Source organism: Coturnix japonica, chromosome 11 (assembly GCF_054131305.1).
Source record: "Coturnix japonica strain WE chromosome 11, WE-NBRP24, whole genome shotgun sequence".
Taxonomy (NCBI): domain Eukaryota; kingdom Metazoa; phylum Chordata; class Aves; order Galliformes; family Phasianidae; genus Coturnix; species Coturnix japonica.
Genome location: NC_140673.1, coordinates 16,465,569 through 16,575,166, shown reverse-complemented (window position 1 = coordinate 16,575,166; position 109,598 = coordinate 16,465,569). Strand labels below are relative to the sequence as shown.

Sequence of the window (109,598 nt, the reverse complement as noted above, 5' to 3'; positions counted from 1 at the left end):
TCCACTATCCTTGATTATTGCACTTTAAGGAAGAAGACTTCTTCATAACAACTTATCAAGTTATGTTTCATATTGGATCCGTGCTGCCAGTCCTTTGCAATTCACACAAAGAAAAAAAAAAATTACGAGTATTTTCTCAGGAACCTTTTTAAAAGAAATATATTTGCCATGTGCTAATGTGTCTGTGTTGTACATGGCACTGATTTTCAGCCCCTAGGGATAAGGAGGTCTATGAACAACCTTTAAGAGAGTTTCATAGTTTCATAGTTTCATAGTTTCGTGCGGGTTGGAAGGGACCTTAGAGATCATCGAGTCCAGCCCCCGGAATTCGAGCCTCTGTGTAGCAGAGCGGCACTTCTACCACTTGCGCCACAGGGGGGATTCGAACTCCGGGCCCCAGTGTTGCAAGGCGGCGTCTTTAACCACTGCGCCACCTTGTTATGTCACAGATATGACTAAACAGTGCAAGTTCGTGCGTATTTTCTAGACATTACACTTCTTAAGGAAGCCCATGCCTCTATTGGAAAACTAAAAAAAATAATTCACAAGCTGTGACTTTTTTGTAAGTCAAAATTTTGTTTTTCTATTGGAAGCCAAAATATCATCTTTTATTTGATTTTTTTGAGAGCTTTGCCAAAGATTCTTCAGGAACAGACAACTTATTTTTTTGATTATTTTTATTTCCCCCCAAAAATGCAGTATTTCTTTAATACTAAACTCCGCTGGTCTTCAGTGCCCTAACTTTTAACTATCACCTTGTATAAAATCAGTGTAAGAAATGAGAAATGAAGCATGCTTTTAAAATCATGTAGTAGTGCTATTAGGTTCTGTGGGATTTAGTTTGATGGTCAAGTAAAATAACTGTCAGTTAGACAGATAGTGCAATAAAGGTGAAACACACTATTGCCGATAGGAAAGTAATCTTCATTTCATGGTCCCTCACTTCTCCTACCATATGAGCACAGCACTTTGTGGGACTGAGTAGCACTCACCAGCGTAACACTGCTGAACACAAACAACTTGATTACATTAGTTAAACGTGGTAGAGGCAAAATGGAACTGAACAGCTTCATGGCCCTTATCAAGTATAACAGAAGTGCAGTTTCTTCTCTTTGCAAGGGAAATTTCACATGTTAGGGCTAACAACATTTGGAACAAGTCCACTGTAATTTCAGTGTAGCATTGGATGAAGCGTGAAAATGAGATCAGTCAAGTAAAAAACTGGGAGAGTTAAATTCTTGTCAGTTTTACAATAGCACTGCACAAATTGTGTGTGCACTTGTGCAAGGTGTCGAGCAGAAAGGAAATATGTTTCTTCTAAGAGGATACAGGAGTAGCTACTACTACAGCGTACAAAAGCTATCTTTGAAAAGTTGGAATTATATAACCATTGCTTTCTTCACACAGATTTCCTAAGTTTATGAGACCAGCAAAGCTCTCATGTTGCCAGCATCACTCCCTCAGAGGGTACTGGTAAAAGGCTATCAGAAAGTTGAGTCCTGGTTTTCAGTACCTTCTCCAGACTGAGCTTCAAAAGTGAAAGTCAGCTTTTTTAAAAGTGATCCTTCATAATTACAGATGAAAATGATTTATTTGCCAAGTGCTGAGCAGCCTTGAAAACAGGATCTGATGGTAAAAATAAAGGTATAAGCCTGTAAAATTTAGAAACTTTTTGCATATACTCTCAACTGGAACTTATATTTTACTTTTAAAAGGAAGAATACGTGATACTTCTTTCATTATTGACACAGTTTTGTAACCCAGTGTTTTGAATTTTCTGTTTCAGATTTTCCCAGGAGTAAGTTGTCTCTGCAGATGCCCCAGACTCTGCCAAATGATAGGCTTTCTAGACAGCTCAGTCATTTACTTCTGTTGCGTGGTTTTCCATCTTTACACATCCATTATTCCATCTTAACTTCAATTCCACGTTTTTTCCTTCTTATAAAAAAAACACACCTGGACTGACATGTGGAAATCACATGTGTCAGAACAGACTTTTGGATTTCTCCTACTTCAAACATACATAGCATCATATCCATCATAGCCATCTGGCTGGCTTAATACTGAAGAGCACTTCATAAAGTCATTTGTATGGATGTATGAACATGCCTCTTATAAAAAGAAAGGTACAACTGAAGAGCTCTAATACTGTAAAGAAATCTACTTAAAAGTGAAGAAACGTGGGAATGACAATTGCCTGTGCAGCTTTGATTGTGTTGTTTCTTATAAGACTGTCTTTAATCACCCACCGGACAGTCCTTCATTTAGTGTACAAGATCTCCAGCATTCTCAGATAATGGGTAGGAGCGTTTTGCTTGTTTTTAATTCTTTTTATTAAATGTATAGTCTTCTGTTCCTACTTACTGCTCATTACCCAGCTCCTTCCCAGAAACTAACTCCATCCTGGAGTTTGACATGTTTAGCTCCCTGAAGCATTATCGTTCTTGCATTTGGTCTAGGATTACTGTGGCTTTATCCAAAGGTTTTACCAAGCAGCAAAGCTTTTCTTAAAACCCACTTGAAATGCTTGGTTTCAGCCAGGCAGTTTCCTGATATTAGTGTAACACAGTATCTTTTCAAAATCCTGGTAGGTGAAAGCTTGGTTTGAGAACACACTGGGATGTTCAGTAGCACTGATATCTGTTAACAATCACAGCTGTTAACAATCCTTGGAAGTATAGGAAGTATTTAAAAGCCAGGTGGTTCAGGAAGCTGGCAGTGGATTACGAGGCAGTAACATGAGGGATAACTAAAAAGGTAAAGAGAGTTGTCTGCTGCAGCTTGCCTTTTGAAACAAGACAAATGGGAACAACTCATGCACGCAAACATGAGGAGGACAGCACAGAGTGGTGGAGTGCCTGCCTCTTCCTAAAGCAAGATCATACCTATGGAAACAGCCTAGGGGGGAGGGCACCGGATTGACATCTTGCCTGAAACAACAGGATAATCTTGTTTCATCTCTGCCATCAGGCATAGGGAATGAAAGATCCTGAGCCCAAAGGACAGCAAATAATTGCTCCCCAGACAAGATGGACTGCTTCCTCTTGTAAAGGAAAAGCTCCTCTCCATTCAAAGCTGGACAGGTACATAGAGAAACAACAGCATGGTCAGGGGGTGCAGTGACGTTCATCCTTGTCAGGATGGCAGTCTGTTCCCAGGCCTACCAAGCAAAAATACAGCAGAATGAACAGGTAAGAGTAAAAGTGTAAATATCAGCATCAGCCTGGATTTTTATATATGTGGTCTGGAAAGTTATATATTCTGTTGTAAATTAGTCAAGGAGAATGAGGTGCTAAAAACCCTCAACAGAGATCTGTGAAGAGATTATGTTCATCTGAGCACCATATTAAGTTAAGCTTCTAGAAAGTGGAAGAGAACTTTGTCTTCAAACAGCTGTGTTGGGTTCTCCATCACCACTCCTCCATTTTCCAGTGATTGTGCTTGGCATCATATCAACAATATCAGCCCTGAAGGTTGTGTAACAAGGTAATGATACAAGCCTTAGGGATGAAGGTGGAGGTGCCAGTAGGATGACAACGTCCCACCACCCACATACAGTAAGAAATAATTGAGATTAGGTGAGGCTGCAGTCAGACATGAAAATTGAAAAAAATCATTTATTAACAATTAAAAGAACAACTTAATCTAGATTTATACTGTTTAATTAGATTAGATTAAAAAGTTTGAAGTGATTTCTATGATCTTTTAGTCTACTTCTGGTATAATACAGAACAGATCATCCTGAATTAGCTCCTTTTTGGACTAGATAGCATTATTTTAAGGAGAAGACATCATATCTTGATATAAAAATTAACATAAAAACTATGATAATGCTAGGTAACCCTCTCAGTGGTCAGTTATGGTAAACTATAAGTTAAGATTGCAGCTCTTGGATCTTTGTCTGCTAGATTGAAGCTATGTATTTTTAGAGGCATGCAAAGAGCCCTCATCAACTTTCTCTTTGATAAACTAAATGGACAGAAATCTTTGAACCCCACTTTAGGAGAGTATCCTAATCCTTTAATCATGTTTCATGTTTATTCTATAAAATCCTTATGATTTTTCATTGTTCTTTTTTACTTGAGAACACAGAGCCCATGTATGTTTTTTGTCAGTGACAGATGCAGAGGATATATAAACCTCCATACTGTTTCTCAATATTTTCTTGCTTGGGCAATCATGAGTTAGATTCTCTGTTTTAGTCGCTGTACCGAGAAGTAGCTGTTGTGGACTATCAGAGACTCCAGCTCCTTTTCTCTATCTGCTTCCCAGGAGAGCACTCCATGTAAGATTTCCTAGACTTTGTCTAATTTATCTCTATAAGAAAAAAAAAAAGTCACATTTTTTTCCTATAAGAATAATGCATAAAGGGGCTTCTCAGAGGTTATTCATGAAATATATGTGGAAAAGGAAACTGATGATAGAATGGGACTTCTGAGTCCCACATTGGCACTAGCAGTACATTTGAAATTGAATTGCAGAGGCCATGCCTAGATGCTTGACCAGCTGATGGATACTATCCTGGTATCAGACTGAATGTTGTAATTACATTCCAGGTGCATTTAAAACTAATGTCATTCTGCTGGTGAAATAAATGAATAGGACTCAACCATTAAGCCTTCCCCTGTCAAAGGGAACCGTGTTGTATTTTCTCTTAATTATTGCACACAGTCCTAGAAGATAAAAGTAAAGGCTTTCCGCTGTACCAAGCAGGAGGAAAATACAATCATATGGAATTATAGACAAAGGAAAATATTATCTTAGCAAATGCATACATGTCATCTTGAAGCTTTGACTGAAATGGTGTTTTTTTATTCTATCCTCCGTCTCTGACCTGAATAGCCACAGACTTTGGCATCAGTCTGTGCATGCTGGGTAGAGCAACAAACTTGCTGAACCACGTACACCAAGCAAAGGAACAACTGTAATAAGAAGCGTAACTTAAAACCAGATTTCAGGGTGACTTTTCTTTCTTTGTTCAATCAAATCTTGTGCATCAGTCAGGATTAGATCTGACAAGCTTCTGCTGTAAAATGTTATAAAACAGGCTGAAATCTAGGCCAGGGCTAGGGGCATTCCTGGGAAGCTCTGTGGATTTCCTGGAGGGCAAGGTGTGGTTCTGTAAGTGGGAGGTTAACGCCAGTGATTTTCTGTTACCAGTAATTATGTGCAGCTTGAGTTACATTAATAAGAGCTACATATGCATACTGGAAAGAAAGAGTTTATCTGACACTGAGATTATTACATGTTGCTGGTTAACAATGTTCATTACCTTTGTTATTTTGTGATTAGCACTTATAAACGCCCAAAACCATGTTCATATTTTACCAACACATAAGAAAAAATGTTCTGTCATTCAGAGTCTAAAACAGAGGGATATCTCCTGATGTATATTCCACCAGTCTTTTTAATGTTTTAGAACTAATGATCCTTGCTTTACTAGTTGTTATAACTAAACTCAGTCATTTTGCTTTTTGTCATAATTCCTTCCAAATGTAGAAATATGCTTCCCAGAAAGTTATCCTGAGGTGAAAACTCAACATAGAAATATCAATCTTAAAAGATTTCATAAACTGATAAAGGAAGCAGAATCTTATCACAGGAGAGGGGCTGGGCAGACTTAAGTAAAAGCAACACTACCTTCTAGTGAATAGTCACCAAAATTGAGCAATAAAAGAAGGGAAAAGATGAAATGGTGCTGTAGTCCAGCTAGAAATGTCTTCTAGCCTGATTTCATTAAAAACACATTCCCTGCAGTCTCCTATTAAGTACTGTTTGAATATTATGACAGATATTCTAAAATTAGAATAGTTTTTTAAAGGTTTGGGTTTTTTTCCCCTCCATTCTGATGTTTCATAGCATTATAGGTTTTTCATAGCATCATAGTCCAGAAGGAAGCACTGATTCTCCTTCCTGACCTTTTGCCCACTGTAGGTGATAGAAGTAACTCAAGTGATTTCCACATAATTTCTGGGGAAGCTTGGATACTTCCTTTAGGAAAAAAAAAAAAATTAAAAAATTACCTTCTCTGTTTAAAGATTTCAGGTGATGAGCAATACTTCACAAGCCTTTTTTTAATCCAGAAATGTCTCTTAGCTTTCAAAAACTATATTTTAAAAGGCTCGTCTGCTAAACTGAAGATTACTGTGATGACAATTATTCTCCTTACTGAGGTGATTTCACATTCTTTGGCTCTTATGTGATTCAGTGATAGGCTAAAGAGATGAGGGTTTTAAAGTCTCTTCAGTTAGGGGAGTTTCTAGAAATATCTGTTTAGCCACTTCCTGTTTGCCAGCTTCTGCACAGATATCAGACCAAGACACACTGTTCCACCAATAGAATCCTTACTTAGTACATACACTGTGCTTCCCACATTTGCACACCCAAGGACTGCATTTCTGTGTGCTCTTAAATGCCTGTCTTTATTGCTACTCTTCATATCGCAGTCCTCCATCAGATAACTGATCTAAATATTTCCTTCCTAGAAATATTAGCTTGTAATTAACTGTATTAGTTTGCACATTGTTCACATTAGCTCATCTTCCTTAAAATTCTGTTAACACTGGAAAATCTACCCTTACTACGTATCCCTTGACAATTTCTGTCTGTCACGTAAATATTAGCTAATAAATTTTGAAACTAATAAATGCTTTTTACTTATTCACACTTCCAAATAGAAAATGCTGCTGGGTCTTTTTTCCAATTGAAAACGTAAAGTTTCTACTAAGAGACAAACAGTAAAATGGTCAGACACTGAAATGTAACAAAATAGAAGCATAATTATGCCATATACTTGGCTTAATTGTTGATGTTTTTTGATAAGTGGAGTTAAGAGAGATCTACAAGGGGAAATATAATTTTGCTTGAGGTATTCTACTCCATTACAGAATAGTCCCATTATTTCTAAAGTAACATCTCCAGATCAATTTGCAGCAATTTTGAAAAAGGAGAAAACTTCTACCTATTTCTGTGTAATCTACACAGGCAGAGAAACAAGCAAAACTATCTGCTATATTCAGCTCTGTTTATTGCAGAGAAAATGTTATTACCATACAACACAAGTTTGCCTTAGTATAAAATATCAGGAAATCAGAATCTATTTGTCTAGTGAGGAGTCGCACTCTAATAAACTTTTTCTTCTTCAGTATCTGGAGGAATATTTTATTAGGGTACCCCAAGCTAAGTGTAATTGCCACTAGTAGGAAAAATACTTCCCACAAAGAGGATCACACACCCCCCAAGAAACAGAAAAGTCAAGGAAATGTTGTCATTGACTGCACTTTTTTCCCCTATCTTTTTTCCTTTTATTATTTTTCTTTGTTTTTATTGTTTATTTATTTATTTATTTTGTTGGCTTATATACAACTAATGCATTATCTAGTAGTTTTAATCTACCAGCTTACCAGAAATGATGACAGATTTGCGGGAAATCAAACACCCAGTATTCATCAGGCTGATCTGCTTAGATTAAAATAATGGCTGGCTATAGCATCCTGATAGGTCTCGTGGGAAGGAATTATTCTGATGTCTGATATAGTTACATGTTTAAGGTAGTGTTGAAATCCATACATAAGCAGCTTCTAAGTTTTCTTTAAAACTCTAATGAGCTTTAAAGCTGACAGTTAAACTCAGTAGTCAGGGGAACTTCCATAATATTTAACACACTGACAAGATTTTTTTTGCAAGCACACCACATAAAATGCCCTATTTTTAAATGCTCTGATCTGCTTCATTTTTCTTTAGATAACTTTTCCTGTTTCAAACTTCCAAGCATTTGAATTCTCTTCACACACACATTTTTACACATTCTGAGATATTAGATGTTTCACCATTGGAATGCGTAACAAATCACTTCTCTTCACAAAGTATAGTAAGAGAGTTACGCAAAGCTGAATTGCTGCAACTTCAAGATGAGCAAGAGGGAATATCCAGGGAACCACAGGTCTGTCAGCCTCACTTCAGTCTCCAAGGTGATTGTAGAGGAAACACTCCTAGAAGCCATTTCCAAGCATTTGCAGGACACAAAGGTGACTGGGAACAGCAAGTGCAGTGTGACTTTAACAAGGACAAACCTTTGATGAGAAGATGGGCTCAGCAGAGAAGAACTTTGCATGCTGTTTACCTTGATTTAGGAAGACATTCAACATAGGCTACAAGAGCACTGTGGGAGATGAATTTGTGAAATATGGAGTGGACCATAAGGTGGGTGTGCAGTTGGATGGGATATTGGGTATGTGTGGTGATCAGAAGTACAAAGTCCAACAGAACTGTTTGGTTTTAAGGGTGGTCATCACAGACCCATAAAGAGGCCCGAATAGTTCATTTCCTCACTAATAACCGAGCCATTGCACGCTTGGCAAGTTCTTGCATTATACCTATTTTAAGCAGGGGTGTGTGTGTCAATAGTCTGGCTGATTAGAGGAGTCTTTGCTTTCATTGTATTCTTTCTTATTTGAAAGACATTTTAACATAAAAACCATTAAAAACAAGAAGACCAATGAAATTCTAAAAAGCTAGGGCATTACAGAGTGAAAACTGACCAAGAAGATTTCACTTAGTCTTCTTACACACCTATGCTATAACATAGACTTTATTTTTAGGGACAGGCACTTAGTCTGCATTCCTCATGTAGACTTGAGACTTCTAGAGTCTGATGGCTGGAAAGATCCTGAACATGGTGAAGTGATCCATAAACATGACAGTAGCTGCGGTTTAAATGCGCGATACTAAGTGTTCTCAAAATATCCAGTTTTGGGTGTTTCACTCTGGGCTTTCATAGATACATAGATACATTTTACTTTGGCAAACCTGTTTCATTTTCCCACCTGTATGATGGAGCTAATACTTCCCAATATGCCCATGCCAAATGCCACAAAGAAAAAATAATCTGAAAAGCACATTAAAATAATTAATTTCCATGTTGAGTTATGGAATTAATACAGGCATTTGGAGCACTTAAAAAGATCTAGTATTCATCCTGAAATGTTAGATAATACCTAGCTTCATTGAGCGTGATCCCCATTTATCCATTAGAGAGATTGCCCTAGGTGATTGAAAACAGTGATTAAAGTCTGTAAACAAGATCCAGTAAGGAATGCAAGCCTGTAAGTCCTAAACAGATGATCCTGAAAACTACCCACACAGTACCTGCATAGGCAGGAACATGTAATTTTACTTTGTTCCCCTATGTAATGTTTCCATTTGGTTCTGGGTATGCCCAAGTCTGGGAGCAGTCTGGAAGTAGCTGAGTGGCTAAACATTTATTTCATGTGTACACACTGTTGGATGAACAAGACATTTCTGCAGCAGTCCCTAGACAGTATGGGACTATGTAGCAAATATCACAAGTCTATGCTCTCTAGGACTAAAGACAACACAGGTTTTCTCTCAAAAAGTGATGGTGTCATTGTTAATCTTTCATATGTCAGCACAGCAGCAGTAGATCGAATGAGAAGAATCAAGAAAGTTCTCAGTTTTCAAAAACCTAAGGGTTTGTGGTTAGACTGTTCCACTGCAAAGTAGGATGTGAATCTCTGTCTGCAGAGGCTAGGAGGTCCTGTCTCTTGTCTCGCGTGTGAATACTTTAAGTTTGGAATTACCAGTGAAAGAAAGCTACTGTCACTTAGCTTTGCTACGTAGACAGTAAGCAGAGGCTGCACAGAAGAGTGTGAAGGATGTCTCATTTGAAGGGCCTGATAAGGCTCAGGCATGATCAAAGCTACTGTGCTAACTGCTCTGCAGACTCAGGGCTGAGGTTCTTACAGGGATAACAAAAACTGGACCTTTGGGATGAAACAAACTTATCTATACATAACTGTGAAGCAATAGGAGAACTACCTTTAAATGAGCAAGTGAAGTGCAGTTGCTTAGTTCAGCAGTGTGCTCCTGCCAGTTAGCCCTCCTGCACAACTGGATTCATTGCAGCAGTATGCAACCCACTGCACAGCCTCAGTATTTCCTCACAGCACTGCCTTATGCTCCTTAAATTCATTAGCCTCTTTGACTTTGTTTGACTACTAGTATATATATCAGTGGTTTACCAACTGTATACCAACAGTACAGATATGTTCTTCACTACCAGTGTAAATTCAAAGGACCTAGAGATTTTGCAGAAAGCTTTGAGAGCCCGAAGTGTGGATCTCAGCAAAGGTGGTCCCTGAGGGAACCTTAAGCCACATCACTGCTTATCACTGCTCTGTTGTGACTTCACGTTCCTGATGCTTCTCTTCTCCTGAACATTCCTAGATTCAGGACATCTCTGTTTCCAAGTGTGAAACCTTGGAGAATATTGTCCTAGGGGAAAATCAATTGCTTTTCCCTTATCCTCACCTTTATTAACACACTGAGAACCTTTAGAACTTGAAACTTGAATGTTACTTTACAGAGGCTGTGTTCATGATTTTTGTGATCTTTGAATTATTATTGTCAATTGGTGGTTAGCTGTTTAGCACCCACCACAAAGAATCCTGATTACAAGGGGAATAGCTTTGCCACGCCAATAAGGTAGTGTAACTACTGCCAAAATTAATCAATTTTAAAAACATGTACAACAGCTTTTTATTTTCCACATTAGCAATAATTAAAATAAATAAATAAGTTAAAAAGCCAACAATGTTTTGTAGGAAGGAAGGAAAAGGAAGAAAGGAAACCTGTAGGCCATATCTTTCTTCACACAGAGACAACAGTTTGGTTTAGAGCACTGCACTCTCTGGGCCTTCTTTGTTTCAGTAAAGTGAATCTTGAGGAAAAGTAATACATCCTGTCTATGTTCAACTAATGAAATTAGGCTTTTTTTTTTTTTTTTTTTTTTTTTAAGAGAGAGAAAAATAGCAAGATGAAAATCAAAACGATGCTTCCACTACTGAAACTCAATCAGTGGTAATTTATAGAAAAAAAAGAATATTCTGGTCAAACTTGTATGAAGAAATTAACAGCACACATGCATTCATTATTTGGGCTTTCTCTTGAAATTCTAATTGTACCTTGTGATCTTACTTTACCAGGACCACAGTACATTTCTGGTGTCTTTCTACTGCCCCTCCTTTGCCTTAGGAAGTTCCTGTATTATTGTGTATCATTATTTTGTTCCTGTGAGTCCTTGGAAGCCTATGAATAATATTGTCTTCCCTGTGCTAGGAAAGAGAGCGTGTTTTTGTCCACATGTAAGCAGCCACTGAGCTTCACAGAGTTATGACAGACAGGTAATGATTCCAGTTGAATCTGAAACTACAAATAGCTGAAAATTTCCTGCAAAACTCTACTAACAGCAGTAATTTAAAATATCTGTTAATGACTTTTTGGAGACACACTTGCAATCTCTGATATTTGAATCAGCTGATAAAATTACAGACTGTCCTTAGTTAGCATATTCCCAATTAAATCCTCCAAACCTTAATTACCATGGAAACTAGTTATCCTTAAGGCACTATGGATTGCTGAAATATTCTTCTTGACAAAAATGGCAGTGAGGCCATAAAAAATGGGTCTGTGTGTAATGAGAACTTTGATCTTTCATTGACTTTTGTGTTTGAAGTCAAGCTGGACAGGCTCTGAGCAGATGTCCCTGTGCGTGACAGAGGGTTGGATTATGGGATCTTTAAGATCCCTTCCAAGTCAAACCATCCTATGGCTCTTTGAAAACATCCTGTTTCAAGTAGATGCACGCAATAAACAAACTCATTCATCAGGGGGCTGGAGCACCTCCCCTATGAGGACAGGCTGAGGGAGTTGGGCTTGTTCAGCCTAGAGAAGAGAAGGTTGCGGGGTGACCTCATTGCAGCTTTCAATACCTGAAGGGAACCTACACCCAGGAGGGGAGTAAACTCTTGGAAAGGGCTGACAATAGCAGGACTAGAGGAAATGGATCCAAGTTGAAGGAGGGAAGATTTAGGTTGGATGTTAGGGGGAAGTTCTTTACTAGGAGAGTGGTTAGGCCCTGGAACAGGCTGCCCAGGGAGGTTGTGGATGCTCCATCCTTGGAGGTGTTCAAGACCAGGTTGGATGGGGCCCTGGGCAACCTGATCTAGTAAAGGTGTATGTTTGGTGGCCCTGCCAGGCAGGGGGCTTGGAACTACATGATCCTTAAGGTCCCTTCCAACCTGGGTCATTCTGTGATTCCGTGATTCATTCCAGCTTTGCAAGCGGATGCCTGTAAGTGAAACATGTGCATATCATTCACGTAAACCCATCACCGGGTCATGTTTGTTGAAAGCTTTCCACTTTCATTTTGTTGATCCCGATTGTGAGTTACTCAGTGGCAATAATTTATCTCACCTCCTATCTTACTGCAAGGTTGCTTTATTGCAGAGCAGCTACAGAGAGAAAAGCGGAGGAAGCTGGGCTTGTTCAGCCTGAAGAAGGCTCTAGGGAAACCTCATTGCAATCTTCCAATACTTATAGGGAGTTAGATCAGGTATTAGGAAGAAATAATTTACTAAGAGGGCAGTGAGGCAGTAGCACAGCTGCAGAGAGAAGCTGTGGGTGCCCCATCTCAGGGCCAGGCCGCACAGGGTGCCGGGCAGCCGGACCTGGTGGGTACCAACTCTTCCAATTGCAGGCGGTAGGAACCGAACCCACCCTATGACCACCCCGAACCCCACCCGCCCGCACCGAGCCCATCCGCTCCAACACTACGGTCCTTCCGGCGGAGCATGCGCTGAGTGCACTTCCTGGTCAGCGGGCCGAGGCGTAGTGCAGCATGGCGGGGGGAGATGCGGTGTCAGGCCCGGGGACGGGAGCGGCGGGGCAGGATGTGGAGCCGGCGGCCCCGGAGCGCGTCCTCTTCCCACCGACCTTCAGCGTGTCCGAGATCAAGAACAAGCAGCGGCGGCACTTCATGTTCCTTCGCTGGAAGCAGCAGCAGAGGAAGGTGGGCGCGGGTCGGTGCGGAGGGCGAGCGGGCGGCTCCGGGCTCCGGGCTGACGGCTGTTCTGTGCCTTTCAGGAGAAGCTGGCGCTAAAGAAGAAGCGGAGGAAGGAACGAGAAGCCCTAGGGGATAAGGTGAGTACGCTTATTGTATTGTAAGGTATTGTATTGTATTGTATTGTAAGGTACACTTATTGCCTCCTCTTCCTAAACTACTGCAAAAGCATATTGATGGTAGAAGAAAGCTGTGATTTCCTGCGTTTTAATTTTACAATAGTAGCGTGAGTAATGTTTGTCATTCAGTTGTGGGTGTCAAGGATAGAGTGTTCCTTGTTGCACGTAGAGCTTTTGGTAGCACGGTCTCATGGTAGTTTTTGCAATACACTTTATAATGATGTGAGTGTGTTACATTAATAACATTACCTTTGTTTTAGGCACCTCCAAAAGCCGTTCCAAAGACTATTGAAAATCAGAGAATCTATGATGAAACAACTGTAGATCCTAATGATGAAGAGGTAACTGTTTAATTTTTGCATATGTTGTTAACCATCTTTGTTATGTTTGGTTTTTCTCCAAAGAAGAACCTTAAAATATAGGTATAATAGATATAGATGAAATCCATTGTTCTGGACTCTTCTGTTAAGATGTTAATGGTTTACTTTTTGTGTGCTGGATTCATCAGCACAAGGTGTCCTTTTAAGTTACAGTTGTTGATAGCAAAGCCAGTCAGTTTTTTTTAGTCCAGACCCTTTAGAATGCAGAAACCACGTGTCTTGTAGGACAGAGCTCATGAAATGGGCTTTTTCCTGTTAAATTTAATTTCATCAAATTAGATCAGATTTGCACAACTGTTATTCATTTATTTAATGCATGGTAGATTGATAAGGCTAATTTTCTTCTAGGTTGCTTTCGATATAGCAAACGATGAATTTGCACCATATTTCAACAGACAAACAGTTCCAAAGATTCTTATTACAACATCAGACAGACCTCGTGGGGTGCGTATGCCATGCTTGGATTGTTCTGAGCAATGTGTTGTACAGTACCAAGGTTTTCCTGTGTTTGATTAATTACACTTCTAGTATAGGAAAGTCTGTAAAAAGCGTAACTTCCTTGTATGCTCTCAGTAGAGATAAAGGAAACTTGATGAGCAGGAGATACTTTGTGCTAAACTGTTATGTCCTGTGTCCTTTGGATTCTAGCACCATTCAGGATGGGCTTAATCTAACTAACTGGGGACATAACATTTCTAATCTCCAAGTTTAATATGATGCACAAGTCCATGATGACTATGTACAATCTCATGTAGGAAAAACTAGAAAACTGAAAATAATATTTCCTTGTGGTTTTTTTCCTGCTGTTTATAATTTAGTGTCTGTTGGGAAGTTTTATGCGTATACAGTCTGCTAGCTGCTTTAGCACTGTTTATTTCATTAAAAAGCTCAAGTTTATGTTCTTGTATGTGATGGTGTGCATTACCTAACTTGGAAGGTTTCTGATACTTTGTGAAAATCACTAGAAAGTGATTTTAAGAATAAGAAACCATATACCTCTAACAGGTTCTCTGGAAACTCAGGTGTATGAGTAGTATACGAGGCAATATTTCTGTTCAAATACTAGCAACTCCTTGTAAAACAAGGTCCTTAAAACATAATGAGTCTAGGGATTATGCTTTTGTAACTTTCCCATTTTACTATGGAAAGAAAATAATCCATTCCAAAAAAGTTGTCCCTAGCGTGCTGTAGTTATTGCCAGTAAATTATTTTCCAGCAACTGAATGAAACAAAATGAATGAATGAAGCCTGTTGATGGCTTATTAATTCCTGTATCTCTGTTCACATCGAGGAGAGCAGTCAGAATGAGCAATCCTCTGTCCTATTTTGTGTTTAAATTTCTCACTGTATTTACCACATTGTGATTTAACTCATCTGCTTTACAGAGAACAGTGAGATTCTGTGAACAGTTGTCTACTGTTATCCCTAACTCACATGTCTACTATCGCAGAGGATTGGCTTTGAAAAGAATTATTCCACAGTGTATTGCAAGAGACTTCACAGATCTAATCGTCATTAATGAAGATCGCAAAATACCAAGTATCCTTTGTGTACACGCTAAAATAAATGCAGTATTAGCTCTGGGCTATGGGGAATATCTTTTTTCTTCAATGTGTCTTTAGAATCTCCTTTATTCTGGATTTTTTCTGCACTGTGCAGCTTATAGGATAATTATAAAGATCACTGTGCCAGCTGAAGTATCTGATGATTTATGGCACTTGAAATTATAAACGAAATGATGGTGGGTTATTTGTGGGCTTTTTTTGTTGGTTTTGTTTCAGTAAGCTTAGCTTCCCTTCCTCAACAGAAAGTTTATTTTAGTTTTGCTGACCTGATAAGTACTGAAAAGGTAACAATATAAAAGGTTAGGTATTGAAACAAGCCTTAATGCACCTGTCAGAACACTGGCTAACTAGTTTCTGAATGTATTTTGGAAGACATAATTAAACCTTGTAAATTAGGCATAGGTAATGGTTATAGTGTTCTCATGCCATGCTGCATTTAACAGAACATGCTTCTCCATAAATTACATCTCAAATTTTACAAACTTTTTTTTTTTTTAACTCTGTGAACAGATGGGCTTGTTTTAAGTCATCTTCCTGATGGTCCAACTGCTCATTTTAGAATGAGCAGCGTTCGTCTGCGTAAAGAAATAAAGGTGAGACTCCAACAAAAACTTAGTAAAACAAAACCCACAGAAGTGTGCTCTGGTTTATCAATAACTACGTTCAGTTTACCTGAGCTGTCCAGGCTGGTTGTGCTTTTCTGAGGTTCGTCTGATCGTGTACAGATGATTTTTCTCAACTTGCAGGAGACTGAAGACCATAACAGTCTACTTCCATAAGTGGTGTTTTTCAAGTTTCATAGTTATCACTGAATTTGCCTGCCAAGTATTTTTGTAGCCATATCATCTAACATTAATACAGGATGTGTATACCCAGTGCATAGTACATATGCAACAGGGTATGTAGAGTAATTGGTATACAAGATTTCAGTAAATGCAGTTCCTGGTCTTGAATAAAACTTAGTTTTTCTTATCTTACAGCCTTGTCCCCTGTTCTACAGTAAGTATTGCTTACTTAGCCCAGAGTAACTTGCAGTGTAATGGTTTCGGGTTTTTTTTCTTCCTTTTTTGAATTATGTAATTTTGAAACGAAACATCACCTGTTTTTAATAAAGGCTGTTCCATATATTCTTCCTTGCTATGTCTGGAGAGAGATTTTCAGCCTCCTGATTCTTTGCTGTAGTTGGTGCTGCCAGGAATGAAAATTAATGCAGCAGAGAGAAAATACAAAACTTTATTTGTACTTTTTCATTAAACGTGTATTGTTAAACCTAAGATCCTTACGTTATCACCTGTTTTACTTACTTACAAACTTACACATGCGTTTTTTCAGAAAACCAATTAGGCATGTTATCAGGCCCTGGTTTGTCTACACCGTGTTTTATTTCAATCTCATCTTTGATAGTACATTAAAATAATTTTGCACGCCATCTAATATTTGTATTCTTTCACTGCAGAGAAAGGGGAAAGAACCCACAGAACATGTACCTGAAGTAATCCTGAATAATTTTACAACGCGGCTGGGCCATTCTATTGGTCGCATGTTTGCTTCTCTCTTCCCACATGATCCTCAGTTCATTGGAAGACAAGTAGCTACGTTTCACAACCAGCGAGACTACATCTTTTTCAGATTCCACAGGTAATTTCTTCCCCAAACTCATGAATGAGAGATATTGTTCATGTAACTTAACAGCTAATCACTTTTTCCATTTCAAGGTATATATTCAAGAGTGAAAAGAAAGTGGGAATTCAAGAACTTGGGCCACGTTTTACACTAAAGTTGAGATCTCTTCAGAAGGGAACCTTTGATTCCAAATTTGGAGAATATGAATGGATTCATAAGGTATGTCTGAGTTATTCTAAGTCTGCTTGGGAACAGAGAATACATCTGACACGAAACGTAACCACACATCTCGACCTAGCAAAGCACTTTAAGTGCCGTTCTTTTAACAGAAATGCCTAAGTGAAACTCTGAGAGCTATTTTTTTGACAAATAAGTAAAGTAGAAGCCTTCTGCTATATACCAATGATGATGAGTGTCAGAATATCATGACTACTTATAGTGTGTAAGGCTTTGAACATGTACCAATATAAGCAAAACTGATAAATGCTCTTGGTTCTATCTATTATTGGAAGCCTAGCAAGCGTGAGTAAAAACATTTTGCAAGGTCAGGGTAAGAACCCTGGGTAAAAACAATAAGCTATTTTGTCAAATGTTGATTCTTACTTTCTATTCAGTATTAACACTGACTTCACCATGCCTTCAGGTGAAGTGCATGTTACTCTTGGTAACAGTTAATGACTTTGATAGTCACTTTGCCTATTAACTGCATGGTATTCAAGCTATATAAGAATTAAAAATCTAGTATTTATGACATAGGCCACAATGTGTACAATACTGTTTGTTGACACTGCCTGCTGTCTAAATACTTTTTTAAACAACTGATCTCCAAATTTCTCCCTTGTTTGTCTCAAAGTGCTGACTACAATAACGTAGTTGCTCTGTGGTGCATTTCACTGCATTACCATAAGCTTGAGTTGTCATCTTTGTATACCATTGAATGAATTTGCTGTTAATAACTTCTCTTAATTTCCAGCGTCGAGAAATGGACACAAGTAGAAGAAAATTTCACTTATAATGGACAGTTACTTGCCAATTGCTCACGACCAGAAATATGACAATATCTTTGAACTATGGATCATCTCAAATTCAGCTTGTGATAACAACACTGAACAGTATCTGGCTGCAGAAAGACAAAGCATGAGCTGTTCTTCTATGGTTGTAGCTAAATTCAATGTGACGGAGTGCAACCCTTACCAGTTTAGTAGGGAGACCTATGGTAATGTTAGAGAAGGCTGTGATTCAGTTATCAGTGAAGCTTTGTTATGACTGCTGCTGTACTGTAAATAACTTATGGTTTACTGAAGACAGCGTTAAAAATATTTTCAAAATAAAGTATTTTCACATATACAGCTTATTTTCTTCCCTGTTAAGCAGCTAAATGGAGTCATTCTGCATTCTAATCGGGTAAGAGAGAAATATTTTAAAACTCTAACAGTGTTAGTTTAAAAAAAAAAAACAAAAACACACCAGTCTCCTGCACAGAGAATATTCAGAAAGCTCTATACAGACTGGTATATATTTAGAAGAAATATTTACACAGAACAGTTAACTCATAAGGCCAGCTTCCAAGAAGTAAATGAAGCTCAGTAGAACAGGTGAGATCTCTGAACAGGATTTTCTCCATTAGAATCTTTATGCTTTTTTCAGTTGTGATAATGATAATTGAGTTGGTACTACCTGTGGAATGAACTTGTTTTGGCTTAAATTTGTGCATTTGATGGCTGCTATAAAGCTCAGTTTTCTTTTGGATTACTTTCTTTCCATTGCGTACCTAAGTTGTGCTTTTTAGTATTAAAATAAGGGGCTAAAAGTACACCAATGAATCAAATTGATCTTTAAGGAAAGTTAGCTGTAGTTGAAAAAAGAAGAGCCAAAACCTACTTTTTGCTGTTCTACTCTGCTTCTAAGTGATGAAGCCTCATTCTTCAAGAGTATTAATCCAAGGCACACTTGTAGCACCACAGAACACTTTAAGATAAGCTCTTGTGATTATCTTTAGCTGCTGAAGAATGATGGAATAGCTGATGGGGTGTCAACACATCCCAACTTCTTAAATTAACTTCAACACAAAACTAAGTCAAAACATTTTTATTTTTTGCTTGGTATATAAAACTGATTCCCTCATGAACAGAATTATTGTAACTAGCATACAGTTCTTTTGGAGAGGTAGATGGTAAGAGGTTTGACAACAGTAGCATTTTACAGTTAGATTTGGCACATTAAAGCTAAGCTTTTGTACAGACTTCAAACCAGGCCACTCCTCAAGGCACTCTGCCCCTACAGACATCAGCAGTTAGGAAAAGATGCTAAAAGATCTGAAAAACAAAACAAAATGAGGTGGTTAGAGCAGAGGTAAGAAGCAATCCTACGTCTAAGAATATGCATAGACAGCTACTTAAAAGAAATCCCTTTTTTCCTACAGTTGTTTAATAGAACTTAAATTATAAGCTTTCAAAACCATGAAGCTATCCTTCAGAGGGTACAAGAAAATAATCTAAGCCATTACAAAACAGCCAACATAACGCATCTTCTGGAAGCCAAATTTAAGTAGAAGGGCAGAGTAAGTTGCTTCTGGTCATTTGATGACTACAGAAATATTGAGCATCTACCTCGCCTTTGAAAAGCAGGGTAGTCTGGGTAACTTAACAAGTCACGCTTCCGCTTCACTCTACAGAGTTGGTGCAGACTGTGCAAGCATGAACTCTATTGGTTCATCTCATAAATGCCAGGGTTACAACTCAGAAATTCACTGTTTTGAGGAAGTGCTTGCAAGAGGTGAAAGGGAGAAAATAAATCTGTTCTGTGTATGTAGCTTAAGTAAAACTGCTATTCTAATGGCTTTTGCCTGTAGCTATAAGCAAAAAGAATCGGAAAAGGTATGCAGGGGCAATAACTTAAAAAATATTAACCCTGTTTTACCCTATGCTTAAAGCTGGAGCAACAATACTAGGAACACAACTCAGTTCAGAAATGTTATCTTTTACAAATGAATAGTTTACAAAGTTCATTATGAACCTTCAAAAGAACTACTCTAGAAGAGCTCTGTGATGCGTAGTCTTGGTAAGACTTCTGTGAATCTAAACCTGATCTCTATCTTATCACAAGAATTTTCAGGTAATGCCCAATCAATTGTCTTAATAATGACAGCAGCAGTGTTAATGAACCTGAGAAAGTTCAGAATGAAAGTACGAAGGAATACGTAACAGTTTCTAGTTACTTGAACTGCAATCCATGTAGTAGCCTGTTTCAGGGGGAAGTGGGTGTTGATACAATTCTTGGCCTATGTAATTTTGACTTAGAGGGTATTTTCTGTAGCAGACAGGGCCCTCCTTTGAGAGCATCACTAACCTAACCTCTTTGGGAAGTGCTCCTTTAAAAGCTAAGTCCTAAGAACTAAAATCTGCTTCATCTGCTACAATCAGCATTTACTACATCACCTTTCAGGCAATCCTATGTGAAAAAAGGAAATGATGCTTTTAACATAGAAGGAAGCTGCAAGAGAGCTACGTCACGGCCAGGTTAATCTAGACAGCAGCTCAGTAACAGCTGGCCCCCAACTACTTCAGCTTCAATAGCAGAAATGGGTTGAAGCCCTCTAACATCCAACTACTACCCACTTATGAACTGTAGCTGGTACAGAGCTACCCTGCTGGTCTGGGAGGAAAGGACTGAAATGGGGATCCAGACCAACACCAGCTTTGGAATGCTTTAAACACAGTCTCACTTAAAGCAGCCTATTTTTAATGACAGAAGAAAGTTCGATTCTTTAAGAACTTACCACTGAAAGATACCTAAGTAGTCCACGTAATTACAAAAATGAACAAACTTTCTGGGGACGGAATGGATTTGTACTTGATGATACTCCTGTCAGCAGGGGATCATGCTGTGCGTTTTGCAGGCAGAACTGCTTCAGGTCCACAGCAGCCTGAGAAACCTGGGTGTAGGAGGAGCTGGTGTTAGTACTCACTGATCAGACTGAGCAGAGGATGTAATTGCATCAAGAAATAAAATATTTAATGCTGTTAAGTGATTCAGCAGTACACCCCAAGCAGATGTCATACAATCGTTTTCTGCTTTGTCAGTCAACAAGTTATAGAAAGTATCTGAAAAATTAATGCTAAAAAGTCTCCAGGTATGAAACGTGAATGAAGAACTACGTCTTCACTGCAGCCTTTCAATACCTGAAGGGAACTTACTCCCAGGAGGGGAGTAAACTCTTGGAAAGGGCTGACAATAGCAGGACACAGGGAAATGGTTTTAAGTTAAAAGAGGGAAGATTTAGGTTGGATGTTAGGGGGAAGTTCTTTACTAGGAGTGGTTAGGCCCTGGAACAGGCTGCCCAGGGAGGTTGTGGATGCCCCGTCCTTGGAGGTGTTCAAGACGAGGTTGGATGGGGCCCTGGGCAACCTGATCTAGTAAAGGTGTATGTTTGGTGGCCCTGCCAGGCAGGGGGGTTGGAACTACATGATCCTTGAGGTCCCTTCCAATCCGGGTCATTCTGTGATTCTGTCTTGAGGAGCGCTTTGTTAAACGCACAAAGCCTCCTTGTTTTCTCGTAGCGCCTCTGATGAGACAAGGCCCAATCGCAGCCGGGGAGCGCCGTGACACGTCCTCGGCACGCCTGGCAGCGGAGCCTCCATTTTCCAGCGCAGGGCCGAGAAGGCAGCCAAGCAACCTGTTGCTGACCCGCCTCGGGCAGCAGCAGCCTGACGGGAGCGGACGCTCCCAGCCCACGGAAATGAAAGGGGAGAGCTGCCGCTCGGAGCAGCGCTTGGGCCGAAGCGCAACCCCCGCCAGCCCCGGGGGACGCGGAAGGGTGGGGCGGGCGAAGGGAAGGAACGCGGCCACCCCCGGGGGTCAGGCTCTGCCGGTGCGGCTGTGGGGCGCGGGTCGGTGCCGCAGGCGCCGCCAGGAAGGGTCGTGAGGGCGCTGGGAGCCGTCGGTCCGGCCCGGCCCTGCTCGCCCTGCCCCGCGGCTCGGCCCGGCCACCTCCGAGGGTCGCCGTGGGGCGCGGCCCACAGCGGTAATGGCGGCGCGGCCGCCCCGGCCCCGCTGCTCACCTTGACGCGAGTCACGCTGGCCTCCAGGCGCAGCTGTTGCACCACCTTCTTCATGGCCGCCACGTTGGAGGAGCCCGACATGGTGGCAGTGACAGCAGGCGGCACACACCCAACACCCAGACACAACTTTCCGGCGCTTCCAAAACTCTCGGCCCGGGGGCGCCTGCGCAACCGCCGCCGGGGCCGGGACCGGGACCGCCTCGAGGGGCGCTGCGGAGCCGCCGGGCGGAGAGCCGGGAATCGGAGTGTACCGCCGTGTTGTGTGGGGTCCGGCCGGGGAGGGGTGAGACACAGAGCGGTGGGGCTGTCTTCAGGCTGTGACGGGTCGTGGCAGCCTTTCAGTACCTGAAGGGAACTTACTCCCAGGAGGGGAGTAAACTCTTTGAAAGGGCTGACAATAGCAGGACTAGGGGAAATGGTTTTAAGTTAAAAGAGGGAAGATTTAGGTTGGATGTTAGGGGGAAGTTCTTTACTAGGAGAGTGGTTAGGCCCTGGAACAGGCTGCCCAGGGAGGTTGTGGATGCCCCGTCCTTGGAGGTGTTCAAGACCAGGTTGGACGGGGCTCTGGGCCACCTGATCTAGTAAAGGTGTATGTTTGGTGGCCCTGCCAGGCAGGGAGTTGGAACTACATGATCCTTGAGGTCCCTTCCAACCCCGGGTCATTCTGTGATGCTGTGATTCTGTGTGGCCGTCGCCTGCTGGTGGTGCCTGTGCGGGAAGGGTGAAGAAGGCAGTTTGAAACCCAGGGTGGCAAAGCGCAGAGACGGTATCAAGAGAGCTTTGCGTTTGCCCGTGCAAACCACAGATTAGAAGCAGATCAATGTGTCACTGCGGAAAGCATCCAGCGGCGACCGCCACGCCTTGGCTTGTGACACCTTGGCTTGTGGGGTTGGACTCGATGATCTCTAGAGGTCCCTTCCAACCCCTACATTTCTGTGATTCTGTGACACGAAGGCTTAGAGGGCATGGTACCAAGTGTGCCGCATACAGGTGGCTGGGCTTTGACTCACAGCGTTGGCCCGTTGTCAGAGTTCAGTCCAAGCCCTGCGGGAGTCTCGTTTGTGTCTTTGGGCACACAGAAATCACCTAGGGAGATGCCAGGAGGAAGTGCTGCAGGCAGTGTGAGGGCAGCGGGCCCAGTGTGTGCCGTCACTCAGGTGACAGGCTGTGTTGGGGGCACGGGCAGTGGGTGTTCAGTGAGCAGGGGACGTGCTGTGGCACACATACGTGCTTCTCATAAGTAGGAAAGGAAAATAAAGGAACCTCTCTAGTGACAGATTGTCATGAAACTCAATTTTAAAGAATGTTTCAATCAGAAGGAAAATTAAGCCCATCTGGCACCCACTGTGGTCAGGCACAGCAAGCAACATGTTTGGTCAAACGAGGCCTCAGACATCCCAGGTGAGTGGCTTTGGACTTTTCCATAGAGCTTCTTTGGATTTCATAAGTAAGAACAAATGTATGTATATATTAAAATAAGCGAGACTATGCTGTTTCAAGGAGACCTGAGGAGGAAAAATGTGCCTTTTCAAGTTTTTATTTACTCAACTATTGAATAAATATTTAATTTAGCTTATTTGCATATTGCCTGGAGTGGAAACTGGGAATGATTTTCAGGTGTGTCCTATTCCTTGCCAGCACCATTTGCTGTTTGCTGGAAGTACCAGGACCCAGACCAGGAGGTCCCACCAGGACCACAGGTCTGAAAGCACCATGGGTGAGCATTGCATTGCAATGCAATGCATTGCAAGCATTACCAAGACTCTGTGCTCCAGAGTCATTAGTGTTATTAATAACTACCAGGAAAAAAAAAAAAAAAAAAAAAAAAGAAGAATTTTTTTTTCTTACTGATGCTTTCTATTGAATTTGGATCAAGCTTTTATGGCTTTCCACGTTTATGAGATGAATAAAGGTATGATTTTAGCTGAAGTATTCTTGTATTCATGCCATATGCTTTATGTTAGGCTGTATCCGTCACTGTCACAGTGACATGCAGTAGGAGCACAGGCTCTCTTTTCTCTCACTTCCACTTGTTCTGATGTGACTTATTTCTGTGCCGTCAGCCGGCAGTCACAGACTGTTCTGCTCATTGCTGTCCTAGTCTATTGGGTCATCACTGCAGATAGAGCCTTGTTTGGATCAGTACCAGCATTAAAGAAACCGTTCCTGCCTGCAAAACCGAAAGTCCAGTTAAGCAAAACTGAGTTAGTAAGAGAGAATTATAATATAATTTACTGTTAAGACTGTCTGTTCTTGATTTGTTTAGCTGGTGGAGCTCCATGTTTTTTTTGTCCCAGAGGAAGTGTGGAACTTCAAGCTGAATACAGTTCCTGTGGCTCTTGCCAGCAAATTCATCTCAGCTGGGTTTATAAGGTGAGCACACTCTTAGTCCCAAATGTGATAACACCTATAAAATACTTACTCGGTTGGTCCTCTGTGTTGTTTTCCAGGCATCTGGTCTAGCTGTTGCTCTATAAGGGTTAGGGTTAAGTGCCAAGCATAATTAGGCCTGTTAGAACAGACTTGTTCTCTATTCATCTCTGGAGAATAAGTGGTGCCCATGTCTATTTCATAGAATCATTAAGGTTGGGAAAGACTTGAAGACTTGAAGGGAGTGTGTAAACAGGAGGGGGAACTACAGTGATAGCAATAGGACAAGGGGGAATAGTTTTAAACTAAGACAGGGGAGGTTTAGGTTAGATATTAGGAGGAAGTTTCTCACTCAGAGGGTGGTGATGCACTGGGACAGGTTGCCCAAGGAGGTTGTGGATGCCCCATCCCTGGAGGCATTCAAGGCCAGGCTGGATATGGCTTTGAGCAGCCTGGTTCTGGGGGTTGAAACTAGATGATCTTTGAGGTCCTTTTCAACCCAGGCTGAAAATATGATTCTATAATATGATGATTTTGGAATCGAGTTCATTACTTTGATATTTGCATGATTTCCTGTAGTGGATTAAATTATCTAATTTGTATTTGCATCAGCACTGTCATCTTGAAGCTATGATAGAAATGTTCGCATTACAGTGATTGGTTTTGATTTTAAATACATTTGCATGTATATATACACACACCCCACTATAAATTAGTGGTGGAGAAGAGAAAACCAAAGGAATGTGCTTGGCACTTAAGGTGATGAATTATCCTCTTGTCCTTGCTGCTTAAATGTGGACATCTGACAGTCCACCCAAATGGAAATGTATGACTGTAGTTTCCAATGCTTTTGTTATTCATTCCTAAAGGAATCTTCTTCAAATTTCAGGCACTCTCATATACTTGCTTTATATGGGATTCCTTAAGTGTGAATCTTGCTAGCTGGTGTAATGGCAGCCTTTGTAAACCAGTCTACTATAACATGATACAATGTACTGATTTCTACCACACCAAACATCTCTGACCTATACGTAATTAGGTACTGTTTCAAAAAACAGTTCCCTTTTTTGTTTGTTCTTTCCATGCAAGCCAACATTTAAATACCATTATCTTCCCCCTCTTACTAACTAGCCATCGTTGTTTGATCTTACAGATGTATTAATGAATAACAACATTCTAGGGTGTCTCCTCACATTACTCTAAGAATGCTACGGGAGAAGCTTGGAGAGTACCTGGGTGGAGTTGCAGTTGCAGACAAATTCCAGTTTTTAAAATGCATTGGGAAAAAGTTTGCAGTGGTAAGTTCACTTATATACATATCTATATATTCTTTTCTTTAATGCACTTCTGCTTTATAATGTAAACTATGGATTTAGTCCCTGCAGATTAGAAGACATCATTGAATTGTAACTAGGTTGCTTCAAAAGTAGTGCCTCCTATTTATTTCCATGGAAACTACAACAAATACAAAGAGAGTAATAACACTGATAGAACAGATTCTCAGCTACAGAGCGCTATTTTTCAAAGTAGTCACCACCATTAGCCAACTTGTTTAGGTGAGCTGATTGAGATGCTTTTCATTTCATGATGTGACAGCTGTATACGAATTGTCCAGAATGTGGCTTGTCTTTCACACTGCTGAACTGCACCACCCACCACTCCTCTGTGCTCACATTCACTCTTTGGTCTCCATAAACATTCAGCAAGCATCAATGAATGGCAATGGGTGCCATTGTTCTCGCATGGAGGTATTCATTGACACAGCTTAGATTCATCCTCACTTCGTGTCAGATGCCATTCTGACAGACTGCCCCTCTGTTGCTATCTGTCACATGGCAACAAAATTTAATGGGATATTGGTGAGAAGGTTCAACATCTAAAGCCATCCCACAAACATCTACCTCTGACATTGTGGGCCAACGTAATAGGCCAGTGTAGTAAAACAGGAGGCATTACTTTTGCAGTAGCCCTTGTAGAATGGCTTGGGTTTGAAGGGACTTTAATGATCATTCAGTTCCAACCCCACTGCATTAGGTAGGGATGCCACCTACTAGATAACTTTAGGAGCTCTTTCAGCATTCATTTTTAGATGTGTTTTAGAGTGAGCTCTTGTCAGAGCATCTACTTACCCAAATGCAAACACACAGCTGGACAGGCATGTTATCCTTTAAATCATCAGATGTAATTCGTTGCAATCTAGTGGAAGATGCTAAGACAATAGATTAAATTCAACTCTTCTAGCTGAATAAAAAATATTCCCCTAAGATCATTATTGCCAGTACGTGGTTAGGAGTATGTCATTTGAAGAATTTGCATTGGGATTTGAGTAAGAAAGAATTCCTTAAAAGGGAGGAACATGCTACCCATCCAATAGCCTTTAAAAATAGCCTTAAACTCTGATTCCCTATATATTTAGCTATCTTACAAACTATAGCTAAAGTGAATAAACTTGAATATCAGATCAACTGGAAGTGCATTTGAGTAACACACAAAAAACCTGTAGATAGGTATATGTAGATAGATATTTGTATGGATATGTTTATAGATATTAAAGACTTTTTTCACCTGCTTGGAAATGGATTTCAAAATTAAATACAAGGCAGAAAGTTGGTGATGTTCCTAATTTCATTTGTAGTCAGTATCACTGAAATTACCCACACAGAAATCTAGAATAAATACCAATTATTTAGAATAGGAACCTCAGGACTGCAATGCAACCTGAATCTGAAAATATGAATAAGTCTTCAAAAATTTCAGGTGTTTTTAACTGGATGTTAGCAACTGAGATGGTATATTTTCTTCCTCGCTGTTAGATCTGAGGTAACTGGAGAAATTTTCCAGCTCTCTTGAGAATAATAAGGGATTTAATAACATATTTTACTTCTAATAGACAATTAAATACATTAGTAGATACAAGCCAAGATTTTTAGCAATGAAGATATAATTTAGCATTGCTTTATATTTGCTTTGTAACAAAGGGTTAAAACAATGAACCAAATAACTAGTTTATTTATTGTTTAGGGTCATGGTAACCTAATTGAATTACCTCTCCATGATCAAATATTTATTGAGATTGTTTATTTTCACAGTGTTCCATTTCACAACGTTTACAATGTAAACAGTACTGAGAGTTGTAGTCTGCTTGCAAGTGCAGGTGTTTAAATGGAGAAATGAACATCAGTCAAAACCATTTGAAGTTGTTCTTCCTTTTCCTTTATATTGTCTGTGTCTCATTGTGTGGCCATTATTGAGAGCAGAACTTGGCCCTGTGTCTAGTTCAGTTTTGTTATTTCATTGCTAAATTGCAAGGTCAGAATTTTAATTTTTTTTCTAATGGTGTTTTCTGATGCTCTCTCCAGTTCTCATTGATTATCTTGGATTTTTATTATTATTTTTTTTTTTTAAGAACAGCTGTTGAAATCTGACAACATACATCACACAAAGAATAGCAAGATGATAAATACTACAAGACCTAGGAGAGCCATCAATTTTTTTTTCTATAGACACTAAATATTCTGCACTGTTGAATGAGGTGAATAGAGGAAATTATGTTAGACTTGGCATTTCTATTCAGATTTGGCTTGAAGCAACTTCTAGTAAAGGTGAACTTTCTACTGCTGCTGTTGTCAGGTTGAGTACTTTGAACCATAGAAGAAACATAGGCATATACTTTTGCATGTCTGATTTAAATTTTGAAAGATAGACAGAATAGTTCCAGTGCTGTGTAAGAATACAGAGCAGTGTTCTATGTTTCTTCTCTCCATCAGGCAGCTGCAGAAGAAAAATGCACAACATTATTGGTAAGAGAAGTATTTTATCAGTTATTTTCTGTTTTTTATCTTCCAGGTGAAAGCAAAGCAAGAAGCAGAGCTAGAGCTGAAGTCATTTGCTCCCCCTTATGTATGTATTTTATGGCATTTAAGATATCATTTTAAAAGCCTTGTATATTGGTCATCTTTTATGTCTGGTTAATATACTGCATATTTTAGGCACTGTATCCTGAATTATATTTATTACCTCGAGTGGAATATTTTGAAGATGTTGGTCCATTATCATCATCAACACAACAAAGACATCGCTTTCATGCAGAAACTGATAGGTATGGTCATGGGTCAAGACTACCTCATCTTCCCCAACAGAAAAATGAAAGCAAAAAATTTTTAGAAAGCATACAGAGCAGTCATCAGCTAGAAAATCAGAAAGCATGCAGTCCTGCAGAATGGTCTGAGAAAGAATCTCTTCCAGTATTGCATGTGAGTCATGAGCAAGACCACATCAGGATGACAGAAACACAGACACAGTTCAGAGTGAAAGGTATGTTTAACCAGTGCAGTGAGGAAGAATAACTATCATAGATAACACTTACCGTGAAATAATATTTTTCTTTTCTATATCAATTATTTTGTAGATCAAATTGAATCTAAGGGATCTCTCTTCACATCAAGTCTTTTAAATCCTGCAGATCAAGGGACTGGAAGAAGCTGTATGATACAAAAGAACTCCCAGCAAAGCCATCTCAGCCAGGATCCAAAAAAGCCTCATGGTCCTAAGTGGAATGACAAAGCCAAAGAAACTGCTCTTACTCTTCATGGAAATCACAGTGATGAACAAGATCAAAATAATCAAATACATCAAAATCTAATGACATATCCAAAAGGTACAGTTCACTGTCATCTTATTGATAAACTAAGCTTTCTAGAAAATGGGCAGAGTAAAGCTAAATTAAAAAAAATCTGCTGGTACAGCATAAGTTGAAATATTGCTGTCAGAACAGTACTCTAATTTTTAAAATAATATTATCTTTCAAAGAAGTTTACTTTTATGTTGGATGAGTGATTTGTTATCATTATGTACTGTTAGAGAGAAACACTTCAGTGTAGTCAGTGCATTTGCCTGATCTTATTTAATATAGAAACAAATTGGTAAGCAGCTACTGTAAAGATTGGAAGGTAATGATCCTGTAATTCAAAAGCAATTTTAAATGAAAAAAAAAAATGTTATCAGGAAGCCACAGAAAGCAATTTATTCACTTCATCATTCGTTGTTATCTTATCCATGACTACATTACTTCTGAGGGAAAATTGCTTTCCACCCTCCCTCCTATTTAATGTGTACTTACTGTTATTTAATACCAGTGAACAGTGGCATTCCTAAAACTGAGAGGCAAGAGAACTCTTTGAACGGACTGCGGTGAGGATAGTACAAGAATATGGTGGGATTTAAAGCTCACATAAGCTGGGTAGCAGTTCTGTGCTCAAATAGAAAATGTTCTTTGAATGATATCTATTAACTATTTTCTTTAAAATGGGGTGTCTTAAGATACTGAGGGCATTTAAGTCTCTGAACAGTTATCTAATGTTCTTAATGGTCCTAAATTTCTAGCAATTACCAATGAAGAAGTGACCAAAGCATTCAAATTGGATTGGAGTGACCACTATTGAATTAGCATCAAAGTGATAAAAATAAATAGTTTTTTAAGAAATAATTTTGAAAGACAAATCTTAATATTTAGGTATAATTTTACAGTCAATATAAAAAGGTGAGCCTTCTTTTGTTTTTCCTGTGTTAATCACAAAAACATTCTTCACCCTTGAGATTACCTTATGTGTTGAACTGATTTATAGTCAAAAGTGTTTGAATTTTATGATTGTAATCTATATATTTTGGTTATCATTATCCTGCCACAGAACTAAACACCAGACTAATTACAGACATGGAAAATAATGACCACCAGAAAGATGTCAAACTGAGAGGAGACAGAACACAGCATTCTGGAATTCATAAAACACTGAAAGACCAAAGCACAGAATACACACACAGAAACCAAAGGTTAGTAAGTAATGATTCTAACAAAACAGTGAATGCCATTAATTCACAACTAGAAGCTTATTTTACGAACTTCAAATAAGTAAAAGAAAATGGAAAATAAACCCCATATCATTCTATTTATTATCATGTGCTTCTTTGATTTTATCTTTAGGTTGCTGCAGTACCAAACTAGCAAGTCTGTAACTGTTCTTGCATCTGGTGAAAACCAGGATGATCAGGTTTGTTTTTCAAGTTAGAATATTCTTTGTAATGTGGAGCAGTAAGCATAATCCTCCCCCTAGAAAAAGGGTCATTTTATGACAAGTAACTCATTAGAAATATGAAATGTTTGATGTAGATTTTAGGGTAACTGAGAAAAGTTAATTCATGCAGTTCTACTTTGGAGATTTGCTAATGAAAAATCAATTGTGTTTCTAAATAATGAAATCTTGGAAAGTGATACCTTTGGTTATAATCTATTTATATAGTAACCATCTCAATCTTATTAATATTAGCCAACTATTATTATTATTTATTATTATTATTATTATTTCTTGATAGTGTCACTGTATTGACTTTATCAGTGACAGTTTCTATAATTTAATTATTGCCAATGAGGTAAATATGAGTTTCATCTCAAACTATACATTTCATTAAAAAATATAAAATTATTTAAAGCATATGCATGTTTTGTCATACCATTAGAATAAGGACTTATTTTGGAAGACACAGTCTGCAATCATACAGCATAATGGCTTTACTGTTACTATTACTTATCACCTATGTGTAAGTGCTGGGTTAGAAATGGGCAGCCCAGCATTTGCTATCCAGTGAGTATAGTTTAAAAGCCAGTAATTCCTGGTTTTATATGGGTTTGTCAGCATCTTGTGAAGTTATGGACACGGACAAGAGGATTTAGCAATAGTGTACGACTTGGACCTTGTGTTTTCCTCTGCAGTTTCAGTGTTGACTGTTCTGATTCTGTTGGCAGATGTCCATTTGTTTGGAATTTAGTAATCATTCCTACAGGTAACACAGAATAATATTGTATTCAGGATCCATTAATCCTTCACAATCACTCAGACTGCTCTCAGAATGTTTGTTTAATGTAACTGTTCTGGACTGTAAATCATGTACCTGTCTTTTGACCCACTAGGCAAATGAGAACAAGCAGAATGATCCTACTTGTCCAAAAGAATATACTTCTCCTAGTCTACCTCTTCTGGCAGTTTCTGTAAGCCCAGCTCAAGTTCCAGCAGTTCAGGCAGAAAGTATGTGAGTTAACATGTAATCAAGACTGGTTAATGAAGACAGAAATACTTTCATTTTGAAGGAATTTGTGCATATATTTATTCACCAGATTGTTAGAAACTTTAATTCATGTTTGGAAAATGGGGGAGATAAAGAGGGAGACTGAGTGAAATACTGTTGCTTGACATTAGAATGTAGCAAAGATGATCACTCGCTGTTGATTCTCAGATAGATTATAGGAGAAAAATATCAAAAATGTTCATGTTTGACCTGCTGTTGCACACTAGTGTGAGATATTATCTTACCTATTTGCCATGTATCGTTTAAGGCAAGATTTTGCTACAGTTTGTATCAAAAATATTTTGAGCAGGAAGTAATCCTTGAGAGGCTTTTTTGTCCTTATCTGACAGGAGTTTTCAATGTATATATATCTAAATAGTTTCTGAAAGTATTTTTTCCAGTATGTTGCACTGGCATTTAACAGGGTTTGTAGTGGTTTCATGTATACAAATACCTGAATGCATGCTGGATTTCTCATTTTCTTCTAATGTGCCAGCCATCTCCGAAATGTAGATGGTTTATTAAAATAGAAGAATTTCTACTGCCTATTCTAGCAGAGTTTTAGGCATGATATATTATGGGTGGATTATAAAAATCTTGATTGATCTTTCCTCCTTACACTGTCCAGATGATTGCTAAATATAATTACAATATCTTTAGAAAACATGATGGTAGAACAATTGGAACAAATGAAGAAAGATAGAAGGCACATGGAAAAAAACAGAGAAGAACTGATCAAAAAAGTGAAAACACTGCTGGAACAAAATAAACTGAAAAGATATCATGGTACACTTTTAATTTATTTTGGAATTTGGAATGATAGAGAAATACTGAAACCAATGTGGGAATGTTGGTTAACTTATTTGTCAGTGAGTTTAACTACATAAAGAGCAGCTGGCTAAGCAAGAGCTCTGAGAATGAGAAGGCTCATTAGAAGAAATGTCTTCTCCTGCTCTTCTGTGGCAGTCCTATGAATTCTGCATAAAGCCTTTAGTGCTGCTGCAGTGATGGTGTGGACTTTGGACTGTGGCGGGCACCACTGTCTTAACAGGTCTGGAGGGCCTGCACAGCTGAAACATGCAGAGTTGCCAGGCTGAACAGAATTTGGGTTTTTGACCTGATATATCTTCAAAGACAGAGAGAGCTTCATGTTGCAAGTGACTGTGTGAAAATTCTAATGCACTTATAGCAAATGTAATTTTAACAAAGATTTTCAAAAATTTCTTTCTTTTTAAAGTAAACTCACTGCTAATTTTTAATATCTGCATTGGCCAATTAAATCTTGTGAGATCAGTTTGTCATTACAGTCTTCAGTGAACCTTAGAATAAGATTAACAAAAACAAACAGTATTATGCATTCCTGTATAGTTCGTGAAGAATGGAAGAAGAAATATTTTGAGACCAAGAAAGCTACAGCTTCACTGGAGGATGTTTTAAGCAAACTGCAACAGGATTTGGAGCTTTGCCACAAGAAATTACTCTTGCAATTAGAAGCCAGAGATAGCCGAAAACAACCAAACAATACAACAAACTTGAAGGTATGAGCTTAAATGATTTAATCTTTTTACAAAACCTCTTTCTGATTTAAAATATAAATGAAAACAACAAATTCATCATCAACCAGTGACTTCTAAACCAGCTGTAACAGTCCAGTATTCCTCAGTAACCTGCGGTGTGGCCGCTATAGTTACTTCATCCCATTCTTGTTGCAAAGAGTGAAGGCTTGAGTCTGAGCTTTAGAATCCTTCTGCTTTGTGTTTGTACAGTACTGTCTCATTATAAAATCTCCTTTTGTTCAGCGTGATTTTTGAGTTGTTCGGTTCTACATTGTTCTAATAATCCAAAATTTCATATGAAGAGGTAATGAATTGAAGAAGAGACATCTCTGTAGTTTTTGGAATGGTTACACTTGGGACTGTTGAGCAGCGTGAGTTTTGTGTTACGGTGCTGGTGTCAGACTAGGGAGAGTATATAGAGGAATTACAAAAAAAAAAAAGAGTAAATGCCCTTCCCAATAATCACAGCTGCTAATTTCATAAATACATAATAGAAGCAGGTGTATTTGCAAATCTGAAGCTAGACTAGGAAAATATATGAACTATAGGAAGTACATGAAGTGTCTTATGCTTGTCAGAAAAGTCGGAGATGATCTATGGCTGTACAGTGTATATAAATGTGTATTAACATAAATATCTAAAACATAAAAATACAAATAGTTTTTATACTACATTTTTATTACAAGCTATGTCGAAGTATGCTAGTGTCCTTTTTGGGGAGTCAGACTTCTTAGGCTCCTAGGATGTGCACAACTTAAAGCTTAAAATAAACCAAACTGTGTGCTGTTACTGAAGAGTTCTGATCTGTGAAGTGAGAGGGAAAAGGGAGGGAGGCCAGTGTGTGCTGAGGAGAGCCATGCTCTGTTGGGGAGCTGACTGCATATAGACCAGGACAAGCATGCATGCATTGAAGGATGAATGAGAGCAGAATTGGAAAGAGTCCAAAGGATTGTTTCTGCATGGTGAAGTAGCAACTAGTGAAGGAACAGATGCCTTAATGCTGAACTACATTAAAGTTTTTGTTCTTGTTTTTCATGTAGAATAACAGAATCATCCAGATTACAACACTGCAGCATGAACTCGATCAACTGAGAAGGAAGCTGGATGATACAAAAACGAAACTCGTAATAGAAATTAAGGTACTCTGCATTTATCTTAAAACCTTTTAATTAAAGTAGCCAAAATGTTACTATCTATTAAGATCTTCTCAAACATTAGAAGATTTAAATATTTGCTTAACAGATCTTATTTCCAAGTTGTTGGAACTAGCACCAATTCAGCACTTCAGAGCATCAGGTTAGTCGATGAATTTTTGGAAGTTTAGCATTGAAGTGCTTACTTAAATTTTCAAGGTACTATATTGCAGTCTCTTTCATTAGAAGTAATTCAAGAAACTTACTTACTAGGTGAGGTATAAGGAAAAAATAAGGCAGAATAATTCCCGGGTGTATGGAAGTTCTTGTCAACTACTATATTCCATATCAGTGCTGCCTATGGCTCACTTAGAAAGGAAGATGATGGTAGAAGCCTTCATACTGGATAGCAGTCCAGCTTTGAATGCTTTAAATCTGCATCACAGAGATTTTCTGTGGCACTGTTTACTGAGTAATATAAGGTGGATAATGCTTCCTTCATTATAGGACTAGAAAAAGTAGTTAATTCCATGGTTAAAGAAAGACACCATGGTCAAGTGTTAGGACAAAGCTGTCTATCTAATTAGACATGTAAGATTTTAAAGATAAAAGATGTACCCTGTATTCAGCCATCCTGCATAAAAGTCAATCAGTCTTAGTTATATAAGCACATTTGCACATCAACTCCAAAAACTACTTTAAAGTACAATTCATTAAATGTCTGCTTCTTCTGCAGATGAGAAAGCAGGCAATAGCAGATTTACGAGCCCTGAGAGCAGAACTGACACAGAAGAAGATTCATTCAGCTTTAATTCTCCAGTCTGGGAAATCTGGAAATTAAGAGCATGACTCAACAGTAATGTTGATAGAAGATCAGAACTTCTATATTGTTTGTTTGTATGTTCTTAAAGTTCTCTTGTAAAAAGACATCAGCTATGCAAGTGATGTGGAATTTGTACACTAGCCTACTAACATACTGCAACTCACTTCTTTTTAAGTCTTGTTACTGAAAGGTTTATCAGCTGTGTGAACCTACAGTTTAACCTAGTCATGTGTCTAAAACAAAACTATTTTAAGAGTGTAAATCAGTGAATTGTGACATCATATCAGTATGCTGATGTTCTTTCATACCTAGTAAGCTAATAAACCTATAATCTAAAGTCTCCTGGTCAGATTTTGGGACACACATTTAATTTTTTGATACATGTTTAACATCTCCTTATGCAGAAGGAGAACAGAATCTTTGTTTATCTATATACTGAAGTGTATTTTTGTCATTAAGTGTATACTTGTCTATAAAATATCAGTGTATTACTGCTACATTATTAAGTATGAACAAAATCTTTTTTTTTTTTTTTTTTTTTCATATCCAGGTGGTTTTATTTCCTCTCTCAAAGGAAAGCTGCATAAACATTAGCCTTATTCTGTAATTAGTGAAAGATGGAAGCTTTGTCTTCAATAAGTTGTAATTATGATCTTGGTGCTACTTAAGGTACTGTACAGTCTGCTTTCCTTTGAGTTATTTTTAAAGAAAAGATTTAAAAAGTTTTTAGTGCTAAAGCATTAATATTAAAATAGCAGAACCAGCTACACGTATCTAATTTAAGTTTAATTACTGGAGTTGCTCAAGCAGAGCGTGGTTGTACTTTGGTTAGGAGACACTTCTGAGAAGCAGTGTGGGCCGTAAGCTGTGAAACAAGTCATACGTAAACAGACAACAGTGTTTATCAACCTTAGAAGACGGTGTTTTATTTAACAAAAAAATCCTGTGGACAACAGTCAATCTCTCCATGGCTACTGTTACTCAAACAAGTTACACAATTTCCTGAGGCAAATTATTTTATGAAAAATATTAACTAACTAGATTGAAAATATAATCTCCTACTATCTCAGAGGAAACACTTAAAAACAAAGTGCAGACAACTGAGTGGATCTTGAAGTGTGGGAAAAATATACTTACAGTTCATTAAATAAGCTGACTTCTAGTTTTGAAGAAGTAGAAAAGTTTGAAATGGTAGAAAACACCATCCCATGCTGTCTCTTCAAGATAAAGTCCAAGATTTGTGACTTTTGAAACTAAAGAGTTTACATGGTGAAATGTGTGTTTACTGAACATTTTTTTCTAAGAAGAAGAATGATAAAAACTCTAAGGGCAACTACTTCATGTTACATAATTCCTTTGACGTATAAAAGATTTTCTCTCTAAGCACAAGTTTCACCAAGCTGCATCTAAGCAGCAATCTGCCTATCAGTAATCTGTGTTGAACCATACTCTGAAATGACTTTGCTGAAATACACGTTGGGCTGGGAGTCAGAAGGCTGAGTCTGCAACTATGTGAGCACAGACTGGTTATCTGCTGCATCAGGCAGCCTTAGCAGCTGAGGACCATTATTATATGGGCCCGGTAAGTTCACTTGGTCTTGTTACCAGATACACTCTAGGTTCAAGCTTTAACTTCTTATAGTTGTGAAAAATGAAAAAGATGAGAAGTCATTTAAAGTGCACAGGTAAAGCTAGACCTTTAACTAGACCTTTAACACTAGAACTTTAGAAAGAATGAAATTTCAGGTTTACATAGAAAAAAGCAAGATGAATTTCAATAATTCTGAAAGTTTTGATTGTAAACATGGTATATTTATAAAAAGTCCAGATCTGTCATGCTATATGCTATAATCAGAAAGGACTAATTTTCATAATTCTAAATCAAGTAGTTCACTATTTCATATACTTAGGGTATCAGGGCTTGCCACATTGCTTCAGTTTGTTTTTCTGCTACAGCTTCCTTGGAATAGTCAAGACTGTTTCCATTCCACATGCCAATGCCCCTTAGACCTCGATTCTTCACATATGCTGCTTTTAGAGAGATGCTGCGAGGGTCATCATACCATACTTGATGGAAGCGACCAAGAGAATCCTAAGAAACATGAAAATAGATAATGTCAGTATATACTTACCCATGTAAATAGGATATAGTAAAGTTCATTGAGTTTTGTTATACTTTCTATTCAGTACAGTGAAAAGTACAATTATAAGCTCAAAAATACAAGCTGTGTATATTTAAATTGCAACACTTTCCTGATTTATGGTTGTTTCTCACACAGGACAATTAAAAAAAAATAAGTCAAATACTCGGATATAATTTTATGTAGATAATTTAAGATATAAAAAAGTGATGTATTTTAACTGAATTTAGAGGAGAAGACTCTCTATGTTATATAATCTCTACTGTTTTTTGTTAGCTATGATCTCAGACATGCTATCTAAACTAGCATGTAAATTTAGTTAGAAACTATGTCCCTTTTTTCCAGCAATAAAGGCTTTTAGAGGTAGTTGTAAAACTCTTAGGAAAATTATGTGGCCTTTACCTGGTCACTTCTTACACCACCTGATCATATACACCTTACACTGAAAATTCTGCCCAAAGAAACAAACTGTGGTGTTCATGTTAAGTACAATCACTGGTGGACCCTTTTAGTATTTCTATGTAGAAATCAAATGCAGACATGAACACCCAAGCCACTAGTCTAGAAAAGCTTAAGAGCATCCTAGAATCTCTTTTGGTTTAAATCAGTCCTCAACACCACAAATCTGTAACAATGAAGAATCAAACTAAAGGATTTCTTTGAACAAAATACCCCTTTTGACACGATACATTGCAGTGAAAACCTTCATTACTCCTGTAATCTCAGTCACCACATCCCCTTTTCAGACTAGAAACAGAAGACATGAAAATCCAGTCATCCTTTACTGCACTGGGAAAAAAAAAAGAGACTAGAAAACACAGATGAAAACATCTAACCCTGAAAATTTTATAGTCAAAGAACTATGGTTCACAAACAAGTAGATCATAACGTGTGGTGTTTTATGAAGAGACACATACCTTGTATTCATAAAATGGAGAGCTTTGTACCTCATCCCATAAGGCCCCTGAAATAGAACTGTTCACCTGCTTCATTATTGCTCCATACGGCACCTGACGCCCTGCAGCATCACTGCAAGGGGCACCACGGAATGGCACTTTGGGAAGGGAACAAACATGATCCTGAAGGAAAAGGAAAAAAAAAAAAAAAAAAGCAGAAGTCTGGAGTTCACATTACAGTTACTGAACTCCAAAATAGCAGGACAGACAAGAACAAAGTCACAAAAGGCACTGGGAGTCCAAAACTCCTACATCGTGAAGTTCTGTGCTAGTTATGTTGTTTCAAGACAGAAGTAAATTAATACAGTTACATTTTGTTTAAAACCCAGTATCACAGGATTGGTTGGTTCTCATTCACTTTACACAACTGTCTTATCTATTTCCCTTCCACTTCTAATTTACTCTTAGATTTTTTTCTTAAGTACAATGCAGATTGAGATGCTGTGATTTATCCATAAGCTGCTGTACTGAAACAGCCACAGGTTTACTGTCATTTATTGCACCTAATGTTTTAGCAGTGAGCTTAATCACTGTGTTGAGAAGGCAGACGCAAGCACTGCAGAGCCTTTGGACATCATCTCTCCTATATAGATAGCGTCTATAGGTCTTTAGTCACTCAAACATGTTGCTTGGGTATTACAGGGCTCAGGTTACTAATGAGGAAGATAACTGATAAGCAAACAGGGCAAGGAAAAGTCTCAAGTCCTAGATTTACTATTATGCTATTAGTCATTAGACCACAGTATTTCCTAATCCAAAAACAGGATTACTAATATCTCCCTGGTTTCTTCCATAGAAGAATGGGGAGGGGGGGCGGGGGGAAGAAGAAGAAGAAAAAGAAAAAGAAAAAAAAAAAAGGATTATTCATTTGCAATCATACAGTGAATCTTACCTCAGTTAAGTTTAGGCACACGTAATCATAGCCATACCAAGGGACGCCCATCACAAGCTTCTTAGGATCGATGCCCATACCAATGTAATCTTCATACCCTAATTTTGAAGGAAGTAAAAATTAAAATGCATGACTGCATTTTCCCAACTGACTTATAGCCATAGTCAGCACAGGACTTGCATGATCCCTGGACAGAAACTAAGGTGTAAACTCCTACCAGCACAGTCCCAAATTGACTCTGTTCAAACTCTCTTCCTGTTGCCAGTAGCAGCTTTCTCAGTAGTGCTGATAAGCATTAATATATTTACAGTAATTCAGACTATCCTCACTGGGTACTTCTTAGCAAAACAAAAACAGAAAACAAACCAACCAACCAACCAACCCCAAACCAGACAGCTCTGGATTGATCAGATTGATTATCTCTATTTGTCTCTCAGCTCACCTGTGCTGACAGTTCCTTATGGGTGTGTGTGGGGAGCATAATCAGAGAACTGATTCCAATTTAAAATCATTGCTTTCTCTTTTATCCTTATTTTTAAACAAATCTATCTGTTCCAAAATCCAGCTCTCTGTGTATGTGAGTAAACAGTTGCACCAGCAGAAAATAAATCCACACTGTTGCCAAAGGAATCGTTTCTTAAACTTTAACTTCAAAGGAACCAGCACTGATCACAAGGCTGAGACAAATGCTGCAGGTTCTTTGCAAGCCCAGACAGATACCATTGCTTTAACTGCCTTTTGTCATGCTAGAAGTGTTCTTCCATAGCCAGGAGTGCAAGATAATGATTTTACAAGTGAGAATGCAACTGTTAATGGTCTGTCCTCAGAGGGATCTGAGATGCTATTTTCCCAGCAGGTCAACCCATGTATTTGAGGCTACTAAAAAACCTCAGTACAATCAGAAAATATTTCTAAGAAAAGGAAATATTTTCTAACCATTTGTGTTAACAAACAAGTGTTTAAATTTATGAACCGGTCTTGTCCTCACCAACTAAAGACTGAAGGTAAGGAGCATTGGCTTTTGCTATGCAGTCGTTCCAGATCTGGCTCTGCTCATCATAAGACATCACAAATAAGAAATCACAGGCAGCTGCAATCCCGGTGTAGTTGTAGCACCTCCTATCGATGCACGCAGGGGACCAGGCCACATCAAATGTTACCTCAAGGAAGAAGACATGTTAGTATCACGTATGGCACTTTGGCACTCTTGTTTTCTGCTTACAAAGAGCTTTAAGTTCTAAAGACAGTATTTCCTAAATGTTGCACAACGTTTAGCACACAGTGATACCAATAAAGTGAAGGAGAAGCTGCTCAGCTGACAAAACAAACAATAGATAATAAACAGTGACCGCCATTATTTGTGAATTCAAGACCAGAGATGCTGTTTTTCTCTGTTTTTTTTTCACTATCTACCACTTAATTTTCAAACACCAAAGAAACTATAGTATCAAAATCATAAATAAAGTTTACTGCTTTTACACTAGAAGGCCGTGCTTTCAAAGATTCATTAGGCCATGCTAACTGGCTTCTCACACAGCATGCCAATAACACTGAACCTATGAATCTCAGAGAAACCCTTCTTCCATTTAAATTCAGATAGGTGAAAGAGGTGATTCTTATGAGAGGATATCATATCCAACATCCATAATTAACAACTGATGAGAATATCACATTAGCATTGCATGTTTTTTTTCACATTCACATGCTAAGCAGCGTTCTTAAAACTCCCTGTATTCCATTAAGTGAAATTTAATGTTTGTATATGGTACATTTTCATTACCTGTGATCCTGGAATTTCTTTGTGAAAAGCATCTGCAGTTTCTTTAACAAGCTCCGTTAATGCATAATACTCAGGAGAGGTTTCGTTAACTTCTTGCTCTATATCTATATTAATTCCATCCATATACTGTTTTTTGGCGAGGTCTACCTGCTGGGATATCCACGCAGCTCTTTTAGCTGGGTCAACAACTTCCTGAAGAGGTACATCACCTAGACAAGAGGGCTCCAAGAGTCAACATGTATTTGTGTCACAGTAAGGAGAAAAGGTTTGTCTTTACTAAGCTAACTGACACAGACAGAAAATAAAAGTCCCCACGTGTATACTGGTATCTACTTTATCTTTGTGCCATACCTGGATAATAGAAAGGGCTTAATTTATTTTAAGTATAACTTTGAGAACCAGGAGAGATTACCGAATGTCTTTAGGTCAGCTGTGTTTAACACAAAGTTCCTTTGGGATTTATTTATTTTTTTCTACAATTTTAATCATCTCCTTCCTTCTGCCCACTACTCTCAGCCACTGTACACTTCCTTTCTTGAAGCCAATTGACTTCCTGCATTTCCAAAGAGCCAAAGAAACTGCCTTTTTCTGCTTTGATGCACATGCTCAACCTCTGTTGTTTTCCACACTGTGGTCTCTGATCCTGTTTTTGCCTTGACAGATCCAAGGCTTGATTACAGCACACATGTGGAGACTCACATGACGGACTTTGCCTTCCTAATGAGCTTTTGTATGTGGACTTCTGAGTATTCATGCTTTCAAATTCATACATGTAGAGTACAAGGATTGAGTGAAGCGAAAAACACTAAAAATAGCTTGCAACCACTGTTTTTACCCTGTCTTCTGGGTACTGTGCATGACATGAGGAACACAGACCCCAATACTTGTCTTCAACAGGCTTTTCCTTCTCTCTCCTCTTCCCTGCTCTCCTACTGCTGTGATGCTCTGTTAGAGATCTTTCATTTACACTGGGATGGTTTTGTTACTACTGTGGCACAAGATGTGGTTGGTTTTAATACCATGCACACCAGCACATGCAAAATATCATGGCATGATAACCCTGTGCACATTATCCTCTTAGTAATTAAACTCCTTACTGATTTTTAATACCTTGCATAGCAGCAAATGTGAAATGACACAGTGCTACATACATTATTCTCCTAATAACCAACAAATACCCACATAGCGATGCAGCAGCCCACCTTTCAGTACTACCCTGGCGCCTTTGGAATGAGCAAAGCACACGAGATCTGGATCATATTTCCCAAAAGCTGCCACGGTTGTAATTTCTGACCAGTCATAGGATTTCCAGGCTTCCTTCCCCACATCGAACACAAAGACCTAGAGGTGGTAAGAAGCCATCTCGTCAGTTCTAAACCCTACTCTGTTACAAAGCATGACTTTCTGCTGGACCAAAGCATGGAGCCAAGGGCTGAGGTGCCCAATGCTGCCCAAAGCCACCCCCGGACAGACAGGGTCACCCCGCACTGCGACCGCTCCCCCCCGCAGGAACAGCTCCAGCAGCCGCCGGGACGCGCACCTCGAAGTCGCGGGTGGCCGCGATGGTCTGGCAGAGCCGCGGGTCCTGGCAGGGGCACGCAGCGGGGCGGCCCAGCAGCTGCAGGAAGCCCAGCAACAGCAGCAGCACCGCACACCCCACACGCCCCATATTAGATCCCGTTGCGACCTCCGCTTCCGCGGGCGGTGCCGGCGGGCGGGGCGGGTCCGGAGCTTGCAGCTCCTCCCCGTAGGGCTGTGCTGGGTCCGGGCTGGAGGGTTCTGGTTGGGGCGGTGCGAGTGCAGGAGAAAATTATCTCCACTGAGGTGCTGTTAAAGAGCAGTGTTTTATTAAAAGATGAAACCGGCTTAAGGGAACCCACAGTTACTGTGAAGAGCTCAAAATAACCGCGGAAGAAAACAGCGTAGTGAAGCAGGCTCGGCTTCGGCTTTGCCGGCCAACACGGTAGTGTCCACAGTCCCACAGTGAGCGCTAACGCTGGTAGCAAACGTGATGCATGGCGTGGTACGGAGCGTCACGCTGAGCACAGCTGCTGTGCGCAGGAGCACGCCGTGTGGGCATCGACACTGCTCACCAGGTCTTCAGACTTCTGGTCTAACCTCACCTGCTCCTCCTCCAGCTCGAGCGTGGAGTCTGTAAATGAGAGGAGAAAGGAGCCACGTGAGGGGGTTTTTAATACGTTGAGGTATGCACAAGCTGAGCAGCTTAAATAATATCTACATCCCATGGAGCATTAAGGCTCTGTTTCACTGTGGTGAGGAGGAGGAGTTAGAGAGCAGTATAAGAGTAGGCATCATAGAATCATAAAAACATAAAGGTTGGAAAAGACCTCTAATATCATGAAGTCCAACCATCAACTCATCCCCTCCACACTCACTAACTCATGTCCCTCTGTGCCACATCTACACGCTTCCTGAACACCTCCAGAGACAATGACTTCACCACCTCCCTGGACAGCTTGTACCAGTGCATCACTACTCTTTCAGAGAACAAATTTTTCCTAATATCCATTCTGAATCTTTGCTGATGCAGCTTAGGGCTGTTACCTCTCGTCATCACTAGTTACTTGGGAGAAGGTGCTGACCCCACTTCAACACAGTCCCATTTGAGGAAGTTGTAGAGAACAGCAAGGTCTCCTTTGAGCCTGAGGAACTACCCTCTAACACATGCATTGTGCTGTGCATGAGTTTCACAAGTACACTGTTTGCATACTCACCAGATGGGACACAGTGGAAGCCCACAGAGACAGGAACAGTCCTGGTTGCTGAACAGCCTTCTGCACACTGTAAAACTGGCTCGATGGAAAAGCATTTTGAGGCCTTTTTGTCAAACGCAACTGGCTTCTCAATTTTGACAGGTTTCCTCTGCAGCTTGCAAGCTATAAAACATTAATTCTTTTAAAGAAAATGGCAAATTTCTATTTTCTAAGAAAAAGAAAGAAGGAAACAAAAACCCCACAACTGTTACAGACAAGATGCAGTGCCTTTTGTCAACAGTCAAACTACCCAGCTTTTGTGTTAATTTATCAGCTTAGGAAGATTTACGTCTATCATTTCATCTAGAACACGCACACTTCAACCTGTTTGGTAATGTGGAAGAAGTTACAGAAGAATGCAACAAATCCAGACTTTGGAGTGAACTACCAAACTCAGGAAAAAAATATTCTTAAGTCTATGGCCATTAACCAGAAGAAGAGTGATCACAAAAATAATATGATAACATAAATTACCTATGTAAATCTTATGACTACTCATTTTGACTACTTAGTCAGTAAACAGTATTGATGGAACCTAAATACCTCCAGTACATGTGTCTTCTGAGATGACCCAGGACTGAGCAAAACTCACTGCATCTTTAGCTAAATATCTGCTGGGTGTTTGATACTCCCTTTTCTTCTCAGCATCATATTTTCCACAAATACCACATGTTTTTCCAGCCATCCAGAAAGCAACCTGAATCTTTGTGGAAATAAACAAAGTGTTTATTAGATGTTTTTCTTCTAAAAATAAATCCCCTGAAAATAATAATTTTAAAAAAAATACCTCAAGTTTATGTCCATCATAATATAGTTTTTCTACACCATATTTAGGGGCTTTTAATGACAAGCCTTCTTTTTCACTGCTTATCAGCAGACCTGCAACAAATGAGCAAAATGAGATATCTTTGAGAAGGAGGTTATTATTTTAGGATCCAACCTTAACCACCACTGGGGCCTCAGTGCAGTCAGTGGGTAGGGCTGGGGGTGATCTGGTTGCCTGTTCTGTGAGTCTCTGTGGACAGCACAAGGTACCATAGCCTTGCACCATGTGGTTTACAGATACACAGGACTGGCATCTCTTTCTTTGCCCATCATTCCCATCACTCCCATGAAAGTAAGGATGAAGTTATAATAAAAGCATGTAAATGTTTCTCGTAATAGGATGATCTCTAACTTGAGAAGGGTTTGCAAGATCATGTAATTTTTCAAAAGAACAGAAAAGATTAAACAAAATAGAAAGGTGAGTCTCCTACCAGACTTAGATGTGTATGGAACATCTGTTGGGGTTTGAACACCATTAATCTTCAGCTGGATTAGTCCATTGGAAACATACATGTCAACCTTACTTTAAGTAAAGGAAATGAATGTAAATAAATGCTTGTGCTTCTCACTGTTCAGTTCACAATTTCTAATCCTGGTAGAACCAACACTGCAGGATGCTTGAATCATTCTGAGATGAATTACTTGCTACCCTCTCTGAGGAAAGCTAAGAGAACTCAGGAAAGCATTCCAGGGCAAATGCTCACAGAAGCTCTTTCCCTGGTCTCAGTGAGTTCTGTGTGTCTGCTTGTGGCCATAGTTCAGGCAGTCAGACACCAGACTACATGGACCCTTGCTGAAAGACAGTGTTGTTCTTCTTATTTTCACATAAATTGAAGGTGATTTACATTTCAGAGGAAGAATGGCCTCCTTACATCCATTAAAATTTCTTACAGCTTCAATAGCCCATGTGTTGTAGTATATTCTTGAGAGCAGTGTTTGTTCTACTGAAATCTGATGCACAAGCATGTAAAAAACACATCAATACACTTGTAAAGAAACATTCAGGAATGATGCAGTGACAGGGAATGTCTTTAGCACCCCAAAAAATATGGTTCATAAAACAAGCATCCTTCTGTTTTTCAGCAAAACAGTGCAGAGAATACTAGTTTCTCTCTGTTTCTCTAACATTATGGCACAGCTAGGCAGACAATTTTCAGGTAATTTTAAACCATACAGGTCCAAGTTTATAAATGCACGTTGAAGATTATTCCCTGTGATGACTTTTGTATACATAATCCCATACTACTTAGACTATCAGACTATAGTTTTAAAGAAGGGCCCATGGCTGTTCTATGATGAAACAAATCACGTCTTAAATTAGTTTCAAATAGATTTGGAAAATTATCTATCAATTAAGGGATAAAGGAAACACTACGGGAACTAGAGGCCAGTCCGTCTCATCTCTGTGCCTGGCAAAATTGCAGAGCAGATCCTGGAAACTATGATAAGGCACATAGAAAACAGAGAGGCAACAGGGGACAGCTACCGTGGCTTCATTAAGAGCAAATCATACCTGAGAAATTTGGTGGCCTTCTATGACAGTGTTACCGTATTGGTGGATAAGGGAGGAACAACTGACATAATCTACCTGGAACTGTGCAAAGCCTTTGGCAACGTTCCATATGACATCCTTGTCTCTGAGTTGAAGGGACATGGATGTGATGGCTGTAGCACTCACTGGATAAGGAGCTGTCTAGGTGTTTGCACTCAAGCAGTTGCAGGCAATAGCTCAGTGTCCAGGTGGAGACCAGTGATAGGCCATGTTCCTCAGGGGTCGGTATTGGGACTGGCACTATTTAACACCCGCTTGTCAACATCACTGATGAGTTGACTGCAGATATTCACTAGTCCTAGTTGTTAGTTTAACATGGGAGTTCAGGCTCAATTATTACAGTGGTCTCTTTTGGGTTTATAGTTTATGTTTCTACCTAATTACTAAGTAATGAAATAAGACAGTTAAATACTAAAAAATTAATGAAGAGTTTCAGACTGTAAAGACTGTAAGTTACTGTGAACCTCAGATGTATTTCAGAAATGAAGGACTTCTCAAAGGAAAAGCACAATCCCAAACCTCAGTGGCATTCCTAGAAATCTTTCCATTGAGGTCAGTAACTTTTCCACAGGTCTTATACTAGTACTGATCTGCCCGAACAACCCAGTCTTCACATTTATAGCATCATCAACTTAACATCTATCTGTCATTACATTTGTAATTACTTACTGGCTGGCAAGTCTGACACTTATTGCCGTAAGGTCAGCAGATTCTTCAAGTCTTTTCATCATTACCAGGAACTTCAGTTCTGGACTACAATCCTGCGCCAGGATGTGGTAGCAATTTGCAGGCATTGAATAGTTAAACTCAACTCCATTGAAGGTTGTTATCATATTCTGGGAAACTGAACAACGACCTGGGGAAAAAAAAAAAAAAGTAAACCTCTTGTATTTTTAAGACAGTTATTCTATTTAAATTTGTGCGTTGTTTTGTTTTTTTACTGTTGAACAGTTTCTGTTTTTACCTGCTGCCATGGAAAAGAAAAGTTATTCCTTTGGATTAATCTTTGAATTTGCAAACCAAAACTTAGTCAGTCCACAGGCAGCACAGCGACCCATTCACAGTTCAGTCACTGAGAGATCAATTCTACTCAGAATGGGTGCAACTCTCTGCATCTGCCCTTTCAGCTTTTGTAACTTTGTTGTAGTCAAAAGGATTTCTTGACTGCCGTTAACAATTCCCATTTCATTAGCACAAGAGTAAATTCAAGGACAAGTGTTGCTCTTATGTATATTGAGACATAATCAGGATTAGAAATGGTAAGAAAATGGGGAGAAAAAAACCCACAAACAAAACACTGTAATAGTTTTTCCCCTTTTTCACTGTAACTGTATTTTGTTGGAAATTCTATGTGCTCCAATTAAAAATGACTTTATATCAATTTTAATTAACAGACCAGTTTTGGTATAAGGCCTTTCAATTTAAATTTTAACCCGTGTATCTCTTAAAGACATTAATGAAAAAATAATCTCAAATTTCACCTTCAAGGGGTGAAAGTAATGGGTGCATTTTTGAAGCTGGTTTAGCTGCAATGTAACTATTCAAGTAGAGCACCCCATAACTGAGTCCACTTAAACATCCTTCTCATAAATTTGTAAATGCTTTTCCTCCTGGAACAATCTCTGCAGTGAAGTTTAAATAGAAGTACTGAGAGATGTATTGTTGCTGTTTGGCATGGAACTGAACATTTAATCTACCCAACACAAGTTTATTTTTCCTCACAATTTTGCAGCCTCATAGATTTTCATTTCAGACAGAATTACTCCCATGTGAATTCCAGTGAATTCCAGCTGATTTTTGAAGCTCTAAATACTTGCGCAGATAGCTAATTGCTGACCTTTAAGGTTTTCAATGACTGAAAAGGCTGCTTGGTAAAAGACATTCCAGATAGAGGATGGTAGTGCTGAGGTTGTTGTATCTGAACTTGAAGGGAGAGGCACGGGAAGCCTGATGGCTCTGTTGTAAACTGTGAGCTGAAAATCAGTCAGAAAACAAATATGAATGAATGCAAAAGATACAATGTGGAAATGAAATAGAGTTTTCCCATAGCATTCAAACCTGTACTTACTGAAATCTAAATTAGAACCTAGATTTAGGTCAGAGCTTAAAATAAATAAAGTCTTCTCTCTACAGCACAAGATATTTTTATAGCTTGACACATCTGCTATCAATAGAATAGCAATGTTATAAATTAAGTTTGGTATTTATCAATTCATGAGTTTTTCTTGAGTTGTACATCACACTCACAGTCCAAATGGTTTACTTACCTGAGATGAACACCTTTTTCTTGCCTACATGTTGAAGGCTACTGTTTGCCTATCATGATTCTCTACAGCCTGCTTTCATTATCTCTCCCAGGGCACAGCAAAACCTGTCTTCTTCCTGGAGAGTTTTGGAGGAGTAGTCTCCTTTATCAGTAATAGCTAATGTATTATCAATATGATCATGGTACCATAGCCTCTTTCTTATTTCATATGTTTACATGCTACTTGAGAGAGGGAGAAGCTTTTTATGATATTTTCATAATGGAATCATCTGTATGAACACAATGGCCTCTTGATGGGGAAGCTTCTTTATAGATCAATAAATAAATTAATTATTATTTTTTTTAAGATGGTGAGTTAAAAAAGATATTAATCCTCAATTTCATAAGTACTTATTGCTCCTGGACAAGAGATGGTGGAAGTAGTTACTTCAGGTAGCTTTAGGACCACATCGCAGGTTCTTGGAGATGTCAGAGCCATCACCATGGCTGCTTGGTGAGAAGGACCACGCTGCTGCATCTGGGAGTAGCCAAGCATATACGCAGCTCCAGGAAGATATGTGTAGAACCTGGAAAAGAAAGCAAATAAGTGATTGAAACCATTCATCACTGAAAAGATTCTTTATCATTTGTTCAGACTAAAACAGCCCCTATAGCAATATGCAATCTCTGTTAGGTACACATTACGTAGCAGGGTTTGTAACACATTCTATTGTGTGCAGGAAGGGGAACAGGAAGATTTTAATAGTGTTAACTCACCATCTGGCAGTTTTTCGGACACTTGAAGGAACTTTCGACCACTCCAGCTTCACCTGTATAGCCGGATGTGCAGCAAATTGCCCTGTTGCAATCTGAGTAGCAACTTGGTAATCTCGGCAATCTTTACCCCATTTAAGGGTACCCTAGTAGAGGGAATACATATTTTGTGTACAAAGCAGAGTAAGACTGTTAAATTTCATTTGCATTTGAGCTGAACACATTTTAAACCTACCGATGCTTTATGGGAATTTACTAATGAAGCATCAGCACAGAGTTTCCACCTATCTGATTTGGTGATGCTTGAAACAAACACCTGCACCCTCAGTCTGGAGGCCTGTCTGTCAGTGTACAGTACAAGCTGGTATCCTGTCGGCTGCTCATTTCTTTTGATGGCACGAAGAACTGCAGCCAATATTGGTGGATTGCTGTCTCCCAGGAACATAGGCTTAAGTCAGTAGAGAAGAGAGACCAAAGACATAAACAAAGCATTAAAATTACTATATTCAAATCACAAACAAGAAAGCATTTGTAAATTTCACTCAAGAAATCTTTTGATATAAACAACATGACAGCATCTTAGACTGTCAATAGTGTCTTAGACAATCAGTACAGTTTGTGTATAGTTTTGCTCCTTCCACAGAGAGCTCTTACAACCTACATAAGTAAAACAGTATAATGGTGTGAGTCTTTTGGTACAGTGGTAGGATCCCATTGTATAAAGAACTAACGCTGCCCAGCTCAGCATTGCTGTCTTATCAACCTGTAGTATCACTAATAGTCTTCCTATAAAAATTGTTCAGATGCCTGCTTAAAACTGAGATAATTTGTGTTGATGGAAGGATCCGAGGAGCTCATGCTGTCCAGAGCAGGCTAATTGCATGTGTAGCCTGTGATTCCTTCAAATTCAGAGCCCTTTGCTTGGCAGCAGCCGCCCTGCCTGTTCCTGTCCTGCCAGAGCTGAGGGACAGATGCCCACCTTGCCAAGGAGAGCAGCAGTGGGACAAGCAATGAAGTGTATGAAAAGATTAAGTCCTTGACAGGTCTGTCTGGGCTAAAGTTGCCATATTTTTCCTATTCAATTGTCATAAACATACATCATTATAAATTGAAAGTTAATGTATTTACTTCTTGTATATGAAGGTCCTCACCTGTGATGCAGGTGTAGAGATGCCTTCATCACTAGATGAAGAAGAGGAGCTGATGCCTCTGCTCTGAACTTTCCTCTGTGAGTCCTGAAACAAGAGAAAATCACTCTTGATTTGAGTCATTTACCACTGCAAGTAATTGTAGAACTTATTTGAGATGATTTTGTTTTATTCTCACTAACCTAAGTTCCAATAAAGCTAATGAGAGCAGTTATAGGCCTTGCCCACAACATAAGCAGAAAATATACCTGTTCATCTGCTGGCTTGAAACAAAGCTGGTAAATGGGTAGATCTGCCTGTGAAGATGAATAGAGTGTAAGAAGATTCAAGAGAAGAAAAATAACTTTTGACAAATGCATTAAAAAATCAGTATTGAGTATGGAGAAAAAGCAAAACTAGATGCAAATTTTAAAGCATTTTTAACTAAAATCTTCTGGAATGTGAAATTCTGAACTGAAATGCTTCAGAGAACCAGAGAATGAAAACAGGAAAGAGCTCTACTAGGTTACCTTGTCCATGCTGCAGCAAATTCTGTTTTTCATTAATCTATCTCCTACAGGCAGTTTCCTGATTTTTGGTACAAAAACATTCACCATGTAAGTATAAAAGTCTGAGTAAATTACCTGTTGGTTGAAATATTCACTGTCCACACTGCAGTGCTTGTCTCCAGAGCTGTCCTCTCTGCTGCTGCTGCAGGTCGTACTGCTGCCAGAGTCAGTGCTGCTGCTGCTGCTGCCACTGCCATGCTTCTTCCCAAATTGCCATAGCTCATCTTCCTCACGTTTGTTTCCAGGCTCCTTACCCTCAGCAGAGGAATCAGTGGAAGATGAACTGGAGAGTGGGGTTGTGCTGGGCTCTTCCCAGAGGTCTGTAACTGCAGCCTTTACTTTACTGTGAATCCGCTTCCTACGATGACGCGTTTTATTTGCGACCTCCAAAAACAATTCAAAGAGTCATGAACAGCTTCTATACAGCTTGCTCTGTTACATTTCTCTGGGTGTCAGACAAGCTGCTCACCACAGCCTTTCAAGGAAATAAAACCTCTTTGCCCCACACGCTGCCGACATTGTACCTTGACATCATTTGAGGGAAATTATTCTTACCTCCCATACTCCCGGTCTCCTACCTTGAACACATTTTCAAAGCCAAGAATCTTCTTCAGTTTAGCTTTAATATTCTCATACAGAGATGGCTCCTTCTCTTCTTTAGGTCCTGAACTTGTTGCATCAATTATTTTGGAAGCTGCTTTGGCTCCTGCTTGTATCTCCAGCTGTATTTTTTCAATATCAGCATCTGTATGAACTACAGTCAAGATGATACTTATGTTCCAGGATTGTGCCATTTGAGTATCATTCACAGAGATTGACAGAAAAGCTTGTTTTCGTTACTGTACCTGGCTTCAAAACTATTTTGGCTTCAAGTTCTCCAACCAATTTGTTCAGAAAGGTATTTCTTAAGAAAGCAGAATTCCGTGACTTTAGGCTGAGACAAGCAGAACATCCTAAACTGGCTAATTTTCCACAGAATATGTGTGCATTAGACTTTTGTCCTACACCGTGATGATGTTCCTCTTCTGAATCTTGCAGATGTCCTTTGGATATCACACTGGGAATATTTCTTTGCTGCATTAAACAAAAATGTGGTAAATAAAAATATTTTACAGCTCCCAAGTTCTTTTCTATATTCCTATTAATGATGAAAATGATGACAGTCTTGTCTGAGAAAGGAAGTATTGCTTAAATTTAGATACCCAAGCATTGGAAGAAGTTGGGATTCTTCCAAAATCACAGAATCACAAAATAATATAATTGTAGGGGATGAAAGAGACCACTACAGATCGAGTCCAACACCAAATGTGCTGTGTAGGTCAGGCCAGCCTTTCCCAGGCAGTGCTTCTCAAACTAACTCCCAAATGAGAACCTCCAGGACTTGCTGGAGTCTTCCTACAGCAGTTCAACACATCCATCCCATGCCAGCAATAGGCCTGATAAGCTGAATGGCACTGCAGAGAATGGGCTTCTGCACTGCCCTGCAGGTATTCCCTTTGGATTTGCGAAGCTGTCTGTTCTCTACATGCCTGCATTACAGGTCTCATTACCTTCCAGCTTCTGGCTCTTGAAAAGATTTCTGATGACCAGAAATGCTCGTTGGAGATAGTTGGCATTTCTCCCCTAGGGAGAATAGGGGACTTCTTTTCAGAATCTACTTCTTCCATGTTTCTTGAAATAGCATAAGATTCACTCCTGTGGAGGTGATAAAAAGAAAGCAAGTCACATCTTCTAATTTTGCTTTCCACCAACATTTTTAATAGTGGAGAGAGATTAGCAATAAAAAAGAGAATACTATGCTTCATATGGATGCCAAAGTACAGCTGAGTCTGAAAAGGAGTTGTACATTCATAATTTACAACAGAGAACTCACAATCAGTTAACACATAACAAGCAATGTGTGGCCAACAATTCTCTACCTTATGGCTGCGAGCTCAATCTCCTGATGGCAGGGAAGGGTTTCAATCTTCACATTCTTCTCTTTCATATTTATCTTGGCATCAAATTTCATTGTAGTGTTGGCACTGAACTCTGCATGAAGTTCAAGACCACTCTGAAGGTACTGTGTATTAGTACCCATCATTGCAATCATATGAAAATATACTCTGAAAGTGAGAAATAAAAACACACATAATTACAAATTAATATACACATTTTTATCTTCAAAATGCAGAATTGAATTTTTATAGTGTTCTGTTTATTGCAAGAACTACTGCTGACAGAGTATAAAGATGTAACAGGATAAAAAGCTCAAGTGCCACTGTAGAGTAAAAGGTTTTATCTGATGAACAAAGTGAACATGGATCCTCTCACTGCTTTATCACTGATACATTGCTTGAGGACAAGCTAACATCAGAATCTTCCTCTAGCTTCCAATTTTGTCTAATTGCTTGTTATTGTCACTGTTCTTATCATCATTATTACTATTATCACTGTTAGTACAGATGCTGTTGCTTTTGTCAATCTAGAAATGTTCTCCTTTTCTCCCTGAAATCTCCCCAGCTTGCAGCTTTCACAGACAAAGGAAAGAAATTATGCATTAGCAAATCTGTCTTCACAGCTTAGTAGCTGTAGTCACTGAACAGGTACAAGTGTGAGCATTTTCAGTAATGGCAGAACATCACCACATTCCTTTTTGACTCAGTGCACTTTGCTAGGCTTACAAGGTCATAAAGCATCACATATGACTGTGTTGCTTTCTTACAGGTTCACTGCTCAGGACTAGTACAGCCATCCCAAATTTGGGCCAAACAACATCCTTATCCAACACTCCTACTTCAAATATAAATGAATGTGTGTATATACATATGAATATGTATGTCATTCATACTTCGGCTGGATATCAGCATGAATATCCATGTTGGTTTCCAACAGCTGCAGAGGCCTAAAATTGTCTGGTAATGGTGGTGACATCTGAACATCAACTGTAAAAAACAGACAGAAATTACATAAGCAGAGAAGAAAAAAAAAAGGCTGGACATATATTTTACCATAAAAGCAGTAGTTAACACATGAGCTGTGCTTCTACATTTTAAAATACTTCCCATGGTTATTTGAAGATCATCACCCTTGAAACAGAATTATACAAATATGTCCTAAGCACAACATGATAATTACTTCACAGCCCCTTTGGAGTTTCCCGGACACTAGTATTTCCACATCACAAGAGCATTTTTCTAGATTACAGAGGGAATTAATTCCAGCAGAGGGATGGAACAGCAGCTGATGGGAAGGAATTGCTATTAGGTGTCCCACGCTCACCAGCAGCCACAGCCTGGACCAGTGCAGCACCACACATGCTGAGCTCCAGTGGCAGACCCATCACTGTGGGGATGGTGTGCTGCAGCTCAGCCACCACTGCTGGCAGTGCCCATTGGCCTGAAATACCTCTCTGGGCCTCCTCCACTGCTCTTTTCACCGCTGGCTGCCAGCTCTGAAGACAGAGAAATGGGTTAAATGAGCAGGTATGGTGAGCTGGGGAAGGGAAATTCTTCAGCAACACATACAGAAATGGCAACTTGTCACTACCTTCGTGGCCTGCTGAATGATGTCACTGTCAATGTCAATGAAGGCAATCTCCTGACCCATCACTTTGATGTAAGCAGACAGCAGAGGATCTTCGGGAGGCAATTCTTTCCACCCCAGAAGCTGCAGTGTTAAGGAGAGATGAAGGAGATAGGGAAGAAACAGTTTCTTAACATACATCATCATGTTGACAAAGAGTAGATCACATCTGGCACATACTAACTATGCTTCCTTAGCCAAAAAAAAAAAGAAAAAAGGTAGACATCTTACAGGTGTGAACTGATGTGGCCTTTCTCATGTTGCTTAACTGACTTCATTGGGTGTTTCCCTACAATAAGAGTGATGTAAGGACTTGGTAATTTTTGCTACTTAAGTACTGGGTGACACCCAAGGGCTTATAAACAAAAGTCTTATTCACTAATCATTTTAAGAGAGGAGAGCAACCACTTACTGTGTTTTAACATACACTTTAAATCACTTGAATTTTGCCTAACATGACTGTCGTCACTTTTTGTACTGTACATTAAGGACAGCTTTGCACGGTGTGCTAACATATGTTGAGTGAAAAAATGGCATCTGTGCTCAGTGTAAGTGCAGTCTAAGTAAGTACATCTCTGTGACCAAACAGGATGGCTGATTGAAACATCAAAGGGGTGGTTAGGAGGGTAGCTGATGCAACCCTGGTGCTGGTGGGAAGTAACTATTGCAAACAAATCAGGAGGGTGGATAAAGGCATACCGTTTTACCAAGTTCCTTCAGTGCCTTGTATGTATCATATTCAGCAAAGGGAATATTCTGTTTCCTGATGATATTGGTCAGGCTTTGTGACTGGAGAGCGATCTGTAGGAAACAGCATGGAGCATCACAGCTCAAGTACCCAAAAGCTCAGGAATACCTTTGTACCTGGCATTATACTCACCAAGGCGACTCTAAATGCATTCTACATGAAGACACGGCGCTTATAAGGCTATGCTTACTTGGCAGGTGACTGCTGGCTATGACTGCAGATGCTGAGGGTGTGCTGAGCTAGCTTTGAATTAGTCAGCAGGGATAATTTTAGGGCAGCTCAAAGATCAGCGCAGGCTGCAAAACTTACCCAAGAAGGTGAGTAAATGCCTGCATGCTGTTACATGGAGCTTTGTGCTGCTGGGGCTGCATTGCTGACTGAAATTTAATTTCAGCTGTTCATTCCCTGTACTTACATAAAATACCCTAGATGTCATGTGATTTTTGGAAGGCAAACAAATACTCTGCTATGTAAACTTCCCTTCGCTTTAGTAGATTTTCATGCCTATACTGGAAGTGTTCAGTCCACATGTCAAGAAGCCCAAATACAAGTAAAATCATAATCATTATATAAACTTTCCCTTCCACACCAATCCTCAAAGACAGTCAGACAATGCATGCATTAGCAAGTAATGCTGTCTATAGCTGGGTTGTAGCTTGATAATGAAATACTTACTTCTACAATATCTGTTGCAGTATTTGCATAATAACCTCTTATTTTTGTGATTATATCCGAAGGAAATATACTGCTGGGACTGTTCATCAGATAGACCCTCCAAATTGCACCAGCCTTATACACATCTATAACAAACAAAAAGCAGAAGAGATTTTGTTAGGGTCTCCAAGGTGTCTGATGAATGTAAGCTACCTTGGGTGCATGCTGTACTAGATGGCAAATGACTCTGCCAGTATTCAGCCCCACAGGTCCTCAAGCTTATAATTTCAAGAAGGGATCTTTGTTCTAGGGCAGAGTCAACAACATCACAGTGATCAAAGCAGGACATCTAAATCCATGTGCAGATACTTCTTACCCCAGTGTATACCCAAAGAGTAGTAGAACACTTTCAGAGTATTTTGCATTTTAGGAGGCTCTGGTGCTTTTTTTCTGTTTCAAGGGTGCACTAAGCCCACAGCCCAGGGCAGAATTTTGTATGGAAAGTATGGAACACAAAAGAAGCATTGAGCTATGTAAAACTAAGTGGTGAACAGGGAATCCAGTACTCACGGGAATAAACACCAGCATGAATGACCTTGCTGTAACGATAGCTTGTGCTGTCAAGTCTGGGGCTCAGAAGCTTGATGGCAATGTTGCAAGCAGCAGATCTGAGTAATAAAGAGTTAAAATCATATGAAGATAGTCAACTGTGTCCAAATTCTTAGAAAACTTAGAAAAAAATGCATATCACCATTTGCAACTAAAAATTATACTTCTGCTTACAGATTGTAGAGCTGTGGGATCCTGCCCACTGCCAAAGCCTTCATGTGCGAATACGTGAAACTGGCCACTTGTAAGCTTGTCTCCGTCAGCAGCGAGTTGGCCATGGCTACCACAATAGGAAGAGAAGGCTTTGTTTCAAAGAGGACAATGCAGGCCGTCATACGCACATTAGGAGCAAGTGTTCGGTCCATAAAAATTTGGAGAGTGATCTCCCTTACCTAGTGGAGGAAGATACAACCTGTGAATACTACATAATTTCTCAGGAAGAAGTGTTTCCTAAACTACCCATGTCTGATCTGCAGGGAATGGTGAATAAAACCCTAAAGAAAGCATTGAGCATGGAGCTCATCACTGAAAATGAAGATACTGCTGGATGCATAATAAACAGAGCTAGAAGAAAGAGCCATTACCAACAGGCAGAGTGTTATAGCGACTGAAGCAACCCCCTTCCCAGGATGTCAACAAGGATCAGGTAATATCAGGGATTTGCAACATGGGAAAGAGGAAAACCGGTTCCTACAAAATCTTCCCAGAGTTCCTGGTGGCTTTATTATCGCTTCATCACTAAGGCAGCCCAAATCACACCCTCAAAAGTAATCACATAAAAAGTAATTTCAGTTACTTTTACAGGGTCTTTTCTGGCTATTTTCCTCAAGGCCAGCACAGCACCAGCATGAATTTTGCTCGGTAACGCTGTGGCAGCAGGTGAAAACCTTGGCAAAAACTTCTGGATGCGTTTGATGCTGGCTGTCTCTCCTGCATTGCCTATAGCTTTCAGGGCCAAGGCTATGTCTTCAACACGGCTTTTGCTGGAAGCTTCAGCAGCAAGGTCATGGAGTGGCTGAAATGAGAGCAGGCTGTTAATTACATCAGGCAGCAATCCTGCAATAGTGCATAAAAATACACACGGCCATAGCAAACAAAACGACCTTTGGTGCAAAACCCTCAGTAAAGCCATTCAGATTTTTCTCCCAGATGGACTCACTGCTAAGAGCGAGGCGTGTAAACACCTCATTGCCAAACTTTCAGCATTATGAGGGGAAAATTAGAGGCATTTTAGACATTTCTTCACCTCTAATGAAATAATAAGAGATGAGTGTCACTCACCTGAAGAATTTCATTAGGACAAAATGAAAGCTGAGCACAGTATTTATTTACCAAGCTACCATAACCCAGGTAAACAAGTACTCGCAACATTGGTGCTTTCTGAATCTGGGGACAAGTCAGAAAAGTCTGTAGAAGAAAGAAGTAATTAGTCATTAACATTTTGATTTATTAGAGCTAGTAGGCAGTGAAACATTTATATCTGAAAAGCAAATAGATAAATTCTTTGGATTTTTCATAAGTATTTTCAGAATTTGAATCAAATGCAAGTGATTCAGCAGTTGAAGTTGGGCTGCTCCAGTTCGGATGCACGCCCTTTAAGTGCTGGTTACTTTGTGTCATTTTCTTCAGTATGTCCAATTTTTTAATCTACATTTTGGCAAAATGAAAGCTTTTACAAATATTCCTTTATTATTATTATTATTATTATTATTATTATTATCATCATCATCATCATCATCAAGTGTTTGGAAACATTTTCTAATTTATTTCCCATTTTTGTTTATAGCTCACATTTTACAAAATAAGAAGAAAACGTTACATTCTTTGCTTGTAGTTGTGTGAATTCACCTCCAAAATGAACGGCAGGGTAGCAGGAGGGTGAATAATTTGTACTCACTGAGGCAACTTCTAGGGTTTTCTTATTGGGTGTGACGGAATGGAAGGCGAGAGGGAGAACCACAGCTGCTTCCCAGATGTTAAGATTCTTATCATGAATTTTTTGTTTGAGGAACTGGAACGTGTCAGTAGCTCCAGCAGCACAGACAGCGCTCATGAACCAGTGCCTGCCAGGGAGGGGAGGACTCATTACTGAATTGCCCAGCACTCCTTTGACTGGGAATCCCACCTGACAGCAGTGCAGTTACCTGTACGGTGGTTCACTGGCGAACTGCGCCCACACAGACTCTATTTGATCCAGGGTCACTACACGAAGCAACTGGACCATTTGTAAGAACTTAATTGAAGCTTCTGTAGTCCCTCCTTCCTTGTTATTCTGAACTAATTGTTGCAGTATTTCTGTTAACTGTGGGGAAAAAAACAGAAAATTGAAAGGTGCCATGCCTCAAATATTTTTCAGACCTTTTAACAGGTCAAATGACCAGTAAACATCATAAGTAATGAAAAAGTGTGAAGAATAAGCTTCTACTACCTGCACATCTGCATTTTTGACTCTTATTAGAGGAACTGGCATCTGGAGCAGCCCTTCTGGGAAATGATAACGAAGACTCCCCTGGTTTTGCAGTTGAGCATCTGGTGCCTTTATGGGAGTGCTTTTAATGTCAACCAGAACCAGTTCTTGCCTTGAAGAGAAAGACAGAAATGCCTCAGTGGCAGCGTGTCACACCACATGAGAGCTGGGCACCCTCATCCTGTGGTCCTGGCTGTATGTGCAGCCACACTGGCACAATGCAAAGCCATCTTGGGTTTGTGCATTGCTCTGCATTGTCTGGAAATGACACCAGACAGAGGAGAGCTTCACAATACCAACATTCACTGCACTCACCTGGCTTCCATGGCTGCTATCCCATCAGGCTCATTGAAGGGGGAGATCTCGTACAACTGCTCAGACATGGCAGATGTCATCAACGCTCCACTGTCATGGTACTTCATCTTGTAAGTGAACAGCGCTGTGCCCTTCACGTTTCTGACTTTCTAATAGTGCAAAGAGACACAAATATGAAATGGCAATCATTAACTGATTACAGATAAGCTGAATTCCCTGCCAGCACCAGCAGAGAGCAGGGGTGGGCATGCAGCCTACCATGGGGCAGGTAGGGCAGGGCCGGATGTAGGCCATGCCTGTGCTCTGCACAGCACTGTCCTGGCAGTCTGTCAGGTCCTTGCTCTTGGAAATGGTGGCATGGTTATTCTTGCTGTCATCCTGGATAACGTATCTGGCCTGGCAGATGCCTTCGATCCCAGCCTGAGAGTGTTCATAAAACGCAACAAAATTTCACTGGAAATTTAATTTTCATTACAGCTGTCAATGAAAATCACCTGGGAAGGGTTATGTATGGGCAAGCTACTACATAGCAGTAAAAGGAGAGTAAAAGTGGGAAGAATGGGAAAAAAACAAACAAACCTCTTGCAGTTCATACACATTTTGTGACTTTTTGATGGTTATCTGCATCATGTTCAGAATCCCTCTCACGAGGTTAGTGCAGATGATGGGACAGTTCTCAGGGGCATAAATACTTCCCACTCTTCCCTCGGTGTATTCAAACTTAAAGGGTTGGCTGAAACATGCAGCAATGATCTCTGTGAGCTTTGGAGACAGAGTGAAGGGGTCTCTGGGCCAGAAGCCGTGGTATTCCTCCAGCTTTGGTGATCGGATCTATGAACAGAATTAGGAAAACATTCATCTTGTTCACGTTCATCTTGAAGCAGTGCAATAACAGTGAAACTGGACACTCCTAGTCCATGGCTAGGCACATCTCCAGCACTCAGGAGATGTTTTTCTCTTCAGACTCTTGCACTGTGCCAAAGAAACTGCCTTAAAAATAACATTTCCATAAAGGATTGCTGCCAGAAAAAATGAAGGTAATGCAAACAGTGTCCAGAAGTTCAGCAAGCACGGTGAAGATTAGTGAGTAGCGAAACCCTGGCTGCCAGCAATCTGTATGGAAAGGGTCATTGCCCATTTTCCCCCGTTTCTCAGTGTTCTCCCTTCAGTCTACAAGTCAGACAGGCCGCCCCTCAAGCTGCCGACCTAGACTCATACGGACTGTTTTGGTGCTGCTCCTGGTTGAGCACGTCCCAGAGCAGCAAAGCTGCGGCAGGGCTGCTGGGGAAACAGGAGGTGGAAGCTGCTTTGCAAGTGGCTGCCATCGCTTGGAGCGCATCGGGCCGTAAAGCTTGCTTGCAAGTCTTCGACTGCTCCCTAGTGGGAAGCGTGTGCCTGCATGCACGTACCTACACAGTCACACACGCAGACGTGCCTCCCACCCTCCTGCAGTAAGGCACGTGTTTCTGTGCAGAGGAAAATGGTGTGGTTTAGGGCTCTATTTTGGGCTTTTTTAATCAGGGCTACAGCAGTGGCTTGCCTCTTAGAGTAAATCCTACTCAAGACTTTTGTCTGTAATTGCTGCAGTTGTACCGAATTTAGTGAGGCTACAAAAAAAAATCCTGCTGATTTTCAAGTGTGGCCTCTCTGAAAATAGATATTCCTTCTCAATGTTTCAGTAACAGATGCACAGAGTTACAGATTCAGTAAACTTCTAGGACAAAAGCAAAGTGCCCTCAAAGATCTCTCCACAGTGTCATCCCTTCTCTATCGTCTTTTGTTCTGTGCCAGTTTCTTAAGATGTTTGTTTTAATCTTCTCTATGAGCAACAGCACTTCCAGATCTGATATCATTATGCCAAGCGAGAGCATTACCATTGTAATTCTTCACATTTGAATTGAAGTCTATGTGAAGAATATCAAAAGAAATATAATGGAGGCAGACGTGAATTTCATTTGTAATGAATGAATTTCAGCACTGAGTTTTTCACAGGCCATGAACCAGGCTGAAAATCACAGATTTCTTATACCTGAATTTTCTTCATTTTCATACTCAAGTTTACTGTTGCCTTTGTTAAAGCAAGATAGTGTTGCCTTAAAGCTTCAGCCTGCCATGTCTTTCCATGGAGCTGAACCTAAGGAGGATTTGTTAGTGCGCTCAGCCTCTGGAGCAGCTCTACCTCCCTCCACAGACCTGCAGTGTGAGAGTGCTGCCTGTGCAAAGCTACTCGGACTGACATCAGCATTGTAGGGTTATCTCAGCACCTGGAAGGGCCCTAAGTTTTGTGTAAGGTTTGTATCCCTGTCTTGTTTATTTTTTCAGTGGGAACTATGTCCCAAGCTGTGTGGTGCAGGAGGAGGGATGGGTTCATATACCTGTGGGAAGTTACCTGCAGAAGGTGATCACTGTGAGACACACGGCTGATCTCCAGCCCACAGGTCAGCTTCAGCCCCGCTGCTGCCAACCCCTTGCCCGGCAGCCCATGCAGCATAAGGCCCTCATAGTCATACAGGTAGGTCTTGCCAGTACGAAAACCAGGCTCTAATGAGAAATAAATGACAGAAACACATCCTTTGCTATGACTGCTTTGCTATTAGCCACACGAGCTGTCCCAGCATTGTAAGGGGTGGGCAGGAGGTACATGCCACTGACAGATGGGGGGAGCACACTTACCAAGGTTGCGCTTCTGGGCTCCTGCATGGGAGGAAAGAGAAGGGAGCATGAGGAAAGCCAAACTCTGTGGGCACTTTACATTTATTATTCATTTACTCAGTGAGCTGGTGGCGGTCAGACACAGAGCACACCCCTGGGACACCAAGCCCTCTCCAGCCCTGTTTGCTACATACTGCTGTGCTCAGGCACAGAAATCCAACAGCTGACAGTCAAAGTCATGAAAAGGCTTCAGCAGATTGTGCTGGCAATGTCCCTGAAAGTCTCTGAGGAGTTTCCCCTTGCTAAGGAGCACAGCAACCATCGAAGATCTGCGGTACCAGTAAAGTTCAGACTTACCCACAAGGGAGAGCACCAGGGCCAGGATGAGTCCCCTCATGCTAAAAGTGACTGAACGCTACAGGGGAAATGTGCACCTTTTATAGAAGAATTATTAACAAGCCCGAGGAATTCTGTTGAGTTATCAATTTCTTATCAACCACTCCAACCTTTTGTTGGTGATAGGGCTGGGGACTCCTGGCCAAAGTCATCGCTGTGCCAACATCATCACAGGCAATTGTGTTCTTACCTCACCATCTAAATGCTCAGAAAGCACCTTTTGGAAAATGTGGTTAAAAGTATTAAAATATCAGTAAAGCCAAAATATTTATTGCATAAGGAAAACCACTATCATTACTCATTGGAAGCATTTGTTGCTATTGCATCCTGCACTAACTTTGTCCAGGTTATCCTGACCTGACCACAAGGCACAAACCTTATCTAACTGATAGCACTTCACCAGGATTGTGCAAAGTCTGGGCAGCACTCCTGTGACACCACACTGATGCCCTTCTGCTGCTGCACAAGCTGTCATCCATAGCACTGCTCTTTGAGGGTGGGGAATCCACCCAGCAACACTAACTCCCACCACTATCACAAAGGCCACAGCAAAAAGCACTGCTCACATGCATGTCTCCCTTACCTGCCTTTCTTACCAGGACATCGTGTTGGTGTTCTTGCCCGCATCATTAGCCACACACAGATGTGGGTGAGGAGGGTTCTGGGAGGCTGCCAGGCACTGTGGACACAAGGCTCCCAGCTGATGAAGATGTACAAACTCTGGTTTGCCCAAATGCATTTCACACCAAGCAGCAAGGGGCAGCACCCTCACAAAGTGGGGTCCCTTCTTTCGTCAATCAGCAGCCAACCACCTTTGCCACTCTCTCTGCCCCTTTCCATGGGTGGGTCTGTGAGCAGGTTCCCTTTTCAGCAGCTCCATGAGGCTGCTCGAGGTGCAGGGCTCAGCTGGGTCTCTGGTCCCCTGTTCTCAGATTAGGTGTGGAGTTAGACAACGGTGGCAGGACCATGGGCACCACTCCCATTGCAGATCTGTTGGAGAGGAAGCCCAGCAGCCCTGGGATTTGAATTTTCTCCCTTGCAGCTTTCACTATGTGCACACAAACTGGGGTGGGGAATCAAAGCTAATTCTGAACCACCATGGGAAGGAAAGGCTGGGCTCACAGAGCACAGAACTCACCTCAGTTTTTATCAGTGCAGCAGGGACTCTTACTCAAGACAATTTGGTTTTGGGATGTAATTTGTAATACCTGACACACTACACTTTGTGTATCAAGGATGTTTTACCAGTACTGTATCCTGGTTCTGTTTGTTTTAACATCTTCCCCCGTCAAAGTGACAGAGTATGACAGAGAAGATAACCATGCAGGCAGTGAGCAGCTCCAGGGAGTTGTTTCATGTCTTGTGAGACTTGGCAAATGGTAAATACAGCTAAAGGATTTGCACACACAGCTGCTGGCAGCTGGTGAGTGGCTCAAAATCCAACATACTACGGAATATATTGGAATATGCAGCTGCACAGTTTAAAAATAAATTAATCAACCAACAAACCTTACCTGTGTAACACAGCTGTGTCTGGACGCTGAGGGATAGCAGTTCATATTCCAGTACAGAGGGAGTTTGGAACCAGCTCTCTTGTAGCTCTGGATGTAATTTTCAAATACTGCAAACCTGTCAGTGAGGAAACTGCCCTAATTTGTGTCAGAGCCCTTTCCCAGCCAGGGAGGAGTGTTCCCTTCTCATCTCTTGCTCACTGTTGCATTCAACCACCCCACCCCAACATGCCGGGCAGTGAATGCTGCACCCCGAGCTCCATGCCATGCTGTGGCCCAGACAGGATCCTCTCTGATACTGCCCCACAGTCTGTCAGTGGAGACTTTGTGCTTACCGATTCTTCTAATCTTTGTGGGCCATTTCTCCAGCCTGTCAAGAACAATTTAAACTCTCATTAAAGCCCCTCACGTCCCCATTTACTCACACGCCTTCATTGTTTACATTTCTCCAGAGTATATAAGCCAAATTAAAAAAAAAAAAAAAAGGGGGTGGGGGGGGGGGGGAAGGAGAAGCGAAATAAGAAGAAAAAAAAAATCACCATTGTGAGGTAACGATCACCTCTGCTGCTTCCAGAAACAGCCATGAGCAGCATTTCCAGCATTCCACCTTCACGAGAAGCCTCTGGTGTGCTGAATGTGACTCTGGGCAGCAAAACCGTGCTTCCCTGAGGTTCGTAGCACCCACAAGATCCAATGCCTGGGTTGAGAGCCTCTCAACTGCCTGGGTGTCTGCCCTTCATGCTGACTTTCCATCAGCTTCCCTTATGTATAGGGGACATTACCTCTCAAAAACTGTAAAAGCCACATACATCCAAACACCTAAGTGCCCATGCTGCTGGAGAAAGCAGAACAGTACAACTTGAACAGAGCTTTCTCAATCCTTTTGTTCAGCAACCACCTTTCCATTCCATATGGTTACAGGGAAGTGCCGTTTTGCCTTCACTGGTTGCTCCTAATTTTAAGAATCAAATCACATATTTCTCTTTTAATTGATTTACCAAAAACTACAGGCATGCAGGCTGCCATCCCAGCACAAAATAGACAGAAAGACCAACTGAGAACACACAGCTGGAGCTCTATGTGCCCCAGCACCCAGGGCAGTCGAGCACACCCCTCACCATGTCTACAAAGACCTGCTGTGCGTGGGCTTTGCACCTCAGGTCTGCTCAGAGATTCTTGTCTCATACCAGCTTCTATGTGCTGTGTGTCATAAACATCACATTTCCTGCCTCCCTCACAGCAGCCTTGTCCATATGCTTGAGGTTCAGGTTCATTCCCTGAAGGCTGGTCCCTATGACAGCGCAGGCCCATCACTCTGTCACTGCGGAGGACCTCTTTGCTGCAGAGGGTGCTGTCTCACCCAGAGCCAACCAATTCCCACTGTGGTGCCCAGAATCTCAGCACCAGGAAAGGAAGCACAGGGGCAACAAGCTAGAGCCTGGTAGGCAGCTTCTGCCATTCCACTCAACCCATATCACAGGTGGGGCCTGACACAGACTCTTTCCTGATGCACATCTACACAGCAGGCAGGCACAGCCTCAAGTCCCTACAACGTGGGGTGAAGAGAAGCAATGCAAACATCCCCTTGCCACAGTCAGTGAAAGAAGGAAGCCTTCATCGGTTTTTCCATGCATGTATTTATTCCAAAATCAGATAATTATAGGCAATTAGAATAGTTTCTGCAATAATAAAGTTTAATACTTTAAATTACTTAGGAAAATTCCACGCATTTTTAAGTGTTTAATTTAACATTTCTATTGCTTCTTAAGATGAGTCTTCTTACAGCACACTATAAAAACTAAAATGTTTCTGTATTCTCCAGTGCTGCAGTGTACAGCTTCATGTATTGCATTCTTCATTCTCACATGAACATGCTGTGTGTGCATCAACAGTATCCTGCATGTCCTCTGACTTCTGGTCAAACTTCATTTGTTTGTCAGCCAGGTTGGAAGCTGAATCTGATGATGAACAAGAAATGGAAAACAACATGTTTTAGAAGCAGTTTTGCAAGGTATGGCATTTCACATGCACTTGTCATTAATTAAACCAGGCTTGGCTTCTCCTTGCTGTCATACATATTTATACTCTGCTAAGTCAAGTTGAGATGTTCCAGGAAACCTGCTTAATAAGTCATTTCTTCATTGGAAACCAATACTTCCATGTAGAATTTTATTAAAAATATATTTAGAAAAAGAAATTGTGGTCTTAAAGGAAAACACATCTTAAAAACACACACAAAAGTATAATCAATATAATCTATATCTATCTAATCTTATCTCTTCAAATCTACAATACACCTGTAGAGGGGATATGTTCCTGGATCACCACACCCACAGACAGTAATTCTGTTCACAACTGCCCTTCTATGGCCTAAATCAGCTCAGGGAAACAAGATTATGCCCAAACGCAGTGATAAGTGAAAACATGCAAGACGAGGATCACTGTTTCATGGTGTGGAACATGATCCTGAATCATCACATGCTGCAGTACAGCTGAGTCACATGTTAACTGTGATCTTACCCTCTCCTTACCCTGTCAGATCCAAGTATCATGATCAGTTTAGATGCCACTGCCATGAAAAGCAGTAAAATTACAAGAAGAGGACATATTTCTTTCACTCGAGAAAGCTTTACATATTCATGAGAACAAAGAAAGTCCTTCAGTCAGTAGAGCAGTAAGCCCATCCCTTCCTGTGGATACGTTAGACCATTCACATGTTTCAAGTGTAATAATGGAGTTCAAGCACAACCTACTTAGGCCTTTGTGCAGCTCTTTTTCAGAAGGATTTCTGTGGACTTACCAGCTGGGAGGCAGTGGAAACCAACAGTTACTGGAGTTGTCTTGGTAGCAGAGCACCCTTTCATACAGCGCAGCACAGGCTCTGTAGAGTAGCACTTGGAATCAACACCCGCAAGCTGAACCGTCTTCTCAAGCTTCACAAACGAACGATGCAGTTTACAAGCTGTAACAGAATCACTGATGGTAGTTTATGCTCTTACGTGCAAAATCTTCAAATCTCCCCAGACTGACCCATCTGCCAATGATGTTTCACATTTGCAAGCAAATTGCCTCTATAAAAACTGAACATTGATCAGAAGCAAAGCAGTGCTGCATCACTGACTGATAAGCTTTTCAAATCAGCTAATTAGATATGGAGTTACTGAAAGTTAATTTCAACTGTAACTGGCTTAATTTCTAGATTAACATGTAGGAACAGTTTGGAATACATTCCTAATAAACATTTTACAAAGCAAACTGCCTCACTGAATAGCCGCAAAGCCATATTCAAAGGCTTTGAGAATTCATCAGTGGAAAGAGGAGAGTGGTGTTTCCAAACAAGCAAAAACAATAACTAAAGAACTGCACCATTACCACCATCATTCAGACTCAAAATTGCTGCAGAGAGAGCAAAGATCACTGCTGCCAGCTGGTAATATTGGTTTCATTTTGGATTCCCAGGACAAGTTACAAGCATGAGAGAGGCTATATGTACCACGTGTAAGCTTTATTCTCAGAATATCAGTCAGTTTCACCATATGTTGGAGGGAAACACAGGGGGTGGTAAATAGCAGTAGCGTGAATTTTGTTGTGTGCACACCTGTGTACTGCACATACATCTAAAGCAAATCTGATGCCAGGTATTCTTTACAGAGACAAATTGAAGAATGACAGCATATAGCTGGACATATGAAAGTCATCTCCAGGTAATGAGTAAGTCCTCATCAGGCTCACAGAGGCAATGTGCTTGCTCTCTTCCTTTCTTCAAGGGATGCTGTTGTACCATAGCCTCAGCTGACAGAATGGAGCACACTCTTAAGATCCTAATCTACTCAAGATCTACACATAAAATATAGCCCTATTTTTTTTTCCCCCCTTCATTTCAACTATGTAATTAAGTCCATGGAGCTGCTCGTGCTCAAATGCTTGACAGGTTGCACTGGTTCAAAACTCAGGTGGTGAGACATAGTTATTACTAATCCCCATCTGTTGGCTGTAAAGCACTATTTGTTTACATCAAAACATTCCATGTGAATTTATTTTCTTATTGTTTTTATTTAACCTTGTCAGTTTTCACTTCAAGACTGTAAGAGTGGTTTTATTTCAGCTTGGTTCATCTCAACTGCCTTGTTGTTTTTTTGGATTTGACTAACTTTAATTTCTTATTCCTTTCTAAACTGAAAAACACTGGTTATATTTAATATAGCTGAAGAATGAGTCCTTAATAAATGTTTTTTCCCAGTATGTTTACAGATTTTAAAATTTTCTAAACAATACTAAATTAAATTAATCAAAGCTTTCATACCTCCTCTACAGGGCGTTTCTTCCAAGATCCAAGAATGACCAAAGCTCACGCTATCTTTAGCTAAATATCCATTGGGCATCCAATACTCCTGTTTGTATTCTGCGTCATATTTTCCACAGATTCCACATGTTTTCCCTGCCATCCATAAAGGAACTTGAATCTTTGAAGAAAAGTAAGAAACATTTCAAAGTTAAAACAGTCAAACATAAGAACGCTGTGGAACAGATTTTTGCCATGTATGCGCCTTCCAGTATCATAACATATAGAAGGTTTGGGCTGGGAGGGACTCCAAAGATCATCTAGTTCTAGTATGGCAATGCACAAACATATAAATGCTTTCCTTCTTTGCTAAGAACTCACATGTATCACACAGTCAGATACCAAACTCTTACGGTGCTGTGGTGCCTTTAGCTCCATTGCAGCCTTTAAATCCTGCTGTGCCTGGCTAGCTTAGTAAGTAATTATTAGTTTTGACTATTATTCTGAAGCTTCCTAGTGATTGATATTTTCCTAGTAGGTGACAGATGCAGTATGATTGTATTAGTTTTCTTAGATTTCTGTTTCCCATTTTTCTAATACAGCCTTTCAAACATGGACAGAAGCTGAAAACTCTCTTTTTTTCCTTGCAGATACACTGCTGACTCAGACTACATGTGCTTGCAGGCCCATTTTCCAACACACAATTGCTGCAAGAATATATTATTATTGGTGAAGGATTCTTGGATGTCCTATTAAGAAACACAGAGAAGGACTCTGCAGCACTGGCTGCGTTCTTTTACTTTTTTTTTTTTTTTTTTTTGAGGGGGTGGACAGATTTAGCTTTGCTGCTGCACAGTATTACACTCACACATACAGATTTAAGGAGATCCTACAGAAATATCTCATCTAGATTTATGAAAAGGAAACTATACCCAGAATGTTTGTCCATTGAAGTACATTGTATCGATACCATAGGCTGGGCCAACAAGTACAAGCCCTTGGTTTTCATTACGAATCCATAGAGAAGCACCTAGAAGAAGAAAAAAAATTAAATAATAATATTAATTTTAAAAAGAAAAAATATCTCGAACGGACCCAAACTGTCTCCTTTAATAGAGAAAAAAGTAGTTTTAAAAAAATGCTCTTTTCCCTCTTTTGCTTTGAATTCCTCACTAGTTCTCAAGAAGCACAGACTGTAAAAAAATAAAGGGTGTACACATAGACAATAAGTGCTTGTAAAAAGCTGGGAAAAAATTTTAATTATCACAGATCTACTTATTTTTCTTGGGGTTATTAGCATACCATATTTATTCCTAGAAAGGCTTACAGAGCTGCTTATAACACTTGTACAGTTGTGCAACTATACAAAACTCTGCCAATGTTGCATTGGAGCAAGAAAATACAAAAACCAACATGACTGTCATTGGGGACATTTTTAGCACAATTATCGCTCAGTAAGTACATAACAATTAGGGCAGAGCGCAGCACTAGCAGATGCTAACCCAATTTCAGGAAGATTTATCCTGAATCCCATACCACAGATACATAGTCAGGGAGCATCTGCATTGTGCATTGCCCCCAGCTGTGTAGCAGAGAATGAAACAGTGTCCTCCTGTGTCCTTCTACAGAAATAATATCCCTGCTTGGAAATAAGAAAACAGCCTAGTTTTCTTGCATATGCACAGTTTTCTGTGTTTATCCCTGGCAGACTTCAGAATGCTAACCAGATGTATACCTATGAAGCAAATGAGAACATCTTGGATCTATGAGGGTGGTGAAGGTTTTATCAAGCAAGGTTTTCTACCATAACTGATATACTTCTCCAATTTGGAATGCTGGTGGGAGCCACAGCAATACATGAAACAGTAGTTATGCTTTACTTTGCTTGGCCACCTTGAGAGTTTCACGCTCTAATTGATCTTTGTAAATGTTCACATGGAAGTGAATAAAAAGCAAATTCTTAAATAACAACCTGGCAGCAAAGGGTATAAGTACTTACTAAGCACAAACTTGTGGAAGCTCTTTGATACGATACTTCTGTCTACTCTTCCTCTCCTTCTCCTAACATGCACATGAAAACGAAACCAAGGAAATGCTGTGCCACTTACCAGCAGATACGAGGGAAATGTTGGCTGTGGGGCTCTCAGCCCCATCCACCAGCAATTTCACCTGTCCATTCACAGGATGCATATCAATTTCACTGTTAAGAAGAAGAGGAAGAAGAGTTCTTACCCTGTTTGTACCACGTTTATACACAAAGAGTGACTTTGAGTTATACACAAAGAGTGATTTTCTTGCTCACTAAGTATCACTGGTCACAACATAAGCGCATTCCAACTGTTTAAATTACATAAGGGCATTCTTGTCACCTAAAATGCAGGATAACAACATCACAGGCATAGTGTTCAGTATGCATGGAAAGTAAATAAGGAAAATGCTGAAAACCCACGGGCTACTGAACAAAGCTGAGCAAAGCTTAGATCCAAGCTCCTCTCCCACTCAACGTGGACAACACAGTCCTTCATGCTATGACAGCTGGCAAAAGTTACTTACTGACTGCCAATCTTGATGTTGATGGCTTTAAGGTTTGTACCTTCTTCAGCATTTTTCATCATCACCAGGAACTTTAGATCAGAGCTGCAGTCCTGAGCCAAGATGTGGTAGCAGTTTCCTGGCATAGAGTAGTTGAACTTGACTCCATTAAAGGTTGCGATCTTGTTGTGCGAAACTGAGCAGCGAGCTGGTTAAATAAAATACCAGTGAATATTTGTATTTCTGTTAAGAAAAGCTGTTGGATGACATGTTTTATTTTTAGTGCCATATATATATATAAATATATATCTTTTTCTCTATATGATATTTTTGTAGAGGCTGCAGGGGCTTTTTGCCACCAGCCACCCATAATTTCTAAAAAAAAAAATTTAAAATAAAAAAATAAAAAATAAAAAAGCATGAAAAAGCATGTTAGATAGTCCTCTGTCTAACAAAATAGTTGCCAGAAAATTTATGTTATCACTTCAGATAATTGCCAATCTTGATTTCCCTGAAATGCTTTTTCTACTGCATGCACAATAAATATCCTCACCCAGGTGACCCACCCTTGCATTATTTCATCCCATTTCCTAATTGACTGGAGACAGACAATCCCAGAAAAAAAAAACAACCAAAACCCTAGAAATCAGAAGATGCTCAAATTAATTCCAGAGACTGAGAACATCCTGCTTCTGAACCTGATCCAACTCTGACCTTTCAAATTGTTGAGCACTGCAGAGGGGGCTTCAGCAAAGACATTCCAGATTGGAGGCTGCAGCTCTGAAGCTGGGATCCTCGGACCCACAGGGAGTGATAGAGGAAGCCTCATCGCTTTTTGATAGAGGGTTATCTGGAAAAGAATTCAGAAGCACTGTAAAAGTGTAGTTGTACCAAGTATTCACAACAAACAGCTGAGATAACCTTTCCCCCTATATGGAAATCAATTTCAATCTCTTCTGCCTTGGTTGACAAAGAATTTATATGAATACAGCTCATCTGACTCCCTGTGCATGAGCTTTTGCTTCTGCTTACAATTTTCTTTCCCGGTATGGGTCATCATTCTTTTAGTATTTATGAGGGAATGCATTACATCCTTTTCAAATGTGTTTATGTGAACACTTAGGGAGCTACCACAGATAGAAATGCATGTCTTCGTGAGTACCCACCATACTCTTTTTGCATGAACGAAACCACTGTATGAATATTCTTGGATGAAATCTAAAAAGATTGAAAACTCATAAGAGTTGTTTTCATCCTTTACCCCCAAACTGATGCTTATTTTACTTAGCTTTTCCTTCTAAGTATTGGTCCCGTATAATTAAACGACACCAACAATCCCACTTTTCTATCAGGAAAACATAGGAGAGTAATGACAATGTTTCATATTTACATCAGGCAGCTTGGCAACAATATCACATGTCCTTGGAGAAGTTAGAGCCACAACCACCCTGGCTTGTCGAGAAGGATTCTTGCCAGTTCTCTCAGAGAAACCCAACATAAATGCAGCCCCAGGAACAAACCTGTAAAACCTTCAAAAAGGAAAGATTTGGTGAAACAGAGAGGCAAAAAGAGGCACTTATCCAAACCAGGCAACCTTACATCTGTGCAGAAGTGGCACACAGGTTCTTCAGCATCATTGGCTGCATCCCCATAACCACTCCCTGCTTTACTGATCAGAGTTCAGTGAAAGAAAGATACTCTGGTTTTCAGTATGACCAGCACAAGGAATTACTGGTGATGGCAATGCCTCCCATGTGGGTTTAGTGTTTGAGGTCAGTACTCAGCTCAGATAATTCAAAAATAGCTGGTGTTTTATTCCATAGAACTTTATGGGTGGATACTGATTTTTCACATTTGACTACTATCATATACAAGTGGCACTAAAGGCTAAAACCTCACCATTCAGCCATTGATCTGACACCTGAAGGAACCTTGGGCCACTCCAGCTTCACTTGTGCAGCAGGATGCCCAGCAAACCGTCCAGTTACCAGCTCAGTAGAAACCTTGTAGTCCCGGCAATTCCAGCCCCATTTCAGGTAAGCCTACAATGGAGTGAAAAGCAGACCATTTTTAAAATCGTGGAACATTATTTTATTGCTATGTTTACAGTTGCATGAGATGACTTTTTTGAGCCTTACCACTGCCTTGTGAGCATTGAGGACCGAAGCATCTGCACAGAGTTTCCACTTGCTTGAATCTGTGAGGTCTGTCACAAATACCTGCATCCGTGGCTTGACAGAGTCGGTATCAGCAAATACCACAAGCTGGAGACCTCCTTTCTTCTTACTGTTACTAATGCCATGGAGAAAAGCAGCTAACACTGGAGTTTTGGTGTCACCCAGAAACTTAGGCTAAAAAGAAAGGGGACAAAGTATGCAAAGAACAACATTACAAAGGAGTTGCTGTGGAGCACTTAAAATGCAAGATCTAGAAAATAAAAAACTGAACTACAAGTATATAGCAGTGTATGTACTGCACATATATCTACTGTGCCTGTAAATTCTCATGCCTTATTGTGCATGTGCCCCTGCAAGCACAGAAGGATCTTATCGTTACATCTAAGATAAGCCAAAATTTGTGCCATTCACTGAGCTACACCAGGCTCACCATGAAAAGACTGCACCATGAAAAGCGTGTAGGGGACCTCTCACATATCACTCTTGTCAGATATTCAAAACCTGACAATTTGGTGTTTCTCTGTCCCCATTGCCCTAGCTGCACAATTACTGCAAATGCACGGCCACTCTGCCACTCTTCCAAGCTGTTAAAAGTCCCTAAAAATGATGCAACTAACCCAGGACGCAGCTCGGGATGTGTCACGGCTGGATCTGGTAGAGGAGTAACTGCTGTCAACTTGGTCACCTGGGAGTTTTCTTTTGGGAAACTGCAGGAATAAAATACATCATGCTCATGAAGGTAATGTAAAATCACACTTGAAGAAACTGCGCAAGGAAGTGCTGCAGAATATCCGTTGTTATGGAGCTTTTTACTGACATGAGTCTCAGAAGAACTACCACATCTGATTTGGTGTTATCAGTACTGAAGTTCCCCTCAGCAAGACAACAAGTGAACTTCAAGGTTTTAAGTTAACTCCTAACAGATTCCAAACTCAATTAATTAAGAATAGAAAACTCACCTCTTGTCTGTGTGCTGATTTAAAGCGATACTGATAAATCTCATGACGCCCCTTTGAAAATAATAACAAGAAGAAGATGAAAAGCCTTGGAAGGAAAGAAATGCTACAATTGTGCTCAAATCTGAGCACTGGGAACCAAGTAAGAATTTTAGTAATTATCTTTCATGCATAGTTCTGTACATTTAGTTATAAGCATATAATGCAGTAGTTGAAATGGTTGAAACAGTTTATATAAAGCATTAGTGTTCCTACTGCAAAATGAAGATATAAACAAGCAATTTGTACAGACAGAAAGCAATAGATTGATGAAACTCACTTCTCTGCCTACAATAAAAGTTTCACCAAACTTGTAGAAACTTTTGAGAAGCTCAAGCAGAGAGAGCTGAGCCAATGACTGCAGCTGCGCTTGCAGAATAGATATTAAAATTTTACGTTGCTAATATTTGCTGTGTCAACTAATAACGTGATACAAAGCCAGCTGCCATGAAGAATACAATTCACAAATACTATCAGAATCATTCAATTTACTGACAAATATGAGTTACCCATATTTTGGAGTGCGCACTGCTACTGCTGCTGCTGCTGTCATCTTCCAGATGTCCTGAGTGATGCTCATGGCTGTGGTGACTCACTGATCTGCTGCTGCTGCTGCTGCTACTGCTGCCATTCAGATGCCCTGAGTGATGGCCATGGCTATGATGGCTTCTGCTGCTGCTGCTACTACTGCTCCTGCTACTGCTGCCTTTGCTGCTGCTGCTGCTGCTACTGCTTCTATGGCTGCTGCTGCTGCTACTGCTTCTATGGCTGCTGCTGCTACGGCTGCTGCTCTTGCTGCTGCTACTGCTGCTCTTACTGTTACTGCTGCTCTCGCTGCTGCTACTGCTCTTGCTGCTGCTGCTTCTCTTGCTGCTGTTACTGCTCTTGCTGCTCCTGCTGCTGCTGCTTGCATCTTTGTTTTTAGTTTGCTTTACTTGATCATTCTCCTCTTCATCCATAGGCTTTTTACGATTAGGAGAAGAGTCAGATGATGAGGAAGAAGAGGTGGCCTTCGAGGAGGCAGAAGATGAGCTGGAGGAAGTTTTCGCATCGGGCTCTGTCCCAAGCTCTGCTAGCATGGTTTTTCCTTTCTTAGATGGTCGACTTTTCGGGTGCCGTGTTTTGTTTGCAACCTGCAAAACGATTCAAAGAAAATTATGAGAGAGAGGGGATACATCCGTTTCTGTATTTACAATGTAAATTATCTGTGGGTGTCAGACAAGCTGCTCACCACAGCCTTTCCCACGTCTTCATGGAAGCTGCAGAGCTCACTTTTCCCCACCAAAATCTGCCCCATCAGGAGGACCAGCCCCAACTGGAGGCACCCCTTGGGTCAGTCTCTCCAGATATGACATGCGCTGACAATACTGGCACCCCTTTCAAACTGGTCCCATCCTGGCTTTCCCATGCCAGTTTTCCACTCTAGCCTTCAAATCCTTGGCTTTATTTACTGGAAAACATCCTCCCCTTGCAGGCTCTAAGTCTCTTACCTTGAATACACTTTCAATGCCTAATATCTTCTTCAGTTTAGCTTGATAGTCTTCATATGGAGATGATTCATCTTCTTCCTCAGAATTTGAGTTTACTTCATTAATTATTTTGGAAACTGCTCTAGATCCTGCCTGAATCTCCAGCTGAATTTTGTCAATATCAGCATCTGTATTAACTGCACACAAATTGCACAGATTAAAAAATTATACTGCTTCAAGGAGTACTAACAAACCTAATAAGAAAAGGCTTGTGTTCAGTACCGTACCTGGCATCAAAACTATTTTAGCTTCATGTTCTCCAATTAATCTGTGCAAATATGTATTCTTTATGAAACTGGCATCTTTTGACCTTCTGGAAAAGCAGAGCTGGCAACCAAGATGATGCATTTTGAGACAAATATCTCGTTTATGTGTTCTTTCTCCTGTGCTATGGCGAAGACCTTCTTGAGAAGTCTGGGACTGTTTCCTTGGCACACTGTCAGGCCCTTGCTGTAGTGGAGAAGAGCATGTGAATGCCACTGGAAGCATATCATAGGCAAGAGTAAAACTGCAGGTATAGGTAGCACATAACTGCACAAGCCAAAAAAAATAGGTTACCATTGTGAACTCTTCCCTGGAAACCCTCTCTGATGTTTCAAAAGGTTCTTCCACAACATTTAATGAAGCATCTCCTGGCAGAATTGAGGTCCTCTTTTCAACACCTACTTCTCCTATGTTCCTTGATACAGCAAAAGCCCTGTGTCTGCGAAAACGTGCATAGAAAGTGGTAAACGATTCTAAACCCATGTATTTGGATTAAACAAGTTATTGCCCTGTCTCTGTCAAGTGTTATGGCAGAAGTATGCTCTTTGAACATGGGAACTGTATATGCAACTGATAGTATAAATATTGTTACCGACAATTAAGAGGTCATGAGGAACATCACAGGAAGTTTTCAAAGTATGGGTAAGTTTAAATAAATTTCCAAAACACGAGAGATGTTTGCTTAGAAATATAAATATTAAAAAAATAATAATAAAAATTAATGCAATAATAAAGAAATTAAAATAAAAATTAAACTCCTAAATATTTGAGGCATCTTTTGACTCTCAACTCCCTTATTTCTCTTCTCTGCCCTTTATCCTAAAGGTTAGCTGTTACGCTGCATGCCTAGAAACCTCCACTGAATGTCAGTGAATCTTGAACTTCATCAGGTTTCCGCAACATAAATTATCCTGAAGTAATGCCACCATACCTTCCAACCACTATCTCAGTTTCCTCACGGCATGGGTTTGTCTCAATCTTAATATTTTTCTGTTTCACATCTATCTTGGCATCAAACTTCATTGGTATTCTTGTCTGGACCTCGCCTTGAATTTCAACGGCTTGTTGAAAGTATTCTGTGTTGACACCCATCGTTGCAACTGTATGCACGTATAAACTGAAACAGAGCAATGAAGTCTATGTAAGAAAGGTGTTTGTTTTTATATTGATGTTCTCTTTCATAAAAAAAAAACAAAAAACAAAAAAAAAACCACCCAAACATCCTTCTATCTAAAGCACTAGAAACCTGACATACCTGGGTTTTAAGTCAGACCGAATCTGCACAGTGGATTCAAGCAACTGAGAAAGTCTAAAATCTCCAGTTAAAGGCGGAGTCATCTTTCCATCCACTGCAAAAGACAGAACAGCATTTTAAAATAGTAAAATTAAAGGCAAGGACTTGAGTGTAAGCAAGATGCAGTTTTCAAGAGGAGGTAATATTTTCTCTTAATACAATGAAAATGGCTGAAAAACAGGACCTGACTTTGAGATGAAATGTCTTTTTTTTTCAAGTCTAAAAAGTTAATAAAGTACAGAAAACTTCTTCTGTGTTCAGGTGCTTCAGTCCTGAACCGTTTCAGTGCAGCTACTGGGCTTTGCACTGAGGATCCAGAACTGGGTGCAGTACCTTTGGAGCAGCCTCACGTGTGCTAATGAAAGGAGGAAAAGCCTTGCAGAGCTCACTCTGCTTCTCCTGTTGCAGCCAAGGATGCAGTAGCATCCATAACCACAAGGGCACGCTGCCGATTCACCATCAGCTTGTCCACCGGGCCTCCCAGGCCCTTTCCTGCAAAGCTGCAGCTGCTCGGGTGAAGCCCAGTCTGCAAGCTCACGGGTTACTCAGTCCCTTCGCAGAGATTCAGCACACTCCTGTCATGCCATCCCTCCAGCCTGTCGTTGTCCCCTGGAGTAGCAGCCTGACCCCCCAGCACAGTGACAACTCTCACTGCTCTCGTGTGTGTGCAGCTCCTTTTCTAATACCTTCGCTACCTCACCTCCTGTGCTTCAAGACACTACAAAAAAATCAGGTCTTTGTTTGTTTGTTTGTTTGTTTCCCTACATCTTTCTCCAGCCTCTCTTAGCCTGTCCCTCCCACCCACTAGCGCAGCAGACCTCATACTTCCCAACCCACCGCTGACTGCAGCTCGTGCCAGGGCAGTAGTGTAGGACCCATACACCAGCGGCAGTCCAAGACAGGTGGGAACCATGTATAGCAGCTCTCCCATCCACACCGGCTGCGTCCACTGCCCTGAGATGCCATTGCGGATCAGGCTGGCGATTCTCTTGATTACTGTGTTTCGATCAGCAGGTTCCACTACAGTCTGCCAGAGGACAGAGGTCCAAGGGGTGAGGAAATGAAAGGACAATGGTGTCAAGACTTGCAAAGAGAAGTAGGGGGCTCTGGTACCTTCATGACCTGTTGCAAGACTTCCTTGTTGATGTTGACAAAAGCCACTTCTTGGCCAAGTATTTTCAAGTAGGCTGATACCATGGGAGTTTCTGTCGGCAGCTCTTTCCATCCCAGCAGCTAGGAAACAGACCAGGAAACAAGTGAAGTTCCTTAATGCAACACTTTACAAATGGCAGTTTAGCAAGGCAGTGACAACTATTACTGACCAACCCACAGCCTTTTTTGGCCCCTTATATTTCCTTGGTGTTCTGTTTACAACGTAGTGTTGCTATTTTAAATACACCTCCTATCACTGTGATATTCCCTATCCAGTGTTCTCCATTCCAGTGAAATAACTTTTACTGTAATACAGAGGGGCTGGGCCATTTGTGCTGTTAAACCCAGACTGAAATCTCTGCACCAAATCATCGTTTCTCTTAAAGATAAAGAGAACTTATAAACTATGTTGGGAAAATGAAGGAAGGAGAAAACCTGCCAGGCATGGGAGATGTTTGTGCTGTGACATCCACTTTCCCCTCATTTCACTGCTCCTTCTGCAGCCATATCTGAGGTGGGAAGGAAGTGATGCTGCAGCGAGACTTGCAAAAGCTATCACTAAATATAACTATATATTACTAAATATATTACTAAAAACACCTACAGCTTTTCCAAGCTCCTTTATCTTCTTGTATGTGGGATATTCAGCAAATGGGATGTTTCTTTTCATTATGACATCTGTGAGGCCTTCCACTCGGATGCCAACCTACAAAAACAGAGTGAGAAGGAATAGTCTGAAATGTACTTACAGAGCAGAAACTTAGGGGTCAAATTTTAATATGAAAATTGTTCTATTTGCTTTATTACTAATTTAAGTATTTACCTCTACCAGATCAGCCACTGAACCTGCAGAATTTGCCATCAGTTTGGAAATTATTGCTGATGGGAACATAGTTCCTGGGCTGTTCATAAGAAAGATTTCTCCAGCAGCACCAATCCTATAGTTATCTGGGGCAGAAGTAAACAGAAGACCATTTTTCTAATCATTCCACTCATCATTCAAGACTGTATTTCTGCAGCTTTTTCAGTTACTGACTCTAAGGTACATCACTACATAAGTTCCAATTGTTCAGGCTCAAGTTAATAAATAGTTATTCCAGCTCTTTTAAATATGCAACGACCACATTAATTCAATCTCTTATCCAAATACAGAAACTTTTACAGGATAACAGAAGGCTGGAGCAGCAAGGAAATGAAACCAGAAAAAAATAGAACAAGAGAGACCATTGAACTGATCTTAAGTACACTAAGTATGTATTTCTGTAGCAAAAGGTGAAAGCTTCAACAACAGTTGTAAGAAGAAATAGATTAATTTTTCAATAAGAAATAAATAAACGTTTCAGAAACCAATCTTAGCAAGTACCTTACAGAATCTTTTTGCATAGAGCAGCAGGTCTAAGGGGAAAAACTTTTCTAGACATAAACCACACGGGCACTGACTACTTGCATTCCTCCAAAGGACTTGGTAACCCTTAAGGAAGGCTTTCTAAAGTCACTGAAATGCTTTACTCACCAAAGTAACTGCCTGCTCGAATGGCCCTGCTATACCGAAAGCTCAGCCCATCCAGTTTGGGGGCCAACAGCTTAAGGGCAATGTTGCAAGCTGAAGATCTAAACAAAGAAAGGTAATATATTCAGAAAAAGCTGAGATCCATCAGAATAAGAAAATGAATTGTTTGTTAGTATATGCAGAAAATAGCACTCTATTTTTGTCTCTACTTACATGTTGTACATAAATGGCAGTCTGCTCTTTGACAAAGACTTCATGTGGGAATATACGAAACTGGCCACTTGCAAATTGCTCTCCTTCATTGCCACATTTGCTATTGTCGTTATCAAAGCAAGGGCAGGCCTTGTCTCAAAGATAACAACACAAGCCATCATTCGCACCTCAGGGGGAAGCGATTTGTCCGCAAGGATCTGGATGAGATAGCCCTGCACCTGCAGAGAGGAAACACATTGTTGGGAATTACCAAAGACTGTCTGACTGGAGTCTGCCTCATATAACACCTTTAGCTACCTACACCATCTGAAAGGCCAAAGCCTTGCCTGCACTTGCCATGCAAGTAACCCCAATGGCCAACAGGAGGTCACTGGCAACACACTCAACTTCAGGGAAAGGTCTAAAAAAAGCGACCCTATGGCAATATTTTGCCTGAGAAGTCAACAGGTCTCTCTCTGTCCTTATGACTCTTGAGGAAGATTAAATTATCCACTTCTAGGTGGCTAAATTTTTACCATATATAGCAAACATCAGACTTAATTAGTTATAGCAGTTGACTTCAGAAACAGCGCTGATATCCTTCTGAAAGCTTCCCATTGAACAGTATTTATTATATATTACCAGAAAACATTAACTGAAATGTAAGCTTGTATTCTGTTGTTCTTAAAAATAAGCAAACACAGATTTTATGTTATTGAATTAATTACCCTCAGAGTGTACATTTTCCTTCTTCAGTTCCTAACATAAGGAAATCCCTAACAGATGCTACTTACTGTTTTGGGGTCCTTCCAAGCTATCTTTCTCAAGGCCATGATGGCATCCATCTGAATGTGGATTGGGATTTCAGAAGCACTGGATGAAGATATTGGAAGGAACTTCAGTATGCGCTTTAAGCTGGCTGGCTCTCCCATGTTACCAATGCACTTCAGTGCTAATTTCATTTTGTCTTCTCGGCCCCTGCTGATTGCTTCATCTGCCAGGTCATGGATGGGCTATGGACAACAAAACACAGTTCAACCTTTTCCACCTAATGTGTATGTATACACGATGTCCATAGTGTTCCCCATACGCACTAAAAAGCCTATCACAATAAAGTAAATGGTTCTAATAAAAGTACCCAGTGATGGCTGTAGGGAAAAAAAAGAAAAAGGGAAAAAAAAAAAAAGAAAAAAAAAAAAGTGAAAGCTGCATTTTCAGTGATGAAATTACTCTGTACTTTAACAAAATGATTTATTGCCTTTGTTCTGAAGGAGGTCAGTGAAATTTGTATTTGTCTAATTGATTGATAGTTAATCAAAAATGTCCAGTTGACATTTTCATACCAGATCCACTAAGCCAAAGTAGTGTACATTAGCAAGCCATTAGTAACAGCCTACCTGAAGAGCTTCTTTAGGACATGCTGAGGTCTGAGAACAATATCTGTGGACTACAGAGCTATATCCCAAGCAGGCCACTTGCTGAAGCATAGGATTTTTCTGAATTCGAGAGCTGGTCATTAAATCCTGTGGGGAGAAAAAAAGAAAAGGAAAATAAATAAATAAAATTAAAATTGGCATTTAAGACAATGCTTGGCAAAGCTTTCAGAGAAGGAAAATTGTCACAGCTTATCTAGGGGGAGTAATTTCAGAATGATTATTCTTCACATCAAAACAAATTAAATCAGCTTGTAGACATTTCATTAGCAAGCTTCACTTAGGACCTTAGTTCCACACTGGTTTCAACATAAATAAGCACAAATATTAGTTCATGGAGAGCCATTTGATTTTCCTCAGCTGAGCATCACACAAAGTGAAGATTAAGAGTGAACATCAGTAAATAGAACATCTTTAGAACAGCGTGTGTCTCAATTACATTAACAAAGCACTGTCAGTTAATATATTTTGCTTCCTATTTATGAAGAGGAATACTGACTAGAGATGGGGAAAAAAATCCTGTTCGGTATAAATGATGACACTATTCTATTCACTGTACAAACTATTTGACATTTGCACTAACTTTTTAACTTGCAGCACTTTTCAATTTGTAGGAATGTTTTGTAATTAAAATTCAAATGATGCAATGCACAAATCACCTTTTATGTTTCAGAAGGAAGAGATACTGTGGACAAAGATTTGCCTGTAGAAGGCATGACACATAAGTCCAGCATGCTAAAATGGTACTATTCCTTAGAAGCTGCCAATAGAGAAGGGCTCTTTATCACTATAGCAAATTGAAGAAGCATTATCTTCTCATATATAATATAAAATAAATAAATAAAATAATTCATCAGCATTTATGTAAAATTTGTATATGTGATGGGAGAACTCACTCTAGTGAACTTTATAATCAAAGGTTGCCATCAATTAACATTCTTATTGTTATCAAATTGGAAACATTCATGCAGGTTTACTCACTGCTGCTAGTGGAAGTGTGTGTTCATCAGCTTTCATTAAATGAAGAGTCAAAGAAACAGTTAGAAGGGTCTGAATATAGCTGAGGTCATCATTGCGAATTCTGGTCTTAAGGAATTTTAGTGCTTCCGTGGTGCCACTTACAGAAACTGCGCTCAGGAACCATCGCCTGCAAGCATGTTAGAGAAAAAATCTAGTAATATCCAGCAATGAAGGTCTCCAGCAATGAAGAATTTCTTAGCAGGTTGCACAATGAAATACCTGTAACGAAGTTTATCTGAAACCTGTCTCCAGATAGACTCAAGAAATTCAGCACTTGTTATCCGACAAAGCTGAACCAGCTCTAGAAATCTGTATGGAACATCATCATGGAAATCTTGTTGGTTATTCAGGACTATGTGCTGCAGTGTTTCTACTATCTGTACAACACAAGAGAGAGAAGGGACATGCAATTAAATCCCTCAATATTTCTGATCGCATTTCTGGTCACTTAATTTTCAATTAGGAGAGTGATTTAAAGATCTAAAAATTCCATACCCGTTGCTCAGGGTTTTTTGTCCTGATCAGCTGAAGTGGCATCTGTGGCAGTACAGCTGGGAAGTGGTAGCGAAGGCCTCCATAGCTCTGCATGGGGACATCTGGGGCACTGCTCCTCTCACTTCTCACCTCAAGCAAAGTGAGCTGCTGACTGTCAAGGGTCAGAGAGGAATAAAAAGGTGTCATAAAAGATGTGTACTTACAGCTTTACTCAACTGCTGCTGGGGCTTAATTAGCTCCTCATTTCAACTGGGGGTAAAAGGGACCACCAGAACTTGCAATTATTCTCACTTGGAGCAGCCCTGCACCCCACCTACCTTGCTTCCATGACAGCCACCCCAGTGGGCTCACTGAACGGTGAGATCTGATGCACCTGCTGTGATGTGATCTCTGTGATCAGCGTGCCGCTGTCTGACTGCTTCAGCTTGTAGGAGAAAGCGGCGGTCCCTTTGGTAAGCTTTTCTTTCTAGAGAGGCACAGAGAAACCACAGAGTGAATGGGGCAGATGGCTCATGTTGCTTATCTTTTCCATCTGCTTGGTGTGAGGAAGGTCTTTCCATGTCTCACATACCATCATGTCCACAGGGCAGGGATAGATGTAAGCCATTCCAACACTTTTTTCCACCTTTTCCTGGCAGTTAGTTGAGTCCACAGTTTTGGTAACAAAGATTCGACTATTCTTCCTGTCTTCCTGAATGACATACCTTGCATGGCAAACACCTCCAATTCCAGCCTGAAGGGATCAGGAGAGAGAGAGAGAGAGAGAGAGAGAGAGAGAGACTTGTGAATTGTATCAGGATTTCCTTGCTGGAGAGCAATCTTTGAAGTATCAGTAGGAGGGTAAGGATACGCTGAGTTATGTTTTGGGTAAAGAGAAATTGGATAAGGATTCTCTGATCTGTGTTTTGAAAGCTGTTACCCATTGCTCACAATTAATCCTACTAAACTAAAAAACAGACACACAGACACATGAAATAGACGTATTTTAAATTTAGTCAAGGAATTGAGAAAATGGTTCCTTTTTGATGAAGGCATTGCATTTTAAACAAAGCAATTTAACAAATGTCTGTAAAGAATTCTAGTAGAAGTAAATCCTTCAACATGTTCATACGTATTTTCTACGTGAATGAAAATCAACAGCTTTTCATGACGTATGCTTGAAAGGAAATTCAAATAAAGAGAAACATGAATGAAGAGCACCTAACCAGAACACACCCTTTCAGCAAAGTTGTTTTAGAAATGGGAATGGGAAACACAAACCTCTTGTAATTCATAGACATTCTGTGATTTCTTGATGGTTATCTGCAACAAGTTCAATATTCCTCTCACTAAGTTAACACACAGATCTGGGCAGCCTTCTGGGGCATAAATGCTTCCGACCCGTCCACTGCTGTATTCAAATTTGAAGGGCCGGGTGAAACACGATGAGACTGCTTGGGTGATTTTGGAAGATCGAGTGAAAGGATCCCTGGGCCAGACCCCATTGTATTCCTCCACTTGTGGAGAGCGGACCTGAGAGGAAGTTAAAAATAGATATTGATGTCAATAAAATTACTTTGGTATTAAATGTGTAAACAGGTTGGAAGAAATTAACCTAATCACTAGTTATCTACTCCTTCCTTCCAAATTTAGGCTTAGATATCCATGCAGCAGTTTATTCTTTGATTCTTGTACCTGTTGCTTAGTAAAGTCAGTACAAGTCCTGGGGGCTTAATAGTGCCCTTTTGTGACATTTTTTGTTAACATCCTTGTTAACTCCTGGGAAGATTGTGAGCAGTTTACTCACATTCACTACATAGGGGAAAAATATCATTCAGAAGGTAATACAATCAACGCTTCTTCATTTGTTTGCTTGTTTCCTTCTATGTTCAGAAACACAATGGAAATCAGAAGCAATTTTACTGACTTTGTTGAAGTTACTGCAAGTTGAGCTGCGTCTCACAGAGCACAATCTGGGGCACACAACAATTTCAGGATGAGGACAACAGCAAGAAGTATAATCCCTAACTCATAATTTTGATATCTTACCATCATTCATGATAGAAGTCCTACAGCTCTTCTAAAACCATTCAGAGACATCCTTTTTGATGGCTTTGACATTTTTTCCCAAGTGTGTAAACACAATCTAAGCTTATTAATTATCTGTATAACTTTACATCTGTGTGTCTGCATTTTACATACCCAAGTCCTTTCTCCCCACAGGACTTGGAAACATTTGTTGAAAGTTGAATAAAATCTTAAAATCAGAGCAGGCTTAAGTGCCTTAAGTTAGAAATAAACATTTTGTAACAGACTACTTCACATATGAGGTCTTGAGAAGCCCCTGAACATGAAAGCAATTGGATGGTAAATCACTCATCACTTTTGAAACTTCAGTTTGCAAACCATTCTCTGAAACCTACAGCGCTGAGTTACCAGTTTGGTTACCTACAGCCCTAGAACACAGGTGAGCAAAACACAGGTAAATGAACGTGACTTGAATTCACAGTATTGGTTGGTATGTTTGGAACAAGATGTGGTCAGTACCTTGAGGAGGTAAGCATTCTCTGATAGCCCACTGATCTCTATCTTGCAGCTCAAGCGCACACCAGCTTTGCCCAGACTTCTTTCTTGAAGCCCATTCAACATAGAACCTTCATAGCTGTACAGGTAACTCTTTCCACTACTGAATCCTGGGTCTGTGAGGAATAGCAGCCATTTACACAAAAGCTATAAGCATATTCTAATGAATAGTCATCATAACAAAGACACCGAGTTTGTAGGTAGAAATGTACTTACCAATGTCAAGCTTCTGGCTGCCTACAAAAAGAAAAACCACAGGAGTTATATCCAGTCTAAGCCTAATTATTGTCAGTGAACTCAAGGAAATTCCAGGGAAAAAGAATGAAGAGGGGATTCATAAGCTTACCTACAAGGGTGAGCACTACTGCTAGTACGATCCCCCTCATAGCGAAGGTGAATAGGGCTCTGCCAGGCACGGTGAGACTTTTATGGAAGAATGTTCAGGAACACGTGGCTGTTTTCTGCTGAATTCTCAAGTTTTTTATCAGTTTATGTAAACACTTCTCTTTTTGCAATCATAACTCCTCTTCACATGGAAAAAAGAAAACCAAGTAATACCTTGGCATCTCTTATAAAAAACCTTTGCCTGATTGACCAGAAGTTCCCATGTATCACAGTAAAACACTTTCACTACAGCATTTACAATAAATTTACAATAGATGTGTTACTTGCTTTCCTAGATTGGGTCATGGCTGGCTGCTGGTACATGGTCCTGCCTCAGATGAGATTGGTTTTGCCCAGGTTATGTTGACCTGCCACCTGACCCAAGTTGTTATCTAGCTGATAGTAACCCAAATAGCTGATTGTATCATTTACATCGACTGTGCTCTCCCTCTTCCCTCAGCTTTGGTTTATGGCCATTCCTGTAGGCCAGAAACTAATGTACATAAACCTTTGGTATTCATGTATTCATATGTGCGCCAACACATGATTTAACAGGCTACTGAGAAACAACATACAGAATGTATGTATTCATTGAAATCGCAGGATCAACGTGTCCTTACAGCACCGGTCACTCTGACCAGGAATATTTTTTAAATGAACTAAGGTTTCATAAGCATTCAGTAAATATTTTATCTTCCAAAGTAAATGGCAGCAAAACGTGAACAATTAAAACCTGCAGAGATTCTCAGCAGCAAGACAAGAGGGATAGAAGAGCAGGTCAGCTAGAACTTCTGCATTTCCTGCAGAACCAAATATAAAATTCAGCCAAGTACCAGAACTGATGCAGGCTTGCAGCCAACTTCATTGCTAACAGTGATTTATATTGATAGCACAAGAACACATTCACGTTTTGTCTGTTCTAGAAATGTCAGGAGTGTGGAAACAACTTATCAGGTAGCCTCAGAAATGGGAGATAAACAAAGAGTGAACTAAGGGAATAAACGGCTTCTTGTCAACCCTACAAAAAAGTGAGATGGGTGGCAGTTGGATCAACAAGTGCACACGTTCTTCTGCATTGGAGGATGTTTTTGGAGGTGCAACTTCCAGCAGTGCAATAAACCATGATCTTTAAATCACACAAAAACATTCATTTAATCTCTATACAACGTACCGATTCTTCGGTCACTTTATTTCTGTTCCCACGATACCCACAGAACTTACCACAAGAGCATTTTGTGGCACACAGTGTTTTAATGACCACAATGCAGAACATTTTCCATTTCAGTAGTTGCTAACAACTGCTCTTTCTGGATTGTCAGTGCCACATGTGTTGACTTTTTCAACTGGATTTCATCTGGGCTTCAAAATCCACTTGGAGTTCTACCTCTGCTTTGGGAACTGCTACAGAATTCACATCAGAAGATTGCATTGTTGTTGCAGGGATTTGCAATCAATTAATGCTCAAGCAGACAAGTGTAATCAGTGCATCAGTTGGTAAACTGTTCACAACAGCGCATGGTCAGCCCTTCCCAATGGTTGTAACTAATTTTATTTTTTATAGTTGACCCTTTCTTTATAACAAAATTACATGTTACGCATTTTATTAAGTTGTAAGCCTTGCACAAATAAAGGAAATCTAAAGTTACTAACAAAAACTTGAATATTGGAATGAGTACAGTGCCAATGTGAAAAGTAAAATAGCGTACACCATGGACTGATGCTTTAACTAAACTGCAGCTCTGATAGGAACAGTGAACACGAGATGTGACATATTGCAACAGGTAATAAATGCTTCTTTCAAGATCAGTTTTTGTACTCACTTTTAGATTTTTGGATTGGTGGGAGCGATGGTACAAAAGCAAGCATCTCTCCACCCATAAAAGCTTCATGCAACTCCAAATTAAGAAAAAAAAAAAGAAATAAAAAAAGAACACACGAGTAAGTAGAATTCAACACACACAGCATTCTCCTTGTCCTGGAAATATTTATTTTCCATTCAAAAATAACCCGTTTAAAGTGATATTATTTGGAGATTTAAGTTAGTTTCCTTGGCCCATTTGAATTACATACACAAGAACTTCTGAGAAGAGCAAGAATATGGTCTGAGTTCTTTCCACACATGTAGGAATGTATTTGTCCTGCTGCATCTGTGCAGAGGAAACGTGCAGCAGCTACTGGAAGCAGTGCTACAAACGTGGAAGAGGGCTGTTTTGTAGGGAAAAAATTCCTAAGTAAAGCTTTCGATTATTGATTTTTTTGTTACGCAGTCTGTAAAAGCTATTTTGTACCATTCTCAAAGACAGAAAATAAATGAAAAGCTTAACAAAGGTAAAGTAAACCTGGAAAATAATTTCTCCTACCCAATTAAACTTGAATTTATGATAGAAACACATTCCCATTACGTAGACTGAAAAAGAAGCCCAGATAACAGCACACAAAGCATGTTATATTTAAAGACAGAGGGTGTAAAAGAACCATGCATCTTTTCAGTATCACACACAGGTGTACTGTGTATGTGTATGTCATTTTCACTAGCACTCCCTCTTAAGTATGCCACTTGCCCTTTTATCTCAGATAGACATCTCCGTGCAGTAACACACCTGCATGGCATTCATGAGGAGCAGAGGAGGAGACTGCTCCCAACAGTCTCTGATTAAGTAAGCTCCAGAAGTTCTAATTCTTCACCATGGTGGAAACAACATCACCATACTACCAACCACGCCACCTGCAATGTTCACACCATCATTAGCAGCAGCTGCACATTTAGAAGCTTTCTCATAAATCACTGCACAGAGTAACCCAGAAACTCCAGGCAGTGCTCTCCTTCTTTACAGAGAGGGAACTGACCCTGTACCCAGGCCCATGAGCCTTGCTCAGGACTCAACTGCATACATATTTTTAGCACAGTTGATTCTTCCATATAAACATTCAATTAAATTTCTGCTTCTATGATATGGGTCACAGAGTTTAAACTAAAGCGCATACAACATAATTAGGTTCCTAATCATTCAATAGGTACAACAAATTAAATAATACATTATTTTGCTCTTCAAAGTCATCATTATTCTAAAAGTGTTCATGAAAAATTGCTTAATAAAATAGTCCAATTAAGGTATCCAGCAAGAACATGTTTAAGTGCCCTCAGAAAACATCAGAGAACAATCTCTTCAGAACAGCAGCAGCCCCTAGTGGCATCCTGATCAACTACGGATTTACAGATCTTGAATAAATTAGTTTCAAGATAAGAACCTTGCATGTAAATTACTGTTCTCCCACTTCAAATCACAGAAAATCCTGAGTTGGAAAAGATCCACAGGGATTGAGCCCATCTCCTGGCTCCTCACAGGACTACTAGGACTCAAATGTTGCCTGAGAACGTTGACCAAATACTACTTGAACTCCAGCAGTTGATATTATGACCAGTGCTTTGGGGAGCCCATTCCAGTACCCAACTCCCTTTCTGGTGTGGGACCTTCTCCTAATACTCAGCCTTTACCTGTCCTTACACAACTTCACGCTGTTGTCAACATGTATATTAAATTCTTCAGCTTATGTCTTTGAGCATAATTTTAGATATAGGTTTTTACTCTTTCATAACTAATATTTATGCAAGTTCTTTACAGTATCATGGGGATGGCATAAGCTCAGCAGAACTTATTTATTGAGAGGGAACTGGAGAAATACATTTTAATATAGCCTTTTTAGAAAGAAATACAATATGATTATACTTGTATTGTTTTCCCTGTCTGGTCACTCATGCAGAAAAAGTACATGAATTGACTCAGGTGAAGGAGACTTTGAAACTTCTCATCCATACATGGGTATTTTTAGAAAGTTATGAACAAAGATTTCCCTAAGGCTACACCAAGAATTCTGGAGCCCACTAAGATGAAAACAAAACTAGCATCAGACAATGAACCCTGGCCCTACAACCACGATAATTAAAAAACTAGCAGTCACAAATCACAGAACCAGTTTCTTAAAACAGACTTACACATTTATTTTTTTACATTTGAAATAATTTTATTCCTGGCTGAACCACTGAAAGTCCTAATGCATCTGTAAACAGAGTATCACTATAAAACAATTTCAAATACCATGTAAAATAATATTATGGATGTATGCATTTCATTTCATGATTTCTCAACATAATCATTTTGTCTATTTACAAATATATAAAGATTTCGTGCTTTAGCTCATCTGAAATATCAAAGAGGTATTTTCAAATCACACAAATTAATAAATATAGAACTTGTTTCATTAAAAATCTACGGTATACTGTACATTCAAGTTGAGGCAAAAGAAGTTTTAATGCCAGTTACACTTGAGATGTTTCTCAAGATGAGTGTTTCTAATAATTAAACCATTCCCAAAAGTGCTATCTCTGTCTGTGATGAAAAGAAACATTAGGATCCAATATTTCATTACAGCCAAAGTTTCAGACCATAGCTTCATTCACAGAACTGCAGCTTCCATTACTAGAAAAATATCAAAGCTTTAATATACTTTTAAATAAGCATCTTTCAAGAGTTGCAAGAAAAAGAGGCAAGAAATGGCCTAAAAAAAAAATTAAAAGCCATGTGCACACACATACACATCACAGCTCAGCTTACCACATAACCCTTCAGAAGAATATTCAAACTCACAGCATCCTGTTACACTTTAGAAGTTTATGAATAACTCTAACAAAACGGCAGGAAACCCTAGGAAGTCTAAGGCAGTTGATCTATGTGCAAGTTTCTACATAGCAGAGTACCATCTTCAGAGTCTTCCTGTGACTGCATTACTCAATTTCTTCCTTATCACTTTCCTCCCACTGATTTGGCTTACTGTCTCCAGCAGGTTTTTTTAATGCAGCATTGGAACTGGTAAAAAGATAAAGTAACAGCGTAAGTAACTGCACATTCAGTTACTAATTACGCTTCAAGAGAGAACAACAATACTGTTGTGATGTTTTATTCTTCTACATATCAATCATAAGACCTAGATTAGATCTTTTGGTACATTATCACAATTTCATCACTGCTCTAAATAGAGTTCAGCACTATGAAAAACAAACAAATAAACCACAAGAAACATCTACAACATCATTTGAGATACCTGTTATGTGAAATATACTGAGAAGTCTGGCAGGATTCAGCTGAAACAGGACCACTCAGCATACAGTGAGGTTTTCTTTGCTGAGACATTGAGCTCAGACGATTGTCTTGGTCAGGAGCTGGAAGGCATACATATAATCAGTTAGCTCACTTTACAATTGAAAACATTTGAAGGCTTAAATTTTAAGCCTTCTATCAAAAACAATGGACAAAAAAAAAACCAAACAAACACCCAAGCACAGCAAGCACCTTCCTCCCACCCTACTGCATGACTGTAATAATAAATACAGCCAGAAACACCAGAAGATGAAAAAAGATAATTATAACTTCAAAAGCTTTAGTATACAGTCTTAAATAAGTCTCACAAGTTGCTCACAGATCATTAGAATCAAGTCATTCTTCAAGGTAACAAGGCAAATGATCTGTTCCTAAAAAGACAATTTTTTTCCCCACTATGGAAATGAATTATATCTTAATCTTATAGGTAAAAGGTGGAAAAAGCAAATTACAGTAATATAATTTGAATACTTGCTTTCTATTAAGGCACTTGGAGTTGTCACATTTTCAGAGTGCTTGTAATCAGTACACATACTTAAGAACTGTTGCTTCAACCACGCTCCTCTATCTTCTTCAAATGCTTTTCTCTAGGAAAATAAATGACTATTTACAGTTACGACCACAGAAACAAGCTTAGTCCACGTTAAATTGATGCTATTCCATACTATAAAAGACTTCAAAAGTTACAGAATACCCATGCAACTAAGGCAATTCAGAAGTTTAACAAAGAGTTACAGTCATGTAAGCAAGCTTTTCATTCCAACAAGGATTAGCTGAGGAGGTATTTATTTACAAGCCAAACCCCAAGGTTTTTTTGAGAGGTCTGAATAATCCTTTCACTTTACTGTTCTCCACTACAGTGACACAATCTCCTACCACTGTCTCTTGTGCTCCCCCTGTCCCCACAGTGCGGCACTACCTTGTGGAGATGCTTCTATTTTCTGGGCAGTTGCTCATAAGGATTCCTGCTTCCATCTTAGTCCTCAGCTTTCTCATAAACAAATACAAGCAACATTGAAAATAGCACTGATCACTTCCTTCCACTAAAAAAGACTGAGCAGAAGAAAGGTGGTGTTTCCTTTTCCAATCACTCTATGCGCGCAAAAGTAGAAAATTCTGGCTAAAAAAAAACCTTCAAAAAGATGCATGGGATGTAGAATCAAGAGACAAGCTATCCTAACTCCAAAAAACATCAGTGAAACAGAGTGCTCCCATCACATAAGAAGGCTTGCAGTATTGCTTCTACTTTTTCATTTCTCCTTTCAAATTTCAGTATTCTAACATTCAGAAGCACAGGTAACTACGTTTATGTTGTAAAATGGTCTAAAATATTTCAGGACAAAACTTCAAGATTACATATTAAATCTAAGAATTCACTAAAATGCAAGGAAAATAGAATGAAAAAGATTGAAGAATGCATGATCATAATATAGTGGCCTGAGTCAGTATTTGTCAGTGTTCTGAACTACTGTTGTACCAATGTCTCAAGTAAAACTCAAAATATTCTATGATCTTGACCTTTCATGTTCCTCCCTGCTAAATTTGTAGTTGTCTTCATGTTTTGATCCTAACTGCTGGCCAGACAAAAAGATGTGCTAGAGCAGCACGCTTAGAGAAATACCCACCCCAATTCCCTCCCAGTATAAGTCTGTTTACTGGCCAGCTCAACTACAAGAACACAAAATGGCCTTACTGAAGCAAAGACATATTTTGGCTTTCTGCAAAACTGGTTTCCACGAAAATTTAGAAATCAAGAATCTTTGAGAATTCAATACTGCAGCCAGATCTGACAGTGATTTGCATAAGCCCGGCTGTCTTAGGGAGCTACACTGAAACAGCCTCTAATCAAGATTTAATGAATAAGCAGACAGATCTTTCAGAAGTACCTAGATATTTCCAAAGCTGCAAGAAAAATAATTCATCCCAGTTGCAGCAAACCCATTCCAATATACACGAGAAATTAGGTGTCTGTTGTTTTGTTTGTTTTAAGTGCCAGCTGAATGATCTGCTGCATTGACCAAAGCTATGTTTTACAAAGTGCAAGAACAAGCTCTCTGAATAGAGGTATAAGCAAACAGAAAATGTATACTAGGAAGTTTTTAGTGTGTATTAAGAGTTATTCTTGTACTCTCTTCCATAGCAGTTCCTTTTCTAATACCTTTCCACTTTTCTAGTACCTCTAGTCCTAATCTAATAGCAGCTTCTGTAAAACTTCTTCGTTCCTTCTCAAAGTTCTTTTTTTGCTCTTGAAATAGCCTCCATTCTTCCTGAAGACGCTCTCTATCTTCCAGCAAATAGCAGTCCTGTAGTAACAGAGTGGTGTCATCATCACATGGAGACATAAGCTGTTGCTGTAGATATAAATACAGAAATAATAATTTTGGAATGACTGTTCAGTTGTTTAGACTTTCCACAGATTCAGTTTCATCAAAAAACAGTTGAAGTTTAATAAGCAAAAAACACAGATGGTAGGGGCAGAATTTCAAGCAGCCAGCAAATCACCTCTGTTCATGCAGCTGGCCTTATCAACCGTCCTCATGTCAATTAACCCCCAGAAATTTTCCTACCAGGATTACAAACTCATTATATTACTAATCAACTGAACAGATCACTTAAACCAACCACAGAGATATCCTATTTAAAAAGCACTGTCAAAAAAAAAAAAAAAAAAAAAGGAGAAAAACTCAGAAGTGAGTGATAAGTGACATTAAAAAAAAATAATAATTCACAGATTTGGTCTTGAAAATAACAAAACTTAAAGTCTGCTACCTGTAAAAGCTGCTGCTGAGTTTTGATCATTTCTTTACATTGCTGAATTTCTAACTCTAGTTTTTCAGTTTCCAGCTCATGGTCTTCCCTTGAAATTACATCTTTATCATTCAAGGCTCCTGAATGCACACGTGACACTAAGGGAGAAGAAAAAAGGGAAAAAGGTTACCTAAAAACAATACTTCACAACACTTAAAACTCAAAGCAATAACAAAGATTGTTAAACTGTAATAGTTTAATTCCAAAAGACACATTCATCATGCACTCAAAATTCCTATTATCACGACAAGCAATCCAGAATTGGTACTACACTCGTAATTAAGAGCTACTGCCATTTATCCTGAGCTGAACATTACAACGTCACCTCAGATTTCACATTTTGGGGGAATACAAGAAAAGCTGTTCAGAGCAGCAGCTGTGGAGCAAGATAAACAGCATGAGAACCAAGGACACCTCTGCAAGGAGAAGAAGGGTCTCACAGCTCTGATTGGATACGTGCCCGCATGGACAGTTGAAAAGTGTTTTGTAGAATGCTTTGTTGACATGTAAAGGTGGTTGGGAAAGTTGTAAGGGCAGACGGGAAAGTTAGAAAATAACAACTTGTGAAGGTAATATAAGGGATGTGAGAACTTGTAATAAACGATTTGGATCGTTCACATCTGAGTCCGTGCCTCAAATGCTGCAACATTTATTCAGGTAAATCACAAATCTGTGCTGCAACAGTGTTGCTCAAAAAAAAAAACAACAAACAAACAACCAAACAAAAACACCACCACCAAAAATAACCACCACAACTTGTTTCAGCAGTTATTTAAAAGAAAATAACAAGTGAAGATTTCTTTTCACTGATGCATGGTTAGCCTATTCTGAGCCCACTATTGAAGGGTCTATGTGTTCATAAGAGTATGGCGGTAACTATATATACCATAGATAAAAAAGGAAAGATTTTTTCCCTCGTGTTCTATGAAGGAGAAACAGAGCTAACAGTTGGAACACTGTGTGCACATTTTTAACTCAGAAAGGGAATGAATCAGAGAGGAATAAAATGTGCGTGAGATGAAATAATGTAATGTGTGGTTGTACAAAGATACAACCATCCCAGCATTTGTAATATGCCAAGTCTGGATCCCCTGCTGACAGTGTTTAAACACTAAGCAAATGCTAACAGATCAGAACATGGTTGTCTCTATAAACTCAAAAAGAAAAAAAAGAAAAAGTAACTAAAAAAGTAACTCCAAGAAGACTGCAAATACTTGAATCTTTTTTCCTGATGCTTACAATTATTTTTTGGTCAGTACACTGAGTCAAGTATTACTCAGAATAAGTGATCTTAAAATCCTTTCTGTAAGAATATGTCTATACCAGAGACCACCTGCTCTTTTATTTGCAACTACATTCATGACCTTCTCACTCTTATTCCTGACTGCAAACATCCTTGCTGTAGCAGCAGCATTTGCTTACATTGGAAAATAATACTAGGAAAGAATTTTATATATTTTTAGCTGTCTTTTAATGCTGTTTAACAGCTGGAAATGAGGAGAGTCCAGCACCATACCATCAACTAGTTCATTTTAGAATGCCAGCAGAAGCACTAGAGAGATGGATGTAATGAGCTCAAACTTTAAGAAGGATCTGTGTATCACATATCACAAGTTGAAAGAAACTGAGTATCTGCATTACTTGAACAGCTCAGAGAAACGGGGAAATACAACCAACATTTACAAGGGCTGCTCTGAAAATAATGCTTCCTGCTTAAGTTGGCCCACAACATCAGAGGCAGACAATGGTGGCAGAGGTCGAACCTTCCCACCAGCATTCTGTTACATTTCATTGCCACGTGACAGATGGCAGCAGAAGGGCAGTAATGGCATCTGACATGGAAATGCATATGAAGCAAAGGTGTGTCAATGAAAAAAACCAGCTTGCTGAATGTTTATGGAGACCAAACACAATGGATGTGAGCAAAGGAAGATGGTGCATGGTCTGTTTCAGCAGTGATAACAGCATGTCACCTCCACTAATGAAGATTTTCTGTAGTTTTTTGCAAGCATGACATGTAGGCTCCTGTTAACTACTGGCAAAAGCACATAGCTAATTAATGGCGACTATGTTGAGAAAAGAACAGAACAGTATTATGCAGTTCAGAATTTAGTCTATTCAATAGTACTATTGTGCTCTTTGTATCTGCTACAGTTCTCATGAAAATAAACAGAAGGCATTACTTTTGGAGTGACCTGCATATTACAGTGCACGTGTCTCCAAAAGAAAAATAAATTATTTCTGAAGAAAGCTGTTTACTCTGTCAAACTACAATTGTGTCTGTTCTCAGGATAACAGACTTGCTAGACAACAGCTTTCCTAACTTCCCACAATTTAAACTCATGTAGAAAATGACAATCACAAGCCTTTTCAGGGAGTCTACCAGGTCACAATCCCTGGCATTTTAGCTTCCACTTAGTTAAGACATACAGTAATGTAAATCCAAAGAGCATGACACCAAACAGTCAGAAGCATTTTACGTGTACGCATATGAGTTATACACCACCTTGGTTATCCAGCCTTTCAACGTGATTTTTCAACATTCTCCATTGTTTTCTAATGCTGTTGGTAAGCTGCTCTCGCACAGTTTCACATGACAGTTCCCACATATTCTCTTTATTTAACTCTCCAATGTCCTCCTCCAAGTCTGAAAGTACCTATAGAAATAGAAACAAAGCCTGGTGCAAGCAATCTTAAGATTCAAAAAATACACATTTAAATACGTACGTAGATTTGTTTGACTAAAGAAAAGTAAAACCTATATATATATATAAACACACACACACACACACACACATACATATATATAGGTTTTACTTTTTTCAGGTCCTTCCACTGCAAGCCTTCTAGGAAGTATTTTAATAATCAGATTGCTCCAGCACTGCAAACTATCACAGACTTAAGCTTAACCAAAGAATACTTACTGGCCCATCTTCAGACCTTTCTTTAGGTTTTTGTTTCTGTGGTGGAAGAAGTGAAATAATCTCTTTCTTCATTTGCTGAAGAACTTTTTTCAGCTCAGCATTTTCCAATAAAAGCTGCTTTTGGCGTTGCTCATAGTCATTTAGCAGAACTTTGTACATTTGTTCTTCATTTCTGAAAGCAGAAATGTGACAGTAACAAGGTGACAACATAACAAAGAGTTTAATTAATGTTGTTCTAAAGCAACTACAGTTTCACCTGGCTTCTGTCTTATCAGTCCTCCACGCACCTCTCTTCCCATCAGCTCTACCAACATAATTTAGAACTTCCATAGCTACAAATGAAAAGGAGATTTCAAAGCATGAAACAATGTGCAATTACATATTCAGATGACACTTCTTTTACCTTTTTATGTATTTACTGACAGAAGACCACGTTACCCAAATATCCCCCTCACTCTTAAGACCAAACTGAGACCACATTGCCCTGCTTAACAAAACAAGAGTAAAGGATAGAAATAAAATTGTGTTTGGAAAGCCAAAGGGTGGGGATGTCATTCTACCTTGCCTATTTTATACACTCCTTAAGAACACCCTCAACCAGCTTTTTATAAATCATGTATACATTATTTTTAAAATTACAACAGGATAGCAGTTCAAGTTCAATTTTCATTAGCTCTCAAGGAAACTGGAAGTAGATTTAAGACCTGGTGCTTGTTTGTTTTTTTTTTACCTCAGCAATATTTCAATTAACATTAGTAAATTCAAGTAAAAAACATGCCAAAAGTTTTGCCCACTCAAGTGAGAGGATTCTAGAGATTACTGTGCAGATACTAAATTGCCTTCTGCTGCCAAAATAGGTGTTTCTGGTACAGCATCCTAACGTGGTCTGTTTTACTTGCATGGTTTCAGAAAAGCAAACCCAACTCAGCAACAACATGAATAGTTGTCTTCTGATTCAGCAAACTAAACCAGCTCACTAAAATATGCAATGCTATAGATGGCAAACAGCTGAGACTGTTTTGGGGGGTGGCAGAAGGGATAAGAGTAGGACTTCCTTTCCAATTACATCAGTTGATACATTTCATCTAACAAAAATTCCACAATATATTCAAGGTTCCACTGGGTACTTAAGCAAAGGGGAAAAGTGATATGAACATAACTAAAATCAAATATTTTTAACACACAAAATTTACCATTTTGCTATAGCACTCTACTTACCTATCTTTTTGTCCTTTTTGTTCATGACTAATTGATGTAAGCGTTCCTTTAATTTGTTGTATTCTCTCTCTTTCCTCTTCATATCATGATTGTACTGTGTAGCTCTACTTGAAATTATGTTCTGTAACTTCTGAACCTAAAAACAATCCCACAAGAAAACATGTTTATTCAACTAAAGCTCAACATAGACGCATTTCTTCAGAAAACTAAAACAGATGTGAAATGGTGCTTACACAAAACTATTTCTGGATAAAGGAACTGACAACAAAAGTCAGGAGAACTCCCACAACCTACATATTCTAACCTAAGATTTGCCTCAAGAAATTTAGTTGTTTTTGTGCACAAACCAACACAGTAAGGAACTTGTTATAATGTTACAGTCCTTAAGAAGAACTGAGTACATTTTTTGGCAATTCATGTGATATATTCTCCAATATACTCATTACAAAGAAAAAGACGTTTTTTGATTCAGTAAATAACATTTAGTCCCTAATTTAACATTAAATTATGCTTATTAGATTTACATTAAAAAAAAAAACCAACAAACTCTTTTGGACAGCAGGATAATAAAAGAGGGTGCTATTATTCATTCCAAAAGAACATTAAAACAGGTCAGAAAGCATAATAGTACCAATAGGCTGGAAGAATTTTGACTCAGTTTTAATCCTTCCAACACACAGCTAGCTCAACATGCCCAAAGTTTTAAGCTAGAACTTCAAAAGTTCATTATATACAGATAATGCTGTGATCACCTGCTAAATATTTATGAATGAAGAAAACATTTAAAGAAATTTAGAAGCACATAAGTACAGTCTGGCAGGGATCATATGGAAACAAATCCCAAACTAAGGGCAATGTTTTCTTATCTGTGTTCTTCCAAGACTCTCAAGTTTAATGAGCTGGGGCTTTCCCCCACTCCCCACCTTTTGCTCACTTCGACAATGTAACAAAGATAAAATGCTCCTGTACACCTACATTTGAGAAAGTGACTGAATCCTATCGCTACCTATAATTTTAATATATATATATAAAGTATATTTTTAAAACATAAGATAATGTATAACCAAAAGCATAAAAAACATAATAAAGCTGTACATGCTTCTGTAGTACTCTCTAATAGAATCATATCTATCCATTACAGAACATATTTAATCGGTGTGCCAGATGTCAGTTTGATTTCACTGAGAGACATTTACCAAAAAAAGCCAAAAAACATTCAATGTGAACAGGTACCAGACACCTTGCAAAATCATCATTATCGAAAATGTATGTAATGATTTGCATTGATGTACATAACTTACTTCATCCTTTTCATTTTTAAGTAACTGGTGCAAATTCCTGTTCTTGCTTTGCAGTTGTCTGTCTCTTTCCTGAAGGCCAACTATTTCCCTCTTAGATAACTCCAACTGTTCCTAGAAAAAATGTTGACAATTCAGTACCAATAATAAAAAAAAAAAAAAAAAAAAGCTAAGGATAAAAAAATAATGAAAAAAAAAAAAAAAAGGGTAAACCACCTTGAGACAAGTCTTCCTCCATATTTGACCACTAATGTTTCACCTTACATTTTCAATAATAAGTTCTATTTTCTGGACCAAGAACTATGATTCTCCAGGAGGCAATAAGCAACAAATAAAGGTAGGGAACAATTTTAGTGGAGTATTTCTCTTAAATAAACAATGGAATAACAAACGTAGATACGCAATTTGTGACTACAATGAAGCAAATGGAACATCCTACATAAAACAAAGCTTAACTTAAGTTTTGCCAATAGCTTCTGAGCAATCTTTATAAAAAGGCTTTGTGGTCAGTTACCCAAGAAATCCAACAACGACAAAAAGAAATGAAAAAGGCCATACATTAGGAGAAGAGTGATGAAACATACTAGAAAAGTTACCAACATGAGGATTTTTGTTTCTACTGATTACAGTTGTACTGTAAATTTATCTTTTAGAGCCAGGCATATTCATTTGGACTACACTGAATGAGCTCAACTGAAGGATTCAACATTTGTTTTCCTTGATTAAAAAAAATCATTAAAGAAAACTTCTAAGCAAGATTTCAGTTGTTTTGTTAATTCATACCTCATTAATGAACCTCCAGATGAAAAAAAAATTCAAGAAACAAAAACATCCATAAAAATACAATTGAAAATTAGTACTGGGAAGGTCAAAAAAGAAATTCACTGTTATTACAGTAACCGTTAAATGCAAACGTTGCATTATATATGTGTATATTGGTAAAATCATCTTGCTTTCTACCTTTAGTTTAGCATAGCAGTTCTGCAAGTGATCCATATCACTACCCAGTTTCAGATGCTGCATTTCTACTTCTTCCTGAGCTCGAAGGTTCTTGTGCTGCAGTACAAGCAATTCATTCATGCAGTTTATGATAGATATTAAGTTTAACTCCTTTCCTTTGGATTCCGCATAAATAGAAGGAAAGCCCAATGTTGTCAATTCCTGGTGAAAGACAAGGTGGAGAGGGGGGTGGAATAAATAACTGGATAAATCTCCCAGATAAACAGTATCAGTTGAAAACCCATAAGGAAGTAAAAAAATATATTCTGCTGCATAACAACTTCAGCTTCTGAGCATTAAGAAAGAAGCCTTCCAAATACAGTGCATCTTCGTTACCAAAACCTCCAATAAACAAGATGTGGCTTACCCTATTGAGATAGGATATGCTCTGTTCAATATTCTCTTCTGTGCAGAAGGCACTGAAAAAGGTGTGCATGCTTTTGGAAGAAGGCAGTGGCAAGCGTAGCACTTGAGAGTTCATGTCTGGAGGAGATATCTTTTTCTCTGAGGTATACTGAAATATATTTTTGCTATCTAAAAGGTAAAAACATTAAGAAACAATTCAGGGCTAGTAGCTCAGGATATCACATACAAAAAGCTTAAAAAATATATCCCTTTACTGAAATTATTATTCATAGATGTTCACAGATCTAGAGCTAGGAATGAAATGAAACACATTATAAACATACCACAACAATAATTTTAAAAGGACAGTTAAAACTCCACAGCATCCCAGCAGCATTTATATTTAAAAGAAAAATTACTGTACATATTAGACTGTTCAATTTCACGTTAAATAAATCTCATGTTAAAAACTCTAATCGCTCTTTAGCAGCTATAATACCCCAGTAGAGTTAACACATCTACTAAATTTAAAATATTACTGGATTACCTGATGACAGCACTGGCACAGTTACAGTCTTCCAGTCTCCCATAGCAACAAAACAGGCAGGGTACCTGAGCAACCCGTTCAGCAGCGCAGTATTTAGTGCAATTCCTGGCAATGTGCGTTACGTAGGCATCTCCTAAAATAGTAAGAGCATTTTATATTAACAGATAGAAGATTAAAGTAAGCATAGGAGACAGACTACTAGACCTAAATCATGTGACATTTTTTCTTCTTCTTTACACTGTAAAAAACACCATAATCACACTAAATATTATGCTGTACAAGTGACGCATCTATCTAGACTTAGCCTCAGATTTAACCACATCTTTTAAACTATCAGTTAAACAGCATCTACACATGAAAACAATAAAGACGCTGTAGATAATTCAATTGTTTCTGTTGACGCGTATCCAAGAAAACACAGCAAGCCAAACATCCAATATTTTTCTGCTGTATAGCCAGAAAGCAATCTTATCACAACCAATTTCTGTGAAGCTTAAGCACAAATCTGTCTAAGATTATTACTTAAAGGGTAAAGAATATTCTGAAAGAGATTTATTGGCAGAGAGAAGTCAAAAGAACTTCTAATACATATTTAACCATTTAACTTAACCTATCCAATCCATTGTACTGACTACATACAGCTATGCTGCCTTTTCCCTGGGAAGCTGCTTCATTCTTTGCAACAGCTCCAAAATTGCTGAAGGACTGCAGAATAGGAAAAGCCTAATCCCATTGGCACAGCCACTCAGTACAGCACCATCCCTCTGAAAACCAGAGGAAACTCACACATTCATAAGAAAGAACAAGCTGATTGTCTCACTACCCTCCACCTCACAGCGTGAAGACTCATAAAGCATCAGAGCCGGTGCACTGCCAGAAACTTAAAATCCAGCTCTGATGTTCAAGATCTAGACAGTCTAACTCATCAGCTGTTACAGGAACAGCCACCCTTCAGGAAAACAGACTCTTCACCTGTTCAGGGAAGAAGGATCCCATTTTCAAAATTTACAACTGTTGACCCAAATCTCAAGTCAGTCTGGGATGGACACCATGGTTTTAAGGAGTACAGACAAGTTTGCTACTAACTCCTCCTAATGTTCTATTAAGTGCACTCTTGGAATTGGAACTTCTGAAATGCTGACACTAAAAACCTTGCTTTTTTATCATTATGGAGAAAGCTACCATTTGGAAAACCAAACTGCTGTCTATTTAAGCCACTAAACAATTGTGGGTGATCTATTACCCAAAAGGTCTCTTGTGAACATAAAAGAAACAAGAATCTCCTTACTGACATTTTAAAGCAGGCAAAACAGCATCCAAATTAAGGGCAGCTTTTTATGAGGTCATATTGGTACACAGCCATGCTACAGAACATTCAGAACTAGAAAATAAAATATTTTATAAAATATAAAATAAAATCTGCCAAAAAAGAAAGTGAATATTCAGATCCTAAAGGAAAGGACTGACTCAATGTCTGTCATTTCTGATGTCTATAAGGCAACCTTTTCATTTTTTTCCCCAAAGAAATCAACTGTGCTTTTTAAAAATATAATTCAAAGACAAAATAGAATGAAGACGCTTCTTACATGCTTATTTAGCTTCTGTTAGAACCATCAGATAAAGAAACCTGCAAATGAAAGAGTGGGAAAAAGGCAAATTCAACTACAAATATATGTATGAGAATGCAGGATTGCATTCTAAAGAGTCTGAAACTCAAAACACACAGATTCCATTAATGGCTGTTGGAAATTCTACAAAAATACTACTGACACTTCAGATATGCAATTCATTTCAAATAACCTGGCTTCTATTCTTTAAAAAACTACATAACCCCCAAGAGATCCAAATTACCTCTCAGTACACTATCATCATTCCACAGGTCTTTACACTGAGTGTTTTGACACAGCATCTATTAACCCACACATCACTTGACTGGAAGTTGAAACAGGACTAACGCAGGTGGTAGAATGCAATGATTCTCCATATTTTAGTTATGCAATTTGCACGCTTTTACTCACAGCAAAGTCTTTTGATGGCTTCTCTGTGAAGCTTTATTTCTAGGTATACCAACAAAAGGAATTAATTAAAATGAACAGAAAGACAGGTTCAGAAGGATGTCTAGCAATTAAACAGAACACAGAAATACAGAGGGAATATGAAAATGTCCATCTAGATAATGCAACTATATTCTTCTCTCATAAAGGATTCTAGAAACTTTTGACTTGAAAGGACAACTAGCAGTACAGCACATTCTGTTCAATATATCAAATTCACAAACATACACCACAAAGTCACTGTCTGGTGAGCACTAAAGAACTTCAACTGTTAAACCAACACCCAAAAGTAGCTTAAGTTGTTCCATGGCAGCAGAAGAATGCACTAGCTTTGAAGTAGTTATCAGTGAAGCGCACAGTCAGCATTTTGTACTTGCATCATCTTTTTATACTGTATTTAGAATCATACTCAGATATGCATGAGACAATCCCCATGTCAGCTGCAGTAGGGAATGCCACAAGCCTTTAGTTCCATGCTAAGATCATTTTGCCAGTTCCACATGGCTTCTACTCCCAGTTCAGGACCTCAGCAATGACTTTTAAAGCTACCTTATGATAAAGAATCATCAGCTACATTTCCTTGCCAATCTAGGCAGTTTCTCTGGAGTAACACAGCTCAAAATAGACTCACTGAAACATGCAAGAGCTACAGATGAGCGTCTCTAATGAAGGCAGCAGGGATGCAAAATGTGTTTTGGTGATCTCTCTAGGCTATCTGCCTTAACACAGGAAAGCTTTAACTAAAGAAAAGGGCCTGCTTCACTTTGTTGAGCAGGAAGAGAAGGAATTGAATTTTTTTTCTTGCTTGTTTGCCTCCCCACATCCCCTGTCCCCTTAAACCCTGCTGGTAAAACACACAGTGAGAAGCTTAATAAATACATAAATCAACATTTGTTGTTTCCCAGAATCTCATACTGAAACTAAAAATCTATGGGCAGGAGAGAGGAGAAAAGAACAAATCTCTCTACAGCCAAAGCTACTGTAACTACTTAATGATTTTCTTTCTGTGCCCATTCTGCCTATGCAGCTATTTCACTAATAGGGCTGGTGACTCACCCAAATATCTGAAATGACCCAGTGCCTGCCAGACACTACTTTGCATGTTGGCAGCTTCACTTTTGTTCCAGTGATGAACAAGACCCTGGAGGATCTGGGAGCCGGTTTCGTATGAGTGAACACAGTGGCAGAGTCATCTCATTGCAAACAAACAAACAAAAAAAACTGAAATGAAAATGAAGAAATAAAGCAACCCCTTCTGTACAGCTGACAGGTGCACAGTTGACAGGTAAACAGAGGTTAAACTGGATGTTTCATATGAAAGATTACTGTGATAGAAAGATAATCAATGATAAATGGGAAATGCTCACCTACATCAAAGGCTCGCTGTAAACTCTGCAAAGAAGCGATCTCCAGAGAAGGTGATCCTGCCTTAGTGGTAGTCAGCCCTTTGAGATCTGGGAGAGGTGGAGCCGAGCTCCACCCCTTCAGGTAGCACAGCTGAATTACCTTCACCTGTGCTCCCACAGCTGACTCATCGCTTGCCCCAGAGATTGATTAATACCAATAATCAAACAAAGGATCACTAACAGGAAAGCACACACACACACACGAAAATCCTAGAGCCTAAAGCTATCATGATAATATACTGGAATTTAATCCTAGTAAATGCACCTGAAGTTTTGCTGATTTTTTGTTTTTGTTTGTTTTTTTAATATTAAAAATGCCCACAGGTAGAGCCCTACAAACTCCTACATGATTCACTAACATGAATCCTTCTTTTCAAGAATAAGATTACTCTGAACTTTGAAAGCTAAACTACAAATAAAGAAGCAAAAGTGGATCTTAAAATCACTGTTTCGTGCTCTGGGGTGAAGGGAAGGAATTGTCAATGACTGTGCCAAGATTGAAAATAAATCAGATAAAGCAAGTCTGAGTTCAGACTATCAAAACCTACAAGCCATAAGCAGTAAGCACTAGGATTATAAACTTCACACATCACAGTATATTTCTAAAAACCTGAATATCACTTTTAAACTTGAAATGCAGTTACACCTACTAGCTTTAAAAAATTCTTCCAGGCAACTCTGTATCAGGAGATAAAGTCTTATAGTAGCACTGTACCACGATCATATTACACCATCTGGTCCTCTCTAAACTGCACAGGGTGTGGCAATGACCGGATGGAGATCAGTGACAAGTGGTGCCCCTCAGGAGTCAGTACTGGGAGCACTGCTCTTTAACATCTTCATCAATGACATCGACAACACAATCAACTGCACCCTCAGCAAGTCTACATATGACACCAAGATGTGTGGTGCAGTCAGACATGCCTAAGGGATAGGATGTCATTCAGAGAGACTCAGATATGCTCCAGCAGTGAGCCTTGGTGAACTCTATGAGGTTAAATAAATCCAAGTGCAGAGCCATAGCAACTCCCACTATCAGTGCAAGCCAGTGGATGTAAGGATGGAGCACAGCCCTGCTGAAAAGGATGTGGTCATACTGGTGGATGGCAGATAGGTATGAGCCAGCAATGTGCCTATGCAGCCCAGAAAGCCATCCATATCCTCGGCAGCATCAAAAAAAGCAGGGCCACCAGGACAAGGGAGATAATCCTGCTCCACTCCAATGATCTGGTGATATCCCACCTGGAGTACTGCGTCCAGATGTGGAGTCCTCAATGCAGGAGAGATGCATACCTGTTAAGAGCATGAATAGAAAAGGGCCTCAATAGTGGTCCCAGGGATGAAACATGAGGACAGGCTGAGATCTGGGGCTGTTCAACCTGGAGAAAAGAAGGGCTACAGGGAGACCTGAGAGCAGCCTTTCAGTATTTAAAGGAGAGGCTATAAGAAAGAAAGGAACAGACTCTTCAGCAGAGTCTGTTGCAATAGGACAAGGGGAAATGGTTTCAAACAAAAAGAGGGGAGATTTAGACTGGACGTGAGTTTTTTTGTTTGTCTGGTTTGTTTTTTTTTTACAACAATGGTGGTGAGGCATTGGCACAGGTTGCTCAGAGAGGTGGTGGGTGCTCCATTCCTGGAGACCTTCAAGATCAGGCTGGATAGGGCTCTAAGCACCTGATCAAGCTGTAGGTGCTCCTGTTCATTGCAGGGGAGTCGGACTAGATGACCTTTGAATGTCCCTTCCAACTCAAAAGATCCTACAATACACGAAAAACGCATTATCTGGTAACCTAGAAAGCCTTTTAACCTAAATTAACATGGATAAGGGAAGGTGATCTTTGGAAAGAGCTCTCCTCGCCTTTTAGTGTTACAAAGCCATGGAAAGAGGTGAGTCAGCATCAACCAAACATTTCTCTTCCACATATTAAGTACTACAAGTTCCAACATATACACAGATTTTTACTTAAAAAACTGAAAGAAAATTAAAGCATTAGTTAGCATTTACTTAAAAGGCAACATGATTCCTTCTAACTACAGCTACATCCCAAGTTGAGCTGTGAATCTGCTTAAGGCTTTTACATTTGTCTAGTAATCCACAGATGCCAAACAGATGGCTTTCATCCGGATAAATCAAAGACGTCTCAGTCCATGTAAATTAAGGGTGCATACTAGTCATCACATTATAAGTTTACAAACGTATCCCTGATAACGTCACAAGAAACACACTTGTTTTATTCATGTAAACACCCTGAAGGTCCATACTTCTCTTCCCTAGAATTTTAATAACTATTCTCTCTCTATGGCTGTTTTAATAACAAAGTTGACAATTAGCAGTAGAATATAGCTCAGATTTGGTGATAACTGCATACCTCAAAGAGCTCCTCTACCTAGAAGGAAAGAAACCTATTAAAACTGTAGTGGCCTCTCGTTAATACTGGGATTTCAATGACAAGTCCTGCAATCAAAGCAGGATATTTCCTCCCTGCTCTTACAATATTGCAGCAATTAAACTAAAAAAGAAAAAATGGGGGGGCACAAAAGGGAGAATGTAATTAAGTGGAAGGACTCTAAGAGAACATTTCTTTAATATGTGCCAAACTGCCAACTAAACTTATCATTATTGTCAAAAGGAACCTTAACAGGTAAGCCCACTACTCAGCCTGCGAGTACTGCTAAGTTTTCTTCACTATAAGCATATCAGCCCAGAAGATCCCTTACATACATTATTAACTTAACATGTCGTGAGAAAGTTGTAAGAATAAATTTTTCTTAGATATTCAATAACTGAAATCACACAAAAAACATACCCTTAGAGCTGATAAAATGTGATGTTTGATTTTCTCCTACTGCCTTTGTCCCAAACACTCAGGTTACAAGGACTTATCTATCACCTCAACATTCAGCTCTACCTTCAGGATACACAAACAGCATCATTGCAATCTCTGAAAAAATTGGAACACGTGGAAATATTTCATTTGGCTCACAAAGTCCTACTCCACAAACAGAGCTAATACTATAAGTCTTTGTATCAGCGTTTTCCTATTGCTAAAGAACAGATCTATTTCTGTTAATCTTCTGGATTTTATTCCTTTGTTGAAATCAAAAACCATTTGCTACACATAGCAGGATATTCTATTCCAGCTACAAGGCCTCTGCATATCATGAATACATAAGGAAGCCTCAGGAACTCTGTCTTCTGTAGTTCCTCCTTTTCCTGAGCTCAGCTTTAACCAAATTCCATAACTTCACTATCTCTGCAAGCAAAAAGCATTAAAAAAGAGAAGGAAGGGAACGCAAGTCTCACCTGTTCCTAAAGCTGATAACACTTACAGGGCAGAGCCAGATTTAGCATTCCAGCTCTCAGAAACAATGCAATTCACAAGGTTCAGTAGCAGGTAACCTGTAAGATAAAAAAGGCACCAGGTAAAACGAGTGGAAGGTCATCAATGTAACTACTTTCTCTAATGAATGCCAGGAGATTCAAGAACTGGATTTCCAAAAAACTTTCCTCAATGTTTCCTAACAAAAGCTCTTAATCTACCATGCCAAAGGATTTACTAATGACTGATTATTGGTGGAGAAGGAGAAATAGTAGGAAAAGTTAAGTATTTTCCCCTTTCTCCTTCTTTAAGTATCGTATAAGTGTTGCATGCCCCATAAATGCCCCAAAGAGATAAAAATTAATCACAAATGGGATCTGTTTGTGGCATTTCTGTTATTGGGAGAACTTTCAAAGGTGCTGGGTAGGTCAGTGAGAAAATTCACTCATGGTACAGAGTTATTCAGAAAAATAAACACTAAGATTGAATGATAAGAACCCCAAAAGGTTGTATTCATAGTTCACAAATGGTAACAAAAATCCAGGTTTGTGAACTATTATTATTAGGAAGCAAAAAAGCAGAACACCAACTCAGCTGTGTACTTAATCCAACAGGCTCTATGTTAAGCACAATCATGCAAAAAGAGATCACAGAGTCACTGTGATTACTCCTCTGGGCAGTTAACAAAACATTGGAGCCCAGGACAGAAAAAAAAATGAACATCATAATGGCTCCATACAAACACTGAGATTCCCCAGTTGAAAGAGCACACATCATTATGACCTTCCCTATACAAAATGCAGAAAACATCTGAGAACGGTGGAAGGTCAGCCCATGCTTCCATACAAGAAATTAACAAGCTGCAAGTTTTCCGCTAGAGCAGCTAGAGAAATAGGACAAAACATGTACAGAAACACGTATAGAAAAATATCACCCCTTCTTTTAACACAGTTGTGCAAAATGAAATGAGACATTTAACATGAAGGCTGGGAAAAAAAAGCACTGTTAAATAACAGACTCTCATCACCATGTGCAGGGAATACAAACTATACGAGCTGGCTGAAATCATATGACACACATCAAAAGCCACCGAATTCAAGAAGCAAGCTCAGCTCAGAAGCCCTTCAGCTCCGCGGTGCAGGGCGCTGGGAGGACACTCTGACAGAGGGATCGCTGCCCAGCAGCCTCTGCTGACCGTTTTTCCCTTAGCATCTGCTGCCAGCCGCTTTAAGGGACAAACCGAACCCAAGGAACCTGGGATTGCCTCCTGTGCCCTCTCCAGCCCAGCCAGTGACTGATACTGCGCTTTCTCTCTCCCAGACCAGAAAGAACGTTTTTCTTCCCCGCTCCTTTCCGAAACCTTCATCAATGGCATCAAATCCCGTTTCAGTTTTAGCACCGACATTTACCCCGCACATTCGCGTTTCATTCCGCACACCTCCCGATCGGAGCCATTCCCCTGAAATACCCGAATTCCTGTCATACATCGCAGCACACGGAGCCCTGTGTAACCACCTCACCGGCAGCACGGCGCTCTGCGCAAACAGGGGCTGCAGCAACACCACGAGCACATCCTGCGTTACAATTCCATCCACACAAACAGGATTTGGGGTTCTGATTTGAGCAGCACTCAATCATGCCAAAGCCGCACAGCCCCCACTCCCACCCCGCTCGGAACGCGCCCAGCCGCGGGCAGGGTTGTACAGGGCTGTTCCCTGGTGTTGGCAGGACCAACGCCGCCCGACAGCTCCTGAGCTCCCACCTCGCCGCCCCGCGGACACCGCCAGGCGCTGGGCCTGCGTCCAGGGACGAGCTTTCCTCAGCCCTACGGCTCAGCCCGGGCCTGCCCAGCAGCACCAACCACACCGCGGCTTCCCCCGCAGGCAGCCCGCAGCCAGGTCGAGCAGTGACCGCCCTCCCACCACCAACGGCCTCGCAGCGTCCGTTACCCGCTGTTACACCCGCCTCCCACACCGCCGGTAAGGAGAAGGAGGAGGAGCCCCGTGTAGCACCACCTGCTGCGGCGAGCACAGACGGAAGAAGGGAGGAAGGACCAGCCCCGGCCCAGCTCCGCGCGGCCCCGTGTCCCGCAGCTGCCGCCGCCTCGACCCCGCGCCGGGCCCCAGCGCCGCTGCCATTGGCCGGAAGGTTGCTAGGAAACCTCCCCCACGGGCCCGCACCGCCCCTGCGGGCCGCGCCGCACCTGCTGGGGCAGGACACCTGTTGGCGGAGCGGGGCTGCGGGGTGACAGAGCGCCCCGGGGCGGGGCCGGGCACGGAACGGCGTCTGCTTCCATACAAGAGTGTATTCAGCGTTTAGTTGTGCCCCGCTGGGACCCGCTCGTCTGAAAAATGCGTTTCAAACCTGGCTTACCGAGTCCCGTCCCTAAAATGTATCCCTCGGTGCCACTTAAACACCTGCAGGGATGGGCACCCTTGACGTCCTGACATCAGGTTCAAGCCTCCCTTGGTGCGACTCCATCGC

At 39.8% G+C, this 109,598-nt stretch overlaps 7 protein-coding genes across 29 annotated transcripts; 2 read left to right on the top strand and 5 right to left on the bottom strand.

The window, feature by feature from the left end:
- Positions 1-12,682: 12,682 nt before the first annotated feature.
- Positions 12,683-17,951, top strand: RPF1 (ribosome production factor 1 homolog). Its single transcript, XM_015870417.3, has 9 exons — positions 12,683-12,868; positions 12,943-12,999; positions 13,299-13,379; positions 13,767-13,862; positions 14,804-14,957; positions 15,494-15,576; positions 16,440-16,621; positions 16,699-16,825; positions 17,580-17,951. Exons 1-9 carry the CDS (start codon positions 12,698-12,700, stop codon positions 17,619-17,621), a joined length of 993 nt encoding a protein of 330 aa, XP_015725903.1. The 5' UTR covers positions 12,683-12,697; the 3' UTR covers positions 17,622-17,951.
- A 728-nt stretch (positions 17,952-18,679) lies between these two features.
- GNG5 (G protein subunit gamma 5) lies at positions 18,680-21,821 on the bottom strand. Its single transcript, XM_015870418.2, has 3 exons — positions 21,667-21,821; positions 20,385-20,540; positions 18,680-18,921 (listed from the first exon to the last, which is right to left on the bottom strand). The coding sequence occupies exons 1-2, from the start codon at positions 21,745-21,747 to the stop codon at positions 20,415-20,417; spliced, it is 207 nt and encodes a 68-aa protein (XP_015725904.1). The 5' UTR covers positions 21,748-21,821; the 3' UTR covers positions 18,680-18,921; positions 20,385-20,414.
- On the top strand, positions 21,719-35,004 carry SPATA1 (spermatogenesis associated 1). Of its 10 annotated transcripts, none has more exons than XM_015870396.3 (14): positions 21,719-21,949; positions 22,969-23,067; positions 23,933-24,039; positions 25,217-25,334; positions 27,883-27,936; positions 28,026-28,350; positions 28,499-28,693; positions 29,724-29,865; positions 30,017-30,083; positions 31,001-31,115; positions 31,816-31,941; positions 32,524-32,693; positions 33,752-33,850; positions 34,581-35,004. In XM_015870396.3, exons 1-14 carry the CDS (start codon positions 21,719-21,721, stop codon positions 34,683-34,685), a joined length of 1,953 nt encoding a protein of 650 aa, XP_015725882.2. In that variant the 3' UTR covers positions 34,686-35,004. The 10 variants fall into 10 exon arrangements, with proteins under 10 accessions (XP_015725882.2, XP_015725881.2, XP_015725883.2 ...); XM_015870395.3 differs by having other exon boundaries at positions 28,445-28,693; XM_085512188.1 differs by having other exon boundaries at positions 21,881-21,949; positions 25,190-25,334.
- CTBS (chitobiase) lies at positions 26,883-42,127 on the bottom strand. Of its 5 annotated transcripts, none has more exons than XM_085512193.1 (9): positions 41,977-42,127; positions 41,639-41,777; positions 40,437-40,645; positions 39,645-39,816; positions 38,657-38,754; positions 37,726-37,887; positions 36,574-36,759; positions 28,403-28,582; positions 26,883-27,807 (listed from the first exon to the last, which is right to left on the bottom strand). In XM_085512193.1, the coding sequence occupies exons 1-7, from the start codon at positions 42,103-42,105 to the stop codon at positions 36,574-36,576; spliced, it is 1,095 nt and encodes a 364-aa protein (XP_085368319.1). In that variant the 5' UTR covers positions 42,106-42,127; the 3' UTR covers positions 26,883-27,807; positions 28,403-28,582. The 5 variants fall into 5 exon arrangements, with proteins under 5 accessions (XP_085368319.1, XP_085368322.1, XP_085368320.1 ...); XM_085512194.1 differs by having other exon boundaries at positions 27,707-28,163; XM_085512196.1 differs by lacking the exon at positions 41,639-41,777.
- A 134-nt stretch (positions 42,128-42,261) lies between these two features.
- On the bottom strand, positions 42,262-61,714 carry LOC107317352 (vitellogenin-2-like). The gene is made up of 35 exons (XM_015869918.3): positions 61,669-61,714; positions 61,333-61,353; positions 61,049-61,200; positions 59,239-59,490; positions 58,918-59,079; positions 58,660-58,808; positions 58,306-58,456; positions 58,022-58,179; positions 57,775-57,940; positions 57,159-57,284; positions 56,674-56,892; positions 56,052-56,269; positions 55,839-55,936; positions 55,290-55,414; positions 54,566-54,667; positions 53,831-53,950; positions 53,564-53,735; positions 53,133-53,226; positions 52,222-52,407; positions 51,853-51,997; positions 51,148-51,376; positions 50,881-51,056; positions 50,378-50,686; positions 50,003-50,050; positions 49,758-49,841; positions 48,842-49,054; positions 48,610-48,752; positions 48,281-48,419; positions 47,425-47,560; positions 46,257-46,443; positions 44,467-44,558; positions 43,998-44,089; positions 43,754-43,913; positions 43,172-43,333; positions 42,262-42,588 (listed from the first exon to the last, which is right to left on the bottom strand). The coding sequence occupies exons 1-35, from the start codon at positions 61,706-61,708 to the stop codon at positions 42,470-42,472; spliced, it is 5,145 nt and encodes a 1,714-aa protein (XP_015725404.2). The 5' UTR covers positions 61,709-61,714; the 3' UTR covers positions 42,262-42,469.
- Positions 61,715-64,835: 3,121 nt separating this feature from the next.
- LOC107317565 (vitellogenin-2) lies at positions 64,836-85,105 on the bottom strand. Its single transcript, XM_032446226.2, has 35 exons — positions 85,002-85,105; positions 84,872-84,892; positions 84,620-84,771; positions 83,354-83,605; positions 82,665-82,826; positions 82,411-82,559; positions 82,094-82,244; positions 81,818-81,975; positions 81,560-81,725; positions 80,543-80,668; positions 79,940-80,158; positions 79,167-79,384; positions 78,957-79,054; positions 78,267-78,391; positions 78,048-78,149; positions 77,405-77,524; positions 77,129-77,318; positions 76,253-76,346; positions 75,929-76,114; positions 75,292-75,436; positions 74,961-75,183; positions 74,695-74,870; positions 73,714-74,337; positions 73,169-73,219; positions 72,827-72,916; positions 72,171-72,383; positions 71,932-72,074; positions 71,423-71,561; positions 70,747-70,882; positions 70,054-70,240; positions 69,609-69,700; positions 68,433-68,530; positions 67,522-67,681; positions 66,019-66,180; positions 64,836-65,176 (listed from the first exon to the last, which is right to left on the bottom strand). The coding sequence occupies exons 1-35, from the start codon at positions 85,039-85,041 to the stop codon at positions 65,058-65,060; spliced, it is 5,487 nt and encodes a 1,828-aa protein (XP_032302117.2). The 5' UTR covers positions 85,042-85,105; the 3' UTR covers positions 64,836-65,057.
- A 3,909-nt stretch (positions 85,106-89,014) lies between these two features.
- Positions 89,015-109,241, bottom strand: SSX2IP (SSX family member 2 interacting protein). Of its 10 annotated transcripts, none has more exons than XR_014933015.1 (15): positions 109,130-109,241; positions 107,099-107,194; positions 100,335-100,467; positions 99,810-99,976; positions 99,404-99,604; positions 98,447-98,557; positions 97,146-97,281; positions 96,184-96,259; positions 95,928-96,099; positions 95,510-95,660; positions 92,965-93,101; positions 92,354-92,546; positions 90,671-90,782; positions 90,140-90,257; positions 89,015-89,904 (listed from the first exon to the last, which is right to left on the bottom strand). XR_014933015.1 is itself a non-coding variant. In XM_015870428.3 (15 exons), exons 3-15 carry the CDS (start codon positions 100,375-100,377, stop codon positions 89,823-89,825), a joined length of 1,680 nt encoding a protein of 559 aa, XP_015725914.2. In that variant the 5' UTR covers positions 100,378-100,467; positions 107,099-107,194; positions 109,130-109,241; the 3' UTR covers positions 89,015-89,822. The 10 variants fall into 10 exon arrangements, 7 of the variants coding, with proteins under 7 accessions (XP_015725914.2, XP_085368310.1, XP_015725916.2 ...); XR_014933017.1 differs by having other exon boundaries at positions 92,354-92,498; XR_014933016.1 differs by lacking the exon at positions 109,130-109,241 and adding an exon at positions 108,877-109,107.
- Positions 109,242-109,598: the final 357 nt, after the last annotated feature.

Bases quoted from the DNA above. Each gene is read 5' to 3' on its own strand.
- RPF1 (XM_015870417.3), top strand. From the start codon at position 12,698: ATGGCGGGGGGAGATGCGGTGTCAGGCCCGGGGACGGGAGCGGCGGGG. The intron at 12,869-12,942 runs GTGGGCGCGGGT...TGTGCCTTTCAG, and splicing joins GGAAGCAGCAGCAGAGGAAG to GAGAAGCTGGCGCTAAAGAA. The intron at 14,958-15,493 runs GTATCCTTTGTG...CTCTGTGAACAG, and splicing joins TGAAGATCGCAAAATACCAA to ATGGGCTTGTTTTAAGTCAT.
- SPATA1 (XM_015870395.3), top strand. From the start codon at position 21,719: ATGGCCGCCACGTTGGAGGAGCCCGACATGGTGGCAGTGACAGCAGGC. The intron at 21,950-22,968 runs GTGAGACACAGA...TCAATTTTAAAG, and splicing joins TGGGGTCCGGCCGGGGAGGG to AATGTTTCAATCAGAAGGAA. The intron at 31,116-31,815 runs GTATGTGAGTTA...CAATATCTTTAG, and splicing joins TCCAGCAGTTCAGGCAGAAA to AAAACATGATGGTAGAACAA.
- GNG5 (XM_015870418.2), bottom strand. From the start codon at position 21,747: ATGTCGGGCTCCTCCAACGTGGCGGCCATGAAGAAGGTGGTGCAACAG. The intron at 20,541-21,666 runs GTGAGCAGCGGG...TCCTACACCCAG, and splicing joins CCAGCGTGACTCGCGTCAAG to GTTTCTCAGGCTGCTGTGGA.
- CTBS (XM_085512193.1), bottom strand. From the start codon at position 42,105: ATGGGGCGTGTGGGGTGTGCGGTGCTGCTGCTGTTGCTGGGCTTCCTG. The intron at 38,755-39,644 runs GTGAGGACAAGA...CTTCAAAATTAG, and splicing joins TTACCTTCAGTCTTTAGTTG to GGTATGAAGATTACATTGGT. The intron at 37,888-38,656 runs GTAAGATTCACT...CTTTTCCTTCAG, and splicing joins TGTGCCTAAACTTAACTGAG to GATCATGTTTGTTCCCTTCC.
- LOC107317352 (XM_015869918.3), bottom strand. From the start codon at position 61,708: ATGAGGGGACTCATCCTGGCCCTGGTGCTCTCCCTTGTGG. The intron at 61,201-61,332 runs GTAAGTGTGCTC...ATTTCTCATTAG, and splicing joins AGCCCAGAAGCGCAACCTTG to AGCCTGGTTTTCGTACTGGC. The intron at 58,180-58,305 runs GTAGTAGAAGCT...TTTTCCCCACAG, and splicing joins TCAAAAATGCAGATGTGCAG to TTAACAGAAATACTGCAACA.
- LOC107317565 (XM_032446226.2), bottom strand. From the start codon at position 85,041: ATGAGGGGGATCGTACTAGCAGTAGTGCTCACCCTTGTAG. The intron at 76,347-77,128 runs GTGGGTTGGGAA...TGTCTTTTGCAG, and splicing joins GGCACGAGCTGCAGTCAGCG to TGGATGGAAAGATGACTCCG. The intron at 72,384-72,826 runs GTTAGTTGCATC...CTTTCTTTTTAG, and splicing joins CATCCCGAGCTGCGTCCTGG to CCTAAGTTTCTGGGTGACAC.
- SSX2IP (XM_015870428.3), bottom strand. From the start codon at position 100,377: ATGGGAGACTGGAAGACTGTAACTGTGCCAGTGCTGTCATCAG. The intron at 95,661-95,927 runs GTAAGTATTCTT...CTATTTCTATAG, and splicing joins AAAGGTCTGAAGATGGGCCA to GTACTTTCAGACTTGGAGGA. The intron at 89,905-90,139 runs GTATCTCAAATG...TCTTTTTACCAG, and splicing joins CAGTATATTTCACATAACAG to TTCCAATGCTGCATTAAAAA.